The sequence below is a fragment of the Rhincodon typus genome, chromosome 3 (assembly GCF_021869965.1).
Source record: "Rhincodon typus isolate 14 chromosome 3, sRhiTyp1.1, whole genome shotgun sequence".
NCBI lineage: Eukaryota > Metazoa > Chordata > Chondrichthyes > Orectolobiformes > Rhincodontidae > Rhincodon > Rhincodon typus.
Window position 1 is genome coordinate 81109240 of NC_063334.1, and position 128765 is coordinate 81238004.

Sequence of the window (128765 nt, forward strand, 5' to 3'; positions counted from 1 at the left end):
TATCAGGAAGCATAAACGTTTTAAAGCCTCTATTACATCGCTCAGCCTCTTTATTTAAAGAGTAAGGGGTTCCAGGCTCTTAATCCTTTACTGCTATGTTGTAATAATTCCTGTTGAGTCCAAAAATGTTTGAAAGGAAATTAATTTCCCAAACAACTACAGAAATAACCCGAGGAGAGTATTTCACATTTTAAGACTTCTAAGACAATATCAAAACTAAGACCAATGTAATTCAAACATTCTTGAACAGACAATTCATTGAGCTCAGGAAAAGGGCCTTCACATTAGCTAACAAATGACCTAGGTCTTACCCATTGCTTGTGTATTGCATTTATGGCAGTTGTGCAGTGTTACAAGAACAGGACCAAAGTTAGTCATGGATCTCCAGCAGATTCACCACTTCCTACCATGCCAGGTTGAAAATTCCTTGAAATTTGTTCCACTCAGTCAAGTGCTTTCTCCACCAGCAAGGTCCACATTGCTCACCCTTTGTTTTTTAAATCTCCAACTACCCTGTCAGTTCTATCCCCTTCCTTTCGAACATAAAACCAAATTTCAAAAGTGTTCTGCTTCTTCATTAGTATGAAACAGTCCAGTTCTGTCTCCCAGGGAATAGCCACTTTATTTCTCCACACAGCAGTAATTGATTTTTCTCTTTCCCAGTCTCTCACAAAGCAGTTGCCCCTTTCCTCTGAGTTACCATGCACAGTCATGAAAACTCTCACTTGATGCCAGTCAGTTTCTGTTTGAGTTTTGCTCCAACAGCAAGTAGCCCTCATAAGCATGTCTTTGAGCTGCAATGCTTCTGGAATTCTCAATGTTGCCATTAATTAAAGGAAACGTTTTAATATAAAGCCATCTTCTAATGTTCAGTGTTCATAACATTGAATATTCACACATTTCTAGTATCATTCATGTACATCTTCTCCACGTCTTTCTCAGTGCCTTTTGTATCCTTTTCACAATAAAGTGATCTGACCTGCATGCAACATTCCAAGTATGGTGTAGCTGATATTCAGGTAGAGATTTAGTACAAATTCCCTACTTTCCAAGTTAGATCACATGGGATTCAGGGAGAGCTTGCCAATTGGATACAAAATTAGCCTAATGAAAGGAGACAGAGGATGGTGGTGGAGGATTGTTTTTTAGACCGGCGGCCTGTAATCCCGCCAAACCTGAGTTTCTTCCTCTGTAACCATGGCCTGGCAACATCTGACTCTCTGATAAAGAATATTTTATGATTTCCCTATACATTAGTTGCCAGTCTTTTTACAGAACCACTCTTTGTTTCTTTTCTTTTTCCATTTCCCTTCTGCACATTTTGTGTTTGGCTTGGTTCTCAATCATATTTTCATCCCTCTCATAAGGACACCTTTTCTTCTTGATCTTAATTTCTTTTCATTCAAGGAGCTCTAGTCTTGTTAGCCCTTTGTTTCCCTTTTGAGGGAATATGCCTTGGCTGTGCCCAAGCAATCTCTTCTTTAAAGGTAGCTCATTGTTCAGCAACAGATTTTTCCACCAACATTGGCTGCATTTTATCAGGCCCAGCTCAGTTCTTTCCACATCTAAGTTTGATCTCTCCTAATTAATCTTACTGTAATTGTCCATTGTTCTTTTCTACCATCATCCTGAACCTTATTACGTAACGATCACTGTCATCTAAAAGTTGCCCACCAATACTCAACCTACTTCACCCACCTCATTCTCAAGGAAAAAAATGTTTGCAAAATATGTCATAAATTAATACTTAAATGGAAATAATGAATATGATTGGAAAAGTACATGGATCTGGAGGCCCTGGTTGACAATAAATTAAAGCCAATGCAATAATTCTTGGTGGTGATCAGAAAAGCAACTCAGACCTGGGGCTGTTATCAAACGCCCATTTTAAACCATGAGCATGAGGTAATCCTGCCACTTTAGAAATCATCAGTGTGGTTGCATTTAACATATTTTTCACAGCTCCAACCATAATGCAATCTCTAAACAATCAGTGAATTATTGGAAACTTCCACTTTCATGCTGTTTATGTTGCTGGAAAGACCATAAAATAGTTAAATCTTGTCAAATGAGGTGTACTGGGTTGTCAGTAAGTTTTTAATTATGAATAAATAACTTCATTAGCTCTGAAAAGCTAAAATCATGTTTGTAGAATTTCCATTATGATAAATTCCCCACATTTTTAATAAAAGGCATTTGATTTTAAAGTCTTTCTTATAATGCTGTTTTTAATTTTATCTTATCCAATCAGAATTCATTTCACAATCTTAAAATTTAAATTTGAAATGATGGATAATCTTTGTTTTAACTATGTTTTTATCTACCTGCTTTGCTGTCTATAGAAATGCTTCAATATAATTGATTCTTATTGGATAGGGCTTCCATCCATGAGATCTTGGATCCTGGAGAAGACCTGTTGCTGCCTATTTAATTAACATTTAATGAAGTGGGTCTTACCAAAAGAGCTCCAACCAACTAACTGGGCTCCCACCAACTCCTTCAGTAGGTGCGCAAATCCCCTGTCACCTACATAAATTTCACCAGTTGATTCAGTCTGCTTCTGCTCCACACAAATGATTCCTTCTCATCTCAATTCTATTGTTTTATTCTTATCCAATCTCTTCCTACCTACATCCTTGACTCTGTAATGGCCAAGGTAACTTCAATAGCTTCTTGGCTTTAATAATCCCCTCATCGCTATTGCTGTCCAATTGTTCAACTCCATCCTGCACCAAGTCTGAGGTCTTTCCACCTCTTCCTTGAATGGAGACCTAACCTGTGCTTTTCCCACCCTTTGCTCTTTGCAGTGACTCTGGGTAACTTTTTCTTACATGAACAATTTCCTCTAAATAGTGGGTATTGCTTCATTGGTCCCAGCTATGCCTGTCTTTTTGTGACATGTGTGGAAAATTTGTTGTTCCAATACTATTCAGAAATTTTCCTTCACTTCTTTTACTGGAATATTCCTCCATGTTTTGTGGTAGTTCCCACTCTCTCCCTAAACTGGAAAACTTTATTGATTTTGGATCCACCCTTCTTTTGTCTTTATGTGGTCAATTTCAGAGTCTTGCCTTCTCAATCATTTCAGTCTTCATTTCTGGGAGTAGGTTATAACTAATATTCATAAAAGCTAATGAATAGCCAAAGCCATCTTGATTACACTTCCTCAAACTCCCATTTCATATAATGGCTACATTCCATTTTCCCTAGTTCCTCCATCTCTGTCATCTCCTTCCTTACAAGTGCTTCCAGTATACATTCTACTTTTCTTAACAGAAAACTCCCTCTAACCACGTTTCACATGGCCTCCATTTTGATCAATTTCATGTGATTCTGCCTCACTTCTTTCCCCTCCACACACCCAATACCCCAAGACCATGATGAGGTTTCCCTTGTCCTCACTCTGCAACCCACCAGCCTGCACGTTTAACAGATCATTCTCTAAGTAATCTGCCTGGTCCAGTGTGATCCAACCTCCAAACACATCTTCTCCAATCACCCCTAACAGCATTCTGTCCACCAGAGCCTCGTTCACTCCTCATTCACTCAAATATTCTCTCTATCTCCATACAGAGGATGCAACAGTTCCTTTTCACCTCCTCCTTTCTCATCATCTAAGGCCTCAGAAATACCTTCCAAGTGAAAGAGTAATTTACCTGTACTTCTTTTAATTTAGTATATGTCTCACAATGTGGTATTCTCTATTTTGGGGAATTGGAATGCTGACAGGGTAAGTTAGACTGCAAGACCCTGATCTTCCAATTGTTTGCCATGCTAATTCTCCGCTTTGCTCCCATTCTGACTGTTCTGCCCTTGGCCTGTTATATTTTTCAAATGAAATTCAATGAAAGGAGCAGTGAAAAAAAGGAAGGAGCTATCTTTTGCCCTGCAAAGTAAACACACCTCAAGCCTGAAGAAAGACAGTTTATTTCCTTAAAATAAAATGAAGAACTGCAGATGATGAAGATCTGAAATAACAACAGAAATTGCTGGAGTAACTCAGAAAATCTGGCAGCATCTGGGGAGAGAAAGCCTCTTCTCTGAAGAAGAGTCACTGGACTCGAAATGTTAACTCTTGCTTTCTCTCCACAGACCTGTTGATTTTCTCCAGAAATTCCTGTTTTTGTTGCAGTTTCTTTCCCTTTATCAGTTGCTGCAACCTGTTGCTTTTAACCGCTAAGTCAGTGACTTTATAAATTGTGAACCAGTCGCTCTGAACCATCTGAAAGCAAGTGAAAAATACCTGGAGAGGGAAGATCGAAGACCAGCAAATCCTGGCAAGCCCAAAAGGATTATCTCAGTGAACCATGTGAACAGGGACCATTGAGCCACCTTCCTAGTTTTTACTTAATTCTATAATACCCATTTTCATTTTACTTTTGCCCATGACTATCTGTATGTGAGTGAAGGCAGGGTTACATAAGTGGATTAGAGTTTTACCTTTTGGAGTTATACGTTGACAGTTCACAGTTGCCTACCTGTAGCTAGAATCTATTTATTAAATTATTAATGATCAATCTATTAAATAATAACCTTTGGCTGGATTTGATTTTCAGTCTGCTACCCCAGTGAGGCCTAATAGCAGAAATAGTTGTATCTTCATGGATAGCTTCCTTTGAGATGAATAATAAATGCCATTTCTTCACCATTGACCACAAGATGCAGCTCAAAATTTCAACAAGTGGATCATCAATCTATAGTGTGGGTTATGTTAGGAGACTTGCAAAGTAGTTGCTAATTATCACTCAAATCAAAATTGAACAGATTACTTTCAGAAATTAACTGATGGCACACAAAATTTGATTAATGTAAGACATGAAATGTGGTAAGTAAAGCATGGAACAGGTAAAATTCATATGGCATAGTGGTTATGTCCCTACTTCTGGTTCCAAAGGTCTCTATTCAACATCCACCAGTGCCAGAGGTATGTCATCACATGTTTGAACAGTTTAATTAAAAATATCTTGTGTGGATTAGTTGAATTTTGACCAATGATTTCCAAAGCTCTGCACCAGTGATGCTTTCATCAAGCCACATGCAGTACTTTTGCAGTCCATTTGTTAAAGATTTATTGATTCATTTTACAATAAACCTTCAAGATGTTAAAAGGTGTGCTGGATGGTCCTTAATCTATTTTCACGAATGAATTCCTATGAAAACCTTCTTATTTGTAAACAATAACCTGCAGATGGCAATAGCTGAAGCCAGGAGCTCTGTACTCTCAGTAGCTACATGCATGACGTTTTTCTTTTCATTGCATTAACGTCCAGCGGAACAATACCTTTATATCACAGGTTAATGGTTTACGTTGAGTTTGAACTTCAGCCACTGGCTATCATTGTACCATGAAGTGCTTTTCTCCTCTGATCATCTAATTCCTGATGTTTGCCACTCTGTTTTTAATATGCTTTTGATGCACTTTCCACTGTCCTGGCTGAATGAGCCAAAGATCTCAGTAAACAATCACAGACCAGTTGCTAGGATAAAAGATTAAAGCTTCTCTTTCAACTGCTTCCTGTTTGCAGATAGTGTACAAAAAATGAATCTAATCCACACAATGCACTTATCCTCAATTGCATGTTTTACTGTAAGTGCATGTTTGCATACATTTCACCTGGATACAAATAGGCTGAGTTTTCTATTTGAATGGAAAGTAAATTGAAAATGCATCACAAATGTATAAGATGGCAAAGGCAATGCCCGGAAACAACTGAAGAGTATTAGGTCGTGAGAGAATTCTGTGTAATGAGTAATGTTTGCTTTACATTAGCACTGCCTAATAAAACTAATCTACAATACTTCCATTTACCTTTTATGGAGTCATTTACTATGTGTTTTATTGCCATTTTCCTCATTTCTGGCACAGGAATTAAAGATTGAGACATTATTTCCATTGTACATTCTCAAAAAGAATCCACATATATTAAAAGGCAGTGTTGAAAATTCCATCTTGCAGCATCTGTGTATCCAATTGAGATCTAGTAATTTTGCAGAAACTGGGTCAATGAATGTAAAGTGTGAACACAAGGCATTATATTAACATATGCTAGGAAAAGTTAACAGACAGTAGGAGCATCTGTTACTATTTAGAATAATATGTATGCAGATTATTGGCAAAAATCTTCCTGGAGAAGGAAAATAAATGCTGCTATCTAATCTTGAGAAGAGGCAATGATCAACCAGTAAATGTCAATAAACACAACTGTTGAATAACTGGGTAGTTTATACAACAATCATCCATAGCAAAAGAAACCAGATGATTGAAATCATAAAGCAATGGTATAATAAATATTATTCAAGTGTATTTTGACCTTATTCTCAGTACACAAAGATACAAAGATAGAGCAACACACAAACAAGCCATTTGGCCCACGGTTGCTTTAAACACAAGCAAATAGCTCTAATCATTATTTATCCAAAAACACAAATGCAGAGTCAGAAATCACACAACACCAGGTTATAGTCCAACAGGTTTATTTGAAAGCACAAGCTTTCATAACTTTGCTCCCTCTTCAGGTGTTAAGGAACAAAGCTCCAAAAATTTGGATTTTCAAATAAACCTGTTGGACTATAACCTGGTGTCGTGTGATTTCTTACCTTGTCCATCCCAGTCCAATACTGGCACCTCCACATCACAAATGCAGAGAGCTGTGCAAGAAGCCAGATGAATGAGATGGTAGCATCAAATTTAAATGCTGTGACCTCCTTTGAAACTAACACAGAATTGTTCCAACTTGTGACCTTACACCTGAAAATGGGACAAATAAGTTTTTTTAGTCTGCAATGTTTAACAATATAAATTGTATTGATTTACATTTCTCCGTACCAAGTATTATATAAATTTATGCATTATATATAACTTATAATATAAATCTACTCTATACCAGCTTTAAGAATAGCAATATCCTGTCTACAGTTTGAAACTCAATATTGCGAAGAGTATTCTGAGGTTTTAGTACAGTTTGAGAAAATCTCATTACTCTTGGCTTGTATACTCCACACCCTTTTGTACTAAAAGCCTCAAATTCATGGAACGTTTCTTTGCAGCCTTATCAAACTGAGGAGTTGTCTTTAATATCCTGTACCCTAAACCCTTAAACAACTTCTATTCAGAGTAGTTATTTTAATCAACCCATTTGGATATGCTATGACACATGTCTGTGGCAGATGAGACTTGAATCTGCACATTTTAGCTGAAAGCTAGAGGCACAAACATTACAGCACAGGAGCCCAAACACCAAACAGCATTCACTTTTACCAACAAGCAGGGATAACCCACCTCACTTAAAAATGTTTTCTAATCAACACATGCTTACCATTTATCTCACCAATGTGCCTTGATAACTTCATCATTTTCTAAATAATTGCCAGGCTTTATCAGCAACTGAGCAGATCAAGGCTAATTGCCTTAGCATGGGAAAGTAGAAATAGTGTAAGTAGTAGTATATTTTTGGCAATGGTCTGAAAGGTCTCTTCAGTACTCTTTGATTCCATGATCACTTCCCAAAAGGGTCTTTATGGAAATCATTGAAAAAGGGAACAGAAGTCAGTTCAGAAATGAACTCTGCAAAACATTTCCCATCCCACAAAAAAACTCAATTAGTAACTTGAACCTGGGACATCTCTAAACAGCTCAAAATATTAGTGGTGTATGTTGACAAGAATTAACAAATATGATTACATTACGCCCAGCAATATCGGAGTAACTTTATGAATCTCCTTCTTCATCTCACGGAAATGAATGAGGACATAGGAAAGATGAAGACCGATGGGGAAGATCCTGAAGAATTTCTTACTGAAGATACTTGGGTTGATGGCATGAGCTGACATACATCCAAGATGAAATTTTGCATTCTCTGTCCCAACGATTGTGCTGCCGAGCACCAGAATGTAAATAACAAGGCTGAGTCATCTACCTAAAAGGAAAGTAATGCCCATGTTGGAAATCTGATATATAGACAGAAAACACTGGAGAAATTTAGCATGTTTGTTGCTTCTGTGTAGAGAGAAATAGAGTTCATGTTTCGAGTTTAATATCACTCTTCTTTGAAGCTGAAGAGTGCTGGAAAGTAATGCTGTTTATATTGTTGACAAAGTGGGGGAAGAAGAAGTGGAACTGATGACGAGGGTGACCTGAGCAAAAGCAAACAAAGTGCTAATGATAGTTGAGGAGAGATTTGGATGAAGAATAGGTATTAATGACATTAATGAAGGTGTCAGTAGCAGAAAATTGGTCAGCTTTGCTGAGAACAAACCAACATAAAAAAGACATGAGCGGTTGGGAGTTAGCAGTGAGGCGGGGAAAGAAGGGATTGTAATCGAAATGGAGATCAGTGATCATGGTCTGAAGTTGGTGAATCAATGTTGATTCCTGAAGTCTGTAGAGTGAAGCACAAAATGAGGTGCTGTTCATTCAGCTTTCATTCAGCCATGCTGGAACAGTGCAGGACACCTTGTTCATGAGAACAAGATGGCGCATTGAAATAGGAAGTGACTGGAAAGTCGGTCACCCTTACAGACACCATGGAAATATTCCACAAAGTAGTCTATGTTTGGTTTCACCAACGTAGAGGAGATCACATTGTAAGCATTGATTACAGTAGATAAAATTGAAGGAACTATAAGTAAATCATGACTTGACTTGGAGGTATGTTTAGGGCCTTGGGCAGTGAGGTGGTAAAAGGTCAAGTGTTATATCTACTGCAATTGCATGGAAAGCTGCCATGGGATCGTGGAGCAGTGTTAGGAGTCATAGAGGAGTGGACTGTGGTATCTCGAATGGAATGGTCCCCATGGAGTATTATCAAGGGAGGAGAGGGGACGATGTGTTTGATTGTGCTATCCTGCTGTAAGCTGGAGGACGATGTTTTGAATGCTGGTACTGGTGGGATGGAAAGAGAGGCCAAGGAGAATCCTATTGTTGTTCTTGAAGGGAGGGAAAAGGGAGCAAGTAGAGTGTAGGAAATAGATCAGACAGCACCAGGATTGGGGAGTGGTGGCGGGGTCCGCAGTTAAGAAAAGGTTAGTGGATATGCCAATGTTCTTATTCCAAACATGGCCGGATTTCGGAAATGTTAATGTCTATCATGGGGACAGATATAAGAGTTCAATCGTTAAGCTGGTCATAGCTGGGCACTTAGAACCACTCAAGGTAATTGGGAAGAATCTGTGTAACTTTGTGAGAGGAAAATCATGTTTAACCAATTTATTGAAGTTGTTTGTAGGAGTAAAATGTGCTGTGAATAAAGGACAAGTAGGAAAATATGCTATGTTGATGATATAAAGAGAAGACAAGCAATTATGGATAAGTTACATGGAGCAGTATGTGAGAAAATATGAAGTTGTTCATGTGTTTGGAAGAATAAAAAACAACGTCTTACTTAAATACATCATTGTTTAGGACTGAGTTAAGGAGAATGTTTTCTCTCGAAAGGTTGTGTGACTTTGGGCCTCTGTCTCAGAAGGTGGTGGAAGTGGGGTAATTGAATATTTTAAGGTAGAGTTAGATCGGTTCCTGTTAGGCAAGAGAATAAAAGATTATGTGGCATATACAGGAATGTGGAACTTAAAACGCAAACGGATCAGCCGTGATCTTATTGAATGGCGAGGCAAGCTTATGGTCTACTTCTGCTCCTAAGTCATCTGTTCGTATTACTACAACATTGGCATCTCCCAAACTGTATCAGTATGTTTACAAAAAGCTGGACAAGTTCTGTGCAGCCAAGCGTTGTCCTAACATCCCATTCCCAATAATCAGCAAAGTAACGTATGGACGTACAGCAAGTGCTATTATCTAGCACTATTGACCTGCTCATCAATGCTCAGTTTATGTTATGCAATGTCTGTTTACTCCAAATCTTATTATTGCCTTTGCTCAATCATAGCCACAAGCCATGAGTTCCATGATGATGTAGAAGTGATGAAAGAGATATCAAAGTAGTATCGTTATCAACCAGATCGTTATCAACTCCTTTGACTATCCAATTGCCCTTCTCTCTCTTTAGGCTCTATCCTATCATTTACTCCCTACGCCATCCCCCTCCCTATTTTCTAAATATAAACTGATGTTTTCCCAGCTACCATCAGTTCTTAGGAAGGGTCACCGGACCCAAAACATTAACTCTGAATCGCTTTTCACAGATGCTGCCAGACCTGCTGAGGTTTTCCAGCAACTTCTGTTTTTGTTCCTGATTTACAGCATCCGCAGTTCTTTCGGGTTTTTATATCAAAGTAGTAATTAGCTGAGCATGGTATTAATAAGCTCTAGCAAAACGACAGTCAAAATCGAGAGTGTGGGTACGAGTGGAGGGGTCGTGGGGACTTCGTCACTGGCTGAAGTCCTCGCTACCACACAAAAACATGGTTATGATTGTTGGAGGTGAAATCCCAGGCTATTGCCATAAAGTTTTACAAGTTATTGTCCTAAGCCTAACTATCTTCATCTGCTTTATCAATGATCTTTATTTCATTACAATGTCAGAAATTAAACTGGTTGTTGATGATTCCACAGTGCTCAGGTCCATTTAAAATTCCACACATAATTACACAGTTAACTGTCACATACAGTAAGACCTAAACAATATACAAGTTTGGGATGACAGGTGACGAGTAACGTTTGTGCCTTACGACTGTCAGGCAACGCATCTTTAACAAGACAGAGTCTGTACTCTCCCTTTGGCATTCAAAAACATTATCATTGCTGAGTCATCCATCTTCAGCATTCTAAGGGTGACCACCAACCATACACATAAATGCCATGGTCAGAGGTAATGTCTTTCACAGCAAGTGGTTCATTTCTTGAGCTCCCAAAGTCTCTCCACCATCTGTAGAGTAGAAGTTAGGAGCAGAATGGAATTGTCTCCATCTACCTATTTGGGCAAATTGCAATGGCTCTCAAAGATTCTTGACACGATCCATGACAAAGTAATTTGCCTGATGGCCACTTCATCCAGTATTATCCACTTGCAAGCTGTGGCTGTATTGTATACTTAACTATACAATTCAGTAGGCTATGTGAATGCTTAGCTTCCCATCCCCTTTATTCCTCATAAATGGACATGAGACAGATAAAGAACTCGGGATATTAAGCAGGAGATGAGACAGTAGAATAACATAGCAGACAGTTAATGTTCCAGCATTAGAGCCCATTTTTCATCTGGTCATGGTCCTTTTTTAAAGAGAAATATATGCTTTTGACAGCAGAAACCAGAGCAAAAAATTTAAATATCAAATTAAAATTCAGGCTTCCAAATAATTTAAATAATGATATTCTACTCTCAAGCAGCTGAAAAGATATTTTGTTTAGCAGATTGCCTGCAGCAAATGAGTTAAATCTCACAAGACCTTTATGGTTGGGGCAATCAAATAATCACTTTGAATGCTTAATCCTTTGAGAACTGAATGATTTCTGCAGTTTGTTAAAAATGTGTATTTGCTATTACACAATTAAGATAATCTTTTTGTGCCAATTTTACAGTTACAGTTCTTCACATAAACTATTCCTCAGGTTCCGTGTGACATTTAGTCAAAGCTATATGATTTTCTCATTGTAGTGAGAGCAGGGATTAGAGGAATTTCAAAGGCAAGTCAATGTTGTTTGTTCTTGCTTCTCACCTCTAGACTACAAAATGACAGAATTGGGAAACTTGGGGAGGTGAGAATTAATTAAAATTGGGAACACCAAATAATTAGAAACACATACTACCAAAGTTTTGCTAATAGAGTCTTCAGAAGGTAAGCCGTTCTTTAACAACCCCATAACACAACACTCTAAGAAAATCAAATCCAATTAGCCTTTACCAAACGCTTGTGCATATAGAAATCAATCTGATGTTAAAACATATCTGGCACACTCAGTATTCAGTACGAACATTGTCATTCCCTCATTTCAGCCTATGAGCTCACTATGGGTTAGTAAAATGGTCTCTATGACTACTGTGCTAAAAACAGTGCAATGCCTACATCAGCTGCACCAGCAGTGTCACATTTATTATTTCAATTTTGGAGGTATGGTTCAGAATGAGATGCTACACATTTTAACATTTCTTTACTAGTCTGAATCACAGTATGTGTAATCAAACCAAAATAACAAACCTTTAAAGATCCTTTTGCTTTTGGGATTACAAATTCTCACAATGACATGAACTGTCTTTTCCTCTTCCACTTCATTCTGCTGTCCCATTGAACCACCCTGATAATTTTACACCATTGCTGGTTCCTACCAGGCAGTGCACGACACTTAAGAAGGCTCAGCAGTCATCTCCCCCCAGAAACATACGCCCAGTAGCCAAAAAACAGGTGATTGAATAGTTCAGTGGGAAATCTTTATCTGATTACATCCTTATTTCCTCTTTTATATGTTCACCTGATATTTGTAGACAAAGGTAATGGTTTTTCAAGGGGATAATGTTGATAATGCATTGCCTCCATTCATTCCAATGTCATCACCCACTGTCTGTGGAGGGTGACAAGCCGCTGAATTTTTTTTTTGGTGAAGTCTGATTTGTGTTCAGTTTTTTTGGAGAGTTTCTCACTGCAAGACCTTGCTGGTTCTCTCATCATATCTTACCACATTTACCTCATTAATTTCTTGCCTCACTCTCTATAGCATCTCTCATCTTTGATTTCTGCCTTATTTAACCACGTGCCGTTCCCTGAACAACCCGCCATTCAGTAGATATCCTGGAGCTCACCAGTGTCTCTTACACTCATGCCATATGTAAAAGTCAGCTTAATACCCAGAAAAGCACTGTCAGTACAGAGCTGCGCTGTACAATTACTGACATTTGCCCAAATGTCTTGTTATTGGCACAGCCTGCCTCATTTTCATCCTCACATCTTACCAAACTCTTCAAACAAGTTAGGTGTTTGGAAACCTGACAAGGATACTAGAATGAGCACCTGACGGACTCTGCTCCAAACAATCTCCATGTTGGAAACCAGGTGTTAACATTTCAGGACATGCTCCATGAGCATTGGCCACACCTACCCCCATTTCCACAGACAATGAATTCTGACATGTCGCAGCTTCTAAGAATCCACATGGCACTTAGAGGATGTTTCTGCACTTCAATGCTGTAGCTTCAGACTACACTGACAATTATCATTACACCGTTGCTGCAAACACACTGTATGCTCAGGGACTCACACCCAGCTCATAGACTGGACCAGGCTGCATCTCTGGGCTCTTCACACACTGTCATAGCAGTCATTCACTCTGACCCTACCTGGATGTTCACTCCATCCCTGCTTTGAATTGCTTTGCCTATTTACACTTTATTCCCTCAGCCAGAGTTACCAGTACTATATTACTGTTGGCTTTCTGTGCTGTTTAGCAAAGACACAAAGCCATGAAGCTTGTCATGGTTGTCAGCAGGCTTCAGTCAAGTCAAGGAGGGATAGCCTTCACTTGGGGGATCCTGGAACAGAAAGTTAATGGAAAGCACTGATACCAGTCCAGACCCTGCTCGGAGCAGTCTGAATCGGGATCCTCTGCTCATTATGGGTGAGGGGTCGAATGATGGGCAGCACACATCTCATCTTGAGCAATATTGTAGCCTGTTTTCCTCATAGAATGAGAGAGAGGCAGTTATTACATGACATTAAAGTGGGTGCCACAGTTATTGCTGCTGGTGCAGGTAGGGACGGGTCTTGAGTAGGTGAGAAGGCAGTACAGATGTTACGTAGAGTGAGTGGTGTCGGGGTTTGGATGGGTGATGGCAAGAGTGAGAGTGGTAAAACCTGAGCCTTGATGGGAGGTGGGTCCAGTAGCAGAGATAGAGTGACGGTGAAGTACTGGAGAGAAGGTAGTTGTACATATCCTAGCAGAGTGGAGTGGGACATTGGCTGCCTCCCTACAGTGCTGCACATTCCCCAGATGGCCAACACTTTTAACCTGGGTGGCAACCTTTGACCAGTCTATCATGATATGGTGTCATGGTGTCCACTGCTGGTCCGAACGAAAGAGGAAGTCCCATCTGTGCACCACCCCATTCAGCAGGAGCTTCAGGGCCCAACCCACTCGTTGGATGTGCTAATTTGCCTTGCCTACCATGTCTGGGGCAAATGTCAGTAATTGTACAACGCAGCACTGTACTGACAGTGCTTTTCTGGGTATTAAGCTGACTTTTACATATGGCATGAGTGTAAGAGACACTGGTGAGCTCCAGGATATCTACTGAATGGCGGGTTGTTCAGGGAACGGCACGTGGTTAAATAAGGCAGAAATCAAAGATGAGAGATGCTATAGAGAGTGAGGCAAGAAATTAATGAGGTAAATGTGGTAAGATATGATGAGAGAACCAGCAAGGTCTTGCAGTGAGAAACTCTCCAAAAAAACTGAACACAAATCAGACTTCACCAAAAAAAAAATTCAGCGGCTTGTCACCCTCCACAGACAGTGGGTGATGACATTGGAATGAATGGAGGCAATGCATTATCAACATTATCCCCTTGAAAAACCATTACCTTTGTCTACAAATATCAGGTGAACATATAAAAGAGGAAATAAGGATGTAATCAGATAAAGATTTCCCACTGAACTATTCAATCACCTGTTTTTTGGCTACTGGGCGTATGTTTCTGGGGGGAGATGACTGCTGAGCCTTCTTAAGTGTCGTGCACTGCCTGGTAGGAACCAGCAATGGTGTAAAATTATCAGGGTGGTTCAATGGGACAGCAGAATGAAGTGGAAGAGGAAAAGACAGTTCATGTCATTGTGAGAATTTGTAATCCCAAAAGCAAAAGGATCTTTAAAGGTTTGTTATTTTGGTTTGATTACACATACTGTGATTCAGACTAGTAAAGAAATGTTAAAATGTGTAGCATCTCATTCTGAACCATACCTCCAAAATTGAAATAATAAATGTGACACTGCTGGTGCAGCTGATGTAGGCATTGCACTGTTTTTAGCACAGTAGTCATAGAGACCATTTTACTAACCCATAGTGAGCTCATAGGCTGAAATGAGGGAATGACAATGTTCGTACTGAATACTGAGTGTGCCAGATATGTTTTAACATCAGATTGATTTCTATATGCACAAGCGTTTGGTAAAGGCTAATTGGATTTGATTTTCTTAGAGTGTTGTGTTATGGGGTTGTTAAAGAACGGCTTACCTTCTGAAGACTCTATTAGCAAAACTTTGGTAGTATGTGTTTCTAATTATTTGGTGTTCCCAATTTTAATTAATTCTCACCTCCCCAAGTTTCCCAATTCTGTCATTTTGTAGTCTAGAGGTGAGAAGCAAGAACAAACAACATTGACTTGCCTTTGAAATTCCTCTAATCCCTGCTCTCACTACAATGAGAAAATCATATAGCTTTGACTAAATGTCACACGGAACCTGAGGAATAGTTTATGTGAAGAACTGTAACTGTAAAATTGGCACAAAAAGATTATCTTAATTGTGTAATAGCAAATACACATTTTTAACAAACTGCAGAAATCATTCAGTTCTCAAAGGATTAAGCATTCAAAGTGATTATTTGATTGCCCCAACCATAAAGGTCTTGTGAGATTTAACTCATTTGCTGCAGGCAATCTGCTAAACAAAATATCTTTTCAGCTGCTTGAGAGTAGAATATCATTATTTAAATTATTTGGAAGCCTGAATTTTAATTTGATATTTAAATTTTTTGCTCTGGTTTCTGCTGTCAAAAGCATATATTTCTCTTTAAAAAAGGACCATGACCAGATGAAAAATGGGCTCTAATGCTGGAACATTAACTGTCTGCTATGTTATTCTACTGTCTCATCTCCTGCTTAATATCCCGAGTTCTTTATCTGTCTCATGTCCATTTATGAGGAATAAAGGGGATGGGAAGCTAAGCATTCACATAGCCTACTGAATTGTATAGTTAAGTATACAATACAGCCACAGCTTGCAAGTGGATAATACTGGATGAAGTGGCCATCAGGCAAATTACTTTGTCATGGATCGTGTCAAGAATCTTTGAGAGCCATTGCAATTTGCCCAAATAGGTAGATGGAGACAATTCCATTCTGCTCCTAACTTCTACTCTACAGATGGTGGAGAGACTTTGGGAGCTCAAGAAATGAACCACTTGCTGTGAAAGACATTACCTCTGACCATGGCATTTATGTGTATGGTTGGTGGTCACCCTTAGAATGCTGAAGATGGATGACTCAGCAATGATAATGTTTTTGAATGCCAAAGGGAGAGTACAGACTCTGTCTTGTTAAAGATGCGTTGCCTGACAGTCGTAAGGCACAAACGTTACTCGTCACCTGTCATCCCAAACTTGTATATTGTTTAGGTCTTACTGTATGTGACAGTTAACTGTGTAATTATGTGTGGAATTTTAAATGGACCTGAGCACTGTGGAATCATCAACAACCAGTTTAATTTCTGACATTGTAATGAAATAAAGATCATTGATAAAGCAGATGAAGATAGTTAGGCTTAGGACAATAACTTGTAAAACTTTATGGCAATAGCCTGGGATTTCACCTCCAACAATCATAACCATGTTTTTGTGTGGTAGCGAGGACTTCAGCCAGTGACGAAGTCCCCACGACCCCTCCACTCGTACCCACACTCTCGATTTTGACTGTCGTTTTGCTAGAGCTTATTAATACCATGCTCAGCTAATTACTACTTTGATATAAAAACCCGAAAGAACTGCGGATGCTGTAAATCAGGAACAAAAACAGAAGTTGCTGGAAAACCTCAGCAGGTCTGGCAGCATCTGTGAAAAGCGATTCAGAGTTAATGTTTTGGGTCCGGTGACCCTTCCTAAGAACTGATGGTAGCTGGGAAAACATCAGTTTATATTTAGAAAATAGGGAGGGGGATGGCGTAGGGAGTAAATGATAGGATAGAGCCTAAAGAGAGAGAAGGGCAATTGGATAGTCAAAGGAGTTGATAACGATCTGGTTGATAACGATACTACTTTGATATCTCTTTCATCACTTCTACATCATCATGGAACTCATGGCTTGTGGCTATGATTGAGCAAAGGCAATAATAAGATTTGGAGTAAACAGACATTGCATAACATAAACTGAGCATTGATGAGCAGGTCAATAGTGCTAGATAATAGCACTTGCTGTACGTCCATACGTTACTTTGCTGATTATTGGGAATGGGATGTTAGGACAACGCTTGGCTGCACAGAACTTGTCCAGCTTTTTGTAAACATACTGATACAGTTTGGGAGATGCCAATGTTGTAGTAATACGAACAGATGACTTAGGAGCAGAAGTAGACCATAAGCTTGCCTCGCCATTCAATAAGATCACGGCTGATCCGTTTGCGTTTTAAGTTCCACATTCCTGTATATGCCACATAATCTTTTATTCTCTTGCCTAACAGGAACCGATCTAACTCTACCTTAAAATATTCAATTACCCCACTTCCACCACCTTCTGAGACAGAGGCCCAAAGTCACACAACCTTTCGAGAGAAAACATTCTCCTTAACTCAGTCCTAAACAATGATGTATTTAAGTAAGACGTTGTTTTTTATTCTTCCAAACACATGAACAACTTCATATTTTCTCACATACTGCTCCATGTAACTTATCCATAGTTGCTTGTCTTCTCTTTATATCATCAACATAGCATATTTTCCTACTTGTCCTTTATTCACAGCTCATTTTACTCCTACAAACAACTTCAATAAATTGGTTAAACATGATTTTCCTCTCACAAAGTTACACAGATTCTTCCCAATTACCTTGAGTGGTTCTAAGTGCCCAGCTATGACCAGCTTAACGATTGAACTCTTATATCTGTCCCCATGATAGACATTAACATTTCCGAAATCCGGCCATGTTTGGAATAAGAACATTAGCATATCCACTAACCTTTTCTTAACTGCGGACCCCGCCACCACTCCCCAATCCTGGTGCTGTCTGATCTATTTCCTACACTCTACTTGCTCCCTTTTCCCTCCCTTCAAGAACAACAATAGGATTCTCCTTGGCCTCTCTTTCCATCCCACCAGTACCAGCATTCAAAACATCGTCCTCCAGCTTACAGCAGGATAGCACAATCAAACACATCGTCCCCTCTCCTCCCTTGATAATACTCCATGGGGACCATTCCATTCGAGATACCACAGTCCACTCCTCTATGACTCCTAACACTGCTCCACGATCCCATGGCAGCTTTCCATGCAATTGCAGTAGATATAACACTTGACCTTTTACCACCTCACTGCCCAAGGCCCTAAACATACCTCCAAGTCAAGTCATGATTTACTTATAGTTCCTTCAATTTTATCTACTGTAATCAATGCTTACAATGTGATCTCCTCTACGTTGGTGAAACCAAACATAGACTACTTTGTGGAATATTTCCATGGTGTCTGTAAGGGTGACCGACTTTCCAGTCACTTCCTATTTCAATGCGCCATCTTGTTCTCATGAACAAGGTGTCCTGCACTGTTCCAGCATGGCTGAATGAAAGCTGAATGAACAGCACCTCATTTTGTGCTTCACTCTACAGACTTCAGGAATCAACATTGATTCACCAACTTCAGACCATGATCACTGATCTCCATTTCGATTACAATCCCTTCTTTCCCCGCCTCACTGCTAACTCCCAACCGCTCATGTCTTTTTTATGTTGGTTTGTTCTCAGCAAAGCTGACCAATTTTCTGCTACTGACACCTTCATTAATGTCATTAATACCTATTCTTCATCCAAATCTCTCCTCAACTATCATTAGCACTTTGTTTGCTTTTGCTCAGGTCACCCTCGTCATCAGTTCCACTTCTTCTTCCCCCACTTTGTCAACAATATAAACAGCATTACTTTCCAGCACTCTTCAGCTTCAAAGAAGAGTGATATTAAACTCGAAACATGAACTCTATTTCTCTCTACACAGAAGCAACAAACATGCTAAATTTCTCCAGTGTTTTCTGTCTATATATCAGATTTCCAACATGGGCATTACTTTCCTTTTAGGTAGATGACTCAGCCTTGTTATTTACATTCTGGTGCTCGGCAGCACAATCGTTGGGACAGAGAATGCAAAATTTCATCTTGGATGTATGTCAGCTCATGCCATCAACCCAAGTATCTTCAGTAAGAAATTCTTCAGGATCTTCCCCATCGGTCTTCATCTTTCCTATGTCCTCATTCACTTCCGTGAGATGACGAAGGAGATTCATAAAGTTACTCTGATATTGCTGGGCGTAATGTAATCACATTTGTTAATTCTTGTCAACATACACCATGAATATTTTGAGCTGTTTGGAGATTTCTTACAGAAAATGGTAAATCCTAAGTTTCTAAAATATAGAGATCTTTAAGATTTAAGGCAAGTTGTTACAATATATGAATTTCCTTGCTCTTTTGCCTCAAAATATTGCGAATCGATCCATTTGAATACACTTAACATATCTTCTCAAGGAGCAGAGACAGAAATTTTAGATGGAGATATTGAGATTATGCATTACTGTGATTTAAGTGTTACTGTAAGTATATTTATTTCTCAGATGCAAAAAAACCAGCAAGTTTTGTAAGACTATCTCAATTACTACAATAAATTGCTTGAGGCATTCCTAATCCTTTGACAGGCGTCAGCATAAGTCAAATTCAATCTGTCAAAGATCCAATCCATCTGGAGTAGGACAGAAACAAATATAGACTTCAAAAGTAAACTACTGGCTTAATTTTTTAAAATATATATTCATTCATTTACCAAATTTGAACGTCACTAGGAAGAATAATGTTTATTTCCCACACGTAACTGCTCTTGAGAATGAGTTATGAGTTTCCTTCTTGAATGACCAGAGTTTGTCTGTCAGATGGCTAGTATTTATGATATTTCAGGATTTTGATCCAATGACGAAAAAGGAACAACTGTACATTCCACATCAGAAAAGGATGTGACTTGGAGAGCTTGCTGCCCTGTGCTTTTAGATGATAGATGTCTTTTGTATGGGAAATGATGTCAAAGAGGTTTTGGCCTTCAAAACGAGCTTAACAAACTATTCAGTAGATTCACGTATTTCTGTCATCCTCTGAAGCTCCTTCATCTGATGCTGACCTGAAGGAGTTAGATGCCAGACTAGGTTCTTTAAATATGTTTATATCAGGTTTAAGTCATCAATTGAACACCTCTCCCAATATAACTCAAGGCCTTCGGTGGCAAAGCGTGGACTGAGGTTGGTAGTTCATCTGGTAGCATTCTTATTGTGCTTTGTTTTTGTTGCTGCATAAGCTTTTTCAGAGGACGGCGAAGTGCAAATCACATTGGATTAGAGTCAAAATTAGGTCACACTGGATAAAAAAGTATATATTTTTTCCCCAAAAGAACATTGAGCTGGTTTTTTTCATACTTGCCATATTCAACTGCAAAATGTGCCCCGAATTGTGCGATTTTTGCACAATGGAGCAGGGGAGTTGGGGTTGAGTATGAGGGAGTTGGATATTGCAGAAGCCACAGGAGCTGCTGAGTGTTGAGGTGAGTTCCTTAGGAGCCTGGTCTCAGTTCTCTGAGTCTTTATTCCAGGTGTATTTTCTCTCTAAACGTCACCACTCATACACAGTTACCCTCACCTCCCAATCATTAACCTGGAGAGATGACAGTCAAGTGGCAATGTCACTGGATAATAATCTAGAGACCTTAGTTTAAACTCGTGGATTGAATACTCCCATCACAGATGACGAAATTTGAATTCAATAAAAATATGAAATTAAAATCTAGCCTAATGCCAAATATGTAACCATTGTTAATTGTCATACACATCCGAGCTGGCTTACTAATGTTCTGTAGGGAAGGAAATCTGCCATCCTTACCTGCACTAGTCTACTTGTGATTCCAGATCCATAGCAATGTGGTTGATTCTTAAATGACCTCTAATGAGCCACTCAGTTTAAGAGGCAATTAAGGATGAACATTAATTGCTGACTCAGGTAGTGGCGCTCATTAAAAACTGGATAACACTTGCTAACCACACTTTCTCGCTCTTATATCACCTAAAAGGACAAAAGCAGCAGACCTGTGGGAACACAACTATTTGCAAGTTCCCCTCCAAAGAATACATTATCCTGACTTCAAACTATATGTCCTTTACCATTGCTGGGTCAAAATTCCGGTGCTCTCTAACTGCACTGTGGGTATACCACATGGTCAGTGGTTCAAGAAGGCAGCTCAAAACCACTTTTTCAAGGGTGTTTAGGGAGGGAGGATAAATGCTAGACCAGTCAGTGACACCATGTTGAGTGAAAGAAATCAAAACAAACAGTATCTGTTTAAATGCAGACTGCAAGAACCATGTTGAAATGAAAAAAAACTGAAGTTCTAAATATTTATTAGAGTTTTAACTTTATAAAGAACAAACACTCCTCCATTTATGAAAGTCATACATTTAAATGCCCCAAAATACTTAAACCTTTATTATATGATACTATGGCTTTGAGAGGTTATTTTGTCCTGTTTTTGTAAAAAGACAGCTTTTAAGACAGAAGTGCCGAGCTGTCTATTTGGAAAGACAATAAAATAACATTTTTGAGGCCTTGGGTTTTTTTTTCAAAAGTTGGAACAATAAAAGCAGCCTGAATGGGTGTGGTCAAGCTCCCACAGAAACAGGATTTTTAGTTTCTTCCAGTTTCAGTAGCAGTTGCTGCTGAAGTCTTGAAGAAGTGGAAACTATTTTGCCCCTCTCTCGGTTACAGCTTAAAACTGATGTTTCTGTTCCTGCTACTGGAGTTGCACATGAGACAATTTGTTTTACCGAATTTGCCTTTTGCCAAGAGTGTGCTTATGGGATGTTACTATATTGGAACAGTTAATTAGTAATAGTTACTGTATCTATCATTTTGGCAAGCATTTCAACAGAGTTACTGTTAAGCCAATTCTTTCTTTTTTTTCTTTTTGTTGTATTTTACCTATAGTGTATGCATAAAGTGTGTTTTGCTTAATGTCAAGTAGTCTGACCAATTGAATTGCACCTGGAATACAAAAGCTTACATGTACCTTTAAAATAAGAATATGTTAGGGTCTAGGCTACCTTCTTAATATATTTTAAAGGGGTTTGGTTTGGTCCATAACAAAAAGAACCGAAGATTTGTATTTACAATGCCACGTAAAAGAACAATTTGTTTTTAATAACCTCTTTGAGCTGAAAACCAACTGAATTTATAATCTTTCCCCAATATTAAAGCAGAGGCAGATAGATTCTTGACTAACAAGAGACTGCCAAATAACAATAGCTTGACAGTTTTACTGACTGTGAACAGTTGTTTGTGAAATAAATCCATGAAGTCCGGTATTCTGTCACCAAGTCACCCTTTATTTACACATGCATAATACATGAGATTGACCCAGCTAGCTCAGAGCCAGCTCCTAGAGTCACAGTCCTGTTTATATCTGTGAGCCAGGATTCCCTGATTGGATCAGATTAACATCCCCAATCAGGGAACTCATATTCTACGAGGTCCATCTGGCTGACCTCGTTCCAATCACTACCTCCCTTCCACTCTAAGTCCAGTTTTGGTCTCCCTACCTAAGAAGGGATATAGTTGCCATAGAAGGAGTGCAGCGGAAGTTCACTAGGCCAATACTGGAGATGAAGCGACTACTGTATGAAGCAAGAGTGTTTTGACTGGGCGTGTATTCACTAGAGTTTAGAAGGATGAGAAGGGATCTGATTGAAATATATAAAATTCTAACTGGGCTGGTTGGACTAGGTGCAAAGAGCATGTTATCTCTAGTACCTGGAGGGGAAGCTAGAACCAGAAACATAGTTTCAGGCTACTGATGACTATTAAGGACTGAGATGAGATAAAGCATCTTCACTTGAAGGGTAATGAATCTGTGGAATCCTCTCCCACAGATGGCTGTAAATAAAAACTGTTGTGCATGCTCTGGACATTTTGACCAGCTTTTATGTAAACCCATTTTACTTGCGTGGTATACTCATAACAACAACCAAATGATCAGATTCACTTTGCAATTCAACGCCATCTTATTCACAACATACACTAAAGACACAGAAAGAGCTGTATGTCTGAATATGACCTAAGCCCTGCTATTCTGCAAAAAATCCCACAAGTCTTACATTCATTACTCTACTAATCACAAAGTTAAGACTTGGTCACAATCCTTATCTAAACTGCTATTGGCTACCAGACTAGGACCAAGTAGCATCTGCTCAGTTCAACTTTGCCAGGATGTATAGTTAGCTCTGATGGTCCTGGCGAAGGTTAATCTCACATGTGGTCATCTTCTCTCACCCTGCAGGTGGTCAGAGCTCTGCTGCTGGGCCAGGTCAAGTCTTTGCTGAGTCAGATATCCCTCCTTGTCTCTCCCTCCTGTGTCTTTCCAGAATGTTCTGTAGCCCTCAGCCACTTGATCTTCCAGATCAAGACTCCAGCATCCAATGGCATCCCTGCTGTCTCAAGGGCATGTCCCACTTCTCCACATATGAACCTGGGGCACCAGTGAGTCTACTCACCGTGCTCCATTACACAACCTATTTTATTTTCCAGGACAAGTCCAGGCTTGGCTACTCAATGGCTGTCCATTCTGTTTTGGGGCCTAGCTGTTCAGGCCATGGGCTATCTGGCCACACAAGTCACTGAATATATTCAAGAAAGAGATAAACGTGTGGTTTTAGATCTTAAAGGCGTAAAAAGGTACAGGGAGAAACTGGGGATATGGCATTGAGATAGAACAATGGTTTTCAACTGGTGTGCCGTGATAAGTTGGGAAGCATGCTATGGAATTTTCGGGAAGCAGTGCCATGTTACCTGAGGGTTTAAAGCCACGTCCGTGCTTCTGATCTTGTCTGGTGCCTTGGTGTCTATGACTGAAGGCAGTATCTGCTGACGCCAGGTGCCCCTATCAACTGTTCATGCATAAGTCTCCGAAGCTGCACATGCATAGACTTCCAAAGCCATGCATGAGGTATGAAGAAATAGGTTTGCTGTGGTATTCTGTCGCTGACTAGAAGTCATAAAGATAGCACATATTTGTGAAAAGATAGGTGGCAAGTCAGAAAGTTGGGAAAACAGCAGAGGGAAAAATTGAGGGAAAGATGAGAAAATTAGAGAAAGTTAGCCAAAACATAAAAAAGGTAGGAGTTTCTTTGAATATTTAAAAAAAGAAAGAGTTAACAAAGTTTGTCCTACAGATAGGCAGGTTGCAGAATTAATAATGGAAAATAAGGAAATGGCAGAATTTTGCATCAGTTTTCACCATAGTGGATAAAAGTAACATCTCAGAAGCAACAAAAAATCGAGAAATGGAAGGAAGAAAGGACGTTAGAAAAGTTACTATCACCAGAGAAGTGGTACTGAGTAAATTGTTGGAGTGCCTGTGCTGCTAAGTGTTCTGGTTGACTTCATCAAGGGACTTAAAAAAAGTGACTAATGAGATAGTTAATGCATTGGTTTTAATGTTCTAAAACTCCCTTGATTTGGAGATGATCCCATTAGATTGAAAGATAGCAATGCATTTTACTTCTTCAAGCAAGGGAGGGAAACTGAAAGCAGGAAACCAAAGGCCAATTAGCTTAACATCTGTCACAGGGAAGATGTTACAACCTAATATTAACAAGTTATATCAGGGCACTTAGATAAGTTCAAGATGATCAGGCAGAGTCAATATGGTTTTGTGACAGGGAAATCAATTTTGACCAATCTATTTGAGTTTTTTGAAGAGGTACCATATGCTATGGTTAAAAGGGAACCTGTGAATGTACTGTATATAGATTTCTAGAGGACATTTGCAAAGGTGCCACACCAAAGCTTAAGATGGAAGATAAAAGCTGATGTTGTAGGGGGTGGCATTCAAATTGGCTTGCTCACAGAAAGTGGGAGGAAGCATAAAAGAGTCTTTTATATGTTGGTAAGATGCAACGAGCGGTGTGGTGGGGGAATCAGTACTGGGACATCAAGCGTTTATAATTTATGCAAATGACTTAAATGGAATGATAGAAAGTACAGTTGCCATATTTGCTGAAGACCCATAGACAGGTAAGAATATAAGTTGTGAGAGGACATAAGGATGCTACAAAAAGACATTGATAGTTTAAGAGTGTGCATAAAGACATGGCAAATGGAGTGCAGTGTGGGAAAATGTGAAATTGTCATTTATCGCAAGGAGAATTGAGCACAAAACTAGGGTGGTTATGCTTCAGTTGCACACAGCACTGGGGAGCCCGCATTTGGAGCGCTGTGCACATTATCGGTCACTTGTCGTACAATGTGGAAAAGTGTGAACGTGTTCATTTTGCAAGGGAGAACAAAAAAAGATTATCAATTGAATGGAGAGAAGAACTGCAGAAAGTTGCAACACAAAAGGACTTGGGGGTACATGTGCACAAAACAAAGAAGGCTAGCACACAGATGCAGCAGGTAGTCGAGAAGGCTAATGAAATGTTGGCCTAGAAAATATGTTGGTGAGCTTCTTTCTTGAATCACCAGCAATCCTTTAGGTGTACAAACAGCCACAGTGCTGTTTGGAAGGACGTTCCAGGGAGCTCACAATGCAGTCTCCTTTACACTGGTGAGACCAAGTGCAGACTTGGTGATTGCTTCTCAGAGCACCTCTGCTCTGTCCATGGAAATGCAACTGACCTAATTGCTCTCCAGTTCAATAAACCTCTTTGGTCTCATACGAACAGTCCTGGGCTTGTGCAATGTTCTAACAAAGCACAACGCAAGCTCAAAAAAACAACACCTCGTTCTCTGCTTAGGCACTTTATAGCCTCGATCTCTCAACATTGAATTTAAGAACTTCAGAAATTGGCAAGATTACACCTTACAATTTCTCCTACTCTCCCCACAGTCATATGTTGTCTGAATCCTGCTTACTTTGCTCTCACTAGAAAGGACCCCTTCTCTCTTTTCACACTTACTTTCTATCTCTTTTTCTCTTTCACCACCATTAACAACTCCTTTGTCTTTACACTGGGCCCCTCCACCTTCTGCCCCTTTGTTCCTCCTCTGCCTCCATCAAAGGTATATAAAATGATCATTTTCAACAAGCTCCTGCCCTGAAGAAGACTCATACCAGGCTTGAAACATTAACTCTCTTTTTGTCTCGAGAGATGCTGCCAGACCTGATGAATTTCTCCAGCATTCTCTGTGTTTATTTCAGATTTCCAGCATCCACAGTATTTTTCTTTTATTCAAGTAGTGCTGGAAGCTTCTCCTAGTGATGAACTTTGAAACAGTGAATTCTGAGCCCTGGCTGCTTGTAAAAGCGGCCATGTTCGCAAGACGCAAAATAGCCAACAAGGGGTAAACAGAATGAAACAGCCTGCTCCAGCATTAAGGCACAAACGGCTGACGAGGGATAAGCAGAATTTAACAGCCTGCTCCAGCTTTTAAGTGAAACATAATGGTACCTTTGAACAGGGCTGCTCCAAGGTGAACGATAGGCCCTATAAGCAAACATCTGAGACAGTTTGATAAGAGTATGCCTAACGATAGACAAGTGATTGATTCCAGCCTCATTAATGAAAGGATGTTGTCCCGATAAGTGAAGAACACCAGTTAGAACAAAGGGTGTAAATCTTAGCCCATGAACCAGTCAGCCTAACTCATTAAGCAGCTGTGGAAACAACAGCTAAAGTTATTTTGTAGTAATTAGTTGTTTCTTTGAAGTTATTCACATCTAGTTAAAGACTCTTCAGATAATCATAGAGATAGATTTCAACATAAGAGTAGATAAACGTATGACCAAAGTATAATAGAAGCATTAGGGGAAAAACATTTATACTTAGAAGTAGAAGTTAATTAGTCTCAGGAAACACTTTCTTATCTCTGAAAAAGGTGCCTGGTAAGTCGTGAATGAAATTGATTGTTCGCAACTTATTAGTTACGAAGTGCTAACAGTAGAAGTAGTTGTATAACCTTATACTCTATAACTAACCTTATATCAGAAATTAATATTATGAATCTTACAGCAGTCACTTAAAACCAACTGTGTTTTGATATTTTTAGTACATAATTGAGACAGTGTAAAGTTAAGCAGAATAACTGAATTTGATAGAGATAGCACATGGAGTAAAATGAATAACAGAATTCAAGCAGTCCTTATAGATAAGCAAGTCTGGGACAGACCCAAAGGAGTATAACCAGTAACTTTGAATGTGAATTAATAGGTAGCATAGAAAGATCCCAAGGCCTGGAGATTACAATGTTTGTTAAATACCATGACATTATGGGAACCTGAGGCTGTTCATAGGAATGTCCATCATGGATTAGGTGTTTCACAGGACTGAATGTATGGAATAAGGGGGAAGAACACAGTGACCATGCCGAATGTGGTTATTGTAATACAAAATGTACAAAAATGCTGTATTTCACTGAAAAAAAGCAGTGTATGCCATTGATATCTCTTCCAATCTGAACAACTGGGCTCTCACATTGAAGCTAAATGCAGGAAAGTCCTTTGGCCTTCTCCCTGCATTAACCGGTTATTGCTAGAATAAAAGTCTGTCACTGCCTGAATCGTGGCTGCCTCCTGAATCTTTGTCCCTGCTTGGTTGTGGGGTAACTTTCTTACACCGCTCTCAGTGATTCCTTCATATGCTGTCCAACATGGAGAAGTACTGATTCATCAGTTGAGGGGTGGATGGTGGTTTGTGTTAATCACAAGAAGTTTCCTTACAGGTGTTTACCTAATGCCATGAGACTTCATGGACTCTGGAGTCAACATTGAGGATTCTCAAGCAAATTTGCTAAAAAGAGACAAAAAAATTAAGCTTTTCATCTTGCTCTAATCAGCTCTAGGACAACTAGACAATGATGGCTCAACCACTCAGAAACATCTTCCCATACTGTCTAAATTAGTGTTCGTTTTTCAAGTCTGTTTCTTGCACCCTTGTCCTGATGAGTACAAGATGGCAGCTTTGATTTGTCGTCTCCTTTTAGAAATGTTTAAGTTTCTTTCCTTTGTTTAAACGTTTTAGCAATGTGACACAACTGTGTAGCTTGCTTGCTGGGTTCTCGTCCTTGTTGGAAAGACATCCTTATTAGGCCTGGCCTACATGTGACTCCAGACTCAAAACAAGTTGACTCTTAACTCCTCTCCAAAATGGCCGAGCAAGACACTTAGCTGCAATATCACATAAGTATTTGGTGCACAATCTATAAGTATGGTTTTAATCAAGTTTCTAAGTTACATCTTTTAAATATTACTGAAGACACAAGACCAGGAATTTGAAACGAGATAAAAAAAATTCAATAAGCAATGAATATTGTCCTATTTCAGCTGAATATTAGCCTGCTGTCATTGGATATCTGTGTTCATGGCAGACTGAGCCTGTATGCTGAGCAGGTTACCTGTCTAATTGACTATCGGCCTAATGTATCTCCAATTTCAGAATACTAAAGAAACTCTTGTTAATCTAAGTATGTGACGTTCCGAAGCACTCTTGAACATCTATTTAGCAGAAAAATCCCCATACTGTACCAGATCTTGAACATATTGTCTGTTCTGATCTGTGTTTATTTTGAATTTTAGAAGTTTTCAGGGTGTTGGTAATGATTTGGATATTGTTGGCAATTGGGGGTCCCTTTAAAACTAAGTTCTTGTTGTATTCAATGCATAGTATTTTCTGTGCAACATGAGACCTCATTTGACTGTATTACAGCAGTAACTAGCCTACAGATGTAAACAAAAGATTTATTAGGTACCACACCAACCTATAATGAATACAGTGTCTGGGAAAATAAGATGTTTTTATTCTTAGAAGGAATGAATGCTAATCTTTAAATGGAGGGGGCAGGGCATAATGATCATCCTGGCATCATGAGTTGCTGCCCATGTTAATTGCCTGAGATGGGTTAGACAGGTGATAGCCAACTCCCAAAATAAGGTACATCAACAGGGATAGGTGTAGAGCGAGGGAGAGAGAAGATCCAGAGGAATGAGCCACTACCTTCTTCGAAGAAGACCAGGAGTACCCCTACATCAGCCTGAGAGAAGATCAAAGCCTGTTACTACCAAACACCACTACCAGTGACTACACAACATCAAGGATAAACACTCAAGCACTTCAAACCCACTGGACCTGCTCTTCCATCTACAGAACAGCTAAAGAAACACTGAAACATTCTCACCTGTCACGGTGGTATACTTTCTTTGTCTAATTAATGTATTATATCCAAATTGCTACTTCTTAACAAACTGAATAAACCATCAGCAAGATCATCTGCAACTGGAAGTCAGAAAACTTCTTCCAGCCATACTGCAACCACTTGGCTCGCACTGTGTAGGTTACTAGGCGAAGAAATCCACAAGATAGATACTAAGAGAATGCACAAAAGCAAATGGTTGATTATTGTATGTGTTATTGCATGACTTGGGCTGGAATAGTTGCTTTGCAATGACTTCTTTTTCCAGGATGGTGGCCAAGTGGATGCTGTGATGGTCCAATATAGAGGGATGTTAGAATTGTTGCACAACAAGAATCTGGGGCTCCATTTAAGGAGAACTGGATTGGCTGATACTCTCAAACCTATCCTGTCAGGACTGCGGGTGTGCTGACCATCACCTCTCATCTTCCCCCCTCCTCCTGGTACTCACTGAAATCATGAAAGCAACAGTGGTGCTTTAAGAAGGATCAGGTTGCAGAGGATACAATAATTAACTATAAAGTGGGACATCCTTTGCATTGAGCGTTGGATGGTAGCCTCCAAAGCAGTCAAAGCAGTGGAATCATTGTTTCTGAACATTGTTCGTATGGGCAAAAAGAAGGACCAGGGTACTGAGCTGGATGATCAGCCGTGATGATATTGTATGGTGGAGCAGGCTCAAAGGGTCAAATGACCTACTCCTGCTCCTATTTTCCACATTTTTTTCAATGTTTCTACATTCAACGCATCAATAATCTGCTCCGTGACATTCCTTCTCGCAGAATAGCTCTCATTGTGTGAGGTCTGGCCACATGTTTTGGAATTGAAGGAAGAAATCACCAGTTATGTGTACATATCACTGACCAACCACTGACCAGCCACTGTCTAATTTTATGTGATGGTTGAAGATTGCTGGTGCAGGATGAGTGAATCTTTACTGCTGCCATAATAACTGACATTCACCAGCATGATGTTTTATATGAATTGTCACATGAATTGTAACATTACATTTCTCCATTGAGAAGCAATGTCCATGAAGCTCTACTGCTTGCTTGCTGTTGATGGTTTCTTGCAACATGGGAAACCTGTTATTCTGGCAAAGTCACATTCTAGTTTCCTTGTTTTTCTTTGTTTAAAGAATAGACGATAAAGTTCTCTCACCCAATGTAAAATTTGGAGACTTCCGAAATGCAATGATGGACAGCGATATGCAAAAAGGTTGACATGGCATCTGTGCTAGCCTGGAAGAATCTGCTGATGGAAAAGAATCGATGTCACAGTCACATTAAGAGCCAATAGCAATGCCATCTTCACTTGCTCAGAGGTTGTCAATCTGCTACCAATAGTGACACAGATCTGTGACTACCTCCTTGGTGAAGTGTTACCTCAAACACTACTCCTAGCTTAGTTACAGGTAGAAAAGGTGTGCCTTAAAGACTCAGGTAGCTAGGTATTCTAGTAAGAGCTCTCCTCCTCTTTGCCCTGTGAGTGGTTTGTCTTTTCTGTTTTGTCTTCTCTCTGATGCTTTAGCCCAAACAGGAGTGGAAGTATAGTCCCAACAACTGAGAGCAACTGACACACACATAGGGCTTTGAGAAGCAGGCAGTGTTTTCGCAAACCACAGACTGCCCATGCTAACATCCTCACCCTCAGTCACATGGCATACACTGGAAGTCTTCAGGGTAGTATCGAAAAAGATACGTATCTGATGGGAGTTTGAAGCTGGGGTTTTCACCAGCATATCCCTTCAGTCTACGATGGTTCTTCAATCTGCCAGGGGTTGCATTGTTGACACCTGCTTTGGCTGGGAATTCAAAGTCATGGTCCTGGAGGTTATCTCAGGATCTTGATGCTTTTAGCATGGTTTTACATCTAAAACAAGCGAGGGAGTAGAACATGGGTTTGCTGACAACTAATGGTCTATTAAACTCCTTAAGGAGCTTGCGGCTGAAATCTTTAGTGCTTTTCTTGAACAAGGTTGGATAGTCTTGTGCATGTTTGTGCACAGCGGGGCCTAAGTAAATTACATTGCAGTTAACATTTATCCAAATGAGTGAGACCAAGCAGTATTAGCATGAGAGCCATTCCCAACCTTATCACCCAAAGATGCTTCCTAATGCATCCTCCTTCTTGGTGATCTGATGAGAGGTAACATCTGATGGTGGCAAGGTAACAGCAATGATCTGCCTCCACCACTATCTCCACTCTGACAGCTCAGACACTAACTAGATGGCAAGATCACTTCCTGACCAATTAGGCCATTTACATTTAAAGGTCACATTACAAAAGTGATCAGCTTGGGCATGGGTTATGACCTGGAATTCAAACTTCTGTTAAATCCCCAACCCTGTTTTGAAAGACTTCCACCCATATATGTGAGGGGTGTTTATACATAAAAACAGTAAGGGGGGGGATTTCCTCTGTTCCTTGGGGAAGCTTTTAGAAGCAAGTGAGGTGGGAAGTTAATGGAAAACCCCATTGGGATGGATTCCAGGTGTGATCCAAACTCTGGGAAAGATCCCAGGAATGGCATGTCATTGAAATCAGCAACTCACTCACAGGAGGGAATGCCAACCAAACAAGACATTTAAAGCTTCAATAAATGACCATTAAAAAAAAACACTGAGTTGGATTTCCTGGTATTCCACCACCCTCCTGCTGAGACGAGCTACATTTCAGAGGCAGATTCACCATGGCAGATTGAAGAGCTACCATAGACTGAAGGGATATGCTGGTGTCAATGACTTCAAAGGCTGAATGCCATATATCTATTGCCAAATACATTCTTAGAAACAAGGCAATAAGATTCTCACGTGTAATCACTCTTCTCAAAACACACTTCTTCCTCATCTCACAATCTCTTTTGTTTTATAAACTACTGATAGTCTAAAGATGGACGTCTTAATTTATGTCACTACAGCCCTGCCCTTGAGCCTTTCTGTTTTCAGATAGCCATGAACTGCATGGTCAGACAGTGGTGGAAGAACATCAGGCAGAAGAGAAAGATGGCACTGGGTGATAAAGGAAAGTTTTATCTGACCCCACACTTGTAACCACCAGTTCAGATACTGATGTTGTACACAGTGCTAAGGACAAATCGGACATGGAAACTGAGGATGATAAAAACTTGAGCATAAGTAGCCTGTAGCCAGAGAAATAGCCCACAGTAGCAAGGACTTCAGTGCCCACATGGCAATGTTGTGTGTGTGCTTACCTGTAGAGGAATCAGAGCGCTTTTATTGAGCAGGCTGTGGAAGAAGACTGATGTTAGTGGATACACACAAAGAAAATCTTCGTACATTGAAATGCCTGCCTGAAAGTTGGTATTTAATCTCAAGGAGCATAGAGGAGTCCAGCTCCAGCAATGCACAGGAGGTTGCACAGAGCTTGCAGCCTATTCTCGCCACCATGAACATGGTGAGAAATTGCATTAGAACATTTGTGGACCCAGCCATGATGCTGAGAGTCATATTGGCTCTTTCAGATTTTAGCATTCATCCTCACATCCCTTTCACCCTTTCAAAGCCCATGCTAGCAATCAGACCATCCATTCTGCTGCTGAGATGATGCATTCCGATGCTGGGCCTTTTAAGCCTAAAGGTGTTTAAGACCGTTCTCTCAGGCCATCTGCAATTTCCTGTAGTGAAAGTAAGAATTCTCCCACCAGTCATGCTGTGGACTCTAGGATATCACTCTGTAGGAGCAGTATAGGACTGCACATTGTCCCTTATCCATAACAATGTGGTTGACTCTTAAATGCTCCGTAAAATGGTTTAGTGAACCACTGGCTTCAAGGGAAGTTAGGGATGGAGAACACATGCTGGCCTCATTCGTGATCCCACATCCATGAATGAATCAGTAAAAAAGTATAAATTGCTTTACGTAATTTGAAATATTTTGGTATGGCAGCCTTCTATCCATTAAGATAATGGCTTTGCACAGTGGTGATGAACTCTGTGTTAAGCATTGCATGGTGTGGCTTAGATCTCCATGTTGGGATGACAGTCTTTGCTGCATTTGCTAGGAGGTGTGTTGAGAAGGTGCATGATTCATGGACCTCAACTTTGTCTGTGTCCTCTTCTTAGCCAGCTAAGGTGTTTTTTTTTCCCTACTTTCCTCTTTCAGTGACCTTAAAATAGTCATCTCTAAGAGGCCACTGACTGTACCCCAGTTGTCAGTCTCCTTACCCATCATCTTAATATTTTGCAGGTATCCTTGCAGTAGAAGAACAGCCAGAAGTAATGGCTCGTGGCTACTTCACTGTACAGTTGGTCTTTAGATATATAGCCATCACTCATCTATTAAGACCATAAAATGTAGAAGTAGGCCATTCAACTCATTGAGCCTGCTCTGCTATTCAGTGAGATGACAGTTGATGTTATAACCTCAATTCCACTTTCCTGCCTTTTCCCCATAACCTTTGAGTGTCTGACTGATTAAATTCTGTCAATTTCAGATTTGAATATATTTACTGACCAAGCCTTGGCAGCACTCTATGGTAAAGAATTTCATAGATTCACTACCTTCTGAGAAAAATTCCTCATCATCTCTGTCTTGGATGTGTAACCCCTTGTTCTGAGATTATGTCCTTTGGTCCTGGACTCTCCCACAAGGGGAAACAACTTTTCCACATCTACCATTTCGTAAGCCACCTTAGAATTTTGTATGTTTCAACAAGGTTACCACCCATTCTTCTAAATTCCAATGAATACCGACCCAGCCTACTCAACTTGTCCTCATAAGTCAATCCCCCCACACCCAGTATCACCCTTGTGAACCTTCTCTGGACTGCCTCCAATGCCAATATATTTTTTCTTAGATAAGGAATCCATTCTGTATTCCTGAAGTGTTCTTACTAGTGCCTTGTATAGTTTTATACTCCATTCCCTTTGAAGTTAAGGCCAACATTCCATTTTCCCACCTTATTACCTACACAAAGTGTATGCTAGCTTATTGTGATTCTTGAATCAGGACTCCCAAATCCCTCTGCTCTGCAGCTTTCTGCAGTCTTTCTTCACGTAAATAATACTCATCTCCTCGATTCTTCCTGTCAAAATGCATAATCACAAATTTCCCACAATTTATTCCATCTGCATGGCTTTACCCAATTACTTAACCTATCTATATACCTCTTCCATCTCTTTATAGCATCCTCACCACTTGTCTCCCATCTAATTTTGTGTCATTTGCAAAATTGGCTGTAGTACATTTACTTTCCTCATCCAAATCATTTATATTGTAAATAATTATGGCACCAGCATTGATCCCTGTGGCACTCCACCAGTTACAGATTGCAATCCTGAAAATACCCTCCTCATCCAAACTCTCTGCCTTAGTTAGCCAATCCTCTATCCTTGCTAATGTACTACCTCCAATGTGATGAGCTCTTATCATATTAAGTAAACTTATATGTGGTACCTTGTCGAATGCCTTCTGTAAATCTAAATACATTACATCCACTGCTTCCCCTATATCTGTCCTGCCTCTTACCTCCTCAAAGACTTCTAATAAATTTGTCAAGCATGACTTCCACCTCATGAAGCCATGATGACTCTGTTTGACTATATTCTGTATATCTGATACTCTGCTTTTACAACCTTTATAATAGGTTCTTACAATTTCCCAATAACAGAAATTAAGTTAAGCAATGTATAGATTCTCATTTTTTTGTTTACTCCTTCCCTTTTTAAATATAAATGTTACGTTGGTAGTTTTCCAATCCTGTTCCTTTTCCAGAATTTAAGGATTATTCAGAGATTATTACCAGTACATCCACTATTAATGTTGTACTTCCTTTAACATCCTAGGAAGCATCTCATCAGGTCCAGTGATTTTATCAATTTTTAGGTCCATTTATTTCCCTAGCATTTCTTATCCGCCAAAACTTATTCTAATTATTTCCTCTCCTTCTTTTCCCCCCTAATTATTTAGGAATTTTGGAATGTTTTTAGTGTCTCCTACTGTGAAGACTGGTGAAAGTATTTAATAAAAATCCTCTGCCATTTCCTAATTTCTCATTATTGTTTCCTCAGTCTCATTTTTAAGAGGTCTAAGTTCACCTGGCTTCTCTCTTCCTTTGCATACATATTTTTTAAAAAAAATCTCTTGCTGTCTTGTCTGATATTACTTACAAGTTTACCCTAAACGTTTATCTTTATTATTTTTACATAAAATAATTTATAATAGTGAATTTGGCTAAACCACAGCCAAATCATTAGTTTAACATGTTGACTATCTCATTCACTACAGATTGGAAGGCCTGATTAGAATGGAAGTAGTTTGCAATGCATTTCAAGTTATCAAGGAATGATTGCAACTTATTCTCCATTTCCTATCATGTGTAATTATAACATAAATGAGCTTAATGTTTGTTTGCTTTAATATTCATTTCAACAGGATGCTGTTAGCACTTCAGCTATATTTGTAGGAGAAAATTTCTGCAGTGAAAGTCCAGTTAAGTTTGGACTGAACACATTACTCATCCAGGAATTTATTGTAAATGGTAAAGTGTAGTAATGAACAATTCACCATCGTGCCATCTTATTTGGGCTTGTCAGCATTAATTATTGTTGTTTTCTGTTGTCCAGTTGGAAGTTTCCAGCGGCAATAAACAGTCCACTGTCATAATTACCACAAAATATGAATAAACATGTTGTACTATCCATGCACAACCAGTTTTATAGCAACTGCTGTAAAGTACAGACAATATTTTTAGTTTTAAGTTCTGAACTGTATTTCACCCTGCCCCATGAACGGTATTCACTTACTGTAGTCTGAATACAGTTACTTCGAAGCTTCATCTCACTTCAGACTCTGCAGTATTACTTGTTTACTAAACCCTTTGATTTTCTTCTTTAAGTTGTTTCTTTTAATATTCTTTCATGGAACGGGGCTGGAGCCGAAATGTTTTCCATCTTACTCATATTATTGAAAGCGGGAATGGATTACACATAGCCCCAAGACGGTGGCTGAAGATTGCATTTACTGTACGAGCTGTTGCATTTCCTACTTTCACTCTCACAGACTCAATTAACTCCGTAGCTGATATACTCGCTATGTTATCTTTTTTCAAAATTTGTTTTTCTTCTATTTAACGCAACAAAAGTACAATTCCAGTTTTGGTTGATTCTATCTATTAATGTCTCATCTTGTGGGATGTGAAATCGGATTTGTCCTAAGGCCGGAGCTTTTGCACTTCGATCTCTTTCCAATCCTTCATCTCCCTATCTAATCTGGATGAAAAGCAGCAAAATATGTTGAGTGCTGTCAGAAAATCTGCAAAACATAAAGGCAAATGCTGCTTCCTGCAAAGCGATCTTTTGGGTGTTGGTGAAAAGTGAATGCTGGCAGTATTTTATTCGTCAAATGCAATGAATACCACATCTTGCCTGAACATTGGGGAGAACTATAGTTTGAAAATAATGCTGCGAAACCAATGTTACCTGTGAGCTTTATTGCAGCAAAATGCACGATGTGATGGCTTGAAATGGTTGTCGAATGTCAGCACTGGACAGCTCCCGCTAAACATTCCTCAGGCTGGCTTTCAACAATTCACCCGGGAACATTTGGTAGATATTACTGAAGGTACACTGGACTTGACGTCAGGGCGATGCTTTACGTAGCATTCGGTGCGTAAACACTGTTTCCCATTCAAGCTCAGAGATATACCACTTTCATTTCGCCTGCTAGCATCCAGCTCATGAGAAAACCAGTTTGCTGTTTTCCCACTTATTACAGCAGCAACCCGAGTGCAGGAAGCGTCTGCAATCATTCTGCATCCTTTAGATCTCTCAACCCCTTCTCTTTCCTTTGTATATCAAGATAATTATGAAGCAAAAATATTGCCTTTCCCTGCGATTTGTAGCTCTAATGGTGTTTGCAATTTGCACTGTACCGGGCATGGCCAGTGAAGACAAACAATACGTTAATGAGTGGGCAGTGGAAGTGCTTGGAGGACCCGAGGTGGCGAAAGCTATTGCCGAAGAACTGGATTATGATTTTATGGGTCAGGTAAATATTTATTGTTTTGAACCTATGTGTGTGTGTACGACGCAACCTTATTTCTTAAATAAGGAGAGTGACAGGAGGGCTAATGCTGGTAACTGGTAGCGCCTATTTTCAACATTCATCATCAGTGGGGAGAACTGATGTTACGGTATGGTATGCGCCCACAGTGTATACCGAGCCGAACACAGTGAGAGATGATAGTCTATACTGCTTTCTCGGATATTCATTCTCACGTTTTACCACAGAAACAAACAGCGACCAGCTCATACTAAATTAGCCATTTCCTTCGGAGGTACGGCAGAACACATACCAAACGTCTGATATATTTGTATTCGGCAACATAGTACAGGGGATGACCACATAGGCTACTCTAAGCACTTCAAAAGGCAATAATTCTGGGCAGCAAGGTGGTCGATGTGTTTACTTACTCAGCAGTAAGATTGAATATTCTTTTAGTTAACTACAGTGCACTGTTGGTCTTAAAATAGATTTATCATGTATCATAACATGTGCATCCATACACTGGAATTTTTATGTTTCCATCCAGATCTTTTGCATTTGTGTATTTTAACTAACCTAATACTGGATTCTGTATAACATATACTGTGTTATTCAATCCCCACTTGAGCTTGTGTTCTTTGCCAAGCTTGTGCACAATCTCGAGTAAATGATGCCAAATTTCAGCAACATAGCTCAGGGTGGTTCAAATGTGAGGAGAAAACACAATCTACAACAGTAAATAAGATAGAAAAAGGGACAAAAAAGCAAGGGAAAAGGATAAATGACAGATAACATCAAATTTACAATAGTCTCACAAAACGTGCTTGCCGATGTATATTTCAGTTATTTTGTAACTTTTCGTCTGCTCTTCGGTTATTGATCTCAATTATTATGAAACAGAGCAGAGCAGACCATGAGGATCAGATTCCAGCTATATTCATATCCAGGATAGAGGCAGAAGGTATGAAGAGTAACATACAGTTCAGGTAATACCGAGGAGATTTTAATTGGATGTTTAGCCGACTGGATAGTTTGTATAATATCTCTGGGGACCATCCTCCCTGGAGATTAAATCGCTTTAATGAATGCAATTTCGCATTAATTTTATGTATTTAGTTATGGTGACTTGAAAGCGGTGATTCTTAACCATACGCGTGAAAGAAATGTCACCTATTTACCCATCACATTAAAGAAATTATAGACTTCCAGACTCTAAGCAGCTTGTAAGGGGAATAAAATCTAACCATACTGGGAAAACACAGCCGGTTAGTCATCACTTGAAGGAGAAATGACAGGTGATGAACTTTAGAGTTCGGACCCTGACAAAAAGGAATCGTTATATGGAACCAAATATCACTGGAACTCAGTAGGTACTCGATCTAGATAGCGGTATACCGAAATCGTCAATGAGCGGCAGCGTGGCAAACACATGGCAGAAATGTAACAAGTCGGGACTACACAGAGGACGGTCCTAAAATGATTTGGGACTTTACTTTTTTAAGGGGACAAGACAGCGTTACAACGTGTCAAGTTGAGTAAAAATTTAGGAAATGACTCCCAATGATGAGACAATGATGTATTCCCAAGCTATCCAACTCTGTTAACAGCCAAAATGAGCATGTATTTTGGGTGTTCAGCGTTCACTCTATTTTCTGGTGACCCAGTCTCGTTGCTAGATATCTCAACCTTGTGCTGTTTTCTTACTGTATCGAGATAAACCTCACTATTTCGCACCCTCTCTCCTCAGCATGCTATCAGAAATTCAAAATAGAAGGCGGGCTTATTTGAAAGAAATCAAAACATTTTCGACGATTTAAAAAGACCATTCGGCCCTTCTGGTCATTACTTACTGAGTTTTATTGTAATAGTTTCATAATGTTAATTCAAAGTAAATTTTAAAAGGTTTTAGGTGCTCTGCACGAAACGTTCTTTAATTACTGGGAACAGAAGATACAATAGAGTAGCAACAATCTCAGGAATTTTAAACACTAGCTTTGTACTGAGGTCTACATTTGTTGATAAAGAGTCACCTGAACATAGGTATTACAATATATTCAATTCATATTTAAAAGAAGTGTTGAGCGGCAGGAAACACAATCCTCCAGTGTGTTCTGACCAGTTTCCTATAGAGTATCAATATAAGCTCCAAAGACTTGACTACAGGTCTCACCACAAATTCTGTATTCATTTTTTTCTAAATTAACTGCCTCATAAATTGTGCAGACTATTGCCAATCTCAACTCCCTTTCCAAGTCTTTCCTTCCATTTATTTTACATTTAGAATGTACATATTGTTGATCTATTTGCATTATTCTGCATTTATCCACCATGAGGTTTGATAAACAGCATGTGATTTTAATATATAAACTAATGATTTGCATTACAAACTATAAAATAACTAATGCTTTTCTAATATGACAAAAACTGATACCGCAAATCAGTACCAAGGTGCACAAATTTAAGCTTAAACAATTTGATAGCAATGGGTAGGATGGAATTAATCAAAATAAGTTTAGTGGATGACCAATGAAATACTTTATAAAATACCCTGAACATGAAGGACAGTCAAATTTAAAAGGTTTAAACAAATATAAATTTAAATGGACTATGTGAGTCACACATTTGAAATTAGTGTGACAAATACTTTAGACAAAGGCTGCAGGGAGAAAGAAAGATTTGCACTTATATAGAGATTTTCACAGCCAACATATGTTTTAAAGTGCTTTATAGCTAATGAAGTACTTTTTGAAGTATCTTCACCGCTGTAGGAAACACAGTGACTGTTTGCTCAACAAACTCCCCAAAGCAACAATGGTTATTACAACCAGCTAACCTGTCCTTTGTGTTGTTCTTCAAAATACTGTAAAATCATATTAAGTAAAATAGAAAGGGGTCTGCCCAGAAATTTGTGTTAAACTGAGCTTCATGATTGCTCATAACCCTCTATGTAACCCTATTTTTCTACAACACACAATATGTGAAAACAATGAAAATGCAGTGATGCAGTAAATATTTGAAAAATGTTCTTCATTTTTCAATTTGTTCGCACCTTACAAGAGTCTAACCTTGTATTATAAAAGGTACTGACTATCATTGGGAATTAGCACTAGAAATCAGTCAAAACACTGGAAAAGTAATCTTATTCTGTTTAGAATGTTACCGTTGGATGAATCTGTCATGTCATCTGTGCAATCAAAGATGTTTTTCATATTTTTTGCTGCAATGAGAAATCCAGGAGCATTTTTATGGTCCTTGTGGTGTCAGCTCGGAAAACTGTCAAGTGCACAGTTATTCATTCATCAGTCTCTTTAGGGTCCTCAGAGTGATGACCTTTAATGTCTTCCATTGATATATTTTGTCCTATTTTTCTGATGTACATGTAACAAACTGCTGGAGGTCACTTTGCAAATTTGTTGGTTTCACATTGCATGCGTAGAGTCTTGACAGTCACAAAACAACGTGATTTCTTGGACTTTACAATCACAAGCAGCAACAACTTTTCAGAGCCATCCATGTTGGCATAGAGCATAGCAGTAACATATTCCTTGTCCTATTTTTCACCCTTACACATTTCATTGTTAACCTTTAGAGAGCGATCTGAGAAAAGGGAGCAAAGTAATTCATCCACGATAAAAATGTGTCTTGCTGCATATTGGTTGAGGATATGGGCAAGACCATTTCTCAGCCATCACTGCAGGCTTGCCATGATTTTGCGCTTGAGCATGGCCTAATTCTGCTCCAATTAGGTAGCATGGTCACATGACCAGTGTGTGCACATTCAACTTATCCAGACATAAAACTTTGTTTTATCACGTGCATTTTTCCATTGGATTCCTTATTATATGGACAGGAATGGCTGACAACATCACCACAACTTGAATTTTGTGTTATCTGAACTCGACTCATTGCAGATTCAGTCTAGTGCTATGGAATCTTTTATACCTTATTGAAATGGCAGATGGGGCCTTGGTTTAATACTGTATACAAGAAATGCACTTTTAGCAGTCCATTGCTCTCCCAGTATCACACTGGAGTGCCAGCTTTGATCCTTGTACTCAAACCTCAGAGTTAGACTTGAATTCTGAATCTTGTAGTTCACGACGCAAAGGCGCTATCAACAGTTGACCAAAAGGTAAGGGAAAAAATGGGGTTGTATTCATGAATTTTCACAACAATTTAAAATGATGAAAATGAGGACTATAAATTATTCATGGGGTGGTGATGGCCTAGTGGTATTACTGCTGGACTGTTAACATTCTGGGGACCCAGGTTTGAATCCCTCTATGGCTGATGGTGGAATTTGAACTAAATTTTAAAAATCTGGAATTAAGAGTCTAATGATGACTCCAAAACCCAATTGTCAGAAAAACCCATCCAGTTCACTAATATCCTTTAGGAAAGGAAACTCCTATCTTTACCTGGTCTTGCCTGCACATGACTCCAGATCTACAGCAATGTGGTTGACCCTTAACTACCCTTTGGGCAATTAGCGATGGGCAATAAATGTTCCCCTAGCCAGTAATGCCCACATCGAATGAATGAATTGTGATCAAATTGGTCAATGAGCTGAAAAATGGTAGATGGAGTTCAATCTGGATAAATGCAAGGTATTGCATTTTGGCACAACAAACAAGGGTAGAGCTTATACAATTAATGGTAGGGCCTTGGGTAGTGTTGCAGAACCGAGGAACTTAAGTGTTCAGGTAAATAATTCTTTGAATTTTGCATCACATGTAGACAGGGTGGATTAGAAAGGCCTTTAGCATGCTTGCTGTCATTGCTCAGTTCTTTGAGTATAGGAGTTGAGAAGCCATGTTGAGGTTGTACAGGTTTATTTGAAAACACAGGCTTTCCATGTCCCGCTCCTTCTTCAGGTGTTAGTGAGAGAGGTGGCGTCAGGCACAGAATTTATAAGCAAAAGATCAAAGGGTCAGAGGACTGATGTGAATATATTGACCAAACCTAAGATGGCTGTTAAATCTTTAATCAGTCAGAAAGGAAATGTAGGTTTCAGCTGATTAATATGCTAATCCCAGAATTTCTTTCAAGTCACCACCCCGAGAAAACTAAAGGTTTTATCAGTATACCAGTGGTGACATCTCAGGCCAGACATTGCATGTGAGGTGTGAGGCCTTGCTTAGAATTTGTGTTTTAACTTGGAGTCAGACTGGTTTTATTTCCAGGCAAAAGAAGGATGAGAATAAAAAAATTAATTCGTTTCTTGACTGAGAGTCAATGTGTGTCAGCAAACACTGGGGTGATAAGTGATTAAGATTAGATATGAGTTTAAACCTGGGAAGCAGAATTTGGATGACCACAAGTTTATGGATCTCGCAATGTGGGAAGCTAGCCAGGAATATATTGGAATAACCCAATTCAGAGTAACAAAGCCATGAATGAGAACTTCAGAAGGAGATGAGCAGATGGGTTAAGCCAAGAGCTGGTATGTAGTTAGAAATAACTGGTCTTATTAGAGGTGCAAATATGTAGCTAGAAGTTCATGACATCAAATTTGTAAACAGTCAGGTTTAATCGTAGAGAAAATGATGGAGTCAGCAGTTAGAGAAAAGAATTTGTAGTGGGGACTAAAGACAATATTTAGTATTTAATTGGAGGAAACATCTGTTCCTTCTGTACTGGATGTCAGTAGCAGTCTAATAATTGAGGGGTTGTGGAGGAGTTGAATGTAATAGTGGTGAATAAAGCTGGATGCATGAATGTGAAAACAAAAGCTGTGATTTCAAATGAAACCATGCCCCCTTTGCAGCAATCAATGTACTGTTCTCTGATTTAAATAGCTAGTAGCGCAGCCAGTCACTGTGACAGCTTCTGTGACACTGTAAGAATTTAAGGTCAGTATTGAGCTGGTAGAGCGGTCTGGGGTAGGACCACTTTAGGGGTTAAGGTGCCAGGTAGGTAGGCATGGGCAAGTGTGACTTGTGAGAGAGATAGACCGGATACCAATTGGGTGGAATGCCAAGTGGGTAGGTTGCTACGTAGGAGAGATCAGTGGCATGCAAAGTGAGTGGGGTCCAGGTGGATGAAATGAGTAGGGTGCCAGATAGATAGGATGTCAGGGTGTCAGCTAAATAAAATAAGAAGGATTGTTTGGGTGGGCCATTATTGAGTGCAGCAGTGGAAGAGGGCGGAGGAAACATATTGGGTACACCAGGTAGGAGGAAGTATAAGTTAGTGGGAAGGTCAAGCTGGCAGAGAGGGAGTCTGGGTACAGGATGGAGAAATGGTTAGTGTGGCAGAAAGAAATGGATGTTCAGGTTATCAGGTCTGGTAAAGAAGGGGGAAATGTCAGGAATGTCAAACTGGGATCCAGTTGGTTTGAAGGATGCTGTGTTCAAAGAATGGGAGAGGCTATCATGCCCCCGGTGTGTCAGGCTGGCAGAAAGGGGTGTTATAGTTCAGGTGAAGAGTTATTGGGTCCAGGATTTGGTCAGATAAGTTGGCTGAATGGCTGGTTTGTGATGCAGCGTGATGCCAATGGCTTGGGTTCAATATCCATACCAGCTGAGGTCACTATTAAGATCCCACCTTCACAACCACTGGCCCTTGCCCAACAGGGAGTGGGTGGGCTCTGAATATTTGGTTGGGCCAGGGTCCAGTCAGATGTGAGATTAATTGGGTCCAACAGTTAGGAGGGTTTGTTTGGTTGGAAGAGGTCAGAATGGCAGGGGCAGTGTTTCTCATACAGAATGGTAGAGACCAGCAGATAGGGTGGGGATCTGGTCGGGGGTGGAAATGGTTGTCAGCAGACTGGGTGTTGTAAGGGTTGGGTGAGGTGTAGTTGGGGCATCAGTAGTGAATTGGGTGGGGATCAGTTTAATAATTAAAGGAGTTAAAGCAGGTTTTTAATTGTCTAACACTTTTCTGGAAAACTACTAAGCTTAATTGAGTGGCACCCTCTGATGTTTACAACATTGAAGGGCTTTTTTGACTGATTCCAGGCATAGGGCAATCCCTTACAATTCCCATATGGTCAGCTACATCAGGAATTCCACATAGTTCTGACTTTCAATTGCAGTCTGCACTTCTCCAATGATTTTCTGGTCATTGGAATATATGGATCAACACGCATTGTAGGTAAAACTTGGGACTGAATAGAGTTATCTCAAAGTAAGGGAAGAATGATGTACAAACTGGAAAGCCGTGTTGGAGGTTTTAATCTGAATAGAAGGTTCCAAAAATTGGTGTGGGATGTCTTAATATTTTCAAACTACATAACTGATCTGGATTTAGACACACAGCTAAATGACATAAAACTGGATTACAGGAGGACTGGAGGACAGTAGTTGAGTCTGATGAGGCAGCTGATAACTGTAATAGAGTTAGGCGAAATTTTAGAATGGTTGCAACTATGGAAGAGGAATTGTCAAGTGTCAAATATTGTATAATAGAAGTGACATAGAAAGCATAAATTCTTAAGGGATACCTTGGACTACTTTATTGAAATGGTATATTAAAAATGGCTCTTTAGGCTGAATGATGGAACAGGAGTGGCCGAATAAGCCTCTTGAGCCATTCAGCTACATCATCACTGAGTTCCACTATAATTCCATTTCTCCATCATTGCTCTAGTCTCAAAACAGCATTCGATCTCTGTCTTGCATATACTGAAATGCATTGTTTTGACAATAAACACTGCAGTCAGGGTTCACCAGTGATAGATAAGATAAGTAGATGAAATGATGATCAAACAGGCTGCTTAGACTGAAATGACAGTGATTTCCTTTAAACTGTTTTCATTCAGTCAAATGGTCAATTGGAACTGTAGTGCAAAATGAAGAATTTCATTGTTTGATAATTTATAACATATCAGAAACCTTGGCTGGTATGAATGATGTAAAGAATACTGTTATTAATCTTCAATTACATGAGCATCCTAAATTCAGTGATTTCTGCTCTGGTAGAATTGGCTCAATCACATTTTGACCACAAAATGACAATTGTCGATAGTGAAGTGAACATATGTTCATACTAATAACCTTAAGTGACCTGACATCAGAGCTGTATCACAACAGAATCCATTCTTATTTCTAACTAGAATCTATATTTATAACCACAAAATGCAATAATAAAATAAAAATAATTTATTTGACTCAGAATCAAGTTCCTGTAGTGATATTCTGAAAACCTTCTAGAAATATTTGCATACATCTTTCATTATTTTGTAGCTGTGTTTCAAACAATCTTATTGCAAAGTATTTCTGACTGCTTCATTGTTATTTATTATAGACAATTATGTCATGGCTCTGATAACCAACATTGAGATTTCCGGATTAGTTGTTGTAGTTTAGATTGCTATATTTTATTGAACACAGATCGAGAGCCAGCAATCCAAATTAGGCAATACAAGAGTCCTGAAGAAAGTCAGAAAACCCAGGCGAGTAAAAAAGAGAAATAATATACATGTGAGTAGGTCAATAGTGCAGCTTATTGTTAAACTCATATACTCTACTCCAATAAGGAAATTCACTTTTATGCCCACACTTCATTATACAGTCCTTAAATTATGCTATGATTGTAGTGATTTAAAACAGACAGTGGATTTAGTACCACCTATTTTACTGTATTGGCCAAAATCTAGCCCATAGACTCTAGAGGCCAGACTTTGGAATCCTGTTGAAGTAAAACTTGGGAATGTCTAGCTGCGTGAGCAAACCAGCTCAAAGAAGCATTGGCCTAAATGTCTCTATTTTTCTAGAGTCTGATCTTTTGAATACTTGGATAGTTTCAGGCATATAGACATAGGAAATAGGAACAGGAGTAGGACATTCATCCTCTCAAGCTCACGCTGCCATTCTATAAAATCTTCCTCTTTGAAGCTTTGCATAGACTTTAACTCAATATTTTAAAAATCAATTTCCCCCCCTCTTTAAATGTTTTCAGAGATCTAGCTTCCACTACACTCTGGGGTAGGTAATTCCCGGAAATCATTACCTCAGGGAAGAAATTATTTCTCAGCTGTAACTGTGTCCCCTAGTTTGAGACTCACCCAATGGAATCATCTTCTCAACTTGCATCCTGTCAAGCCCCCTCAAAATTCTGTATGTTTCAATAAGATCACCCTTCATTCTTATAAACTCTAATGAATAAGTTACAGGCCCAAACCTACCAAGCAGATTTCTGCCGCCTGTGGCAAGGCCTAAACAACATTGCATTATACAAAATGAAGCAGACCAAGGTAGCAACAACAACACATCCCTCCCTGACGCGCTGAATGCTTTCTATGCTCTGTTTGAGCAGAATACCAGGGGTGTGGTGACACCTGCCTGACAGCCCCGGACACACCCGTTCCCTCGTCACTGCTGCATGTGTCAGATCAGTCTTCCTGGGAGTCAACCCAAGGAAAGTAACAGGCCCAGACAGTGTCCCCGGCCGAGCACTCAGATCCTGTGCAGACCAACTGGCAGAGGTATTCACTGACATCTTCAACCTCTCCCTCCTACAAAGTCCCCATCTGCTTCAAGAAGACCACCATCATCTCCGTACCCAAGAAAACACATGCAGTGTGCCTTAATGACTACCGCTCAGTGGCTCTGACCTCAATAATCATGAAGTGCTTCGAGAGGCTGGTTGTGGCCCACATCAACTGTAGTCTCCCAACCTGCCTCGATCCCCTACAATTTGCCTCCTGGCATAACAGGTCCACAGAGGATGCCATATCCCTAGCCCTGCATTCATCCCTGAAACATCTGGACAACAAAGACACCTAATTCCGACTCCTGCTCATTGACAACAGCTCCACCTTCAACACTAGTATCCCCTCCAGACTGATCTCAAAACTGTGTGACCTTGGTCTCGGTTCCACCCTCTGCAACTGGATCCTCAGCTTTCTGACCCACACACTGCAATCAGTGAGGATAGGTAACTGCACCTTCTCCACAATAACACTCACCACTGGAGCCCCCCCAAGGATGTATCCTCAGCCCCCTACTGTACTCCCTGTACACCCACGACTGTGTTGCCAAGTTCCAAACAAACGCCATCTGCAAGTTTGAGGATGGATATCTAATAATGATGAGTCAAAATACAGAAGGGAGATAGACGGCTTGGTGACATGGTGCAATGCAAACACACTCTCTCTCAATGTCTAAAGAATGGATCATTGACATCAGAAAGAAAGGAGGAGAACAAGCCCCCCCGCCATCCCCCATCTACATCAATGGAATTAAGGTTGAGAGGGTGGAGAGTGTCAAGTTCCTTGGGTCATAACCGACAACCTGTCCTGGACTTCCCACACGGATGTGTCAGACAAGAAGGCACAACAACGCCTCTTCTTCCTGAGGCGGCTCAGGAAATTTGGCATGTCCATAAGGATGCTCACTAACTTCTACAGATGCACCATTGAAAACATACTGTCCGGGTGCATAACGGCCTGGTATGGCAACTGCTCTGCCCAGGACCATAAGAAACTATAGAAGGTGGTGTGCACATTCCAGACCATCACAGAAGCAAACCTTCCATCCATGGACTCCATTTACACAGCTCACTGCCATGGAAAGGCTGAAACATCATCAAAGACGCATCGCACCCAGGTAATGATCTCCTACAACTTCTTCCATCAGTCAGAAGATATAGAAGCCTGAATACATGCACAAGCAGGTTCAGGAACAACTTCTTCCTGGCCATTATTAGAACGATGAATGGACCCTCTAGCCTCACATAACACTGATCTTGCTAATATTGATCATGCCTAGTGCACACCCTGTACAATATAACCTGCATGCCTCTAAGTCTTTTTGATGCGTACATGCTTGCGTACTATGATTTGCCTGTACTGCTCATAAACAAACCTTTAGGTGTACTTCTGTACATGTGACAATAAATCAATCAATCATTCAAATAAAGGGCTAGCCCATCTAGCTCTTCTTAATAAGTCAACTCCTTCATCCGAGGAATCAGACTAGTGAAGTTATTTTGAACTGCCTCCAATACCTGTATATCGTTTCTTAAATACAGGGACCAAAACTGTACACAGCAGTTTTGACAAGTAGCAGCAACTAGCTTGAGGGCATATGGAAATTTTGGCAGGCGGTTAAAGTAAATGAGACATACTTACCTAAATGTATGTAGCTAAATTTGGAGCAATGTTGTTTCAACTGTTGCAAATGGATTATGAGTGCTTGTTAGAGAGAAAAAGCATAGTCGGCAAATTGAAGTGAACGAAAACACAACATAAAGATCATTGACAAATGACTGACCCTCTATGCTTTTAATCAACCATTGCATGATGTCAAACACTCTAGAACACTTCACAGATGAAGTAGCAGACAACTATGTCTGTCAGGAGGTGGTTGCCAAATTCATCTTTCACACTCTATAGGTGTCACCTATCACACTCCTAAAGCTAGGGAGTCCAGTCTTCTAGAAAATGATCTTTTGACTGCTGAGCTAATGTCTTCATACCATCAATAAGATGATAACTGAATTGACCTCTGGAGTGTTTTTGGATGCATCTTACCAGAGAATTGGGTTACATCCTCCCAGAAATAATTGAAGTGTTGGTGGCCTGTGCCACCAGGTATGGGGCCTGCAGTGCCATCGTCTTGGGGACTGCAGCATGCAAGGTAGATGGAATAAAGTCTGTGGAAAGGGAAAGTGTTCTAGCCAAATTCCTTAGTCAAGTTGGAGAGAGACTCATTGTTTCTACTTAACAGAGACAGGAGGCTACCTGGCAGGATAACCAATGCAAGCAACATTTCATTGTACATTTCCAATACCGTACTCCTATATGCCACCACACAGAGATCCTTATCTGTGTCCTTGCAGCTCTCTTTAATTGCCACCTTGACCATACTGACAAAAAAAACTATTCTAAACCCATTCCCTGACTGTAGTGTATTCAGGCTGGTGACTCATGATGTGCTGCTCTCAATTCTATATTTGCATCTATAGTAAAGGCAGAGATGGGAACTGCAATGATTAAATCATGCAGCCTATCTGTCAGTGATGTATTGGTTCTTTGTTTCCTTCTCCTGAAGATGAATTTCAAATGGCACATCCTTATGTTCGAAAGAGTGTAAAGATAAGACCAGCAATTAGACCAGTCATTTAATCTCTATGGTTTGGAAGCTTAAAATATAATTTGGGATAAAATTAATAAACATTTGATCAAATATTCATTCATTATGACAGCCACCAGATTTGTTAGGGGTAAATCATGTTTAACTAATATGCTTGCATTATCTAATAGTGTGACAGATGGAGTTGATGAGCTGTTCCAGTGGGTGTACATAGTTTTCCTGAGGGCATTTAAGGGAATGCCACACAACAGACTTGTGAACAAAATTAGAGTTCATGGAATGTAAGGATCAGCAGCAATATGAATACAAAATTGGATAAGTAACCAGAAACAGAAGTAGTGGTGAACAGCTGTTTTTCAGACTGGAGAATGTTTAGAATGGAGTTCCTCATGTGTTGATGTTAGGATCCCTGCTCTCAAGATATGCATTAATGGCCCAGATTTCGGCATACAGGGAACAATTTTAAAATTTATGATTGACACGAAAATTGGAAGGATTGTAAACCATGAGGAGTATAGTGAAGAATTTCAAAAGGACATAGACAGGTTGGTAGAATAGTTGGACAAGTCACAGATGAAATTTAAAGCAGAGAAATGTGAAGTGATTCAATTGCAAGGAAGAATGCGGAAAGATAATCTAAACTAAAGAGTAGAATTCTAAAGGGGTTGTGGGGCAGATGGTGTATATGCATACATATTGTTGAAGGCTACAGGACAAGATGAGTATGTGTATTCTCCTTGTCTCTACTTTCTGCCTCTTAGCTACAATAAATTGGAAAAGGCTGTTACAGAATATTGGATCCTTGATCCTATAAGTAAAGGTGTGTAGTTTAAAAGCACTGAAATTATTTTAAAACTTTTCTTAAGATCCCAGCTGATATTGTTGCTGGACAAGGCAGATCCCATAACTGAAATCTGTCTGGATATATCATAGTCTGCTTTATCTTAGATTTAATGAGAGGGTCTTTCACTGAGATAGAAGAATGTATCATTGCATATTTTGTTTTAATGACCAAACAGAGGATGATTAAACAAAATAAATGATTATAAACTAGAATGAACCAATCTTATAAAACAAATTCAAAGAGAGTTTTAAGCACAGTAAAAGAATAATTCCAATAATGCAAAACAATCTTTTATCAATTCCAAAACAAATGCAAATCCCTTATATAGTACCTGACAGCTGTCCTTGTGCAGTAGTCATAGCAGAGTCTCTCTCTCCAACATCTCACTAAGTTTAGGGTAACTGTGACTTTAACTCATGGAACCTCTGAAAGCTTATTCCTGGAGCTATCACACATTTAAGTTTAAAGAAACTCACCTTCAAGTCCTCTTCTGGGTTTCATCTCAACTTTTCTGGTCTGAGACTATTACTAACTCCTCACTATAGAGTAATTGAGTTTCTATATTCTGCCCTTCTCAGGAACATTGCTGTATACACGCATCATCATACAAAGACTTGACAGAACAGCCTAAAACAATTTAATATTGAAATAAGGGTCTCCCTTAACGGTGTTTCCCTTAAGGTTAAAACAAAAACCTCACAGGCCTGAACTTTCTAATAAAAGTTTTGAGGTACAATTATCTGCCTTGTCAAAGAAACATGAACTAAAACCCATTAGGCTGCCAAAGTAGATGTCACAAACTGTTTAAAATAAATCACCATGGCTACAGAAATACTTAGGGTTTAATGCTTAGATTCAAATGCACAGAAAGCTCACAAGCTACTAAATTAAAATTCAAAACCCAAGCTTAAAATAAACGATATGAAAAATATTTATCAATCAGAGATTATATCACAATTTTTAGAATATTGTTTAGGCCTTAGTCGAAGTATTGTGTCTAATTCTGGATGATAAACTTTAGGAAGGCTGACAAGGTCTTGTAAATTGTGTGGAAGAGACTTTCTAGAATGGCACATCAGGGATGAGGATTTCAGTTATGTGGAGAGATTAGAGAAAATGGGATCACTGACTTCAGAGCACCAAAGGTTAAGGAGAGATTTGATAGGAATAATCAGCGTTATGAGGTGTTTTGATGTAGCAAATCAAGAGAAACTTATTTTAGTGGCAGGAGGATCAGTAACCAAATGATTTATGAAAAATAACAAAAATACCAATGCAGGTATGAGGAGATTTTATGATCTCAAATGAACAACTTAAAAGGGTGGTTGATATAGATTCATTGGTAACATTCAAATAGGGATTTGATAAATACTTAAAAAAGAAAATAATTACAGGAGTGTGACTTATTAGGTAGCTCCTTCAAAGAATCCACGTGGGAATAATTGGTCAACTGGCATCTTTCTTTACTTTTGTTCATTTGTAGGATGTGGGCATCATTGGCTGGGGCAGCATTATTGTCCTTTCCTACAGTGGCTTGCCAGGTCCATTTTAGAGGGCAGCTAAGATCACATGTAGGCCGGACTGGTTAAGGATAGCAGAATCCCTTCCCTAAAGGACATTAGTAAATCAGATGGGTCTTTATGGAAATTGACATAGCTAGCCTTCAATTCCAGATTCTTCTATTGAGTTGAAATTTCACAATCTGCTATGGTTGGATTTGAACCCAGTGCATTAGCCTAGCATTCTGGCTTACTAGAATCATGACATTACCATCACGCCACTGCCTCCCCTTTTATACCATATGATTCTATGATTCTCTAAGTCATGTTATTTCCAATTCTACGTGCTCTAATTTTCACTAACAACGTATTCATTGATACTTCCTGTCTAATATCCTAAGGACCTTCCCAACAAATGTAACTAGATTATACTGTTATGGCCTTCTCTTCACAAATTTGTCGTAACATTTTTTGATACTCGTCCAAGTGTTGTATTTTTCTCAGCCGGGTGGCAAGAGGGCACGTGGGCTGGGAAGTCCTGGGAACTGATCTTGAACTGGCATCCTAATACTATCCCATCTTCTTCCAGCTTTCCCAGGATAGAATCCCAGGAATTTCCCAGGTCTGACTGAAAAGTTATTGTGCTAATTAAAAGGATGATGGAGAGCCTTTTTAAATCTAGATCCCTTCTTTACCAAAAATGCATAGGTTACACACTCTGTCTTCTGCCCCTGTCATGTTAGGAGAAAATGTGCCCACAACAGGCACTCATTAAATGGAAACTAACCTGATATGAGCAATGTAAAATTTGAAAGTTGCAATGCCATGTTTGGCCACAATGTACGGCTTATGCTGACAGAAGCGGTTCTTTCGGTTTAAAATGACTGACTTTACTGGGGACTGCTTCCATCGACGGTAATCAAGCTGAACTGGTTGTGGAACTCCCCTGCAACATGGGTGCTATTTATTCTGCCATTCTTTGGCCCTCTGAGGATATGCTGCTCAGCAGCCAGAGACAGGGTCATCAACTTCAGTAAAATCATTTTCCTCAACCACAGGAAGCTGGAAGAGATGGATAGGATAAATGCAGGGCTCCAACTTGAAGAAGGTGATGTCTTGATAGCAGACACCTTGACTGTGGGCCAGTTTGAACAAGCTGTCTGAACAACAGTGCTTCAGAAGGATTAGGGTCTTGGATTAGTAAGTCACAGCCCTTTACAAACTCTTGAAAGAAGAACTTTATATGCATGGATCAGGTGGCCACACATTGCCTCTAGCTGTCAAGGGGACCACAGTCTGAATTTCTTAAGTTTGCACTCGTTCTCGTGATCTGCTGATGTCACCTGTGAGATTCCCAATCTGTGGCCCACAACTCCATCAGTGCAGTCATGCCACTGTAGATGTGAAGATTTCTTCTGTAATTCATCAAAGCGTTCTGCTTCTTCATTGTGGTTAGGGTGTCTGTGGCTGCAGTTCCAGCTCTGGTTCTCTGGCTGTCACTGGGTTTCGGGCTGTATTCACTTACAAGGAGAAATAACAGTCAGTTGTGAGTCTAAGAAGTGAACTGTTTGCTGAGGAGAAATAATAAATATTTGAAGAGGCTGATTGTAAGAAATGGGTGCAAGACATTGAGGGTGAGTATCTGTTAAGATAAAGATTTGAGGAGGAGACTGAAGACAAAGTCATTTGCATGACAACAAGATGTGTTGGTCAGAGGAGAGCTGATTTTAAGGAGACGAGAGATTGATGTCCCAGCAGTGATTGACATACCTTGCCTTAACCCAGGGGATAATTGAATCTTTTCTGGTGCTGATCCTTGGTCCTCAGCATCACACATTAGCTACAGACAGCCTCTGAAACTTGCAACCATGCCTCCTTTTTGTAGCTGATTGGCCAAGTACTGCCACCTTCAGAGTTAATGACCACTCTCTATAACCTCAGAGCATCAATAATCACCTCCAGGGACAAATCTGTTAAACAGGAGATGGTTTTTATCCCTTGCTTTCCCTCCATACTGCAATTATTTATTCCTCACACTGAATTGTATTCTTCAACCATTATTGTTATTATGAATTGAAGAAGTCCCTTCACATAAAAGTTCTTCATTGCTCTTTTAGGGGTGTTATCCTGATTAGTCAGCAAACATGGAGGCTAGATTGTAATGAATTTGATTTGGGAAAGTGCAACAGCAAGGAGCTCAGTTTAATTGGTCAGGTTCCCAACCTGAAATGGCTTCACTGAACCAACAGAGGTTCTATGGAAAAAGGTTCTTCCCCTGTCTCTGATGATAGTTTCCAGTAATATTCCTGCAACTGCTGATGGACTAAACTATCCTTTCTCAGTTTTTCAATCCAAGGGCAAAATCTAGAGAACCTAGAAGATATTACAGTGAGGAAAATCTTTATTATTAAGATGTCATGTTGTTTTCATTTATGCTGAATATTCTCTTTAATCTCTATCTGATTAGATTGGAGCACTTCAAAATCACTATCTACTCAGACACAAAATTCATCCACGAAGGTCTCGAAGGAGTGCTGATCACTTTACAAAAAGATTGTTTGAGGATGAACGGGTATGAATCATTTCTAAAAATAGTAAACAAGACACGACAGATGGTTCTTTTTAACAATTTAAGTAAAATCCTTAATAGCAAGTTTACGGAATAAAATCCGTGTAAGATTTAATATTTCCTATCCTGCAACTATTCACGTCAAATAAAAATCAAGCTAGTTTTTGTCTTCACTTTTCAAAGCTGTGTAAATATTCATGTTCATTTCAATGTCTGGAACCTGGTAAGATAGTTTATGTGTCTGATTTTCAATCCATTGAAAATCATTGAATAAACTGCTTCTCTTTATGGAAAGGAGAATATAAATTACATAACGTTCATAATCCTAACTGCTAGTGACAATGTAGTTGGGTGTGCATTTATTGGACTTGGGAAATTAAAGAATTAAGTTGAGCTATGACAGACTTTTCCCTACAGCTTGTTCTCGACGTGGTATCTCACCGAATGGAATTAAGGATTTGTGTCAGACTATAACACAATACTGCAGATGCTGTGGCATAATCCTCACATCTAGTGGAGATTTGCAACAGTATCCTTCCATTATCCATGTCCATACATCAAGTATGAATGTTGTGGAATGTACCACAGACCAGTGTCAACATGAAATGGTACACCAACATGAATTACCACCTTCAGTGGGCATAAGAAAAGAATTCAGAGGGAAATTGGCAGAAAATAAGTTTTACCATCCCTTGTTTAGAGTAATAACTTAATGGTCCTGTTCCATTAAACATAGATAAATATTCACTTTAAGGGACTGTGCCAATAACTGTATCAGCTTATCTACAATAGAAGTTTAGAGTTTATAAAGTTATGATGAGGTGGTTGCTTTGGTAGGAAATATTTTGCTCATGTATTTCTGGTATTAGAATGTGAGAAGAATTTTAATCTCAATTTTTTGACAAAAGCATAAACAACATTTCAATGTGTTGTATCTTCTTTGTGTCACATTGCATGTGAATAATGTAACAAACCACAAAATGTAGGCTAATCACCTTTGTATTATTGTTGTGCGTGGCTTAACTGTAGGTGTCTTGGGCAGAACAACAGTATGAAAAGCAAAGAAGTAAGCGGTCTCCAGTAAGGGACTGTACAGATTGCATGGCAGAGAAAATGTTTACTGATCCCATGTGGAATCAGCAATGGTATCTAGTAAGTACTTTGATTAATTGCAGTAAAACAGTGTGCATTTAAATATTTATTGGAAAAAGTGGCTGACAGCTTGATTTCTTTGTCTTCACATTTTCCATTTCTGAGAGTAGACTGTGTACCAATATCCACTACAAGCCCACCAAATCCACAATGACATTGACTGCCCCACCTCAGACCCTGATGCCTGCAAGGATTTCATTCCATTCTCCCAGTTTCTCCATCTCAATCTCATCTGTTCTCGTGATGCTGACTTCCACCGCGCTGCCTCTGACATGACCTCCGTTATCCTCAACCAAGGATTCTCCACCACCTTGTTTGACAGGGCCTTCAACCATATCTGATCTATTTCCCATACTTTGCCCTCACCTCTTCCCTCCTTCTCAGAACACCAATAAGGTTCCACTTGTCTTTAACTTTCACCCCATTAGTCTCTGCACAATGCAAGCTCAGAGAATGATACCTCATCTTCCACTTCACAGCCTCAAAGTCTCAACATTGAATTCAATAACTTCAGAAACTGATCGCATTATGCATGCTCTCCAGTTTCCTTACACTCTCCCTCCCCCTCAGCTATGTTGTGTTTGTGCTTTGTTGACTTTGCTCTGTATAGAAGGGACCAATTCTCACTCTTTCAAACTTGAATTTACGGCCATTTCACATCTCATTTATTTTTTCTCCACTTGTAACAACTCCTTTGCTTTTACATTGGACCTCTACACCATCTGTCCACTTGCTCCTCTTCTGTCTCGGTCAAAAGTATACAAAAAAAGAACCTATTTTCCGATACCTTTCAGTTTTGAAGAAGAATTATACCAGACTTGAAATGTTAACTGTTTCTCCCTCCACTGCTGTGTTCTTTCAGCATTTTCTGTGTTTGCTTCTCATCTCATGATTACCATTCTGCAACCACTCACTAGTTGCTGGTTCTGTTTGATTCTAGGCCTTGGGTGCGGGTCATACCAGAATTAGCTGCCACCTTACCACTTCTGAGCACAGAAGAATTGCTGGTCTCTGATTGGCCAACAGAGTTATCTGGAAGGCCTGCTGCTGACCTGAGTGATGCAGGATGTGGCTAGAGGCAACATGGGGGATCTTGCTGTCTCTCTAGCCAGTGAACTAGGCACCCATTGCCTCCACAAAATACAGGTCAGAAGATGTAGGATCATCAACAGGCCATTCAGTCCATGACACGCACATCCCATGAATGAATAAAATGTCAAAATTAACCCCTCGGTACTTCCAAAAATGAACAATTCCAAAAATGTTCCTTTAATATTGCTGAAAGGGCATATTTTGTCTTTTGTCAGAAGCACTGCACCCATACCTGTTTCTACTCAACAAGATTGGTGACATAAACTGAAAGAACTGCGGATGCCGTAAATCAGCAGGTCTGGCAGCATCTGTGAAGGAAAAAACAGAGTTAATGTTTTGGGTCTGGTGACTCTTCTTCAGAAAACTGGTGACAACATCCACTGATTCATTTCTCAAGGCAATGCTCTGACCAATCAGAGTCAATCTGCCTGGTTTAAAATTTAAACAAAGCCTGGTATTTAATTGTCAACCATCATTTATTGATGCATTCAGCATGGCAATATCTCTACCAATCAGAATCCACTTGCCAACCACTCAGCACTCTCCTCTCATGTAGTATAAATGTTGGTTTTCCCCATGAATTTGTATTCTTGAAGTATGTCCTGCTGAGTGCAAGATGAAAAGTTTCGACAAGTTGTGTCTTGTTTCAGCAATATTCAAGTCTGTTGTACCAAAACACTTTTGTAAACTTTTCTTTGCTAACATAACTAATGGATGTCATCTGTCTGCTCATCGTCAGCTATTTACTTCTTCTTGTATTTGTTCAAGGACTCCGTCCATTGACAATAATATTATTCAAATCATTTTCAACTTAGTTCAGCAGCAATACCGGTCAGATGTATTCCATTGACTTCAGCATTCACGGTCCCATTTTTGTATCCATATAATGTTGTTGATAACAAATATGAGATATGCACTATTTCATAAAGTAGGTACTATAATTCCATGTTGTTAACCACCTCAGGTAGAATCTCCAAGGGGTCTGCCCAATGTGGTGGAATAGGATGAGAAGTTTGCTGAGGCCGAACTTGATGTTGACAACATTTTGCTGCATTTTTTACGTATTTGCCGAGTGGTGAGACTCATTCTTTGCTGGGCAATGGTGATTTGCAAATTAAGGAGGATCATAGCTTGTAAACTGCCTTGTTGACAGGCTAACTCGCCTCATTGATATTCAGCTTTCTACCTTATCAAACTTGCTGAACAAATTAGATATTGAGAAAAGTTGACATGTAAACCAGAGAGGGTACCTGGTGAATTCAGCTTACTACTTGCTCCAAAGGACTTTCATGTTTAACACTGGATTACAACATGTCAACAATGCACCATGGGCACTGTCCACACTCAGCCCATGTTCATGAACATTGGGATCCAACATGTGCCAGCCTCATGGCACATTTCCAATCCATTTTCAGGATGCTTCTGTATTTTAATGCAGCACATTAGGCTGTGCCAGCAACTATCATTGTAATGCTGCTACAAGGATACTGTGCACTCAGGGACACACACTCAGCTCATGGTCTAAACCAGACTGCATGCCTGGGCTCTTTTCTTGTTGTATAACCACTCACTCACTCTGAGCTTACCAAATGCTTACAGCATTGCATTGATTTGCCTTGCCTCTTTTGGGCTTTGATCCCTTCAGACAGAGATTCCAAGCTCATATTGCTCCTGTTTTGCCTTAGGGCAGACACAAAGCTAATAACCTGGTCATGGTTGTCAGCAGGTGTCAGTCAAGTCATGGGGACATTGGCACAGTGAATCAAAGGCAGCTTCCAATACCAGTCCAGGCGATTGGAAACTTTCGGTTCACCAATGGGGCTGTCAGAGTCAAGATGCTCTTCATTTAAGGGATGAGGGCTGAATGTTGGGCAAATCACCATGATTCTGGGTTGATTTTCTCCTGGAATGAAAGAGAGGCAGGCATTAAGGAAATGAAGGTGGATGGCACAGCTATTTCTTTTTGTGTGGGTGAGTGAGTAGGCAGTGCAGAGGACATGCAGTAGGTCAAAGCAAGGGAGGGAAGTTGCTGCAGACAACAGTGAGAATGTTTGAGCATGAGCCTTGCTAGGAGATGGGTACAGTAGCAAAGACAGATTAAGTATGAGCTGATAGAAATGGTGACGTTTAATGCTGCCAGAGCGGAGAAAGTAATTGCCCTACTTCTGACAGTTCTGTACATTCCTCCAGCTGACCAAGTTTGCACCGAACCACATGGCATCCTTGGACCAGGCTGGCATGGTCTGGTGTTGTGGCCTCCACAGCAGGTCCTGAGGGGAGAGGAAGTCCTGCCTCTGTAGCACACCATCCAACAGAAGCTCCAGGACCCTTCTAACAAAGCAGGATGAGGATTCCCACTGTCTACCATGGCCTGGGCAAATGCCAGGCACTGTGCAAGGCAGCTCTGGACTGACAGTGCTCATCCAGGAGCATAACAGGCTTTTAAAGAGGGCATGGGTGCAAACAATGCTGGTGAATTCCAGATATCCTCTGAGCTGTGAATTGTTCCGGAAATGTTCACGTGTGGTAAGATGGGGCCATAATTGGATATGAGAGCCGCCATAGGGGTGAGGTAGGTAATTAATGGGGTTTGGTGAGATGTGGAGAGAAAATCTGCTAAGTCTTGTGATGGAAATCCCTTCAAAAAATCTGAGATACTCAGTCTTAGGCAAAAAATGCAAGATTCATCACCAAGCTTAAAGTTGCTGTCCTCTGCTTCACTTCCAACTTGTTTTAGCCTCCTGATGTTAACCAGGAATACAATTTAATTACAAGCTCTAACACAGCAATGCCTATTTTCATAAAGTATGATTCTCTGAAACAGAACACCCCATTGAACTTCCAAGCAAAAGCTGGTATTTTTTCTGATTTCTTCTGATGACTGGTGATTTCTATTGCCACGAGGGATTGATTGGGGATACAAAGCGAATAGCACGGGCTCATTTCCTGCACTGACTCAGGAAGCCATGAAGGACCCTCCTTCTCAATCTTTCCCCTTGCCTGAAGTGTGGTGACCCTTACGTTAAGCTTGAGTCATCTCTCTGGCTAATGAGAAAGCAGCCCTATGGCTTGGTAGGACTATGGTGACTTTACCTTTTACCCTGCAACTCCCTTGTACTTGGAGAACTTATTGCTGTACCTGTATACAGTTTTGCCAATGTTACTCAAAGCTTATCCCATGGAGCAACTTTAGCGCATCAGTGGGACACTTCCATTTTCTACAGCAAATAAATACATCAGTTTCTGATTGTGATTTTAACTTTTGTGTCCATATGAAGTCTGTTTGGCTATGCTTAGGGTATCTTCTAGAAACTATGTTGAGCCTACAAACTCATAGATTAGTCTTGGTGAACCATTTAGCATTAAGAAAGAATTTTGAAACATTTCAGATGCAGGAGCAAAGAGAGCTTTTGGTTTTGTTTGCATACCTCAGAATGCTTTGCTGAACAATGATTAATACTTTCAGGTATTTTAGTAATTCAGTCAAAAGTACCATGCAACAAAAACAACATGCAATAGCCTCAAAGCATGGAGACAAAAGAGAACTGATTTCTTATTGAGTGTTAAGAAAGTCTACAATATACTCCAATGGGAAAGAAAAGATCATATATTTCAAAGAATAGTCCCTATAGATCCTGCTGACAATACAGCACAGGATGAGTCATGGAGTGCCAGTAATTTCTGCAGAGACAGGGATGTATTTGTGTTCATTATGATTCACCAGAGTTTTCAACAACCACCCACAACATTGAATTATTCATTGACTAATTAATTGTTTGCTGCTCGAAGCTCTTAGCTTCAAAAGAAAACTCATCTTTCAGACATGCACGTTATTAAAAAAATACATTCAAGATCTTATTATATTTTATATATTGTTCCATCTAAAGCAAGATACAAGGACTTCATCATCCCTGCCAAAACTAGATCTTCATGTTATCCCTGTGTGGAAGAAGGGAATAACAGGCAAAGGAATTGTGCTTACTGTGCTTGATGATGGGTTGGAATGGAATCACACGGATATTCAAGCAAATTATGTGAGTAACGCTGAAAGGAATATTTTTAGAATTTTTTCAATCTCCAGGATTAATCTTAACTCTACTAAAGCTGAAACGCAAATTCAACATGATTGTATTGAACTGCAACTATTTATAGGCAGCAACAGAAAACTAAGGCACAAGAATTAATTTCTACACTTATGGTTTGCAAAGTTCCACTTTCACATATTTGCTGGCAAAATCCTGAGAATGAATATCATTTAATTCATTATGGAAGTTAAACCAATTACCTTATAATTAAGGGCAACACAGTGTGGAGCTGGAGGAATACTGCAGGCCAGACAACATCAGAGGAGCAGGAAAATTGACATTTCGAGTCGGGACCCTTCTTCAGAAAAAGGGTCCTGACCCGAAATGTCAACTTTCCTGCTCCTCTGATGCTGCCTGACCTGCTGTGTTCCTCCACCTCCACACTGTGTTACCTCTGACTCCAGCATCTGCAGTTCTAACTATCTCTGACCTTATAATTAAGTATTTGAATCATGGAGTTACTTCATTGTTGCAGAATTAATTTCACAGATTGTTTAATACAGAAATTTTAGTTGATGTTGGAACCCATACACAAGTGCTGAGTATGTGGATACATTCATGCTCCAAGCATTCAAAATTTAGACACAATGAATCTGAATTCTAAATAAACAATGAATATTAATCAAATAGGCGAAAATGTAAAGTAGCAATGCATTTACAAGTGCAAGCTTTTCTTCCCCTAAAGTGCCTGTCTGCAAATAGTGGAAAGTTAAAATCAGCTGCTGGGGAAACAGACTCGTTCTACTAATATTTTGCCACAAACCTGCTGCAAACAGATCACAATGAAATCTGATCACCTCAAGGACCAAATGACTTACTAAAATTGCCTGGGTAAGAAGACAACAGATGACCTCATTGTTACTCAAACTCCAAAATTTGGTTAGAATTAGCAGAGTTTTCTGGAGGGTATCTGAAATAACTGCACAGCAGCCAGTATCCCGTCGCCAAGTCATCCTTTATTTACATTTGCACAGAAAATGGGCTGTGACCAGCCAACTTAGAACCAGTCCCTAGTATGGATCTCCTGTTTATATCTGTCAGTCAGGGCTTTCTGATTTGCCCAGGTCAACAACACCAATCAAGAATCTCATAGTCAATGAGATCCACTTGGCTCACGTTCCAATCACTACATACCTCACCACCACCCCAACACCCCGACTCCCTCTCCCCTCACCCCAAGTCCGGGATGTAGTTTCTCCTGGACTGTTTTTGCCTGAGGTCCAATTCCTCTGACTGTGACTCAGACATGGGTGGCGTGCACCAGACCATAGCCTGTCTTTTGTGCCCTGAACGTCTGGGGAGAGTTTCCTTCTCTTCTCTAAGTGGGAATGGTATCAAGGCTGCATCCACCTTGGACTCTGATGTTTTTTCAACGCTAGACAGAGGGGGAGAACCCACGGTTTCTGACAGTCTTTCTGGCTGTTCTGAGGGGCCAGGTATGTTTTGCACCTGCCCGTTTGTGAGGTAGGGGCTTTCAAATGACCCACATGTTTGATCATGCAACTTCAACTACCCGAACTTCATATGTCACAGAACCTTACCTCACATCGACCTTGCCTCATACCCATGGAGGGCCATTTCCATGGTTTTGACACCAAACTTAGTCCCCTGAAGTAAACTGTCTCTCTCACTTAGAGGAGGCATGCGGCCAGCATTGGCATTCCCGCTGTTGTTTCACGGTCTTCCCCAGGTCTGGAAATATCAAGCTTAACCTGGTGTGGAGTCTTTTCCCCATCAGCAACTCTGCTGGAGCTAACCCTGTAGTTGCGTGAAGGATGGTCCTATAATCGAACAGGAACTGAGTGAAGCAGTAGGCTGTTTATTTAAGCCTATCTTCAACATTTGGACTGCTCTTTCCACCAGATCATTGGACGATGGACGGTATGGAGTTGTCCAAACATGCCAAATGTCATTCAACATTTGGAAGTACTTTAAATCCTTACTGGTAAATGATGTTCCATTGTTCGTGAGCAAAACTTCCGAGAGTCCATGTATGCTCGCAACTTTTCAATTGTCATCCCCTGAGTTTGTTGAATGAACTCTATGCACGTTCAACCAATTTGAATGGGCATCCACAATGACCAAGAATATTGAGATGTTGAAAGGACTGGCAGAGTTGACGTGTAAATGAGTCCAGGTTTTACCTGGCCATTCCCACAAATGTGGGGTGCTGCTGGTGGTAATTTTGTCCTTGTTGGCACTCTAGCTGCACTAATGCAGCTATGTTGGCATCCATTCCTGGCCACCAGGCATAACTTCTTGCCAACAGTGGGGAGGCGATGGTGTAGTGATACTATCGCTGGACTGTTAATCCAGAGACCCAGATAACATATAAAGGTTCCAATTCTGGTTGTGTTGGCCCTTTTGTTTCTCCCATCACCGCCAGCTGTTTGCGTTTTGCCAGGACAGAATCTTTTGTGTCCACAGTCGGATATTGTCAGTGGTGACCAGAATGGTGTCCAGAAAGTTTAAAACCAGAATGGACCCTTCCAGGGGAGGGACCAATAGTGGTGTATCTGCCAATAGGAGGTGGCTTAAAGCATCTGCATTTGCTGCTTGGCCTCCTGGACAGTGTTCCAACTTGAATGCACAACTGACTTCCCCAAATTCCCTACCACAGCGGTGCTCCCTGATAGCTCCACCTTGATTTTCAGTGAACATACTCCCAGGACTGATCATAGCTCACCCCTGTGAACAATTTGGAAAAACAGACCCAACTGAGACGTTATCAGACCCCCTAACTGATGTCTGTGCAACTCCCTGACTGACTCACTACTAATCCTCTGACTGATTGCACTGGACCTACAGTACTGACTGTGGTCCAATTCCCAGGCTGTAATGTAATGGAACGTCTGACCCTGGCTGCTTCAAGCAGCAGATTGACCATGTCCAAGTCTCTGGATTGAGATCAGACACTGCCATCGACTGGCTGTGGTGAAACCCCCTGAATGACGTCAGACTCCTTGATTTGACTGATGACTACTCCTCTTAAACTTTGAGACATGGCATTTGGTTGAAATACATGCGGTGTGTTTGCAATGTAAACTGCTGGCGTGTGCTGTCAGTGTGACGTTGATGTGACCTGGTGATGTACAGCCACTTAACTACTCCTTGACAGATCATTACTGACAACTATGACAATGTACCTGGCTTTCTTATCATTTAGGTTCTGTCCACAATGCAATGCTAATGATGCAAATACACCTTTTGTTGCTCATTGGTGAGTTTCTTGTCTCACCATTCCAAACTTGGTGAAAAATTGAAATTTTCTTTTCTTTCATGTCAAGACTCTCATTATATTGATCTCGCCAGATTTTTTCAACTGACCTGCTAGTGCCTGTTTCGTTCAGGGCTGGGAGATTTCCATTCTATGTTTTGACAAACAATGGCACTAAGTCAGTGAAGTTTGCTTAGTTAAATATATATGTAGAGGAGTTTTTCTTGTTTAAAAACGTGAAATCTTGTGGTGCCATTCTGTTAGTTAATAACTGTGTGTTTGAATTTCTTTTTAAATACTTAATGGCCTCTATAGAGACCATAAAAACCACAACTGAACATATAGCCAATAGACACCACACAAATTGTACAGATAGGTAAGTAATGCCAGGCAGCATGTGAAAAGCATAGGTTTGGAGTGAGGTGATCTCAATGCCAAGATGGGCCTCATCACACTTATTGCCTGATCCTCCCAAACATTTTGCCATAGGCCACCTTCGTCAGATCCCTGTAAGATTCGACCCACCATTTTTAATCTGAACCTCCTTGTAGGGGTGAAGTTTCATAGTTTCGACATTCTTTCTCCTGGAAGCTTTCACTGTTTTGAAGTGTGCACTGTCCTTTGCAGCAAGATAAATCTATCCAAGGTTACACGACAGTGTCATTCAGTTCATGTACTTATTTGGAAAGGCAGCAAGTGGCTGCATGGAGAAGAGGTAGAAATTTGCTTTGGCCCAGTTTTGAAGACTCTGGGCTGGGATGCTGAAATATCAATAGAAATTGCGTACATATACTTACGTTGACACATCTCACTAGATTTGTTTGAAAACAATGGTTTCTTACCATCAAAATCTTGCCAAACTTACTTTTTAATACGTTTCAATGCTGACAGTATTTTTCAAAATATTAAATCAGAATCAACAAGGAAATTCTATATTATCAAATTGCTTAGATCTATAGATTCTCAATGTTTATCAAAAAGAATTTATCTATTGAAGTAGTAAGTGCAGAATTTAATACTATTTTTCATAACAATTGGTCACTATTCCCATTTGAAACTTTAAATAAGAAAAAATAATTTCCATGATATGTTGAAAGTTAAACTAAATTGATCCTATCTCAATTCTTGATAGATTGTCAATTTATCAATATTTGAAATCTATGGAGCTGAACATGCAAACAATAAATTTCACAAAAAGAAACTGGAGACGTAGCCACATTGAACACATGGTTTTTCTCAATATTCCCGTTTTTTAAATGAAATGTAATTACATTTTCAGAAATCACATGACACCAGATTATAGTCCGGCAGGTTTATTGCTTGTCTTTTCAAATAAACCCTCAAATGGACCTTGTTTGTCCCAGTCCAACTGGGGCACCTCCACATCATAATTACATTTGTGTAAGCTACTTCCCAAAGTTTGATCAAAATAATTTTGAATGTTGGGCTATCGAAGTGCACATACAGCACATGATGCAGTACTAAATGATCATGGCTTTATTTCCTACGTTCAAGCATAGGCATTTGTTAGTCATTCCTAGCTGTCCTTGAGAAGAAGGTGATGATTTGCTTTCTTGAACTGCTGCAGTCCGTGAGCTAGAGATACAACCGCTGCTGTTAGGAAGGGATTTCGAGGATTTTGACCCAGCTGCAGTGTAGAAATAGTGAAGTCAGATTGGTGTGTAATTTGGAGGGATACTTGATCAACTTTTGTCCACTGTCAATTACTATATTAAATGAAACCTATATTTTGGTCTGAAATAATTTATTAACCACAAAGTAAAATTATTTTTATTATTCATAGCTAACTGGGCAATCGCCATACAGGAGACAAAATATTACACAATATTCTTGTAATTGTATGTAAGTTTTATTTAAATATAATAAAACCAACAATACAAGTGCTAGCTCTTGCCATTGACTATGACTTTTTCTTTACATTTCAACACTATTATTGATTGTATTTATATGGAAGCTAATCACATCATTTAGACTTTAAATATTCCTCTGTAGACTTGGATCACAAATATTCCTGAGAAATATTCCAATTATTTCAAACAAATATAATATCAAAGTTTCAAAAATGTTAATTGTGATACTTGACAATTAATGCTTCAACTTCCATTTTTATTTCTACAGGATCCAGAAGCAAGCTACGATTTTAATGATAATGACCCTGATCCATTTCCCAGATATGACCCAACCAATGAAAATAAGTAAGTTAACACTTCTTATAATAAAACATGAAATTTACTGAAGCCTTTCACACATCAGGATCTAGATTCATTTTAGTAAAATGAGAAGTTAAAAAGAATTTGGCCAGTAATTTCCTCTGCCATCGTAGCTTTACTGGAAGTACAGTGGAAATCTCCTGCACCACATCTGATGAAGTAATAGTGGAAGGCCTGGGAATTTCTGCAAAATTTCTTTTGTCTTTTGACACATTGATAAAATCAGCAGTCAATGGTAAAAAAAAGTGTAAATTATATTTCTTGGTAAGGATGAGAAACTTTGTTTATGAGGATAGATTGGAGAAGTTGGGAATGATTTCCTTGGAAATGTGAAGTCTGGGGAGAAATTTGATAGAAGTTTTCAAAATCATGAGACGTCTGGACAGAATAATCATGGAAAAATAGCTCCTTCTTACAAAAGGATTGAGAATCACAGGGCACAGATTTTAAAGTGATTTGCAAAAGAAGCAAGTATAAGGTGAGAAAAAGCTTTTTCACCCAGCGAGTGTTCTGGGTTTGGAAGTCATTCCTCGGTAGCATAGTGGGGGCAGACCAACTGAAGAGGACATTGGCTGGTTACTTAAATAGAAACAAAATGTGGAGTCCTGGGAAAAAGCTTTTTCACCCAGTGAGTGTTCTGGGTTTGGAAGGCATTCCCCGGTAGCATAGTGGGGGCAGACCAACTGAAGAGGACATTGGCTGGTTATTTAAATAGAAACAAAATGTGGAGTCTTGGGGAAAAGGCAAGAGTTTGGCACTAAGCTAAAATGCTCAGAGAGCTGGTGCAGACATGATGGACTGAATGGCCTCCTCCTGCATTGTAGCAATTCTTGATTCTGTGGATTGAAGTTAGCTAATGCAAACTTCAGTTTGGGTTGCTTGATCTCACACACAATTAATGTGCATTCCTCCTCAAAGCTGGTGTTGATTGGTACATGATAATTAATATAGGAAAGAGGAATTCCACACTTGCATAAAAGTGGATTATGTAGAAGGCAGGCAGGAGGATACAGCCATTGGATGCAATTTTCACTGGGTTTCCAAAACTTCAGCAGCATCCTCTGAGAGACTAGGTAAACCCATAAAAGCAGCTTATCCTTAAGTATTTCTGCAGAAGATTCAACAGGAGATCAAGAGAACTGCTGAGATTCTCTCCTGTGTTAAGGTTAGAGTGATAACAGGTATGCTATGGTATTGGCAGGATCTAGAAATCCATGATGCAAATGCTAAAGGTTGCACCATTTCCGAGCACTCCACATTTTGATAATTACCAAAAATCCTGGACACAAATGTCTTTTACAGACTTTCCTTTAAGTTACCAAGCTAATCTTGAGAGTTTTTTTTCCTCTGTTAATAATTTGATTGGAAAAGTAGCTGTAAGCACAAACAAGGAGTTTCCATCTTGTGCTGACAATGACTTTTACTAAAATTACTGATAGGTGATAACTTAGGGCCATTAGTTTTTGCATAGGGAATTTGCCAAACAATTTCAGAGTTCAATCCCTGTTTCCATGAAAAATGGAGTTATCAGCTCATTCATGATCTCATTGAATGGCAGAGTAGACTCATTGGGCTGGATAGCCTGCATCTGATCTTACATCTTTTGGTATTATGGCCTAAATGAAGTCCTGAATTGGCTTCAGTTGCCAACGAGTGTGCTCTGGGAGCAGTTCCATGCAAATTTGAATAACTTAAATTTAACTCTGTTATCATACAATAATGTATTTGAATATGATCACTTGCAATGCTTTGAGTCTGTTGTGTACAACATGATAATGACTAGGATTGTCGATGTTTCCTATTAGGTATGGGTATCATAAATTTTCTATCTGTTGCAACAGTAGTGAGTGCTCAGCAGTGAGGGACCAAGATTTTCACATCTTGGTTGACTCATTTTCTGGTGTTAAGGGCACTTCTATATTTTGGTTGGATGTTAGCACCATTGCCAGTGTAATTAGAATATTCACCTTGGATGAGAATTCTATTGCAAAAACTTGTCACAGCAGAAGTTCGCCAGCTACACCGTGTGAAGATTTGAAAAAAATCCTTAATTCTTACAAAGTTGCAATGCCTGCAATGCAAAGAAAATAACCTTTAGATCCTTTCCCCAAAGTTCCTCAGCCAGGAAAGCTAACGTGTTTCTTTTAACCAGCATTGCTGGACCACAAATAATAAGTTGAAAAATGTCATATTGATGCGGCATCATTTTATATTTTGTCACATAATGACTTGCTGTATTGATAAGAACCATCCTGGGAATCCATCAATGCAGTTCCCATGTATCATCTCTTCACATGTACTTCAGTGAGTCAGCATAATTAATTATCATTTTGGAGATTTCCAGAGTTATTACAGTATGGATAGTGTATGGTTGCAGATTCCCGATTTAGAGATGTCTAAGAGGTGGACTTCTAATTTAGCTCACAACACTGAAAAGGTATTGATACAGACCACAGCAAAACTAAACAACCATTTATCAGTGGCTGGTGAAATGTTTTTTAATGCAGCAGAGCCAAATACTACAAACAAAGAATTCTCATTCCTTCTCCTGTATTCCTTTTCCTTTCTTTACACATGAAAAGAGCAGACTCTCCTTGGTCCACGCTTTCTCATATTCTGTGTAAACATTGCCATAATGTGAAAGTCTCAGTTGCTGGTACATGTTTACTCAGTGTGCAGTACTTAGAATCACAATGTAGATATTAAACTATCTACAAGTGGGAATTACAGTCAGCACCATATACCTTTGGATGATTTTAAATTTGAAATATGCACAAAAATAAGGGTTTTGAAAAGTTTTCCTGTGGTAGTTGTATTTATATTACCTACATCAAGAATTAATCTGCAGTGGGTTAAACAGATATTGGAAGGTATTAGCTTGACTCTTTGACTCAGTTTTCAGTTTGAGGCTTTTCCTGTATGTTTAAACTTCACATTCCTGTCAATCAGCAGATGTCTTGGGAGTTCTCACCAACGGTATGCCAGCTATGAGTTACGTTATATTTTTACAAGAATAATATTAACATTATAAAATTTATACTGGATCACAATCATTTTTCAATGTTGGCCTTAAACTGAATATGTGCTAGTTAAGCTTTGTACATTTAAACATTGTATACTTTATACTATAAATCATATATGTGCAATTTGCAAAAATAAGGCCATATTTTCCATTGAGTCTGATGAGTTCTAATCTGCTTTTTTTAGGCATGGTACAAGGTGTGCTGGGGAAATTGCAATGCAAGCCAATAACAAGAAATGTGGAGTAGGAGTAGCTTACAATTCAAAAGTTGGAGGTACAGTAGAGCTGAACGAGAGCATTTCTAATTCAATGTGAGTTTGGGAGGTGCTTACCACAATGGTGGGAGATATCGATTTTTTTTTCTTGCCCTCTCATCTAAAATTAATTCAGCATTTGATATCTCTTTGCTAACTATGAAGCTTATTAAAAGGTAGTTTGGTTTTGGAATGGATTTGTTATCAATTTCTTTGTGAGCAAAGTAACATAAGGCTGTTTTTCCTTAGTTTGAACCAATGGATTCTACATTCCTGCTCAAAAAACAAATTAATTAATCAACACCACGGTTTTGGTCATTTCACTTATTGCTGTTTGTGAGACTTTATAATAAGACAAATTGGATGTTGTGCTTCCTGACATTAAAAAATTGAGGACCTTGACATTATTATTTGGCTGCCCCTTATAACAACAAACATTTTACTTAAATGCATAATTCCTATGACAACAAAACAAGAACTTATAGTCCTACTTAAAGGAAAATACAACCACATTGAACTGAAATAGCAGGCACCAAAATGAGATAATGAACTGTGAAGTTAATCATACATTTCTCATCCAGTAATTTTAGCCCTTGGTTTAGGGCAAAGACAGTATGAAAGGATAAGCTTTTTTTTAAAACATTCTGGACACTTTTTTCAAAGATATAAAGAGCTAACTTTGACAATTTTGGCATATCCTTTTGAAAGTTGCTTTTGACACATTATTGTGACACTTTTGACAGTTTCCTTTCACAGCTCTCTTTTGACTCTTTTGATAATTGTTTCTGACAGGTATGTGAGCAGTCCTAATTAGTTTGACAGTTAATGAAGTGATGCACATTTTGCAAATATTCATGAGATAACAAGGTGTAGAGCTGGATGAACACAGCAGGCCAAGCAGCATCAGAGGAGCAGGAAGGCTGATGTTTCGGGCCTAGACCCTTCTTCAGAAATGGGGGAGGGGAAGGGGGTTCTGAAATAAATAGGGAGAGAGGGGGAGATGGATTGAAGATGGATAGAGGAGAAGATAGGTGGAGAGGAAACAGACAGATCAAAGACACAGGGATGGAGCCAGTAAAGGTGAGTGTAGGTGGGGAGTTAGGGAGGAGATAGGTCAGTCCGGGGAGGACGGACAGGTCAAGGGGGCGGGATGAGGTTAGCAGGTAGGAAATGGGGGTGGGGCTTGAGGTGGGAGGAGGGGATAGGTGGGAGGTAGGACAGGTTAGGGAGGCGGGGACGAGCTGGGCTGGTTTTGGGATGCGGTAGGGGGAGGGGAGATTTTGAAGCTTGTGAAATCCACATTGATACCATTGGGCTGCAGGGTTCCCAAGCGGAATATGAGTTGCTGTTCCTGCAATCTTCGGGTGGCATCGTTGTGGCACTGCAGGAGGCCCAGGATGGACATGTCATCTGAGGAATGGGAGGGGGAGTTGAAATGGTTTGCGACTGGGAGGTGCAGTTGTTTAGTGCGAACCGAGCGTAGGTGTTCTGCAAAGTGATCCCCAAGCCTCCGCTTGGTTTCCCCGATGTAGAGGAGGTCACAATGGGAACAGTGGATGCAGTATACCACATTAGCAGATGTGCAGGTGAACATCTGTTTGATGTGGAAAGTTTTCTTGGGGCCTGGGATGGGGGTGAGGGGGGAGGTGTAGGGGCAGGTGTAGCACTTCATGCAGTTGCAGGGAAAAGTGCCGGGTTTGGTGGGGCTGGAGGGTAGTGTGGAGCGGACAAGGGAGTCACGGAGAGAGTGATCCCTCCGGAAAGCAGTTAAGGGTGGGGAGGGAAAAATGTCTTTGGTGGTGGGGTCGGATTGCAGATGGCAGAAGTGTCGGAGGATGATGCGTTGGATCCAGAGGTTGGTGGGGTGGTACGTGAGGATGAGGGGGATTCTTTTTTGGTTGTTATTGCGGGGAGGGGGTGTGAGGGATGAGTTGCGGGAAATGCGGGAGACACGGTCGAGGGCGTTCTCGACCACTGAGGGGGGGAAGTTGCAGTCCTTGAAAAACGAGGACATCTGAGATTTACGGAAGTGGAATGCCTCATCCTGGGAGCAGATGCGGCGGAGGCTTGGGGACCGCTTTGCATAACACCTACGCTCGGTTCGCACTAAACAACTGCACCTCCCAGTCGCGAACCATTTCAACTCCCCCTCCCATTCCTCAGATGACATGTCCATCCTGGGCCTCCTGCAGTGCCACAACGATGCCACCCGAATGTTGCAGGAACAGCAACTCATATTCCGCTTGGGAACCCTACAGCCCAATGGTATCAATGTGGATTTCACAAGCTTCAAAATCTCCCCTCCCCCTACCGCATCCCAAAACCAGCCCAGCTCGTCCCCGCCTCCCTAACCTGTCCTACCTCCCACCTATCCCCTCCTCCCACCTCAAGCCCCACCCCCATATCCTACCTACTAACCTCATCCCGCCCCCTTGACCTGTCTGTCCTCCCCGGACTGACCTATCTCCTCCCTAACTCCCCACCTACACTCATCTTTACTGGCTCCATTCCCTCCTCTTTGACCTTCTGTTTCCTCTCCACTTATCTTCTCCTCTATCCATCTTCTATCCGCCTCCCCCTCTGTCCCTATTTATTTCAGAACCCCCTTCCCCTCCCCCATTTCTGAAGAAGGGTCTAGGCCCGAAACATCAGCTTTCCTGCTCCTCTGATGCTGCTTGGCCTGCTGTGTTCATCCAGCTCTACACCTTGTTGTCTCAGATTCTCCAGCATCTGCAGTTCCTACTATCTCTGTTGCAAATATTCATGCCTATTTTCACCAGTTCCAAATGGCACCTTACCTTTCCCAAAGGAGTTCTGAGACCATATTCAAAAGGGTACCTTACATTTCTACAAGGATACCCAGACTAGCCAAGTATATCCACAAAGCTTAGATCTACCAAATCTAATCTGGACATTTTATGCTTCAGACACCGAAGACACCAAACTCATACAGGAGTAGAAACGTTTGCTGACTTTTATGGGTAGCTGCCTCCATAAGGACTATATGTGTGAAATATGACTTGACCACATTCCAACCCTGTTACAATGGTAGGTGCCATGTTTTGGGGACAGGAATTCAGATTTACAGGCTCATTCATCATTTTGACAATGATAATGAAGCTGTGTGGGAACGGTGGAAATTCAGACCAATATATTCTGCCTTTTGATATTTCAGAACACAAAAAAAGCTTCTAGGAAACTGCAAAATAAAAACACTTTATATCTTTGTTGAGTTAATATTTACAAATGTCACACACAGTTAATCACATATTGTGGCAACATACAGTATTTAATTTGCAATGCATTAACAAAGTGACATAGATATCTTGCTCATTGCATCTAAATACACATACATGCTAATTATTGCAGCAATAGAAGGTATGAAATATTGTGTAATATATCTTCTCAAGTGCTGCTCCAATATGTTACTGCTGGTTATAGCAGTGATTCATTACAAACATTTATATAATTAGTAGTATGATGAATTTTGATCAAAAAGCAATATAGGGAGGAAGTTTGTAACTTCTTTAAAAGGTCTTTGGAGTCTATTATTGTTTTTAAGACAGTTTGAGAATGACTTTTAAGAGTTTTTATCAATTGTAAAGGTTGTAATTTCATTCATCCGTATAATGCGATGATCCTGGATCTGAAAGCAGTACCAAAAGAGAGGAAATTTATGAAAACAGATTTAAAATGAGAGCTGTAGACACAAAAATGTATTACAAGCAGAGGAACTGGAGTGTAAAGACACAAATGCAGGCATAAGGAGAAAGCAGATGGAAACAGAAAGACGAATGCAAAGACTTGTTGTGAGCAGCAGATGCAAATAAATTTCAGGAAGAGGTGATTTTTTTTCCATTTGGCAGAAGAATAGAGAGGACTTCTTAGTGAAAATGTATACATTGATTAAAAAGAGAAAAAACCTGGAAAGCTGTATGGATAATCTGGAGACACTAAAGAGTTAAGTATATTCCCAGTACTATCTGAATAGTGAATTGTTGAGTTATCAGTTGATCAGTTGAAGAAGAAATCTAAAAAGATACACCATGAGGATAAGTGTAAACTGAGAAAGAAAGTGTTCATAGAAGAGTTCCTTGGTGATGATAATCATGAAATTTGAAGGTAATTTGACTGTTGTCAAATAGGATCACTAACCTATTCTACATGACTAAACAATAGCACATTGTGGAACTGTACAGTTACAATTGTTACATTTATATGGAGAGTAATGCAAATGCTTTTGGTTGACTAAGCTCTAACTTTGTTGCATCAAATCATATCAACTATGGAAAATGAAATTTACCTTTTCTGAAGTACTGTCTTACTTAACAATTTAGGTGTAATTTGTATTAATTCTAATTGGTGTTAAAGAAAAAGTTACAAAACGTGGGACCTTGCTAGTAATTTCATTATTTGGTGGGAGTCACCCAAAAACTTTGGTTATTTTGGTTTCTCATCTCCTCATGGGGATTGTTGCAGTAGGAAAAAATGAAGTCATACATGTGTCAAATGTAATTGGAACAGGAATATGACGCTCCTGGCTCAGAGGTAGGGGCACTACCTACTGACACACAAGAGCTGCTTCCACAACTTTCACTTATATAATGCCATAAATGTAGTGAAGCAGCCCAAAGTGCTTAGAATGATAAAACATAATGTATAATTTTACATTAAAATTGCTGAGCAACTTCCAGATTTATAGGTTCTGTACTAGAAGAAAACATTCTATTTGCAAGTTATTTTTCATTCCCCTACTATACCTGATCTGACTTTAAACATCCCCATTTTATCCATTAGTGACTGAATGAATGTCAGCTGATCATCTCCCAGGTTTCTGTCATTAAGTTGATAATGATAAATCATTTGGTAGCGTCCAGAGTGACTTGATTAACAATGATCTTTTCTCCCTGAGAGCAAATGTTTTTGCTGTCATATGGCTGAAACCAGCAAGTTGCAGCATATGGCAATATGGACATAAAAGCTTTAATTATCACTCTATAACACAAGCTTCAAATATTTGCTGTGCCACATGATGACTTGAAGTATGAACATAAAATGTGTTGGGTGGAATAGAAGGTTTAACTGGTACTCTCCAAGTTTGCAGATGACACCAAGTTGGGTGGGAGGGTGAACTGTGATGAAGATGCAGAGATCCTTCAGCATGATCTTGACAAGTTGGGTGAGTGGGCAAATCAATGGCAGATACAGTATAATTTGAATAAATATGAGGTTATTCACTTTGGAAGCAAAAACAAGAAGGCAGATTACTACCTGAATGGCTGTAAATTGGCAGAGGGGAGTATGCAGTGGGACCTGGGTGTCCTTGTGCACCAGTCGCTGAAGGTAAGCATGAAGGTGCTGCAGGTGGTAAAGAAGCCAAATGGTATGTTGGCCTCCATTGCGAGAGGTTTCGAGTACAGGAGCAGGGGTGTGTTGTTGCAGTTATACAGGGCCTTGGTGAGGCCACACCTGGAATATTGTGTGCAGTTTTAGTCTCCTTTTCTGAGGAAGGATGCTCTTGCTCTCGAGGGAGTGCAGCAAAGGGTTTACCAGGCTGATTCCGGGGATGGCGGGTCTGACGTCTGAGGAGATACTGACTAGGTTGGGATTGTTTTCACTGGAGTTCAGATGAATGAGGGTGGGATCTCATAGAGACTTATAAAATTCTAACAGGACTGGACAGTGTAGATACAGGGAGGATGTTCCTGATGGTGGGTGGTCCAGAACCAGGCATCACAGTATGAGGATTTGGGGCAGATGATTTAGGATGGAGATGAGGAGACATTTCTTCACCCAAAGAGTAGTGAGCCTGTGGACTTCATTACAACAGGAAACAGTTAATGCCAAAACATTTAATGTATTCAAGAGACAATTAGATATAGCACAGAGGGTGAAAGGGATCAGAGGTTATGGAGGGAAAGCAGGATTAGGCTATTGAATTGGACGATCAGCCATGATTGTGAAGAATGGCGGAGCAGGCTCGAAGAGCTGAATGGCCTCCTCCTGCTCCTATCTTCTATGCTTCTATATTTATATATTGGTGTAATTTGATTATTCACCCATTGCTTGAATATTCAGTACTTCAGTTCATGTCCTATTTGCTGTTTGTGCCTGGTGAATTTTACATAACCTATTGTATTTCAGTTGAATTTCAGACTAGTATTGCTGGCTCACTAACTTTAATATTGGACTTTGCCTTAGGCATCAGAATGCTGGATGGCATCGTAACAGATGCAATTGAAGCCACTTCAATTGGATTCAATCCACAGCATGTGGATATTTATAGTGCAAGCTGGGGTCCAAATGATGATGGAAAGACTGTGGAAGGTCCTGGGAGACTTGCACAAAAAGCATTTGAATATGGCATTCAGAAGGTGAGTATTGTAGATCATTTTATGCCAAAATTGGAACGCAGAAGGTATTCTAACTTCCAAACTTGTCAAACTCCTTAGAGCTGAACAAGAATAAATGCAACTTTTAAAAATTTGTAGAAAAGCCATTTGTGCAGTTGTGATTGTCCAAAATAAAGGGAGAGATTTATATGACCTTTTTAATTTAACACATCATTTTACCAGGACTTTTGGAAACATATACAAAGTAAATAAATATTTCAAAGATAAAGTAGAACCCCTAATGGATGCAGGAGAGAATATTTAGAAAGTGATGGATTTGTGAAGATTTTAAACAATGTTGAATGATGTTGAGACAACAAGGTGCAGGGCTGGATGAACACAGCATGCCAAGCAGCATCATAGGAACAGAAGGTTGGTTCAGAGAAGGCTAAGAGGAAATTTTATGATGGTTTTTAAAATATTGAATCAGGTTTGACAGCTTAACAAAGAACGGGTAGTTTCTTTGGTTCAAACTTTAGTGACAATGGGACAACAATTTAAAATTGCCACAAAAAGGGAAATTTCTTTGTTTTGATTGTTGAGCGTAAAATATTTTATCAGAGGAAATTGTTGTGTCACAGATTCTGGTATCAATAAATGATTGCAGTTATCAAGTGAGTATTGAATTATCATTGAAATGGAGGAAGATGTAAAGCTATAATGAGACAACATGGCATTTAGATTAATGTAGATTCTGTACCGAAGAACTACCACAGACACGAAGTGTTACATAGAATTCTTCAACATCATAAGTTACTTTTGTAAATCATATTATGTGCAACTTGCTAATGATATTCAATTTAAAATTATGTATCTTCAGGGTAGAGGAGGAAAAGGGTCAATTTTTGTCTGGGCATCTGGGAATGGTGGTCGTCAAGGTGATAACTGTGACTGTGATGGGTACACAGATAGCATCTATACAGTTTCTATAAGCAGTGCATCCCAACAAGGGCTGTCTCCATGGTATGCAGAAAAATGTTCTTCCACACTGGCTACAGCTTACAGCAGTGGAGACTACACAGACCAAAGAATTGTAAGTATCTGCCACATAAAGCTCGCTGTCCGTTTATTTTGAAGTGGTTAAACTAAATCTGCATGTACAGTTTATGATATGTTAATAAGACTTCAAGTCAGGAACTGAAAGAAATATATGAACAGATTAGCAGGCAGATTCATTGGTATTCTGCCTGGTATGATGATATACAAATATCGGGCTGAATTTTTAAAGCAGGTCAGGGTTGGAATTGAGAGACAGTCAGTGCTGCCAGTCATTATGTGCCAATATAGTACCACAATCCTGAGCCTGAGCCATTCTCTGAGGTGCTGGGTCAGACCATGGAGGACAACTCACCAGTTTGCAGCTTGTAGCTAATTTAGACTTAATTAATGTAAATAGAAATACATAAAGGCTCATGTGGTAGGCTTAGATTGAAAAGGGATGGATATTATGAGTTTCCTAAACCGTGTACACAAAAGGGATGCCCCATGCAACATAATGATCATAAGATTAGCCATTCTGTGGAGGTAATAATCAAACAGTTCTCGTCATTTTACAAAGTAAAGGAAGATTTATCTGGTATCTCCTTTCTCTCCCTTTCTCTCTCTTCCCCCACCTTCAGATCAGCAGCTTCCACCTTGGTTGATACACATGTAATTCTGTTACTGCGAGTGTGCCACACATTGCCAAGCATGTTCCCTGGCCTTACAATGACAATTCCTTTAAAGATAGCAATGGTTTATCTAAAACCACTGCACAACTGCACAAACCAGATGGAGTCCATGTCTAGAGCTGCTTCTTAAGATCATGTTCCTGCACCCAAATAAAATTTTAGCCCATGTTAAAGTTGTATTAAAACTCCATCCAGTATGATAATGTCATGCAGGCGGAGAAACAGGAAATCGAACATGATGTACTGACTGAGATAGAGGTGACTTACTGATAGTTGTAATTATGCCTTTTTACCAAATGTTGTTTGTATCTATTGCTATCTTGCAATAAATTACACATTACTCTGTAAGACAGAGATAGTAAGAACTGCTGATGCTAGAGTCAGAGATAACACAATGTGGAGCTAGAGGAACACAGCAGGCCAGGCAGCATCAGAGGAGCAGGAAAGTTGACGTTTTGGGTCGGGATCCTTCTGAATTTTCTGAAGAAAGGCCCTGAACCGAAACATCAACCTTCCTGCTTCTCTGATGCTGCCTGGCCTGCAGTGCTCCTCCAGCTCCGTACTGTGTTACTGTGTAAGACAAGAGCTTCATCTTGTTAAGAGTCACTAGTGGTCTACCTTCTGCCAATGATAACTAGACAGGCCTTTAAACCAAGCAGAGAAACCAAGATTTATTTAGGCCTCCTGTGGCACAGTGGTAGGGTCCATACCTCTGGGTCAGGAGGCTGAGGTTCAAGTCTCATATACTCCAGAGGTGTTGTCATATTATCTGCTATCAGGGTGATTTGAAAAGGAAATATCCAGAAAGGAAGGTTGTGGGCTACCCCAAACACATGCTGTCAATGCTGGTACGAAAAGCCTAATATGACACTCATGAAGATGGATTTAAAATGATTAGAACTGGGTCTTATTATAATAATGCAGAATTGTGATGGATGACTTTAAAATTATAAGGGACAGGTTTAAATGAAACGTATTGTTTGCAAATTCAGAGAGGTATGGAATGAGGGCCTAAAATTCAAATTAATTTTAAGAGGTTTAGAATGAACAGGAGAAATTTCCTTCTAAATGTCTCTGAGGCTATGATATTTCCAAGGATAGTAATAGAAGTAGAATTATGCTACCGTTCAAGATTAGATTGGATAGGTGAGTAAGAGAAAAAAGGTTGAAGGTTATGGAAACTGATGTGCATATCTAATGAGGACCATTTGCTGAAGTGGAGGGAAATATCTACAGAATCCATTCCATGTTGTATGATCGATTTATTCATGTATCTGTAGCGCTTTCACTAGTTCTCTAGCTTTTCGAGTACAGGCAGACAGGGAAAAAAAAGAAAACACATGGATTGAGAGAACACTGGTAAAGTAGTTCAGTTGTCTTTATTCACAAGATCTGTTGAGTTGGATCTTGCTGATCAGAAATATTCTTCTCAGCCTTACTTTTCCAAATACTTCTATTAGTTTGCAAGAAGTAAAGGGTGGCTAGCTCCCTTGTGAAAGATATTTGATAGATCAATTTAAAACATCATAACTTACAACGACTGCTGAAGGAATGATAAGATTTAAACTGGATATTGATTGCAGAGAACAGTAAAAGCTCTTGGGTTGGTGGACATTTGGGGACTTCTCTGTGTCCTGTTCTGAGCTTCAAGCTGTCCAGTTACCTGAGAAGCAATCACATGGTTGTTGGCAGGCAAAGGCTCTTGTTGTCAATAACTGGTCACTAGCAGATCAACTTCACGTTGCCATCTAAGCATCATCCAAAACCCCTCAGTTCTAGTTTGTCTGCAACCTAATCATCAATGCTTGTTCAGACAGGTTGTTTAAACTATACATTTTTTTTTGGTGTTTTAGCCTTAAATTGTTCTGATTTATGGAAGATTTTGCAATTGCCAGCATTCAAACGAATGTGAACAGAAACGGGGACAAAAAGTTCAATTGAAAAATCATGTACCATTCAAATCATGTACAATCTGAACCTTGATTGTCAATTGCAGCCAAAATGGAAACTATATTCCATGTTCTTTTTATCACGGGACTTCAATTCCAATCCAATGCAATCCAGAGGGATGAATCAAGGTGTCATGCTTACAGTTGCTGAAATGGATGTAGATAGTCTTAAATCTGGAACACAGAGCTACTCTTTCTTTAACATTATGTTGGATCATTTACTCAAAAAGAACATGAAGTCAGCTTCCATTAATAAAAATTGCCTTTCCAGAGTATGTTATGTACTTGACTGCACTGAACTAGTAATGGAGTCTTTGGTGCTACCAATGGAGGATAACTAATAGAAGTGTTTTGTTTCTTTTTTCAATTTGGCCTCTAAGAATTCAATAATAATATTGTCTTTTTAAAAAAAATCTAAGTATGTACTTAATATCAGATTTGAGGGTGAAGCTAGTTAAGTGCAAATTGCAATGCTATGATATCATGTAAACACATTCTGATAACATGATGATCGTGCCTCTTGCACTGACAAACATTTAGTGGCAATCTCATACTATCAAGCCAGAGGTTCAAGGCCCACTCCTCATTCAAGCACCTCATAAATCAGGCTTAGAATACTAAGCTCACAAAGGGCTCATAATGAATTGAGCTGAGCCCAATGAGGCCATAAGGCTGCTTCAGGTGCACTCGTATAGGAGGTGCATTAATTGCTTTTTACTTACTCCAGAAATACTAGTTGTACAAAGATGTAATTTAGATGTCTTTAATTGGGAATTAAGATTTTAGAAGATAGAGTCATGCAGTCGAAGAGCATGGAAACAGGCATTTGGCCTGAGTAGTCCACGTTAACCATGTTTCCAAATCAAACTAGCCCCACATGCCCTTGTTTGGCACATATCCCTCCAAACCTTTCCTATTCATGTACTTATCTAAATGTCTTTTAAATTTTGTAACTGTTCCTGCGTTCACCACTTCCTCAAGCAGTTCATTTCACAAATGAACCACTCTCTGTATAAAAAAAATTGCCCTTCATGTCCTTTTTAAATATTTCTTCTTTCACCTTAAAAATATGGTCCCTAATTTTAAATTCACCCATCAAACAGAAAAGACTCTTGCTTTTCACCTTATCTACACCCTCATGATTTTATAAACGTCTATAGGGTCACTCATCAACGTCCTATAGTCCAGAGAAAAAAGTCCCAACCTATTTTTATAACTCAAACCCTCCATTCCCAGCAACATCCTGGTAAATCTTTTCTGAACTCTCTCCAATTTAATAAATCCTTCCTGTAGCAGGGTGACCCAGAACTATACACAATATTCCAGAACAGGCCTCACCAACGTCCTGCACTGCCTCAATATGATGTCCCAATTCCTATACTCAAAGGTCTGAGCAATGAAGGCAAGTGTGTTAAACACCTTCTTAACCACCCTGTCTACATGTAACTCAAACTTCAAAGAATTATGTGCCTGAACCCCTAGGTCTCTCTGTTCTACGACATCACCCAGGGCCCTACAATTAATTGTCTAACTCCTACCCTTAGAGACAAAAAAACTGCAGCTACTGGAATCCAAGGTAGACAAACAGGGGGCTGGAAGAACACAGCTGGAAGAACTCCAGTCCTGACGAAGGGTAATACCCGAAACGTTGACTGCTCCTTTCCTCTAGATGCTGCCTGGCCTGCTGTGTTTTTCCAGCCACCTGTTTGTCTAACTAAGTCCTACCCTTATTTGTTTTACCAAAAACATTACCTCTCATTTATCCAAATTAAACTCCATCTGCCACGCTTCAGCCCATTAACCCAACTCATCACGATCCGTTTGTAATCTTAAATAACCATCTTCACTGTCCACAATACCACCAATTTTGGCATCATCTGCAAACTTGCTAACCATGTCCTCTAAATTTTTGTCTGAATCGTTTATATAAATAACAAACAAAAGTGGACCCAGTTCTGATCTTTGTGGAACACTGCTGGTCACAGACCTCCAGTCCAAAAAACAACCCTACACCACCACACTCTGTTTCCTACCGTCAAGCCAATGTCCAACTGGCAAGCTCTCCCTGAAAACCATTTTATCTATTAGTCTACCATGCGGAACGTTGCCAAAAGCTCATCTAAAGTTCATGCTCTGCCCTCATCAATCTTTTTGGTTACTCCCTCAAGACAACACAATCAAGTTTATGAGTTGCAATTACCCTCACACAAAGCTATGCTGACTATTCTTGGTCAGTTCTTGCTGCTACAAATGTATATAAACCCTATCTTTCAGAATCACCTGTAACAACTTATCCATGACTGATGTCAGACGATAGTTCCCAGGCTTCTCCTTGCAGCCTTCCTTAAATAAAGGCACAAGATTTCAATTCACTGTACCAATACATTTAACCATCTCTTTTTTTAAAAAACTAATATCAATAAACATTATTGAAGAGCAGATATTCAACAGCGCTTGAATATTCAATTGCAGACCACCTCACAGCAAACATTTCCCTGCTGCTGACAATACTGAAACTCAAACCTCAGTCTCTGATGAAGAATGTTAATCACTACAACCTATCACAAATAGTAATATTTTTGAGAACAGTAGTGTTTTACCATTTTCAGTTTATTGAGGTTTGATAAATCTGTGAATATTTTCCAGCTTGTGTACATCATGAACTTATTCAAAATGTACTAAACAAGTATTTTGCATTGGTATTTACTGTGGAGAAAGATATGGAAGATACAGAACATGGGAAAATAAATAGCGACATCTTGAAAAATGTCCATATTACAAAGGAGGAGGTGCTGTATGTCTTAAAACACACAAAGGTGGATAAAGCCCAGGACATGACCAGGTGTATGCTAGAACTCTTTGGGAAGCTAGGGAAGTGATTGCTGAGCCCCTTTGCTGAGATATTTGTCTCATCGATAGCCACAGATGAGGTGCTAGAAGTCTGGAGGTTGGCTAATATGACGCCACTATTTAAGAAAGGTGGTAAGGAAAAGCCAGGGAATTATAGACTGGTGAGCCTGATTTTGGTGGTGGGCAAGTTGTTGGAGTGAATTCTGAGGGACAGAATTTACATGTACTTAGAAGGGCAAGAACTGATTAGGGATAGTCAACATGGCTTTGTGCATGGGAAATCATGTCTCACTAACTTGATTGAGTTTTTTGAAGAAGTAACAAAGAGTATTGATGAGGGCAGAGCGGTGGACATGATCTATATGGACTTGAGTAAGGCATTCAATAAGGTTCCTCATGGTAGCCTGGTTAGCAACGTTAGATCACATGGAATACAGGGAGAACTAGCCATTTGGATGCAGAACTGGCTCGAAGATGGATGACAGAGAGTGGTGGTGGAGGGTTGGTTTTCAAACTGGAGCCCTGAGACCAGTGGAGTGCCACAAGGATCGGTGCTGGGTCCACAGCTTTTTGTCAATTGTATAAATGACTTGGATGTGAAAATAGGAGGTATGTTTAGTAAATTTGCAGATGACACCAAAACTGGAGGTGTAACAGAGAACTAAGGAGGTTACATCAGAGTACAATGGGACCTTGATCAGATGGGCTGATGGGCTGAGGAGTGGCAGATGGAGTTTAATTTAGATAAACTTGAGGTGCTACATTTTGGAAAGGCAAATCAGGACAGGACTTATACACTTAACGATAAGGTCCTGGGGAGTATTGCTGAACAAAGAGACCTTGGAAGGCAGGTTCATATTTCCTTGAAATTGGAGTCCCAGGTAGACAGGATAGTGAAGAAGGCATTTGGTATGTTTACCTTTATTGGTAAGTGCATTGTTGGGAGGTCATGTTACACTGTACAGGACATTGACTAGACCACTTTTGGAATTCTGTGTTCAATTCTGGTCTCCCTGCTATAGGAACGATGTTGTGAAACTCAAAAGAGGTTGAAAAGCTTTACAAGGATGTTGCCAGGGTTGGAGGGTTTGAGCTATAGAGAAAGGCTGAATATGCTGAGTTATTTTCCCTGGAGCATCGGAGACTGACAGGTGACCTTATAGAGGTTTATAAAATCATGAAGTGCATGGATAGGGTGAAAAGATAAAGTGTTTTGTCCAGGTTGGGGGGTCCAATACTAGAGGTCATATGTTTAAAGTGAGAGGGGAAAAATTTAAAAGGGACCTAAGGTGCAACTTTTTCATGCAGAGGGCGGTGCATGGATGGAGTGAGCTGCCAGAGGAAGTGACAGAGGCTGGTACAATTACAATATTTAAAAGGTGTCTGGATTGGTATATGAATAGGAAGGTTTGGAAGGATGTGGGCCAAATGTTGGTAAATGGATTTAGATTCATTTGGGATATCTGGTCAACATGGACAAGTTGAACCGAAGGGTCTGTGTCTGTGCTGTATGTCTCTATTTCTCTATGACTTTATGTAGCAAAATGTATTCAAGGCTAGCAGCAGTATAATTTTGTATCTTTTCATTTTTCAGACAAGTGCCGATCTTCACAATGACTGCACAGAAACTCACACTGGCACGTCAGCATCAGCTCCGTTGGCTGCAGGCATTATTGCCCTTGCTCTGGAAGAAAAGTACGTCAAACTAGAATAGTTCCTTTGAAATGGACAGTTAATGGACAGTGAAACTAGTTAATCCACAGCTAACAATTTTACACTGCATTATTGTGCTTATGAAGGATGGTTCCAACAAAGCATGTGATGTGGCACATATTTGATACATTGAATAGGTATATGAAAAATATATTCAATGCTTTGAAAGTGTCTAGTTGGGACATTGATTGAAATCTTATAGGGGTCTGAACAATGTGGGCTATGGTGAGAATTCGGCAAAGTCTATCTTGATGTTGGGAGCAATTTGCTGTGTATTTCAGTTGTCAAGGGGTATTATTGCTTGCTAATTGCCTTATTAACACAACATCATGCCTCATTAACATTCAGCTTCATATCACACCAAACGCTCTGAACAAGTCAGACATCAGGAATTCTCGACGTGAAAGTGATACCTGGCAATTTCAGTTCACTGCATATTCTGAAGGAACTCTATTTTGAATATAGGGCACCAACATCTCAGGGCACACTCCATGGCCATTAGCAACATGCACCTCATATCCATGGACATTGGTAACTGACATTTGCTGGCATCCAAAAACTCTCATGGCGCATGTCCAACCCACCTACAGGATGCTTCTGCTTTTCAATGCTACACCTTGGGCTACACCAGCAACTATCGCTGTAATAGTGCAGGAAGGACACTAGAGGCTCAGGTACATGTAGCCAGCTCATCGACTGGACCAGGCTGCAACTTCAGGCTTGTCATTTCCTGTCACAGTGCTCGGTCTCCCTGGGTCTATCTAGATGGTCACAACATCTTTGCCTTGCCTTAATCTTTCGTCCCCTCAATCAGTGATACCAGGCTTGCATTACTTCTGTCTTGCCTTGTTCTTGAGTGCAGACATAAAGCCAAAAAGCTTGGTTGCGATTGTTAGCCATTCTTTATCAAGTCAAGGGAAGGTGGTCTTTGCTAAGGCAAGGCCACCTGTCAAGGCGCAGAGTCAAGTGCAGCCTTTGACACCAGCCCACAGGCTTGAACACCAACAGTCAGCTAGCCAGGGCAGTCAGAGTCGTAATTCTATCCATTTAAGGATGAGGAGCTGAATGTTGGGCAGCCCACCACCTCTCTGGATTCTTTCTGTCCTGTTGTGGTCTGTTTTCCAGCTGGAATGAGAGAGAGGGAGGTGTTAAGAGAGATGAAAATGGATGGCAGAGCTATTGTGTTTGGTGCAGGCAAGGAAGTCCCAGGTAAGCGAGAGCATGCAGGGATAATATTGTTGTGGGGTGTGGAGTAGGTAAGAGTGCAGGGGAGAGAAGATATTGCCATAGTGAGTGTGGGAGAACATGAGTGTCTTTGGGAGGTGGTTATATTAGCAGAGATAGAGTGAGTGTGAGGTATCAGAGAGATGGTGGCACTTACACTGGTGAAATGGAGATCATCATTTACCTTCTTCTGGCATTGCTGTGCATTCCTTCAAACAGCTGAAACTGCACAGACCTGGATGGCGACTTTAGACATGGCTGGCATGATCTGGTGTTGTGGCCCCCTCTGCTGGTCCTTGGGGAAGAAGACATCCTGCCCACCCCATCCAGCAGCAACTTCAGATCTCTGCCCACAAAACAAGGTGACGATTTCTCTTTGCCATGTTTGGGACAAATACCAGGATTCATGCAACACTAGACTAATAGTGTTACTCTGGGTGCACACTGGCCTTTGAAAGATGGTGCTGGTGCCAGAGATGGTGATCAATTCCAGCATATTTCGGCAATGGTGAGTTGTTCCAGAAGCAATGTGTGATATGATGGGGCATGATAGATGCCATGGGGATAGGGTAGGTAATTAATAAGGCAAAGAAAATCAAAATACTGTGATTTCGGGATATCCAAAACAAATACAGAGAATGATAGAGGAACTCAATAGGTCAGGTCTTCTCTTATATCCACCTGCAAGAACAGACTGGGCCTCACATTTATCTGCAATTCAGTCAACAGCTCCTCCTTCAGTACTGTACTGGAGTGTAAGATCATAAAACATAAGAGTAGTAGTAAGCCGTTCAGCCCATTGAATTTACTCCTCCATTCAAAGAGATCCTGGCTGATCAGATAATCCTCAACTCCCCTTTCCTGCCTTTTTCCCATAACCTTTGATTCCCTTACTGATTAAAAATTGGTCTGTCTCACTTTTTAATATACGAAATGACCCAATCTCTATAGTCCTATGCGGTAAAGACTTCCATAGATTCACTACCCTCTGAGAGAAGAAATTCCTTCTCATCTCTGTCTTGTGTGCAAACCTTATTCTGAGGTTATGCCCTCTGGACCTCAAATCTCCCACAAGGGACAACAAATGTTTGATCCTGCTGAATTCTCTAAGAATCATGTGTTTTTCAATAAGATTACCTCACATCCTTCTATATTCCAATAAGTATAGGCAAAACGTACTCAACCTGTCCTCATAAGCCAATCGCTTCTGGTGAACCTTCTCTGGACTTCCTCCAATGCCAGTATACCTTTCCTTTGATTAGGGGACCAAATCTGTTCATAGTAATCTAGCTGTGGTCTGACTAGAATAGCCTTGCATAATTTCATCAAAACCTCTGAACTATTATACTCCATTCCCTTTGCCACATTGTATGTCTTTTTTCTTTCAATTTTATGCTATTCTTAACTTGCCAGTTTAATCATGGTTAGCTTATCCCCTCCTTAAAACTGTTCTTCCTCAGTGAAATATGTCTTTGCTGTAAGCCATAGACTTCTCTTAAAAGCTTGTTATTGTTCCTCAACTGTCTTTACTGCTAAACTCCTTTCCCAGTCCACCCAGCCAGCTCTGCCCTCATTCCTTTGTAATTATGTTTATTTAAGTTGAGCATAGTTGTTTCTGAGCCAAGTTCTTCCCTCTCAAACTGAATGCTAAATTCTACCATTGCCCATGTTTCCAAAGGAGATTTTTTACTCTAACATCATGCATTAAACCTGCTTTTTTAAAACACATCACCAGATCCAAAATAGCCTGATTCTTGGTTGAATCCAGACCATATTATTGTGGGAAACTGTCCTGGATACACTCTATGAATGCTTCCTTCTGGTTTCCTCTGCCAATCTGACTATCCCAATCTACATGAAGATTAAACTCTTCCATGGTTAATGTACTGTATTTGTTACATGTCCTCATTATTTCCTGATTTATTCTCTGCCCCACCATATAGCCACTGTAGGTGTAGGGTCTATAGACTAACCCTACTGTGTCTTCTTTCCCTTTTTATTTCTTACTGCAACCCATCCCCCCATATGGATTCCATATCTTCTATTTCAAAATACTTCTTGTTGTTTTACTTATTCCATCCTATACCAGCAATGCTACCCCACCACCCTTTCCTTCCTGATTGTCCTTTACAAAGTTACATACCGTTAAATATTTAGTTCCCATCTTTGATCTCCTTGTAACAGTGCCTCCATAATAGCTATAAGATCAGACCCATTAACCTATATTTTTGTGATTAATGCATCTATTTTGTCTGAATACTACGTGTGGTCAAGTGAACAGCCATTAGTTTTGCCATTTTTTTCATATTTTCCCCTTTTTGTTCCTATTTTTTGCTGCTTTTCTATGTTTGTATATTTTTTCCCTTCCTGTCCTATTCTGCATATCATTATCCAAATAGCTGTCCTGTAATCCTGCCAAATCCTTTTGCTTTGTAAGATTACATTTTCCTTCTCCCTTCACTGCCTCCACCCCATTAGTTTAAAGCTCTCTCTACAGTACTAGTTATTTGATATTCAACATTTTTTTGCTTATGAATAGAAAACTCTTGGGACATTACAATAATTGTAAGAGATTTAATTCACAATGGCAGACATATGACAATTCTTGCAATTTTATGCAATCAAAGGCTGCAGATAGGATCAAAGGAAAATCAGCAAATTGTGATTCACTGATAATTATCGTCCTTTTAAATTTTCAAGTAGATAGGTTGCCACACAGCCAACAAAAATAAAAACGTTCGTATGAAGTGGAGTATGCAAAACATTCAGTTGAACCAGAAAAACATGAAGGAACACATATTATGGGTTGGGACACTGGAATCCTGATTAGAGGCTTCTTCTTTTACAAGAGAATGAATATCTTGTGTTGGAAATGTAACACAAATAGTTGTCACCAAATGGTTCATCCTGAGGTTGACAGCTTTAAAAACCTAGGAGAGTCTCCAGAAAGAGTTGCAGAACTTTCAAAGGACAAACTGCATCAAGATAAGGCTGGGGAATTAAAGTACTTTTTAGGCAGTTAAAAGGAATGAATATAACACATCAGCCTCTCTTATTAATTGGCACTTTTATTATTTTTAAAGACCTGATTTGCATTTCTTTGAAGATACATATTGATGGTGTACTATTCCTGGTGACATTTTAGACAGCAGATGAACAGTGCACTGCTTATGTCATAGGGAGACGGCTCTGAAAGGCTCTGGTACTTAGGAGATTAAAGGATTGTACAGAACACCAGGTACATTTCATACTAATCATCTGAGCTTTCCTATTGGTTGCTGGCTTAGCATATTAATGTTGCATGCTTCAAGGCTTAAGGAATGAAAATATAATTTATATATGAGTTTAGGCGCTAATAATATTCCCTCTGATTCCTTCACAGAGAGTGCAGTGTTCCTGACGATTTAGGCACAGAGAGCAATCACTATAGTATCAATTGCTATCACCCATACTTGAATCAGTCACTAGCCCAGATACAGATGTTACTCATTGATCACTTATTTATAAGAATAAGCCGATAATGAGTTACAAAACTCTATCATCTGAAGAAAGTCATGAATGTCCTAACGCTTTGTCCTAGATGCACGGAGTAATTCAGTCAGGGGTCACATTTGTCAAGAATGCAGGTTGGAGAATTGGGCTGCAAAAGCTTTATTACCACCTGTTATTCCTTCAAGCATGGCTTCCATACTGAAATTGTTGAATTATACAATTGATCTAAGTGAGCTTACTTTCAATCTTTGAATGTAAAATTATTTGGATCATGTTAAACAATAGCTAGGCACCATAAACATCCCAGGATTACATGAACACTTCTTTGCTCTAGAATTGAATGTGGAGCATCTGCAGTCATACTGGCCATAAGCATATCCTCAAGAATGTTCACATTGTTGTTTTCGGCTGTCAAATCCAATGGAAGCCTGAAGATGCAGGCATTCACAAATTCCTAACCATGCATACTTTGAAGAAGTCACTAGTGGGTTCATGCCCACACTTTCTCAGCTTCTCAATGATCACTGCAAACGCAGCCTCCAATATATTGTAATAAACACAGAAATTACTAGAGAAACTTGGCAGATCTGGCAAAGAAAGATAGTTAATGCTTTGAGTCTGGTATGACTTCTTCAGAAAGGAGTTGTGTCATCATTGTTGTCTGATCTGGCCTGTGTGTGTCTCCAGGCCCACAACAGTGTAGCTGACTTGTAACTGCCCTCTGAAACAGCTGAGCAAGTAACTCAGGTTCAGCAAACTATTACAGAAAATCTGAAAAAGAAGAAAACAAGAGACATCACAGCATTATTTTAGGTACTGGAAATGATGAAGACAGAAACTCTACATCAATCCTGTAAAGTCCTCCTCAGTGTTACCTGAGGAAATGTGTGCTACAATGGTGTGATCAGTCTCACATACAGGGCATGAACTGCAGGAGTTTCTGAGGCCTATCTAACCATCTGCAGTTGCTTCATCAGTGGCCTTCCTCCATCATAAGATCAGAGGTGGAGATGCTCACAATTGCACAAGGCTCATAAATTCAAGACTCTGCAAATTTTGTACCATGCTGCAGGATCTTGACAGTTTTCACACTTGGGCTGATGAGCGACAAATAGCAACATTTGTAGGGAGATGGTGGCGTATTGGTAAAGTCATTGGACTATTAATCTGCATGCCAAGTTAAATTTCTGGGGAAATGGGTTAAAATCCAACGCAATAGCTGGTGGATTAGAATTTTGTTAATTAATCATGGAGTTGAAAGCTAGTCTTGGCATTCGTGTTTGTAAAAATATTAAAAATTATTCTATGAATCCCTGTGGTTCACTAACATCCTTTAGGGAAGGAAGTCTATCATCCTTACCTGGTCTGGTCTAGATGTGACTAAAGACCCACAACAGTGTGGTTGACTCTCAACTGCTCTGTCCAATGGCCTAGCAAGTCACTCGAGGTCAATTAGGGATAGGAAAACATGCCAGCCTTGTTTCAGAAACCTGCATCCAATGAAAGAATAAAGAAAGAAAGAACATTCATGATACAGAAGTGCTAGGCATTGACTGTCTCTGTCAAGTGAAACTATTTCTGTCTGACCTAGAGGTTCAAATGGTGCCACCAGTGCTGAATCTGCCACCATCCATACCCTATAATATTTGTCCATTTTATCTGGACATAAAGTGTTACTGTATAATACTCTGTTTTCTAATTGCAATAAGATGAAATGAAATTGCCATTAGGTTAGCAGCGGTACATTACATTTAATTTTACTATAGACTGTGTGAAAGCAGAAAATCCTTAGCTCTTTGAAATAGCAAGAACTGCAGGTGCTGGAGTCAGGGATAACACAGCGTGGAGCTGGAGGAACACAGCAGGCCAGGCAGCATCAGAGGAGCAGGCGGATAGCTGCTACAAAATCATAGTTACAGGTCAAGATCAGAATGTTAATGATTTGTGTAATGTTCATAGCAATACATGATATATTCTTATAAACAAGACACAAAGATAAAGTTTTGTACGTTGTTTTCAAGCTGATTGAGTTGAATTGCAACTTGGTTGTTCATTCAAACATAGTTAAGATATTCTTTCCTAAAATTTTGAAACAATGATATACGTTGAATTAGTCACAAAGCTCTTGTCTAAATATACAAACAGAATTTGACATATTGTTTACTGCGCAGTTCTATAGTCCATGCCTTAATGTACCAGGATACTAAACTTACAGCACTTGATAAATTGAAACAAAGCGTCAAAGAGTAGCAATTATACTGTGCATTATAGAGTCTGTGTCAAGCAGAGGCTGGCTTAATAAAAGCAGGGTAAGCATAATGAAAATGAACAACTTTAAATTAGAGTTGCAATAATGCTTTTTTTAACAACTGTACTATAAATTAGTTAATGCCTGACTTAGCAAGTTATATTATTGCTTTTTCAAAAGCCCAAATCTTACATGGAGGGAATTGCAACATTTAATTGTCTGGACTTCTGAATATGATCCGCTGGCCAACAACCTAGGCTGGAAAAAGAATGGAGCCGGTCTAATGGTGAACAGTAGATTTGGTTTTGGTTTGCTTAATGCCAAAGCATTGGTTGATATGGCAGATCCTAAAACCTGGAACGGAGTGCCAGAGAAGAAACAATGCATTGTCAAAGATAATACTTTTGAATCCAGGTTAGTAATTACATTTTTCGTTGCCTTCCTATCGTTTCAGTGTTATGAAATATTGATACATTTTCAGTTACCATACTTTATTCTTAACTTCAAAGCTCAATAATCCAAATTTTGAAGAGTTCAGATAACCATTAGTGTAACTCAAATGTTAGAGGTTAATGTTAAGAAGTGGCCTTACATGCTGCTCCAGACTATCCATTCCACTAAGTTTGTTACTGTGTGCTGTGGCCCAATAGATTTAAAACTATACTTCATAGAACAGAAGTATGGGAAAAAGTAAATAATTAACACGGCATGCTGATGTATTAGTAATCACAATTTTTATTCCAGATGTGATTATAAACTGGACAAAGTGTTTATCTTTTATTGGTATTTGTTAATTGCTACCAAGAGAGAAAGAAACAAGTTCAGGTTTATAATCAATTATCCAACTTTAAAAAATGACTTGTAATAGAAAGGTGACGCAATAGTTTGAAAAACCATCCATCCATCCATTAAACCTCCATTTCATTCCAAACATGTCTAATTAGATTGAAGACCCCTCCTTGATGATGGTTTGGATCCTAAAATAAATTAATTTGTATTGTTTGAACCCAGTATCGAGAAAGGTGCTTGCAATTCAACAATAATTTATAGTAAATTCAATGATCTCAATGAGAAAGCCTGTGATGTTGGCTGATATGGGAATAGAAAATTAAATAGTTAGAATAGGTTTTTACTGTTTTTTTGGATAAAAAGGTAAGCGATTTAACTGTATTGCACTGCTATGATGTTTGCACTCATCAATAGAGGATCTAAGAATATTAAAATTAGTAGCAGAGTGTGCCATTCTCCTCAAGATTGCTCCCACATTGAAAATATTGTGGTTGTACTTCTACAATAAGTCCTCTTTCCTACACAATCTTAGATTTCATAGTGCCCAAACATCTGTCAATCACAGCCTTGAATCGATGCACATTACTCAGTTGTAGAGAATCCCAGTCATTCACAATTGTCTGAGTAAAGAAATTTTCCAGCATCTCAGTAGTGAATAGCTGATTTTTTTATTTATCCTGAGCCTCTGACTCTTGATTCAACACTTTAAAGTGAAGGAAAATAACCTCTCAGCAATTACTCTTTCTGGCTCTCTGAGAACTTATCTGTTTCTAAATTCTTAAAAATATGATTCATCTAGTCAATCTGTCATGATAAGCTGACCCTCTCATCAGAGGAGAATTTGACTAACAATCAGTGAAGGGGAATGGAATCCAACAGGTAGCTGATCCAATACTAACTGTTTTATCCCCTTGGAAAAAGTGAAAGTTGTGATCACTGTTTCCTCACATTGCCATTTCACAGTAAAACTCCTCAGAGAAGAACAGGAACCCAGTTACCTTAATTATGAATATTTGCTGTGCAGGAGATAGTTTTTTTGTATGTTCATGGGATGTGAGTATCGCTGACAAGGACAGCATTCTTTGCCCACCCTTAATTCTGTTAATTATTAATTAATTGGAGTCATAGAGCTGTACAACATGGAAACAGACTCTTTTGACCAACTCGTCCATGCTAACTAGACATCCTAAATTAATCTAGTGCTGTTTGCCAGCATTTGGCCCATATCCCTCTAAACACTTCATATTCAGATACCCATCCAGATGCCTTTTAAATATTGTAATTGTACGAGCCTCCATCACTTCCTCTAGCAGCTCATTCCATATACGCACACCACCCTCTGCATGAAAAAGTTGCCCCTTAGGTTTCTTTTAAATCTTTCCCCTCTCACCTTAAACATGTGTCCTCTAGTTTTGGACTCACCCACCCCAGGGAAAAGATCATGTCTCTTTACGCTATCTGTGCCCCTCATGATTTTATAAACCACTATAAGGTCACTGCTTAGCATCCGATGCTCCAGGGAAAATAGCCCCAGCCTATTCAGCCTCTCCCGATAGCTCAAACGCTCCAACCCTGACAACATCTTTGCAAATCTTTTCTGAACCCTTTCAAGTTTCACAGCAACCTTCCTATAGCAACGAAATTAGAATTGCATGCAATATTCCAAAAAAGGCCTAACCAATGTCCTGTACAGCCACAACATGTCCTCTTAACTCCTATACTCGATGCACTTACCAATAAAGGCAAGCATACCAAAGGCCTTCTTCACTATCCTGCCTACCTGGGACTCCATTTTCAAGGAAGTATGAACTTGCACTCCACCCGGCTCTCTGTTCAGCAACATTCCCCAGGATCTTACCATTAAGTGTATAAGAGCTGCCCTGATTTGCCTTTCCAAAATGCAGCATCTCACATTTATCTAAATGAAACTCCATTTGCCACTCTTGACCCATTGGCCCAACTGATCAAGATCCCATTGTACTCTGAGGTAATGTTCTTCTCTGTCCATTACACCTCCAATTTTGGTGTCATCTGCAAACTTACTAACCATACCTTCTATGTTCACATCCAAATCATTCATATAAATAACAAAAAGCAGTGGACCCAGCACCGATCCTTGTGGCACACCACTGGTCACAGGACTCTAAGCTGAAAAGCAACCCTCCACCACCACTGGCTGCCTTCTATCTTTGAGCCAGTTCTGTATCCAGATGGTTAGTTCTCCTTGTATTCCATGTGATCTAACCTTGTTAACTAGTTTACCATGAGGAACCTTATTGAATGCCTCACTGAAGTCCATATAGATCATGTCCACTGTTCTGCCCTCATCAGTCCTCTTCGTTACTTCGTCAAAATCTCAATCAAGTTAGTGAGACCCGATTTTTCACACACAAAGCCATGTTGACTATCCTTGCCTTTCCAAATACATGCAAATCCTGTCCCTCAGGATTCCCTTCAACAACTTGCCTACCACCGATGTCAGACTCACCGGTCTACAGTTCCCTGGCTTTTCCTTACCACCTTTCTTAAATAGTGGCACTATTTTTGCCAACCTCCAGTCTTCTAGCACCTCAATTGAGGCTAGCAATGATACAAATATCTCAGCAAAGGGTCCAGCAATCACTTTCCTAGATTCCTACAAAGTTCTAGAGTATACCAGATCAGGTCCCAGGATTTATTCAGATTTATGCATTTTAAGTCATCTAACACTTCTTCCTTATGGACGTTTTTCAAGATGTCGCTATTTATGTCCCCACCTTCTATATCTTCCATATCCTTTCCATGGTAAACACTAATGGAAAATACTCATTTCGTAACTCCCCTATCTCCTGCAATTCCACAGTTGCTGATCTTTAAGGGGCCCCATTTTCTCCCCATTTACCCTGTTGTCCTTAATATATTTGTAGAATCCCTTTGGATTCTCCTTGACCCTATTTGCCAAATCTATTTCATGACCCCTTTTTGCCCTCCTGATTTCCCTCTTAAATGTACTCTTACTGTCTTTGCGATCTTCAAAAATGAGATAACAAGACTCGTCGGAGAGTAGGTTCCTGTTAGGGTGAATGGCCACACTGGTAGATGTAGGGAACACTGGATGACGAGAGAAAATGAGGCTTTGGTCAAGAAAAAGAAGGAAGCATGTGTCTGATTTAGACAGCAGAGATGTACAGAGATGTAATGTAAATCCTTTTCCCAATGTTATAACCATCTCATTTCTACCTTATTCTTAAACACTAAGTTTTTTTTAAATTCATTTGTGGGATGAGGGTGTCGCTGGCTAGGCAGCATTTATTGCCCATCCCTAATTGCCCAGAGGGCAATTGAGAGTCAACCACATTGCTGTGGGTCTGGAGTAACATGTAGGCCTGACCAGGTAAGGTTGGCAGTTTCCTTCCCTAAAGGACATTAGTGAACCAGATGGGTTTTTCCTGACAATCGATAATGGATTCATGGTCACCATTAGATTCTTAATTCCAGACATAATTGAATTCAAATTCCACCATCTGCTGTGGCATGATTCGAACCCGGGCCCCAGAATGTTATCTGGGTCTCTGGATTAACAGTCCAGCGATAATACCACTAGGTCATCGCCTCCCTAGTAGTGTTACAGCTTTCCTTTTAATCCCCTTTTGTATAATAACACTATTTTTTAACTCAGTAAGATGTGTAACTAGGTACACATATGTAAGATGGCACCATTAAAAGGCAGCCATTGTAAAAACTTTTCACTGTCCTCCTGTATTTCTGTACGGGAGTACAAATGACAATAAAGGATATTCATATTCTAAGGATTCACTCAATCTCTGCTGTCTATACTTGACATATGCTTCCTTCTTTTTCTTGACCAAACCCTCAATTTTTCTAGTCATCCAGCATTCCCTATACCTACCAGCCTTGCCCTTCACCCTATTAGGAACATATTGTCTGGTTATCTCATTTTTGAAGGCTTCCCATTTTCCAGCCATCCCTTTACTAATATTGTCAAAATTGGCCTTTCTCCAATTTAGAACTTTAACTTTTAGATCCGGTCTATCTTTTTCCATCACTATTTCAAAACTAATAGAATTATGGTCACTGGCCCCAAAGTGCTTCCCCACTGACAGCTCAGTCACCTGCCGGGCCTCATTTCCCAAGAGCAGGTCAGGTTTTGCACCTTCTCTGGTGGGTACATCCACATACTGAATCAGAAAATTTTCTCATACACACTTAACAAATTCCTCACCATTCAAGACCTTAGTACTATGGCAGTCCCAGTGTATATTTGGAAAGTTAAAATCCCCTACCATAACCACCCTATTATTCTTACAGATAACTGAGATCTCCTTAAAAGTTGTTTCTCAATTTCTTGCTGACAATCCCAATAAGGTGATCATCCCTTTCCTATTTCTCAGTTCCACCCAAAGAACTTCCCTGGATGCAATCCTAGGAATATCCTCCCAAACTCCACACAGACAGTCGCCCAAGGGTGGAATTGAACCCATGTCCCTGGAGCTGTAAGGCAGCATTGCTAGCCACTGAGCCACCGTGCCGCCCACAAGGAACAAGATGCATTGGCCGGGATGTCTTGCCCCACTTTCTATCCTTCTTATAGTATCTATACTCTGGAAAATTGAGCTACCAATCCTGTCCATCCCTGAGCTATGTCTCTATAATTGCTATGATATCCCAGTCTCATGTTCTCAACAATGCCCTGAGTTCATCTGGCTGACCTGTTGGGCCTATTGACAGAAATAAATACAGTTTAATTTATCAGTCATACCTCATTCTCCGCTTTGTTACTGCCTTCCCTGACTGTTTGACTTGCTCCTTTCCCCAACTGTACCAGTCTGAGACTGGTCTCTTTCCTCTTTATCTGCCTGGATCCCAAAACTGTGCCCCCTCCTCCAACTAGTTTAACTTCTCCCGAACAGCTCTAGCAAATCTCTCCACCAGTAAATTAGTCCCCTTCCAACTCTGAAGTAATCCATCCTTCTTATACAGGTCACTTCTACCCCAAAGAGATTCCAATGATCCAAAAATGTGAATCCTTGTCCCCTGCACCAGCTCCTCAGCCATACATTCATCTGCTCTATCCTCCTATTTGTATCCTCACTAGATCGTGATACCGGGAGTAATCTCCAGATATTACTACCGTCCAGGACTTCCTTTTTAAATTCCTGCCTAACTTCCTATATTCTCTACTCAGAATCTCATCCTTATCTCTTCATGTGTTGGTATTTCCAAGGTGTACAACAACCTCCTGCTGGTCCTTCTCTCCTTTGAGAATATTTTGCACCCTCTCCAAGATATCCATGATCCTGGCACTAGGGAGGTAACATACCATTCTGATGTCTTGCTGTCAGCTGCAGAAACATCTGTCTGTTCCTCTGATTGGAGAGTCCCCTGTTACAATCAATCACTTGGAACCTGTCCTACCCTTTGTTATATTAGAGCCAGTCTCGGTACCAGAAACCTGGCTGTCAGTGCTACATTCCCCTGAGAGTCCATCACTCTCTATATTTTCCAAAACAGCACACTTGTTTGAGATGGGTATAGCCGCAGGAGACTCCGGCACTACCTGCTTTCCTCTCCTACCTTTCCTGGAGGTAACCCATCTACCTGACTGTATTTTTAGTGTATCTCCCTTCCTGCAACTGCCATCCATCACACCCCCTAACTCCTGTAAATTCTTCATTGCTTCTAACTGCTGCTCCAATCGGTGCATGCATTTCGAGGATTCTGCCTGTAAATTTGGTAAATGTCTTTTCATTTTGATGTAGCTGCTTAAGAAAATGTAACCAACAACAGCTTTTATTTACAGTAGCAAAACATACCAATGTATTTTACACGAACATTCTCAAAAAAGAGTTTGACACCAAGCGACATAAAGAGATGTTAGATGACATACTGCCAACACTGTAAATCTGAAATAAAAGCAGAACATGCTGGAAGGACTCAACAGATCATGCAGCAGCTGTGGAGAAAGAAACAGTTGTCAGTTCAGTTTGTGTCCTGGCATTACAGAGAAAAGAGGAATGGGAGCAAAGAATGAAAGAAAAGGTCTGTGACAGGAAGACAGGAAAGATTAAAGGCCAGATTTGTTATGGAGTTGGGGAAATATCATGGTCCATTAAAAATCATGGATGACACCAAATTCCAGGATTCCCACTACTATTGTAGGTATTTGCAATTTTCACTGCTGTGGGAAAAGGGTGTAGGCTGTGTGCTCCTGATGTGGCAAATTTCATTGTAGGGTGGTAGTCATCTTCCAGCCCTTGACAATTTTCATGGAATGAGGCCAGGTTTTTAAGGATTTATCATTCACAGCCTTCAATGGTGATGTTGATGATGATTGCAGTAGCCATTTGAAAGGTAACTTCAACAGATCTTACACATGTATCCCATTCCACTTATGTGCCCCACCCAGTGACCACTTATTCTCCTGGAGTAAAATGCAAGGGCAATTTTTCTGAGTTGAGTGCATCAAGCTGGGAAATTTTGAGCTACCCATCTCAATGGTGAAAGCGTGACCCAAAATAACCAAAGGGTTGAAGGTTGCAAGGCAAACAGTTAAGGGTAATGGAAAAAAAAGATGGGATTGAAGACAGGAGTTGTGAAAAGAAGTAGCAGAATCATCATCAAAACCAACTGTCCAAAAAAAAATGACACTAGAGGTTATGATCAGGGTTATTAAAATTACTGCTGAGTCTGGAGGACCGTAAATTGTCTAAATGAGAATTGAGCTGCAGTTTCTGGAGCTCACATCGAGCTTCATTGAAACAATGTAGCAGGCAGAGAGTTCAGAGTGGCACTAGAGAGGAAAACTGAAATGGAAGATTACTGGAAATTATGGCTAAGATTGTGCACTGAACTGGGGTATTCCACAAAACAAAATTGAAGAGGAGGAGACGGAGCATTTATTTCATGTTCCTAACTGCCCATGCAAAGATGGTGATTAGCTCCCTTTTTGAATTGTCGCAGTCCCTGGGGTATAGAAATACCTGCAATACTGTCAAGAAGGGAATTCAAGGATTTAGATACATCAACAGTGAAGGAATGACAATACAATTCCAAGTCAGAATGGTGTATGGCTTAGGGGAGAACTTGCAGATAGTGGTTTTCCCATGCATCTGCTGCCCTTGTACTTCTCAGTGACAGAGGTTACAGAAGGTGCTGTCAAAGGAGCCTTGTTGTGTTACTACAATTCATTTTGTAGATAATACACACTCCTGTCATTGTTAATTGATGTGAAGGGAGTGAATTTTGAATGAGGTGAATAGGGTGCCACTCAAGCGAGCTGCTTTGCCATGGATGGTATTAAGCTTATTGAGTGTTTTTGGAGCTGCTTCCATCCAGACAAGTAAAGTGTATACCATTATGCTCCTGACTTGTGCCTTGTATATAATGGATAGACTTTCAGGAGGCAGGCGATCGGTTACTCATCACAGAATTCCATTTCTGAAGAAGGGTCTAGGACTGAAACGTCAGCCTTCCTGCTCCTCTGATGCTGCTTGGCCTGCTGTGTTCATCCAGCTCTACACCTTGTTATCTCAGATTCTCTAGCATCTGCAGTTCCTACTATCTCTAAAACAAAATTCCAATCCTCTATTTTGCTTTTGTTGCCGTAGTATTGATATGTTCCTGTACAGTTTCTGGTCAATGCCAACAGCCAGATATTGATAGTGGTGGATACAACAATAGAAATGCCAATAAACATCAAGGCAAGATGTTTAAATTCTCCCTTGTCACGGATGGTCATTCCTTAGAATGTGTGTGGTGCGAATGTTACTTGTCACTTTTCATCCTAAGCCTAGATATATCCAGGTCATCACAGAATCACACAACTGTTACAACATAGTAGGAGGTAATTCCATCCATCAACTCGACACCAACCCTCCAACGAGGAATATGACATAATGCCATTCACCTACCTTTCTTTGACAGTGTTGTGCTTTATTTTTATACAAGTAATTGTCCAATGCATTGTTGACTGCCTCAATTGTCTCTGCAACCACCACACTTTCAGGCAATCCATTCCAGACCTAGACTGTCTGTTGTATTCAAAACTTGTTCTCTCATCACATTTGCTACATTTGCAAGTTACTTTAGACCTGTGCCATCTCAAAGATTAACCCTTTTACGAGTGGAAACAGTTTCTCTATATTTTCTTTATCCACATCTCTCAATATTTTGAAACCTTCTATCAGATCTCCAGTTAGCTTTTTTTCTCTCCAAGGGGAAAATCCCCAAGCCCCTAATCTTTCTTTATAACTGACATTTTTCATTCCTGTAAAAGCATTTTTTTAAATAGTACTCTCTTGAATATGTTCACATCCCTACAGCAATGTGGTGCCCAGAACAATACACAACAGTCCAGTTGAGGTTTAACAAGTTATGCATAAATTCAGCATGACTTCATTATTCTTGTACCCTGTGCCACTATTTATAAAGGCCAGGCTACTGAATGTTTTAGTAAATGTTCTTTCTACTTGCCTTGCCACCTTCAGTGAACTAAACTTCCCCACTAATGAGGTTAAACTGGCTTGTCCGTAATTGCTCTGCTTATCCGTACAAACTTTTTTAAATGATGGCATAATGTTTGCAATTATCCAATATTCTAACACCTGCCTGAAATTAGGAAAGATGTAAAGGTTATGGCCAGTACCCTTGCAATCCTTCAATCATCATTCACTATCCTTGGATGTATCTCATTTGGCCCTGGTGTCTTGTCAGCTTTAAATTAGCTTACCCAATGTTTCCTCCTTATCAATTTTGAACCCGTACAGTAACAGAACTTCCTACTTTGTCACTAAGGCTTGCATATCGTTAACAGAAACTGAACTGGACTATTCAGATAAATACTGTGGCTAGAAAAGCAGGCCAGAAGCTAACACTTCAGACTCCTGGCCCTCCTTGGAAGATAATACCTGGCACTAATGTGACCTGAATGTTACTTGCCGATTGTTTGCCCAAGCTTGGATATTCTCCAGGTCTTGCTGCTTTTGGACAGGACTGCTTCAGTGTCTGAGGATTCATAAATGGTGCTGAACATTGTACAATCATTGACAAACAACCCTACTTCTGACCTTATGGTGGAGGAAAGGTCATTGATGAAGCAGCTGAAGATGACTGGGCATAGGACATTACCTGATTCCCCATGATCTTATCAAATGATAAGCGGGTACAAGGGCTGATGGGTGTACTCGTGCTTCTAATTTATTTGTTCTCAACTACCTTCCTTTGTGTCAGATATGTCTTCAAACAGCAGAGAAGTTTTCTTGGTTACATCAATTGATTCTAGTTTTGCTCAGGCTCCTTGATGCCACAGTTGGTTAAATGTGGCCTTGATGTAAATGGCAGTCACTCTCACTTCATGTCTGGAATTCAGCTCTTTTGTTCAAATGCTTGAGTTAAAGCAACAATAAGGTAAGGAGTGTGTGGGTCTGATGGAACACAAACTGAGCATCAGTGAGCAGGTTATTGCTAAGCAAGTGCTGATTAAAAGCTTTGTTGATGATACCTTCTATCACTCCACTAACAGCCAAGAGTAGCCTGATGGGGCAGTAATGGGCCGGGTTGGATTTGTCCTTTTTTTGTACTGGACATATCTGGGCAATTTTCTGCATTGTTGGGTAAATGCCAATGCTTTAGCTGTACAAGTACAGCCTGGTTTATGGTTATGCCACGTTCTCAAGCACAAGTCTTCAGTACTATAGTTATCAGGGCTGATTGCCTTTGCAGTATCCAGTGCCTCCAACTGTTTCTTATGTAGAGTGAATTAAATTGGCTGAAAACTGGCAACTATAACCCTGGGAACCTCTGGTTTAGGCTGAGATTAATCATCCACTGGATACTTCTGGCTGAAGGTTGTTGCAAATGCTTTACTCTTGGGTTTTGTACTGATGTACAGCTGCTTCCATCATTGAAAACTGGGATATTTATGAATCCAGTGAGTTGTTTAATTGTCCACCACCATTCATGACTGGATTTGCAGGACTTCAGAGCTTAGAGCTGATATGTTGGTTTAGTTCTCTCTAATACTTGCTTCTTATGTTGTTTGGCGTGATAGTAGTTCTGATTTATAGCTTCAACAGGTTGGCACCTCACTTTAACATTTGCTTGCTGCTGCTCCTAACATGCTCGTCTGCACTCTCCATTGAACTGGGCTAATCTCCTGGTTTGATGTTACCTGGGCTGTTGTATCATGGAAAAAAACCCAGTCATTAAAAGGGTTAAAAATTGATGAGGAAATATTGGATAAGCTATTGGTACTTAGAGTTGGTATGTCATCTGGATCAAATAGGATTCATCCATGTACGTTGAAAGAAAGGACAGTGGAAATTGGAGAAGTACTGGCAAGAATTTTCCAGACCTCCTCTGACTCAGCGATGGTGCCAGAGGACTGGAAAATTCCAAAAATTACACCCTTGTTCACATACATTTCTAAGGATAAGCCCAACAATTGCAGACCCCTCAGTTTAACTTCGATAGTGGGGCAACTTGTAGAAACATAGTGCTGAATAAAAATAACAGTCACATCAAAAAATATGGTTTAACTAGAGAGAAACAGCATAGATTTGTTAAGGAAAATCATGTTTAACCAACTTACTGAATCTGTTTGAAGAGGTAACAGCGAGGTTTGATGAAGATAATGCTTTTGATAAGATGTACTTTAATTCCCAAACGACATGTAATACAATGTCACATAACAGCCCAATGAGAAAAGTTAGTAAGTTTTGTAGTGGTGTTCCTGAGGGGTTAGTACTGGGTCCCTGGGTTCTCCTGACTTCTATTAATGATCAAGATCTGGGAGTGTGGACCACTGTGGAACAGCTTTGGAACCCCAGAAATGAAGTAATGGAGAGCACATCACTGACTATAAATCACACACTGAGGGCAAAGTTCGAACCCTCCGCAAGTCTAAGCCAAACCAGACTTCAACATAGGTGTGAATACCAGGAAGACAATTTATTCTTTACGTAATGTAATTTAAATCAGTGCTTGATGTAGCTATGAGTACCACGTATAACAGTATTTAGTATTAATGCATAATAAATAGAATGACTTTAAATTCTAAGCTTGAAGATAGTTCTTGACTTCAACTTTTCCTTTACCTAATCTGTTTTAAACTTTTAACTCCCAATATGACATCAAACCTCACGATAAAAGTGGGATAGGCACAGGATTCACTGCCTGGAAAATTTTGGCAGAAGTGAAGATCAAGTAACAAATCTGAGATTTTCTGGAGAGGAGAAGAATTCAAAAAAATCTTCTTTTTTCAAAAACTTGTTGGGACAGCTTTGAGACCAGCTAGCAGTCAGAAAGATATACTGCTGTTGTGAGGGAAACATCTCTGAACAGAAAACTTCCCCAGAAAAACTATCTGAACATGCTAAGTGTCAAAAAAAAGTTACAGCCAGTCATAGGTAAACAAGCCTTTAAAGAACGATAAGAACGATTTAAAAAAGTACAATTAGCAACTAAGGGGAGAATTCTGAATTCCGAATTCCGAATCCATGAAAAGAAGCCGATTATTAGATACATAGAACAGATTTGATCCCTTAAGGGAAGGAAAGGGTTTGGTTTGACTTGCTAAACTAGTCTGAGGAGAACAATTAAGACTTCTAACAGTTAGTTAATAAAGGCATGCACTATGTAATTGATGACAAAGATAACAACAGCAAATTATGATAATTCCTCAAGTACAGGCTTAACTTATTGACAAAGGAAAAGAAAAATCAATCGTAAAAATTGTTATTGCAATTCAAAGTATCAGAGCCCTCGCAGTGAAGTTAGTGTTTTTTTAAAATTATTTCAAGTGTTTGAATGACGTCAAGTTTTATTCAAAAACTTTATTAATTTTATTAATGATTAAAATATGCAAAATAGGATGAAGTGCAAATCTAATTATGTGTGTCAAATTCAATGCAAATTTACAACAGACACTGAAAAAGAATTGGCTGAAATGATGTCACAACAGCGTTATTTGTAGACAAAAGAATTGGTTGCTATCTCTATGTTGTCAAAGCTTTTCTCAATAATCTTATTGTGTGGAGCCATTTTGAGAAAATTTGACTTTAAGAAATCTTTCACCAATCTTGGAAAAATATCTTTATTCTTCTATATGAAGACACCAAATTGGTAAAGGGAAATGGAATTTTATAATGTAAACATTATTTAAAACAGTATTATTGCAAACAGCTTTCAGTTTTAGTACTACAACAACAATCTTTACAAGACCAACATTAATCAACTTAGAATACCACAGATAATTAAGTGAGTATTAGTACAAGGACATCAAAGTTCCAGCAATATTCTTTCAAATCAAGAAAATAATCAACAGCTTCAAATACTTTCAAAACTTAAGACTCATACAACAAGAACTCATTTATAACAGATTTGTCATTGGTTTGAGATAATTCAATCTTCAGTTGAACTTCAGTTGAAAGATGATCTAATTCCAGAATAAGCACTTCAAATAGCAGTGGATAGAGTCCAGAAAATTGTTCAAGAAGTATTACACAGCAAAAGTTCCATTTAATTCAGAAGAATCTGCAGAGTGTGTTTACTACTTAAAGAATAATAACCAGTGGAGACAGACCTTCATTTGAACACTAAACCACATATGGCAACATCAGCATAAAATCCTAATACAGCTGCATCTTGTCACAGGTGTGGTTCTAAAACACCACACCAGCAAAGCTGGCATTCTCCAGCCTTCTTCCAACAATGTACTCTTGTAGCAAAATAAGTCACTTATTGACGATGTGATACAGACTGAAGGGACACCAAACATACAGACCAAGCAGCAAAGCTAATCATTCCAAGCACCAAAGTATGTACTAATGCCTTTGAACAAAACTTTGAAGAACGGGTCAACATTGAAAGAGAATGAACTTCTTTATAGGAAGAAAAATAATCTGTGGATGAACAACATCACTCTTTTTATGGAGAATTAATATAAGAAAACTTCATCTTCTGTTTGACCAGTCCATTTGAGACCAAAAGTCACAGTATGGCATTGAAAAACATTATAAATGAGAGAGGACAATTTGAAAGTTTGTGATGAATCGTTTCTTCTTAGCTTTTTACACTATGAGGAGGACAGTTTAAACTTCAAAAGGACATTGGACAAATTTGTGGAGTGGATGGATAGGTTGTAGATGAATTTCAATGTGGAGAAGTATGAGATAGAAAGAACATAGCGTGTATATAATAAAGGGTATTACTATAAACAACATGCAGAAGCAGAGAGACCTAGTTAGATATTATCATAAGTCATTAAAGGTAGTTGGACAATCAGAGACAGCAATTCATTAATCAGGCAGCACTCTAGGATTTATTAATCAATTCTTTAGAGTACAATAGAATGGAGATTATGCTGAACCTGTATAAGCCACTACTTAGATCTCAGCTGTAGTATTGCATACAATATTGTGCACCACACTTTATGAAGGATGTGAATATTACAGAGAGCACAGACGTGCTTTATGAGAATGGTTCCAGTGATGAGAGACTTCAGTTACAAGAATAAATTGGAGAAGTTGGAACTATGTTCCTTGGAAAGGAGAAGGTTAAGAGAAGATTTGATCAATGTTTTCAAAGTCATGAGACTTCTGGATAGAGTACACATTGGGAAACAGTTTCCACTTGTGAAAAGATCAAGAATGAGTAGACACAGATTTAAAGCAATTTTCAAAAGGAATTAGAAAGATGAGAACTTTACATGAAGTGAATGGTTCAGGCCTGGAAATGTAGTGGAGGTAGGTTCAATTGAGAGAGAGCACTATGTGATTATTGAAGGAGTAATAATGTACAGGCAAAGAGCACTAAGTCACAATGAACATTCAAAGAGCTGGTCCAGACACAGTTCATTGAATGATCATCTTCCATTCCATATCAATTCTAAGATTCTGTAATTATTTAATTCAGATTGTCTTGCACACCATCTGTGATTACCTATTGTTACAAATTGGAAAATGTTTGGAAAAATGCTACATAAAACCATTTGCTGGACCCATTGGTGTACAGTAATCAAGTTCTCTGAATCTTCTTTTAAAAAAAATTGCTAAAATCTTTTAAAATGTACCTAAAAAAAGAAGCTTCCTTTTGTAACTTTTCTTGGAAGCTCACAAATGGATATAATTAGCAGAAACTTGATAACCTGGTTTTAATCTGGGGACATAGCCAGTTTCTAGCACAACATTTTTATTAAACTAGCGTTCTTAAATGCAGAAACTCAGTTTAGGTGGGAGGTAATTTGTGCTTGAAATCCCTTAATATTTTGTTTTTGTTCGGCCAATTTCAAGACAAAATTAATACAATTGAGTGGAACTCCAGATTAATATGTGAACTATCAATATTGGCCATCTAAACCTATTTAAATGCAGGGATCTTGAGTATTTTCATAGCTTTAAAGAATTTTTTTTTTGTATTTTAAATTCATTATTTTATCTATATAAATTGTTTGAAATCTCTTGGAGATAAAGATGTGTAAGCCATGGATATGAAATAGTTTGATAATCCTTTAACCTCTTACCATGGATTAAAATGGTCAAATTCTGGTTGTTTTAGTTCAGCTGCTGAAAAGATTAAATATTATGTTGACAGATTCTCAGTGACAGAAATTGTACTTTTATTAAAATTTGTGATGAAAAGCCTTGTTTTCTAAATCAATAACTTACATTGAATACGTATTAAGTTGTATCCAAGATGACGTTCTGAATTCAGTTTTAGGAAATGCTTCAGAGAAAGTAAATGATGGACATGCAACATGAATCATGGATCTCATCTGTTGATTACTGTCTTATGTCAACCATTTAATACATTTTTGCAGGGCTTTGAAAGCTGGTGGAGAGATTACTATAGAAATCCCCACCACAGCTTGTGAAGGGCAAGACAATAATATTAAAGCTTTGGAACATGTCCAGCTGGAGGCAACAATTGAATATACTCGGAGAGGAGACCTTCACATCACTCTGACATCTCCTGCAGGTAAGTCAACTCTGCATTCTGCACAGGATGTGCATAACTGAAATGGAGATTATGAACCCGTGTTGGACGGTGCATTATGAAGAGTATATCTCTGCATCTGGTTATGCGTCAGGTGTGCTCAGTGTTGACACAGCATGTCTGATGCTGCACTGCTTAGCATTGGAAATGGATTTTATGTAAGTTTGGGATTTCTTGTTTTGGAACCTCAATGCTCACTCACTGGAGTGTATTGCAGCTCTCACTATTTGTGCTCAATAGAGTGGTCTTCTCAACAGAGAAGGCCCCTTTCCTTTAAATTGTCCTGCTCCCCACTTTGTTGGTGTCTATTTAACTGTTCCCAGTAAACCCATCCTGCTTACCTGTGTTCTGGGGCCTGCAGCAGGGATCTTCCTCTGAGGGCCTATGGCAGTACTACCTGTGGCCACTGCTTCTTACAGGTACCTAACAACAGCGTTCAGAGCTGAGCATCTGCCCCACACGACCTGGGAACTCTGCTGCTGACCAGAGAAATGCCTGATTCACTTCCAATTGTGTAAAAGCACTTGGGAATGAAGATGGCAGTGGTGCCACCAGCTCAGCAGCAAATAGACCATTAAATTCTGTTCATTAATTTTGCTTCTTCTCCCACAAATATGGGCAGACCTACTGTGTGTCTGTAGCGTTTTCTTTATTATATGTATTTCTTATCGTGACTATCTGTGGTCCTTTCTTGCTCATGCCTCAGTGGCCCTATTCCAATAACTGGGGGCTTAATTTTTACACTAGGGTCAGGAAACAGTAACCAGGACTGTTACTTCTCTGGAATTATTGCCAAGATCACTGGAGATTCATTACCTGCCCAATTAAGTGCGGCTGGTATCCCAAGAAACTGCAAAGCCAATCAGGCAGCTTCCAGCTCTGGAAGAATATTTGATTGTAGTAAAAGATAAATAATTGAATAAGCACTTCAACATCGCTCTCTCATTGCATCGGGAAGTGGCTACCCAACTGGAACATCCCAGTCAGTCTCTACTACTTGCATTTAACAAAGCTCCTAATCAGCCAAATTGCCTGCCCACCTCATGGAAGCAGATGGGTTAATTGAACAAGCAAAGGTCTAGCAAATGGAGTATAATGCACAAAAATGTGAAAATATCCATTTTGGCAGAAATAAAAAAGAAGTATTATCTAAATGGTGAGGAATTGCTGAGTTCTGTGATGCAGGGGGATCTGGATATTTTTGTGTATGAACACCAAAGGCTAGTCTCCAGGTTAAATCAAGCAATTAGGAAAGTGAATGGAATGTTATCATTTACTATGAGGGGAATTGAATTCTTGTCACAACTCACTGGGGTAGTGCACTGGAAACCAATCCCCACTAATCCCAGAGTTGTCACAAAAGTTCACAATTTTAAAATGACAGAACTTCCCAATTTATCTGATCGTCACACCCAGCTTGCTAGAAAGTATGGGCCAGATTTCTGTACTGAACAGGAGTTACATTTTATTGCCAGTAATCAGACTCTAGCTACAGATATACAGATCAAAACTGGCAGCATAAACACTACTAATTAAAACTCTAATCCCCTATACAAGCAGACATATAATCAGAAGGGAAACATAAGTTATGAGTGAAAGAAAGCTGGAAGGAAGTTCAGTGATTTCTATTCATGAGTTTCTGAGATGATCCTCATGTTTTATATGCTGGTTGCTTTTCAATTGTTTTTCTCCAGATGTTCTGGATGGCAAGAGTCGCAAGGCAGCTTGTTTGCTTATGAAAGATCCCTGACTTAATGTTTAAATGTCACAGCTTACAACAACTGCAAACATCCGAGTCATGACAGTGGGTGTTTGCTGCAATTTGGGGTGGCACAGTGGCTCAGTGGTTAGTACTGCTGCCTCACAGCACCAGGGACCCAGGTTCGATTCCACCCTCAGATGACTGCGTGGAGTTTGCACATTCTCCCCGTGTCTGTGTGGGTTTCCTCTGGGTGCTCTGGTTTCCTCCTACAGTCCAAAGATGTGCAGGCTAGGCAGATTGGCCATGCTAAATTGCCCATAGTGTTCAAGATGTGTAGCTTAGGTGGGTTAAAGGGGATAAGTCTGGGTGGGATGCTCCAAGGGTCAGTGTGGACTTGTTGGGCTGAAGGGCCTGTTTCCACACTGCAGAGATTCTATGATCTATGAATTGCTGAAGGAAAGGTGAAATGGTTTTGACAGCAGAGAACAGCTTCTGTGTTGATAGAGATCAAATCATTTTTCTCTCTCTTGTTCCCAACCATAAACTGTTCAGTTACCTGAGAACCAGTCACATGGCTGTTGGCAGGCAAAAGGCTTTTGTCATCAATAACTGGTCATTTGTCTGTGGACCAATCAACTTCTTGTTGCCAAACAGCTGTATCTGTACACAGAGCACCTCAACTCTTTTCAAAACATGCAGCAATTCTTTAAACATGTTTTAAAACATCTCATTCTTATTTCAGAACATAATTCTTTTTTTAAAAAGCTCACAACTGAAAAGTCCCTGTCTTTACATACTAAAGTGGGTAAGTTATGCTTTAGTTATACAGGATACCAGTGAGACCATATCTGGAATACTCTGTACATTATTGGTCTCATTATCTAAGGAAGATTTGTTTGTGATCAGAGACTAATAATTGGAATGGGTAGGCAGTCCTTTGAGGAAAGGTTGAGCAGTCTAGGCTTACAAAGAATCAGAGGCAACTTGAGTGAAATATTAAGGATCCTAAGTGGTCTTGACAAGGTTAGCTGTGGAAAGGATGTTGTCTCTTCAGGGAGAATCCAAAAGTGGCTATCACTATTTCAAAAGAAACGGTTATCGATTTAAGACAGAGATAAGGTAGATTTCTTTTCTCTGAGTATCATAAGTGTTTTGAAATCTCTTCCTCAAAAGGTGCTCCAGATAGAGTAAATGAAGTAGAGATGGATAGATTCTTGATAAGACACGGTGTAAAGAATAATGAGGGATAGGCAGGAATTTTGGAGTTGAGCTTCCTATGTGGCTTTGCCAAGCCCTGAACCATATTGCCAAGATGGCTTTGGTTCAAATTTATTTAGCAAACTGTACACTGATCAGTTTCATGAATTTGGAACTCACCTTCCTCTGTTCCCAATTCGGCAGGATTAAAAACTTCAGCCCAGAGAGCCTGTAACTATACTTTGTTTTGTTGACTGTAGGAACCAACACTGTGCTCTTAGCAGAACGTGAAAGGGATTCCTCACCAAATGGTTTTAAGAACTGGGCCTTTATGTCAGTGCATTCCTGGGGAGAGGATCCATTGGGCACGTGGCTTTTGAGGATTACTGATGTGGTAAGTGTTGGTATTTGCTTATATTTTATTTTTGTGTTTGTGTATTTTTGTGACTTGTATTTTAGAACACTGAACATATCCACGGACTTTGATAATAGCACTGAGTGATCAGAGGCATTATAGGTGAAGAACTAACATTTAAAAAGCACAACTACCTGAACTATAATTGCAGATGCACCATGAGATCACTATTGTGGTATTTCCAGAAGCTGCTTGTAATCAGTAATAGATAGACAATATAAGACATCATATATGAATAATTCTTTAAGTGATAAATGCAATGGAAATTTTACTGTATTCTATTGTAAATGATTTTTTGATAATCTTACAGTAATGGTGTCACAGAGGTGTATGATATCTTTCAGGATATAGTATTAAATGGCAAGGAATCCTAAGATCAAATATATCACACTTAATAACAAATGCCAAAGAGGTAATTTTCTAATTTCACAATCTGAACAAGAGGGTTTGCTCTCTGAAGTATACTTTAGACAGTTCAGAGCACACTACATTTGTATTTTTTCAAATGGCCTGAGAATGATGTATGGACCTGAATTTTCAGTGTGTATTATCAGCGGATAAGGTTCCCAATGAGGATAGAAAAGTCAGAAAATTTCACTTTAAAAGTAAAACATGAATCCAACCAGAAGCAATTACATAATTTCTATGATTTCATCTTGTCTTATTATCAAAGCTTATAACATTACCTGAAAATGTTCTCTCATACTCCATCCACTATATTTATTTATGTAATTAATAGTTCTTCGCTTGTGAATATTGGTGGCCTGATGAGCATTTATTGCCTTGACCAATTCTTTTGGGGTTCTTGCAGACTTTCATTTGAAATTACAGCAAATGAGTGGAACTGCAACATGGGAATTCATCCCCAATAAAATGACTATACTTTATTTACAATGCCAAATGGGAGATAAGTATTTATAAATTAATATTACATGAGTGAAACTCAGTTTACTTGTTATTCTTATTTATTTAACATTTTCTGAGTGCAATGTTCCATAACAAATTGCCAGCAACATGTCTATAGACCTTTCTGATTGCAGTTCCATGTCCTTGTCCTTCGGTTTATTTCACTTTGGTTATATATAGCTTGTAGGAGATATGTAGGAGCAACTGTCCAATAGCTAAGCTAATTTTCTACCCTCTCTATGGGGACATGACAACATATTACACAGATACCTAGTTGAGACTGATGCCCTGATTTTCATTTCTAGGGAGCACAGAGATGGGGCATCTCTTGGGTCCACAAAGTCAAACACAGGGAAACTGGCACAGAAAGTTGGATTTTTTATCTGGGGTGGTGGGGCTCCTTGGGAGGTGGGCTAGGCAAATCAAAACAATAGCAGAAGCTACTACCATTGGATATAGTCTGATCCTCCGTGAATTGACATCGTACAGCATTTTAATGAAAGAAGAACAAAACTAAACACATCGTTTCAGCCCTTACTCTTCACAATCCCCTTCCACACACGCACAATGCCTCATCTATGCCATTCATGCCACCTTATACCCTCTATGCTACTTAATGCCACTATACCCTTGGACCTCTTTAATTCATGACACCAACTTGGTACCAACTCATGCCAACTCAGGCACCCATCCACTGCCTTTGGCCCTTTACCTACCATGATTATGCACCCGATATCCACCACGGACAGACCTCCAGACACAGTTCAGAGGAGAAAAAGTAAGGTTCTGGTAAATAAAGTTTGAACATTTTCTTGCAGACTTCACTTGAATGAGAAAAATACTCTCATTAATAAAAACATGTGTACTATATTGAAATTTCTTCACTTCATTAAAGCCTTATTAAAATAAACATTTACTTAAGTGTAAGAAGCATTGGAATTCATAGACCCTTATAGAGTCTAAAACCACTTGTAACTGTCAATCAAATTAAAGTGAAAGTTAACCCACTGTGATAACACATCCTTGTGAAATCAGTCATGAAACACTAGTCCAGCAATGGAAATTTTCAAGCTAATGGCAAATCCCTGGGAAGTATGAGAGTTCTTTGAGAGTTTGAGAGTCCTTTGAAAGTTTGATTTGATTAAATGTTTGAAAGCTCATGGACAGTTTGACTGTTCTTTAAACCTGCTCTGACCTGGTCATCTCTGCATAATTCAGTTTCCAGATGGTGAGGATATCAAAATGGGATTTAAATGGAGCCAGCTGAGAATTTAAATGGGCAGTTATTTCTATGGAACTGAAAATGTATGAAGCAAGGGCTGTCCCAAACCTGCTGCTTAAAAGTTGGAAAGTAATCATTCAGGAATAGCACTTACAACACTTTTAATCACAATGTAGAGACTTTACATCAAAATTAAAATATAGGACTGAGTGAAATAATTCATCAGTCTTATGGGTGTACACTGCAACATCAATTTTGCGAAGCAGTATATTGTAAGATTGACGATGGTTGTGTGAGTCAGATCATGGCAAGTGTTCCAAAATTTTCAAACTTCACTGCTGAGAAAGAATAGCAGTAACTTGCATTTATATTACATCTTTTACAGCAATAAAAAGGCCCTAATTCAAAGCATAAATATGACCTTTGCTGTATTGTATATGTGTTTTATGGTTAAATATTTCCGGAAATTTTCTGCAGGGTCCAGGAGTGTCTGATCAGGTAACAAAAATCAAGCTGAAGGAAAAATTCACATCATTTATTGAATATAATATTGATTGAACTACAACAGCAAACAAACTTGTTTACTTAAACAAGACATGCATTCTTCAATCTGCATGTCTATCAATGATATCCATATATTGATATATAGAGTTTTATATTTCATGAATAGATGGATGTGAGAATTTTTTATGAATACAGTTAAAATGTAATTTTCCTTTTGAAAACATCCATATTGGTCTCTCAAGTCTGGAAGAATGGAAAACAAAGGGGAAATCATTGACTGGAAACTGATTTTACATGGTACCTCCACCAAGCCAGAGCATATGCAGAAGCCAAGGGTATACACTCCTTATAATGCTGTGCAGAATGACAGGAGAGGTGTGGAAACCATGGATGAACTTATAGAGGTAAATAGCGTATCGTGAGAATGAGACCAGCCTTCTGATGAAATACTTTTTCAACCGTGTTGAATAAAACATAATTGCAGGGAACATTTTATGAAAGACAAGTTCTGACATGTAAATTTGAGCACTTTCAAAGGGCCAGCAGCACCATGATGCCCCAAATGGCCTTCTTCTGTACTACAGACTTCCATGGTTCAATGGATATTTTAGTAGTATTTTAGAAAAGCTGGTCATTGAGCATTTTAACTCGCGTCATTTCTAACAGGGAATTCATTTCATCTTCTAACTACATACTGTAGAATCTCAGAAGACCATAAGATGTAGAAGGGGGAATAGATCATTCAACCAGTCAAGTTTGTTCTATCATTCAATGAGATCATGCTGATCTTGAAAGTAGAGTCACACTTGGACAGGATAATAAAGAAGGCGTTTGTTATGCTTGCCTTTTTTGGTCAGTGCATTGAGTATAGGAGTTGGGAGGTCATGTTGCGGCTGTACAGGACACTGGTTAGGCCACTTTTGGAATACTGCATTCATTTTTGGTCTCCCTGCTATAGGAAGGATGCTGTGAAATTGAAAGGGCTCAGAAAACATTTACAAGGATGTTTCCAGGGTTGGAGAGCTATAGGTAGAAGCTAAAAAGACTGGGGTTATTTTCCCTGGAGGATCAGAGGCTGAGGGGTGACCTTATGGAGATTTATAAAATCATGACGGGCATGATATGGTGAATAGCCAAGGTCTTTTCCCTGGGCAGCAGAGTCCAAAACTAGAGAGCATAGATTTAAGGTGAGAGGGGAAGATTTAAAAGGGAGCTAAGGGGTAACATCTTCACACAGAGGATGGTGCTTGTATGGAATGAGCTGCCAGAAGAAGTAGTGGACGCTGGTATAATTACACCATTTAAAAGGCATCTGGATGGGTATATGAATAGGAAGGGTTTAGAAGGATAGGGGCCAAATGCTGGCAAATGGGACTAGATTAATTTAGGATATCTGGGAGACATGGATGAATTGGACCAAAGGGTCTGTTTCTTGCTGCACAGCTCTATGACTCCATGATCTAACAATCCTTATCTCCACTCTCCTGCCTCATTCCCCTAACCCTTGATTCCACTATTTAGCCTTGAGTATTCTTAGTGACCCAGACTCAACAACCCTCTGCAGTACAGAAGTCCACAGACTGGCAACATTCTGAGAGGAAAAATTTCTCTTCATCTCCGTCTTAAATGGGTGACCCCTTACTCCAAGATGGTGCCCTCTGGGTCTGAGACTTTCCAACAAGGGAAGCAACTTCTCAGCGTCTGCACTGTTAAGCCCTTTAAGAATTTTATATGTTTCAATTCCTCAAAGAATTCTAGTAAATTTGTCAGTCATGATTTCCTCTTCATGAAGCAATGCTGACTCTGCTTTATATTACTATGTATTGCTAAATGCTTTTCTATTATACCCTTTATAATAGACTGTAGCATTTTCCTAATGGCAGGTGTTACATTAATGGTTCAGACTTCAAACAGATCTTGCAACTCAAGACTGGGCATCCATGAGGTGCTGTGGGCCATTAACAGCAACAGAATTGTACTACAGCACAATCGGTAACCCCATGGCCTGACATATCACCCACTCAACCATTACCATCAAGCCAGGGGATCAACCCTGGTTCAATGGAGAATGTAGGAGTGCATGCCAGGAGCAGCAGCAGGCATACCTGAATATGAGGTATCAACCTGGTGAAGCCACCAAACAGGACTACTTGCACACCAAACAGCATAAGCAGCAATGATAGACAGGCTAAGCGATCCCACAACCAACGGATCAGAGCTAAGCTCTGCAGTCCTGCCACATCCAGTTGTGAATGGTGGTGGACAATTAAACAACTCACTGGAGGAGGAGGCTCCACAAATATCCCCATCCTCAATGATGGAAGAGCCCAGCACATCAGTGCAAAAGATACGGCTGAAGCAATTGCAGCAATCTCCAGCCAGAAGTGCTGAGTGGTTGATCCATTTTGGCCTCCTCCAACGGTCCCCAGAATTACAGACACCAGTCTTCCGCTAATTTGATTCACTCCACGTGATATCAAGAAACAGTTGGAGACACTGGATACTGCAAAGGCTACAGGCTCTGACAACATTCTGGCCGTAGTACTGAAGACTTGTGCTCCAGAACTTGCTGCTCCCCAGCCAAGCTGTTCCAGTACAGTTACAACACTGGCATCCACCCGGCAATGTGGAAAATTGCCCAAGTATGTACTGTACATAAAAAGCAGGACAAATCCAACCTGGCCAATTACTACCCCATCAGTCTCCTTTCGATCATCAGTAAAGTGATGGAAAGTGTCATCAACAGCGCTATCAAGCAGCACCTGCTCAGCAATAACCTGCTCAGTGATGCCCAGTTTGGGTTCCACCAGGGCCACTCAGCTCTTGGCCTCATTACAGCCTTGGTTCAAACATGGACAAAAGAACTGAATTCCAGAGGTGATGTGAGAGTGACAGCCCTTGACATCAAGGAGCCCTAGCAAAACTGGAATCAATGGGTATCAGAGTAAACTCTCTGGTGGTTAGAGTCATACCTGATGCATTGCAAGATAGTTTATCTTATTGGAGGTCAGTCATCTCAGCTCCAGGACATCTCTGCAGGAGTTCCTCAGGGTAGTGTCCTCGGCCCAACGATCTTCAACTGCCTGTCAATGACCTTCCCTCCATCATAAGGTCAGAATTGGGGATGTTTGCCGATGATTGCACAATGTTCAGCACCATATGTGACTCCTCAGATACTGAAACAGTCTGTGTTCAAATGCAGCAAGATCTGGACAACATCCAGGCTTGGGCTGACAAGTGGCAGGCTATGACCATCACCAATAAGAGAAAATCTAGCCACTGCCCCTTGACATTCAATGGTGTTACCATTACTGAATCCCCCACTGTCAGCATCCTGGGAGTTGTCATGGATCAGAAACTCAACTGGACTCACCACATAAATGCAGTGGCTGCAAGAGCAGGCCAGAAGCTGGGAATACTGTGGCGAGTAACTCACCTCCTGACTCCCCAAAGTCTGTCCACCATCTACAAGGCACAAGTCAGGAGTGTGATGGAATACTCCCCACTTGCCTGGATGAGTGCAGCCCCAACAACACTCAAGAACTTGACACCATCCAGGACAAAGCAGCCCACTTGGTTGGTACTGCATCCACACGCACCTACTCTCTCTACCACCGATGCTCAGTAGCAGCAGCGTGTACTATCTACAAGATCCACTATAGAAATTCACCAAAGATCCTCAGACAGCACCTTCCAAACCCATGACCACTTCCATCTAGAAGGACAAGGGCAGCAGATTTATGAGAACACCACTACCATTAAGTTCCCCTCCAAGCCACTCACTATCCTAACTTGGAAATATATTGCCATTTTTTCACTGTTGCTGGGTCAAAATCCTGGAATTCCCTCCCTAATGGTATTGTGGGTCAACCCACAGCAGCGGGCTGCAGTGGTTCAAGAAAGCAACTCACCACCACCTTCTCAAGGGCAACTAGGGACGGGTAATAAATACTGACCAGCCAGTGACGCTCACATCCCACAAAAATGAATAAAAAATTGCCCCATAATTACATGTTTGTCTGTCTCATTCCTTTTTGAATTAAGGTGTTACATTAGCAGTTTTCTAATCCTCTGGGACTTTTTGCAGAATCTAAGGATTCTTGTAAAATTAGTATATTCACTATCTCTATTGTGCTTTTAAAGTCTTAGGACCCATCAGGTCCAGGAGACTTATTAGCTTTTAGCCCCATTTAGTTTCCCTAATACTTATTCTCTGGTGATGGTTATTGTGTTTATTCTCCCTAACCCAGGCCCTTTGATTATTTTGAATTTTTGGAATCTCCCCTATCATGAAGATTGATGTACAGTATTTATTGAACTCTTCTGCCATTTCCTGGCTCCTCATTGTTATTTCCCCGGCTTCGTTGTTAGAATCATTGAGATTCTAATATTTTAGTACATCTAATTTTTTTTTAGTCTGTACTAACATTAGGAATGTTACTGTAAAGTCCTAACTATCTGGTCAGAAGTACCAGTGCCACTCATATGACTGAAAGGTAAGCGAGCGAAGCAGGTCAACATCATAGTTAGGTCTTAACTTTTTCCTGGTATCTAGTGCTTTGATGTATATGTAAGGAACCAGATAATGAAGTCAGCGTGACTAAGGGGAATAGTAGGCAGAGAGCAGATGATGAACGCAAAGGGACAGCTGGTCTGAGTTGCATTTGTTTTAATGCGATAAGTGTAGTAGGTAAGGCAGATGAACTCAGCGCTTGGATTAGTACCTGGGAGTATGATGTTATTGCTATTACTGAGACTTGGTTGAGAGAAGGGCAGGATTGGCAACTAAGTATCCCAGGATATAGATGCTTCAGGTGGGATAGAGAGGGAGGTAAAAGGGGTGGGGGAGTTACATTACTGGTCAAAGAGGATATCACAGCTGTGCTGAAGGAGGGCACTATGGAGGACTCGAGCAGTGAGGCAATATGGGCAGAGCTCAGAAATAGGAAGGGTGCGGTAACAATGTTGGGGCTGTACTACAGACCTCCCAACAGCATGCATGAGATAGAGGTACAAATGTGGAGACAGATTATGGAAAGATGTAGGAGCAACAGGTTGGTGGTGATGGGAAATTTTAATTTTCCCAACATTGACTGGGATTCACTTAGTGTTCAGGGTTTAGATGGAGCAGAATTTGTAAGGAGCATGCAGGAGGGTTTTCTAGAGCAGTATGTAAATAGTCCAACTCAGGAAGGGGCCATACTGGACCTGGTGTTGGGGAATGAGCCCAACCAGGTGGCTGAAGTTTCAGTAGGGGATTACTTTGGGAATAGTGATCATAATTCCGTAAGTTTTAGAATACTGATGGACAAAGACGAGAGTGGTCCTAAAGGAAGAGTGCTAAATTGGGGGAAGGCCAACTATAGCAAAATTTGGCAGGAGCTGGGGAATGTGGATTGGGAGCAGCTGTTTGAGGGTAAATCCACATTTGACATGTGGGAGGCTTTTAAAGAGAGGTTAATTAGAGTGCAGGACAGACATTTCCCTGTGAAAATGAGGGATAGAAAGGGCAAGATTAGGGAACCATGGATGACAGGTGAAATTGTGAGACTAGCAAAGTGGAAAAAGGAAGCATACATAAGGTCTAGGCAACTGAAAACGGATGAAGCTTTGGAAGAATATTGGGAAAGTAGGACCAATCTGAAATAAGAAATTAAGAGGGCTAAAAGGAGTCATGAAATATCTTTAGCAAACAGGGTTAAGGAAAATCCCAAAGCTTTTTATTCATACATAAGGAGCAAGAGGGTAACTAGAGAAAGGGTTGGCCCACTGAAGGACAAAGGAGGGAAGTTATGCAAGGAGTCAGAGAAAATGAGTGAGATTCTTAATGAGTACTTTGCATTGGTATTCACCAAACAGAGGGACATGACGGATGTTGAGGTTAGGGATAGATGTTTGATTATTCTAGGTCAAGTCGGCATAAGGAGGGGGGGAAGTGTTGGGTATTCTAAAATGCATTAGGGTGGACAAGTCCCCAGGTCTGAATGGGATCTATCCCAGGTTACTGAGGGAACCGAGAGAGGAAATAGCTGGGGCCTTAGCAGATATCTTTGCAGCATCCTTGAGCACGGGTGAGGTCCTGGAGGACTGGAGAATTGCTAATGTTGTCACCTTGTTTAAGAAGGGTAGCAAGGATAATCCAGGTAATTATAGACCGGTGAGCCTGACGTCAGTGGTGGGGAAGCTGCTGGAGAAGATACTGAGGGATAGGATCTATTTACATTTGGAAGAAAATGGGCTTCTTAGTGATAGGCAGCATGCTTTTGTGCAGGGAAGGTAAGGTCTTACTAACTTGATAGAATTCTTTGAGGAAGTGAAAAAGTTGATAGATGAGGGAAGAGCTGTGGATGTCATGTACATGGACTTCAGTAAGGCATTCGATAAGGTTCCCCATGGTAGGCTGATGGAGAAAGTGAAGTTGCATGGGGTCCAGGCTGTACTAGCTAGATGGATAGAGAACTGGCTGGGCAACAGGAGACAGAGAGTTGTCGTGGAAGGGAGTTTCTCAAAATGGAGAAATGTGACCAGTGGTGTTCCACAGGGATCCATGTTGGGACCACTGTTGTTTGTGATATACATAAATGATCTGGAGGAAGGATTAGGTGGTCTGATTATCAAGTTTGCAGATGACACTAAGAGTGGTGGAGTAGCAAATAGTGAAGGCGACTGTCGGAGAATGCAGCAGAATATAGATAGATTGGAGAGTTGGGCAGAGAAATAGCAGATGGAGTTCAATCCAGGTAAATGCGAGGTGATGCATTTTGGAAGATCCACTTCAAGAGCGAACTATACGGTAAATGGAAAAGCCGTGGGGAAAATTGATGCACAGAGAGATCTGGGTGTTCAGGTCCATTGTACCCTGAAGGTGGCAACGCAAGTCGATAGAGTGGTCAAGAAGGCATATGGCATGCTTTCATTCATCGGATGGGGCATTGAGTACGAGTGTTGGCAGGTCATGTTACAGTTGTATAGGACTTTGGTTGGATCACATTTGGAATACTGCGTACAGTTCTGGTCGTCACATTACCAAAAGGATGTGGATGCCTTGGAGAGGGTGCAGAGGAAGTTCACCAGGATGTTGCCTGGAATGGAGGGCGCTAGCTATGAAGAGAGGTTGAGTAGATTAGGATTCTTTACATTAGAAAGACGGAGTTTGAGGGGGAACCTGATTGAGGTCTACAAAATCATAAGAGGAATAGACAGGGTGGATAGCAAGAAGCTTTTTCCCAGAGTGGGGGACTCAATTACTAGGGGTCATGATTTCAAGGTGAGAGGGGAAAAGTTTAAGGGAGATATGTGTGGAAAGTTCTTTACGCAGAGGGTGGTGGGTGCCTGGAACGCGTTGCCAGCGGAGGTGGTAGAGGCGGGCACGATAGCGTAATTTAAGATGTATCTAGACAGGTACATGAATGGGCAGGGAGCAGAGGGATACAGATCCTTGGAAAATAGGCGACAGGTTTAGATAGAGGATCTGGATTGGCGCAGGCTTGGAGGGCCGAAGGGCCGGTTCCTGTGCTGTAATTTTCTTTTTTCTTTGTTCTTTGTTATTCCCTACAGCGCAAGTCTCAAAGTTATGGCAAAAGACTAGGGAACCACATGGAAATTTATATGGTCTAAATGCACCTTAATCATCTGACTCCAATGCTTTCACTTAGAATTAGTGATTGCTGCCATTCGGTCAGAATCTTGTATGATCACAAAGTCATTCTAACTACACTACTATGATTGGATACCATATATTTGCAACAGATTTCTAAATTTTTTTTAGGTTTTTAAAAGGAATGTTCTTTTGTTTGTGGCACATAACCCCACCTGGAATTCACATCAGTAATTTGTATATGCAAAGCCCATGATTTTCCACTTAACAATTTATAATTATTTTCTTACATGAATAGTAGCTTTTTGTTTAATCTCAGTTGAGCTCTCAATTACAAGGGGTTCTACCAGTATTTGAATCTATTAATTAGGTTGCAACTCTTGCACAATATTAAGGAGCTGCTAAATAGAAGTTGTACTTGCCCATTTAGAGAGATGTTAAAAATCTCATAACACTCTCTGAAAAATATATTAATGCTAATTTATTTCAGTCACATAAATAAATGCTTCTGTTTATTGAACAAGTTTAAAGGAAGCAGTTAAATTATTTTGCATTCTCCATTTTTCTGTTGCAGGATGACATTTTCAGGGATGTTGATCCTAGAAGTACATACAGAAAGGGGAACACCAGCAAAGAAAATGTGAACATGGAAGACACTAAAGAAGAAGTAGCCTTACATGCTAATTCTGCTGAAAAGCCATATGACCAACAAAATCAAGATAATAGAGCTCTGCACTTTTTCCATCCCAGCAGGTCCCATGAGGATATGAAATTACCTAGTCAGAACTTCTACCAAGCCACTGGAAAATTAAACAAACAGCTTCATTTGGAAGACTTGGAGGAAAGTGAATTAAATGAATACAGTGACCAGCTTTATGATACCAAACCTATTAAGCATAGAGATGATACATTGCTTCAAGCTTTACTAGAGATACTGGCAGAGAGCCAATAATTACTTGGTTGTCAGCAGGTTTTGTGTTAAATAGAGTATTGTCTTGGTATATTTGTGATTCTGTGTAAAGAAGTAAATGAATTTGACAAGAAATAACTTGACAAAGCATTTAAATATATTTTCATTATTTATTTATAGATGGTATAATTTTCACGATATCCATGAATTATCGTGTGGTTATGTACAGTAGATTTTGCTTCATGGTACAAAAATGTAGGCTGTGGACCTGAACATAAATATTAAGACCACATCCAAAGATCTGAAGCATCATAGCAGTAAAATATAGTCTAATAGAATCCAAACTATCAGTTAATTGTTTATAAACAAATCATTAATACTTTATAGTAATTAACATAGACCTTTTGTTAACAAAGGATTTATTTTGCTAATGAATGGACAGATTATTTAGCCCTAGTTTCACAAAACGGTTGCTTACTTGATTAATTGTTTGATGATGTGGAAAGCTTGACAATCTATCATAATTTTTACACAAAATACTTTATCATAAAGCCAACTTTCATTTGTCTTGACCATGATTTTTGTTGTTTACATCGTTGAATTCCAAACAAATAGCCAAGTCCCAGAGTAATTTACTGTTCTGATTTACTGTTGCCATTAGAATGAATTTTAATTCAGCTATTCATTAAACAAGAGTGTGTCTTGATCATGAAGCATTCAGTTTCAATAGAGATAAAATCTTCCTATTTTCCAAAATCAGAGCAATGGCTGTAAATTGAAGGAAGATACATAGCCTGACTGATCTTAACCGTTCCATTTGATGTAGGACACTAATCACCTTTTGGGCATGAGTAGAAACCAAGGAATAATTCAAAGAAAAAAAGTGCAGTCAGTATACAGATGAGCTAGACAACCCCAAATATTATTGATTAAGAAATGACATGTTAACATTCATAAACTTTCTAACTTGTTTGAGTTTTAAAGTCATTTATACATTAGATAAAAATCATTTTTACCTGCCAATGTGTGATTGTCTGCTTACATAACAAGTGTTTCCATTATTAAAATTACAATTTATTGGGGATTGGACTGCTCAACCAGTTGGCACACCACCTTAACACATCTGAAACTTGGAGTCAAATTCAATCTAAATCAATGGGAAAAGAGTTTTCTTTCTCCTCTCTCTCTTTTCTGTTGGAAGGTCCTACATGAAATGAATTGTCAGTCCCCAAATACTGGTTAAGGAACTTGTATCACCCTCCATACTCTGTGGCGGTAATTGATATTATCGAAACAATCTAACTCAAAGGCAAAAGAATTGTAATTGCAACTGAAATGCTTCACTGCAGTGAGGTTGAGAGTCAGACACATCTTGGACCAAAGTGGAAAAAGTTAGTTCCTACTTGCATTGCAACAGCACTGGTCAGTAAATGTTTGATTACTGACTGTGAAGACCAAAGGTGGAACTGAGTTTCAAAATTCAGAACAAACAGCCATTGCCTTAGTAAGCACATAATTCAGTTTATATTGTTTTTACTGAGTAATTTGGATGTCACATTTGATTAGTCCATGAGATAAGAGATAAAATAATCAAGTTATTGAGTGAGGAGTGGTCTCTGGTTTTTCAGAAGAAGGTTTATAACAGTAATAACTTCATAGAGAAATTTTTAAAAATACGCCACAAAATCACTGGAATATCTTTGCAAATGTCAGATTTTGTCAGTCTAGAAATATTTACATCTTCAATCAATTTCTAAATTTCCAGAAGTTTATTACCGGATGCAGTTTTAATGTTCAAAATCCTTTTATTCCATTATGAAATTAAAGCAGCATATTGCATAAGATACATACCATCCTTAATACTTTAGCAAGCTGGGAGGTAAAGTGGTGAAATGTTACTGTTGGTGCTGATAGTTACCTGAAATAGTTATGACATAAAATATTGAATGAAAATTTCAAGCAGAACAGCTAATTTATTAACCAGTGAGAAAGGGTAGCACCCCAATAGCTGACAACAGGTGATGTTCAGTTATCTTACTTAGCAGCCTAGGTGATTAAGGACTTTTTGACCATGTCCTTCTTGCAGAAGGAAAATGTAATTTAAAAAGAGAGAATAGTAGTTTTAGTTGTGACTCAGTTGCTGGTATGCTCCACAACATGATAGACTATAGTCAGTAAAAGCAATATTCATGGACATGTGTATATATTTGCTAAAATAAATTTCTTGCATCGATGTTCACAAGCACACTGGATCAAAAGATCAGACAGATCTATGTAAGAAGGATATCAACTTATTTGTCTTGTTGAAGGAGGGAGACAGAATGTGAGAAAAGAATTTACTTCCTTTGCCAGCTAGCTAAAAGAAGAAGTGCTCCTTTATGACAGACCTTGGACTTTCCCTTCCTTTGGCAGGAATTTCCCCTTCTGGAACAATATCATGTCCCTGGGTTAATTCATGCAGGCCCCCAGTTGCAAACTCCTTCTGACTAAATCGAATGGCTTGGCAGTGCTTCTTGCCAATTTCTCATCTGCTGGAGTTGGAAAGTTATCATACGGCATGTTTATGAGACCTGGTTATGAGTGTTAGTTGAATATGGGGACTGTCAATCCCAGACAGGTGATTGATTTCACCATGTTACTGTCCAGGAGTTAAAATCAAGCTCAACGTGCATGATAGGCAGATGGAGCAAGGGCGATACTACTTTTTAATAACAGGAATTTTGATATGAAATGTAAATTATTATTTACAATACAAATATCACAAAAAATGATAGTGCTTGACAGCACAGATTTACAGGGATATTGCCGCGGTTGGAGGGTTTGAGATGTCGGGAGAGGCTGAATAGACTGGGGCTATTTTCCTTGGAGTGTCGGAGGCTGAGGGGTGACCTTATATAAGTTCATAAAAGCCTAGATAGGGTGAATAGTCAAGGTCTTTTCCTAAGGGAAGGGGAGTCTAAAACTGGAGGGCATAGGTTTAAGGTGAGGGGGGAAAGATTTAAAAGGGAGCTCAGGGGCAACATTTTCATGCAGATGGTGGTGAGTGTATGGAATGAGCTGCTGGAGGAAGTGGTAGAGGCCGGTACAATTACAACATTTAAAAGGCATATTGGATGGGTACATGAATAGGAAGGGTTTAGAAGGATATGGGCCAAATGCTGGCAAATGGGACTTGATTAATTTAGGATATCTGATTGGCATGGGCGACTTAGACCATGCTGTACATCTCTATGACTCTATGACACTTAATGAAGCTATATAGAAGTCTTGACAGAGCTTTAGAATTTAGATAAACAATAATTTGTTAACTTCCACATAAAAACATCTGGGAGTTTGTAATCAACAAAAAAATCTACCATGCAAAGGTTATATGAATTTCAGTTAAATTTGTGATTACAATTCAAAAATTATTTATTACAAAATATCGTTATTTTGTAATTACTGTGATTACTTTGTACTTTATAATTACAACAAATCACAGATAAGAATAGATCAGAAAATGGCTCTCCCCACAAACTTTGCAATAGGTTTTTCAAAATTTAATTTAAAACTAGTTTAATCTAAACTTGTATTCAATATATGGACGAAACATATAGAAACAGGAGTAGGCTATTCATTCATTGGCTCGTTCCACCTTTCAATTAGATCATTATCATAACCAATCCACCAAACCTTGCCTAATTACCCTTAGTTCCCTGACTTAACAAAAATCACACCATCTCAGTTTTCAAATTTGAAATTGACCTAGATTCATCAGATTTCTGGAGACAGAATTTCAAATTTCTGTGACCTTTTATGTGAAGAATTACTACCTGATATCAGTTCTGAGAAAATGTGATTGAAAGAATAAAAGAGATCTCTTGTAGGCTATGTGTTTCTTATTTATTGAATAAATTTATATCCCATTATTCTCTATTTGTTCTCTATTTATTAAATTGAATTGTTTACAGTAATTTATAAAAACAGTTGGAATCACAGAAAATTAGTATTTTTGAACACCCATGAATGCTGTAGTTTTATACAAACAAAATCTATCAAATGTATTATCTTGTATCTTGTTACTGCCCTCTGACATTTTTTCTCAGAATTTTCAATTATATTCCAAGAGGCATTGCTGTTGTGCAAATGCAATCAATGTTTACAACTTTAATCAAACAATACAGTTCCTTTTCTTGTTCATTGGACCATTTCTGACATTAGATATACAAACATACTGGAGGTCCGGAACCTTCGCAATTGTCAATAGCACAACTATAGTTATACGAAGAAATAGTAGGAACTACAAAGGAACTTTTCTGAAGAAGGGTCCAGACCCGAAACGTCAGTTTTCCTGCTCCTCTGATGCTGTGTTCATCCAGCTCTACACCTGGTTATCTATTATGGTTTTACTAATCCTTTGCTGGGGTTTGTAGTATTTTCCAGACATTTGTTTTTTAAAACTGAGATATGATAGGGATTTTTAAAAACAATCTCTTTTGGGGTGTGAACATTCCAGGCAAAGCTAGCATTTAATGCACATCCTTCGTTTGCCTTCATAAGGTGGGCATGACCTGCAGTTAGGGATGGCCTTGCTAGAATTTCTCACATTCCATGAACAAAATTTTTAAAAACCTTCGAGAGAAAGCAGTATAATGAAAAAAAATACACTTATTTAATTTTTTTTGCAAACTTTGTCACAGAATATGCTGAGGCATTGTTGCCCTCAGTAGTACAGTGGAGACCCTTTTCTCCAAGTTTGCTTTAGCTGGAATACATTGAGATATGTTAAATGGAATTGGGAAATTGTAAAGTTTCATATGAATTTGACATCTTTAACCAAAGGAACCAAGCAAAAACTACATAAATTATTGCAACGTAAAATGGCATCCTAGCATCTTGTGGTATTGATTGTTTCGTCCATTATTAAGAGTATGGACAACACTCACATCTGAAGTTGACATGTGAAACAGTTGAACAGGGAAACATGCAGGCATCTATCAGGATGCCCAAGTGCTGACAACGGAGCTCTATTTTTAAGGTACTGGTGCTGATTTAATTGTATAGTCCATGTGCAATTATTTTTCATTTCTTGTAATTGTGTGGTTTTGATATGAGTTTTACGTGCTCTTCAAACAATAACTGAATGTGATTATCTCTAAATAATTCAAACCAGTTCAAACTTCTTTGATGTTGTTAATGGAGGATGTGAAGTGATGAAAATAATAAATATCCATCTATGCATGAAACTTGTCTGTAAAAAGTTATGTTAGGTGAAAATTTAAATTAAAGATTGGCAATAGCAGATAAAAAATTAAAATGGATAGGAATTATATGAGAAGTGTAGCAATCAAAAAGTTGGTAACAATGGGGCACCAATGTATTGCCGTACATTTTGCTGCAAGTTTTTTCCTTGGTTACTTTGCTTATGATTTCTTTTATTCTGGATAGATATAAATTTTAGAAAATACAAATAAAATACTGCAGATGCTGGAAATCTGAAACGAAAACAGGAAGTGCTGGAGGAAATCAGCATACCTGGCAGCACCTGCAGAGAGAGAAACAGAGGTTACATTTCAACAGTGAATTCAAAAGAAGAGGCAGATTGGACTCAAAATGTTAACATATGTTTCTGTCTCTACTGCTTAGTTTCTCCAGCACATTCTGTTTTTGTTACAAATTTTAAAAAATGGTTCTGGAAATCTTTTCACAAACTAGTGTATGCATTAATTAAATGTAAATATTGCCCACTATATACCTATATTTAATACATTTTATTAATGGTTAATAAACTAGAAGTAGGTATTTTAATTGACTATTTCTTGTAATCTTGCATTGACATTATTAACGTAAGTACGTACAGATGAAGTTATTACATGAATCATAGATTATTAAGTAAAAAACGTGAGGTCACAGACTAGAAAGCTGCTGTCTCATTAGAGAGGGAAAACTGGTGGTGGTTTAACCTGAGGGTCACCAAGCCTCAGATGAAGGAAGAGATTGAAAAGGAGTGACCTTCATGGCAATCTCAGCCAGTGCAGCAATGAACCAACACTGTTAGTATCACTTTGCATTACAAACCAGCCATCCAGCCAACTAAGCTATATGATACAGCCTATATGCTGGAAATGCTCAGCTGTTCTAGCAGCATCTGTGAAGCAAGAGCAAAAGATGGAATTTTTCCATTTTCAGTTAAAGATGTTTGTTAAGTGAGATTCATGACACTGGTCCATCATGGCTTGGAGCAACTTCTCCCACACAATCTTCTGCTCTTCACCTCATTTATCATGCAACCAGGTTTGTCAGTGCCTTTCTCATACAATCACCTGGCAGGAGAGGCAAGGTATGTGCCACTCCCCGGACCTTGCAACGTTCGTGCCATTGGTACCATAGTTAAAACCCAGCTACATACTACGTGAGGCATTGCAGGCTGAATTATGTGGGTTTTTTTGGCTAAGTGCAAGTTATATTGAGTTTTGGGGAAGTCATTTTCGCTGCAAGATCAGGTGAGTTTGCTTGCTATATCTTACCAAACTTGCCACATTAATCAGTGTTTCAGCCCTTATGGTAAATATCACATTCTTTTTCTGCCCTACCGTACCACACTCTATTCCCACAGCAACTTATGATTCACCAGGAACTCCAGGACTGACCAGCATCCCTGATGTTGGCACCTCATTTAAAAGGCCATTGTGCACTCAGACAAGCACAACATGGTTACTAACAATTGCTCTGAACATGGTAGATGGTGAATATTGGCACCCCACTTTGTGAGCGAGGTCCTGGAGTTGCTGCTGGATGTGGTGGTGCACAGGAGGGACTGCCACCTCCCCCAGGACCAACAGTGATGCCATGACCACCAGACCACATCAAACTGGTCTGAGGTTGTCACCAGATTATAGCAGCCTCAATCTTGTGGAGCAATGTCCAACAATATATGAACAAGGTCAATGTCTGTCTCCACTCCAGCAATGTAAGTGTTGCTATCTTCTCTCCGATACCATCTCTTCTGCTGGGCTCACCTCTCACCAAGGCTAATACTTTACTACTCTCATTACTGCCCACAACATCTTCCCTATTTGCTGTCAACCACCCCAAACCCCGACACCACTAATGCTGCTTAATTATTCAGTCAGGAAAGCTCCCCATATGGACAATATCTTGTGTAATTGTTGACTGTCTCTCATTTCAGAATGAAAACAGCCCACAATAGGGCAGAAAGAGTAAAGGCGAGTTGTAAGTTGAACTATATTTGACCTGGCACCCCTTATGAGGAGAGGATCTTGTCTCTGACCGCCCAGAGCAGGGCATGGACTGGTATCAGAGGCTGCCATTGACATGCTATGCCACGAACCCCTGAGTGATGGCTATATTGAGGCCCACTGACAACTGTGGCCAGCTTGTTGGCTTATGTCTGTGTTAAATAGCATGGCCAGACGGTCATAATAAGAGCCTGGTATCTCTGGCTTGGGGGGGCAATGTACAAAAAGGTGAGGCAAGACAATACAGGGATGCTGTGACCATCCAGGTCAGCTCAGAGTGCGTGAATCCTACGACAGTGAGTGAAGAGCGCAGAGATACAGCCTGATTCGGTGAATGAACTGGCCGTGTGACCCTGAGTCCTTGCTGCAGCAGTATAACAATAGTAACCAGTGCAGTCTGAGGTGCAGCAGTATAGCTTTCAGTGCCAATCGGAGATGTGCTGTTACAGGTGATCAAGGCTGGCACATTTCATGGATGCAGGCTCCTGCTCTGTTCTGTCCACTTATACTCTGTTTTTTCACTTTTTCCTGTTCTTTCACTAATTCTTTTCTTAGTCTAATCTACTTACCTTATATGGGGTGTGGGTCCATGGCAAGACAGGTTCCCAGATGTCAATAGCAGACATTCCAAGCGGCGGTGAGAGCGGGAGCAGGCAGAGCCCCAGGGGGCCGGCGGTGA

At 39.7% G+C, this 128765-nt stretch overlaps 1 protein-coding gene across 3 annotated transcripts; it reads left to right on the forward strand.

The window, feature by feature from the left end:
• Positions 1-36860: 36860 nt before the first annotated feature.
• On the forward strand, positions 36861-120949 carry pcsk1 (proprotein convertase subtilisin/kexin type 1). Of its 3 annotated transcripts, XM_048594916.1 has the most exons (14): positions 36861-37077; positions 53923-54027; positions 55054-55176; positions 60156-60302; positions 65710-65786; positions 69009-69097; positions 75279-75451; positions 76290-76502; positions 83533-83633; positions 90796-91029; positions 106220-106377; positions 109555-109688; positions 112584-112745; positions 120513-120949. In XM_048594916.1, exons 1-14 carry the CDS (start codon positions 36895-36897, stop codon positions 120888-120890), a joined length of 2277 nt encoding a protein of 758 aa, XP_048450873.1. In that variant the 5' UTR covers positions 36861-36894; the 3' UTR covers positions 120891-120949. The 3 variants fall into 3 exon arrangements, with proteins under 3 accessions (XP_048450873.1, XP_048450874.1, XP_048450875.1); XM_048594917.1 differs by lacking the exon at positions 90796-91029; XM_048594918.1 differs by lacking the exons at positions 36861-37077; positions 53923-54027 and having other exon boundaries at positions 55100-55176; positions 60160-60302.
• Positions 120950-128765: the final 7816 nt, after the last annotated feature.

Excerpts from the sequence above, each read along its gene's own strand:
- pcsk1 (XM_048594916.1), top strand. The coding sequence starts at position 36,895 with ATGAAGCAAAAATATTGCCTTTCCCTGCGATTTGTAGCTCTAATGGTG. Across the intron at positions 54,028-55,053 it reads GATTGTTTGAGGATGAACGG|GTGTCTTGGGCAGAACAACA; the intron begins GTATGAATCATT and ends GCTTAACTGTAG. Across the intron at positions 65,787-69,008 it reads GACCCAACCAATGAAAATAA|GCATGGTACAAGGTGTGCTG; the intron begins GTAAGTTAACAC and ends TGCTTTTTTTAG.